The sequence below is a fragment of the Oryctolagus cuniculus genome, chromosome 4 (genome assembly GCF_964237555.1).
Source record: "Oryctolagus cuniculus chromosome 4, mOryCun1.1, whole genome shotgun sequence".
Classification (NCBI taxonomy): Eukaryota; Metazoa; Chordata; class Mammalia; order Lagomorpha; family Leporidae; genus Oryctolagus; species Oryctolagus cuniculus.
Window position 1 is genome coordinate 18,056,548 of NC_091435.1, and position 144,179 is coordinate 18,200,726.

The 144,179-nt window shown below is 38.0% G+C and overlaps 1 protein-coding gene across 1 annotated transcript; it reads left to right on the forward strand.

Moving 5' to 3' along the window:
- The first annotated feature begins 33,534 nt into the window (after positions 1–33,534).
- LOC127482841 (large ribosomal subunit protein eL32-like) lies at positions 33,535–96,217 on the forward strand. The gene is made up of 2 exons (XM_051818453.2): positions 33,535–33,881; positions 95,986–96,217. The coding sequence occupies exons 1-2, from the start codon at positions 33,535–33,537 to the stop codon at positions 96,215–96,217; spliced, it is 579 nt and encodes a 192-aa protein (XP_051674413.2).
- The last annotated feature ends 47,962 nt before the right edge of the window (positions 96,218–144,179 follow it).

Here is a 144,179-nt window from a genome sequence, read left to right on the forward strand (position 1 = left end):
TGATCTGCTCTAGGCAACCAAGGAGCTCTGAGCATATGGGGATCCACCAGTGATTGTCCAGAGACCCAGCTACTCCCTGCACCTTCTCATGTAACCCCCATGTCCCCACGGTCTCAGCACAGAAGGCTCCCACAGTCACTGTATGCAAGTATCTCCCTATCCTGCCAGCCTGTCCAATCAACAGAGAGGTAGATGTTCCCCAAGATGGCTCTGCTTAAGCATCTTGACCATACGAGGCTGAAGGCACCTCACTGTCCAATGTGGTTGTCCATCCAGCTAGCTCAAAGTCAATGGGGACTGCAGATTGTTCCCTCCACTAGAATCACTGTATCACACAGATACACAAGAGTCAAGGGCAGAATGCTGTTCTCTCCCTGCCACTGCCACCATTAATGCCAGAAGATGGTGTCCTGTCTCAGCCACTTTCTGTGCTTATGCACGCAGTCTTTTACAGCTCCCATCCAACCCCAAAATGATACCTGTGTTTTCTCAGCTGGGCAGTGGGTTCTGTTGTGGGGAAGCTGAGGTGAGATAAATGTGCTCCCTTTATTTCCACTGGGTCTGTAGGCAACTGCTAGCAACTGCTAGCCCCTAGGGCTCCAGTCTGGACTCACAGCATGTTCTCCCTCTGGCTATATCATCATGAGTTGCTGCAGTCCAGACTCACCTCCACCTCAAAGATGCCATATGCTGTGGCTCCCAACTGCTGCAGTTTTCTGTTGCGTTCGTGTTTGTGCTGCATGTCCATGCTCTCCACACAGGTCCATGGCATTCCTCTTCCTCTTGTAGGATTTCCAGTGCAATTTTCTCTCCAATTCTCCCCTGAGAGTGCACTTCTTACACTTTTTTTAATCACTAGTCTAGCTCAGTATGTAATTCCCTAATACATTGTCTTGAAATCTGCCCAATTTTATTTCTATACATTACATTTTTGGTACTCTATTAGTTACCATAGATAAATGAAAAGGAAAAACATATAGTATTTGTCTTTTTGGGACTGACTTATTTCACTAAGTATAATGGTTTCCAGTTGTATCCATTTTATTGCAAAAGAGAGGATTCAATTCTTTCCATGGCTGAGTAGTATGTGTGTATGTGTATACATGTGGTGGAATGAGAAGGCCATGCCAAGACGGCTGCTGGCAGTGGAAACTGCCTGGCAACAGGCTGTGATTGGATGGCTTTGGAAACCACATGGCAACAGAGCCTGCCAGGCAACGGGCTGTGATTGGTTAGGGCATAGACTGCCCCTTGACCAGATTGGCTGCCTTGGCTATTTAAGCTCCTGTACCAACTGAAATAAACGAGTCTGCAGGCTGCTTGCCTCTGGCCTGCTTTCACCTGACTCTCAGGGACTGTGTGGTGACTCTGCACCTCTTGCCCCTACCACGCCTCTCCTCTCAGAATGAGTCCACAGCAACATATACATATCATAATTTCTTTCTCCAGTCATCAGTTGATGGAAGTTTGGGTTGATTACATATTTTAACTATTGTGAATTGAGCTGCAATGCACATGGGGATAGAGACAACTCTTTCATATTCTGATGTCATTTCTCTTGGGTAAATTCTCAAAGAGTGGGATTGCCGGGTCATATGGTAGATCTTTTTTCAGCTTTCCCAGGTATCCCCATAGTGTTTTCTATGATGGCTCTACTAATTGTACAGTGGATTAAAGTATCCTTTCCCCCACATCTTTGCCAGCTTTATTTTTCATTGATTTCTGAATGAGAGCCTTTCTAACTGGAGTGAGGTGAAACCTCATTTTTGTTTTCATTTGCATTTCCCTGATGGCTTGTGATCCTGAGAACTTTCTCATGTGTCTGTTGGCTATTTGAATTCCCTCTTTTGAAAAGTACCTGTTTAAGTCCTTTGCCCATTTCTATATATGCTGCTTTGCTTCCTAACTGTCTATGACAGCTAGGACAGGGATGGGGCCAAAGCTAGGAGCTGGAAACTCAATCCAATATCCCACCTGGGTGATAGGAATTCAATTACTTGAATCATAACTGCTGTCTCTCTGAGTTTGCTTTAGCAGGAAACTGGATGCAGAAGCCAGAGCCAGGAATAGATTAATCTATTAATTAGATCAATCAATTAATTAGATTAATTAATTATAATATTAACAAAATATTCCAATTTGATGTGGTAAGTGAACATCTGGACTGCTAGTATATCTGGTTTGACATGAGTGTAGGTATTCTTGCTCACTTTTGATTTCCATTTGTGTGGGAAATATGTCTACCTGAGACCACCTGCCCAACAAAGGATAGACTCAGGAACAGGAAGTGAGGCATTTTAGTTACACTGTGTAAGAATGATGACCATCAGGTGATAGCAGGCACCATCTGTCGCTCCCCCTCTTCGCGGAGGAATGACACAGGACCCTGCGCTGTTCTTTTGTCTGCTCGGCCCTCCCCGGGTTTGCTGCTGGTTCTTCCCGGGTTGGCTACCGTCCCTTCACCTCCGTGGAGGGGCGGGCCCCCTTCCACTTTCCCCACTTCCGCAGGGGAGCGGCACACCGCCGGCTGGCTCTCTCGGGGGCTGCACAGGTGTTCCTTCAGATAGATGTTCCTGGTGCATGTTGTCTCTCTCCTCCTTTATAGTCCTCTTCCGCCAATCCCAACTCTGCTACCCACACACCGAGTACGCTGCTCTCCTCCAATCAGGAGCAAGTCCTGCTGCTTATTGGTTGAACTGGAGGCAGCTGTGTAGAAGCTGTTACTCCCTTCTCAGCGCCATATTGTGGGAGAGCAGATGCATAGAATAAGTCTTAATTCCAGTAACTTAGTCTAGTCCGAGTTGGTCCCAGTTGCTCCCCACAACCATCATCAGAAATTCAACTAATTTTATCCTTACCATGCAGAGTATCCTTCCCACAGTTTCTCATTAGTTGGGAAACTTGGAAGATACAACCTAAATCCAAAGGTCATGAGCAGAAATGACTTTATTTTTCTAACTCTGGACTTTTTTTAAATGTCCCAGTTTTCCACAATGGTAAAATTCAGTAGCTCTAGGAGTACATTCCGCAGTTCTAAGAGCTACTCTTTCCTCTTTATGATTTGCTATTCCTAGTGAGTGAGCTCTCAGTTCCCTATAAGGGAGCCTTATTTTTTTAGCCTTTTATCTATTGCTTTTTCTACTATGGATATCATTATTTTTGTATTTTGCTTTTGTTTCTTCTCCATTCTCACAAAGATTTTTGAGCTTCTTTTAATAATTTTATCAGCTCAGCTGGTCAGCTAGTTATCAGAGTTGAGCCCAGAATATTTTCTAATTTCATCTTAAAGATTTTATAAGAAAGCAGAGGGGGTTTTCACATTTTCTTATTGAATTTCAAATTCGAGATATTTTCTGAACTTGGGGTTGGTTTTCTATTTCTCTTGATCACTTAATTCCCTTAGATCATGAATTTATTGCTGTGTCATGTGGGAATTATTATCTTTAAGGATCTTTCTTTGGAAACCTGTCCTCATCCAAGGAGACTCCCTGTCTGGGGAGGGGGTGGTGGTTCTTTTTCCCAAATGCCTGTAGTTGCCCTCCTTATCATCCCCCTTTCCTCTCCTTTGTATGATATGTTCATTACGGACATCATTACAACCCAGGTATGGCAACTGGGTCCAAATAATTGGTCTAATTGATTGGCCGAGCTATGTGGGTCTTCTAAATGAGTCTCATTTATTTCTTTTACCTTCTGAACTCAGTACCTATAAGAAGGACATTAACAAAGCTAATTGCTCCCTGCTATATTGGGAATTCACAAAGTGGGTACATATTAGAGGTTAACTCTAAACAGAATAGAGAAGTTTTCTAAATTTGTTTTGCATTGCTGTAATTCTTTTTGTAATTTTGAATATAATATAAACCTGGAAGTGCTGTGGTTTCAGCCTCCCCCACTATTTGGGATTTTTGGATCCAACTCACCTGGTTTCTTTTCCCCTATCTGTTGTTCATCTCAGGCCCCATTTTAAGCCATATAAAGAAGAGACAGACATGATAAGGGATCTCAGGACTCAGTGCCAGAGTTTTTTTTTTTTTTTTTTTTAAGAGGAAATATGGTAGCAAGAGTAAACAGAATATGACTTAGATATTTTCATCCACCAAAGAGAATGAGGCTTCATTATATACAGACAGTACTAGAGCCTGACACAATCAGAACTCATCTGAACAAAATTTAGGCCAGGACAGTGATGACATTAAATTAGAAGTTTTGGCAGAATTAGATACACAGGTCCCACAGATACACACAAGCATGCATACAAACCTGACAGGCACACAATACCTAGACACATGTAGATATGATCCATATGCCTAGACATGGTCCATGGGGTATTCCCAAGGACCCCAACTTTGGCCAAATGGAACTGTAGTATTTCCTTTTCTCTGGATGTCCCAACACTCTCCTCAGAGAACTTTCTGGGGGAACAGTGTTGCAGAGAGGTCCTTGAGCTCCCTCTTTTCTAGGCTTAGACTATTCCCATTTTCATGTAGACATGCTGATTCTTCACCATGTGAAAGTCTCACATGCAGGTCAGACCCACCCAATCCACATTCATTCTCTGCCAGGTGGATGTTTTGTGTGCAGGTCTATGTACTTCCTCCATCCACTGTAACGTGAATATCTAGAACACTCATTACCAACACTCATTACCAACTGGATGTCAAGTGTGAAGGTCTCTATGTCTGACCTTAGAGCCATACACATTTGACCCCTGAAAATGCCCCACCACCAATGCAGTACTTACTTTTTTATCTATCTAAGGGGAAAAAGTACATGCATTTCATATATAAAGTTTTAACAGTATAACAATATTTTATACCCTACCATTCCTCCCTCCCTCCCTCCATCTCACCCTTCCTCATCTTTTTTTCTTATTTTTCTTTTAATATTAACAATGACATATTTTCAATTTAATTAATAATAATAAGCTGAACTCTCTCCTAGAAAAAGGAATTCAACAAGTACTTAGTAGAAAAACCACCATCCTTTAATAGTAAATATAATCAAATCTCAAAATCTGGGGTTGTGTTGTAGCATAACAGGTGGAGCCGCCACTTGCAGTGCTGGCATCCCATGTGGATGATGGTTCAGTCCCAGCTGCTCCACTTCCAACCCAGCTCTTTGCTGTGCCTGGGAATACAGTGGAAGATGGCCCAAGTCCTTTGGCCCCTGCACCAATGTGGGAAACCCAGAAGAAGCTCCTGGCACCTGGCTTTGGGTCAGCACAGCTCTGGTTGTTGTGGCCAACTGGGAAGTCAACCAGTGGATGGAATACCTCTCTTCTATCTGTGCCTTTCCTTCTCTCTCTGTATAACACTGACTTTCAAATAAATGAACAAATAAATCTTCAAAAAAAAAAAAAAAACAACGAAAACTTTTCACTTACTTAAAAGACAGAAAATAGAGAGAATAATGAGATTTTCAAACAAATAAATAGATCTTTAAAAAAACTCAATGTCAGTTTTGCTCATTTACATTACATTTTTAACTCTATATTAGTTACCACATATCAGAGAAAACAAAAAAAATTGTCTTTTGGGAATTGGCTTATTACACTAAGCATAACAGGCTTGAATTGCATCAACTTTTTCTGAAAAAAAAAAAAAAAACAACAGGATTTCATTTTTGTAAATCTGAGAAGTATTCCACCATGCATATATACCATGATTTCTTCACCCAATCCTCAGCTGATTGGAATCAATGTTGATCCCATATCTTAGCCATTTTGAATTGAGCTGCTATAAACAAGGAAGTATAGATAAATATTTAAAATGCTGATTCCAGTCCTTTGGGTAAATTCCTAGGAGTGGAATGGATGGATCTTATAGTGTATCTATTTTCAGATTTTTGTGGAAACTCCATACTAGGTTCCATAATAGTTGTACTAACCAACAGTGAATTAGGATTATCTTTTTCCTACTTAATTGCCAGCATTTATTGTTTGTTGCTTTCTGTATGATAGCCATTCCCATTGGAGTGAGGTGAAAGCTCATTATGGATTTTATTTACATTTGCCTGAAGACTAATGATACTGAGCATCTTTCCATGTGTCTGTGGCCATTTGTATTTCATTCTTTGAAAAATTTCTATTCATATGCTTAGGCCATTTCTAAATTGTATTGCTTGTTTTATCGCTGTGTTTATGAGCTCCTTATATATCCAGGATACTAATCATTTATGAAATGTATAATTTGCAATATTTTCTCCAATTCTTTTAGTTTCCTCTTTACTTTTTTTTTTGACAGGCAGAGTGGACAGTGAGAGAGAGAGACAGAGAGAAAGGTCTTCCTTTGCCCTTGGCTCACCCTCCAATGGCCGCCGCGGCCAGCACGCTGTGGCCGGTGCACCGTGCTGATCTGATGGCAGGAGCCAGGTGCTTCTCCTGGTCTCCCCTGCGGGTGCAGGGCCTAAGCACTTGGGCCATCCTCCACTGCACTCCCTGGCCACAGCAGAGAGCTGGCCTGGAAGAGGGGAAACCGGGAAAGAATCCGGCGCCCCGACCAGGACTAGAACCTGGTGTGCCGGTGCCGCAAGGCAGAGGATTAGCCTAGTGAGCCGCGGCGCCTGCTCCTCTTTACTTTATTGAATGATTCCTTCAATGTGCAGAAGCTTCTTATGTTGTAATCTCATTTGTCTATTTTTGACATCATTGCCTATGCTTCTGGGGTCTTAGCCAAGAAATCTTTACCTCTTTCAATGGCTTTCAATTTTTCCCCTATGTTTTCCTCTAGAATTTTTATTGTTTCAGGTCTTAGATTTATATATAAGATCCATTGTGAGTTGATTATAGTGTAGAGTGTAAGGTAGGGGTTTTGTTTCCTACTTTTGCATGCCGAGATACAATTTTCCCAACATCATTTTTTGAAGAGACTGTCTTTTCCCCAGGGAATGGTATTAGGTTGTTGTTAAACATTAGTTGGTTATAGATGAATTCATTGATTTCTGGGGTCTGTAGTCTGCTCTTGTAGTCAACATGCCTATTCTTATGTCAGTACCAAAACTGTTATGATTATAACTTTCCTATAATATGTCATAAGTTCAGATGCCTCCAGCTTTATTTTTATTACTTAGGAATGCTTTATCTATTTGTGTCTTTGGAATTTTATATATTTTAGGGTCCTTTTTTTTTCCAGAGAATAGAAGAACTACTTTGGTGTTCTTGTTGGGATGGCAGTGAATCATTAACAGAGGACTTACATGGGCACATGTCATACCATTATGTGAAGAGTCTTGTAGCAAGAAAGCGTGTAAGAGATGCTAATCCACAACTATAAACACATGTATACAGATAATTTTCTTCCATCCAACATTTGAAATCTCACATATCTAAAGTCTCCATTGTCATATTACGCTTGGGGAAGATTCCTGCTTCAAGCCCACTTGTTCTCTGGAAATTTCAGCATAAACCAGTGCTCAAGAACATACTTAAGTTTGGCTAAATTGATACTTGTGGTAGGAACTTCATTTCTCAAGTGAGTCACATAATAATTAAAGAAATTTTCTATTTCACATGGCGGATTAGACACTAATGTTTACAGTCTGAATCAGAGTTGGAATCAGTAAGAACTCACAAAGCCAAGATAAAAAGGGGAGATGACTCTGCTGATATTGTGGAAGCCACAAGAATGTCTAGTAGGTAGGAACTTAGCAGGCCCGATGATAATGAAACCTAAGTTAGTGTAAATAACTCCCAAAATAAGGATGTTACCACCACAGAATGACAACCTGCATTAAGAAACAGTAGACAAAAGCTCATAAAACAGAGCCCTGGATATGCCTGAAGACCATACTACTGGTTAGGAAGCTATAAAAGAGTCATTTAGACACTTATATACTTTTCCATATCTACCCCATCTAAGAAAGATAGTAGAGCATGAATTCTGGAGAGTGTCATCCAGGAAGACTATTTATTTATTTATTTATTATTATTATTTTTTTTGACAGGCAGAGTGGACAGTGAGAGAGAGAGACAGAGAGAAAGGTCTTCCTTTTGCCGTTGGTTCACCCTCCAATGGCCGCCACGGCTGGCACGCTGCGGCCAGTGCACCGCGCTGGTCTGAAGGCAGGAGCCAGGTGCTTTTCCTGGTCTCCCATGGGGTGCAGGGCCCAAGCACTTAGGCCATCCTCCACTGACTTCCCGGGCCACAGCAGAGAGCTGGCCTGGAAGAGGGGAAACCGGGAAAGAATCCGGTGCCCCGACCGGGACTAGAACCCAGTGTGCCGGTGCCACAAGGGGAAGGATTAGCCTATTGAGCCGCGGCACCAGCCAGAAAGACTATTTATGATGACATCAGGCATAGCCAAATGTAAGGCTGTCATAATTAAATCAATGTAGATAAGTAAAACCTTGATCATTAAATGTTTTTCTCCAGGTTTACAGAATGTTGGAAACCAGGCTTAATCATCTGGGACAGAGAATAGACACTTCTCTCAGTAAACTGTAGCTTAAAAGAAAAACACCTATAGAAATAAATTTCCCACCACCCTAAGAAATAGCAAATCATCTTGAAGTCAAGTTCATCGTTTACAGGATATGCTGCATTTGTAAAACATTACTGATCATTCTTGTGTTACTATCTTAAATAGGAGCAGAATACTATTACTAAACATTTGAGAGACGCCTATAACATTAAAGAAAAAAGAAGGAAAAAGGAGTTTAGAAGAAAAGACTACTGAAAGAGCAAAACAAAGGTACGCTTAAACCCAAACCAATAGAATATTGTTATCTCTTTCCAAGTTTCTGTTGTAGATTTGGTAGAGACTTAGAACCTAGCAGCATCGTTAAGGAGATATAATCTGTAGGACAATTATTATAGTGGAGAAATCCTAGCAAATTATCTGGGCTAACCCTTCTCCCAAAATACCATTTCTAAAGCAATATCTTATCCTGAAAAAACTCAGATTGCGTTACCACCAAAAATTATCATGAGAGATGACTTATAACAGAACAAAATGAAGCAAAAACCCTTCTAAAGCTCCAGGTGAGATACAGAGGACAGAAAAAAGCAAGAAACTTATATAAGATTTGTTTTGCAGGTTACATTATTAAGGAAGCAGAACCTGAGATGGAGTTAGGAGTTCTACGGTCTATTGGGCTATAATATTTGTGAAAGGAAAGAGGCAGCAGCATTGGACAAGGCAATCCATAAAACTATGAAGCAGATCTGAAAAAAATCTCTTCAACAACTCAACAGAAAATTCCAGAGAAAAGATTGTCCACTAGAGAAGCTACACACATGGCAAAGATGGCTAAGATATTTGTTCACTTACCACCTCATCATGGTCTTTATTGGGGCTGCCTGAGAAGAAAAGAGTATAAGCTACACCCAAGAATAAAAATGGACAGTGACTCTCAGCTATCACAACCTCGCAGTTAAGTAGCAAATGTTTTCGTGAAGGGGGATCTAACGGATGCATCTCAATAGATCACACACTTATTAGAGCATCATTCTAAGGATTCTGTACCAAATATATTTTCATCACTATAGAATATCAGAACAGTTCTTAATATAATGAAACTGTTGACCCTATATTTTTAAGTATTATCTTAACGAACTTAACAGCTTAAAATTATTTGAGTTCAGTGGTAGTACACATTTCCCATTACATATCACCATTGTGCCATCTTTCTAGCTGTCACAATTAAGTTTGCTGATACCTAGGATGTTCATCAACTCACAGGACATTATGCCAACTGAATTTTTTTTTTTTGACAGGCAGAGTGGACAGTGAGAGAGAGAGAGAGACAGAGAGAAAGGTCTTCCTTTTTGCCGTTGGTTCACCATCCAATGGTCGCTGTGACCGGCACGCTGCGGCCAGCACATCGCGCTGATCCGAAGCCAGGAGCCAGGTGCTTTTCCTGGTCTCCCATTCGGGTGCAGGGCCCAAGCACTTGGGCCATCCTCCACTGCCTTCCCGGGCCACAGCAGAGAGCTGGCCTGGAAGAGGGGCAACCGGGACAGAATCCAGCGCCCCGACCGGGACTAGAACCTGGTGTGCTGGTGCCGCAAGGTGGAGGATTAGCCTATTGAGCCACGGCGCCGGCCATGCCAACTGAATTTAATGATAGTTACTTAATTATAGGGTGTAGAAAGCATTAGATATGCATGGTACAAGTCTCAGCATATCACTTGCACAAAATAAAACCAGAAATGCACCTCATATAGATAGATGTCACATCAGTGCCATTTCTATAGGTCTAATAATCTGGGACAAGCTGAGATTTGTCAGCAAAGTATAGAACTTTCATTTCCATATCAAGACATGTACCAGATCTTTCAATTTTGATAATAATATAAAATATATTTTGATATTGTACTTGGAACCTTTTGTCAGATGATCAGAAAATATTCCAGTTTTACAAGGGAGTCAGGGATGGCAAGAAAGTCCAATAGATAACAGATTCAGTAGCACTGCCACTTGTGTCATGGATAAAGATATTCACAGATGCTTTGAATATTTGGGAAACATAGAATGTTATGTGATGCCTCTGATATACTTCTGTAGTTGGTTCCCATTGGAAGCCTTTAATTTTGAAGAAAAACTATATTATCTTCTATAATTAACTTTTTATCGTTTAGAAATATGTTTTATTGCAGATTGTAATTGTGGTGCAGTGGTTTAAGCTGCCACTTGTAGCAATGGCATCCCTTATAGTAGCACTGGTTCTATATCTGATTGTTGTGCTTCTTATACAACTTCCAGCTAATTCACCTCAGAAGGCAGCATATGATAGCTTAAGTGCTTAGGTCCCTGCCACCCATATGTGAGGCCAAGATGGAGTTCCTGGCTCCTGGCTTTGGCCTTGTCCTGCCCTGGTTGTTGTATATTTGGGCTTAGAACTATCAGTATAAATATCGCTCTCTAGCCCCGGCTCTCTCCCACTCTCTCTGCCTCTCTTCCTTTAAAATAAATAAATAAATAAATAAATAAATAAATAAATCTTTTAAAATGTTTTCTTTCCTACAAGAGACTAAATAAAATAAATACCTGATATTGAGGCACCAATGACGATGCAATCTAAGATACCCATAATAAAATATTTGTTCCTTGGTTCATTGATCCTTGAGGTTGGGTAATTTAGCATCCTTTCATGAACATACAAAATACATGAAAGTGATAGATTCAAATCAAGAAGATATTGTACCATAGGATTTTTCATTTTTTCAATGGGTTGCTCCTTGTTCAATGCCATCCCTCTTTAGTTTTACTTTTTATATTTTTAAAAGATTGATTTATTTTACTTGAAAGGCAGTGGGAAAGAGAGAGAGACACAGACAGACAGACCAACAGAGACAGAGAGAGGTCTTCCATCCACTGGTTCATTCCCCAGATAGACGCAAATGCAGGAGCTACACCAATCCGAAGCCAGGAGCCAGGAGCTTCTTCTGGGTCTCCCACATGGGTTCAGGGGCCCAAGGACTTGGGTCATCTTCCACTGCTTTCCCAGGCCATCACAGAGAGCTGGATTGAAAGTGGAGCAACCCGGACTTGAACTGGCACCCACATAGAATATTGGCACTGAAGGCGGTGACTTCACCCACTATGCCACAATGCTGACCCAACCCAACTCTCTTTTGATTGGTAATAAATAGCTTCATTGGGATACCTGAGATAAGTTGTTTAAGGAGGAAAAATATCAAGAGATTTAGATATAGTTTGTACATTGACATTGAATTGAAGCTGAATGCTAACACATTCCAATTCCAATCAAGAGTGAGTATTGAAGAAGAAAAATGCTTTGAATTATTTATGAATACTGAGATAATTATTTGGATGCATCATCAAGGACTTGGAAGCAGCAAGAATTTTTGAAAAAGATTCTTATGGCTCCTAAGATGAATGGATTTTTAGAGTGTTCCTGAACTAGATATTTGTTTAATAAATGAAGGTTTTCTCACAATTGTTAGTAGGAATAAATTTATTACTAAGAGGTAGACAAGGTTAATAGCTTCCCTCACCAGATCTTCAGTGATTTCCCAGTAGACTTGAGAACCAGATAGTTGTGCTAATTTTGTATGTATTTAATCACATGAATTTCCTTTCATAAGGTTGATTTCTCTCTTGCCAATGATAATAGAATAAGCAATAGCAGCCAACCTTTGACTTCTACATGATAACATGCCAATAGGAAAAATATTGTAATTATAATTGCAGTGAATCTTTATTCATCAAGTAGGAAATAATAATTCACTCTAACTTGAAAAAACATTTCTGGTTCGGTATTTGCTTCTTCTAGACCATCATTCCTTTGCCTGGAATGTCACCTGCAAACTTATTGGATACTTCACATACTATCATGTCATCTCATGCAAAATGAACTCTTTAGGGAAATTATCAGGGTATGATGCATACATGAATAATTTAGATGTTCCTCCTCTTCCAACAAGACTGATGTGTTGAATGGTAAATGGCAAAGGAGAATCATATAAGCTGTACTTTGGAAGTTGTATCATAGATGGAATGTGGTGGTACAGGGTATGTATCAAACATTCAGGGATGTAATCATATATTTAGAAAACAAAGAGAAGAAATAGAGGTCACCATTTGATATTAAGAATTAACATAATTTGCCAGCATCATAGCACAGCAGGTTAAGCTGCTGCCTGTGACATCAGTGTCCCATATTGGAGCACTATATTGAGTCCCAAATTTTCCACTTCTAACCCAGCTTTCTGTTAACACATCTGGGAAAACAATAAAGGCTGCCCAAGTGTTTTGTCTCTTGCCACCCATGTGAGAGGCTTGAATGTAGTCTCAGGCTCCTAACTTCAGCCTGGCCTAGACCTACACATTGAGCCATTTGAGGAGTGAGCATGCAGATGGAAGGACTCTCTCTCTCCTTCTCCCCCCGCCATCTGTATCTCTCTCCAAGAGGAATGGAAGGAAGAGCAGTATGTGATCTGGAGCATGAAATTATGAGCCAAATGTTCAAGTGTACAAGAAATGAGTATTTAGAACATGGAGTAGAACTCTACATGTGAAGAGCAATGAGAATGTCCCAAGTGCTCTGTCAATGAAGAGATCTCCTCTCTCTTTTCCTGCTAAGAAATTATCAGTCTGTTCCACTGCTGATAGTTCTAGGTATGCCAAGCTTGCTTCTCATGATTCTAAGATATCTCTCTATTTCTAAACTCTTCTTCTCCACAAGGCAATCTTAGAAGTGTTTTCCATGTCTCCTGACCTTCTGAGGGTGAATGATAGTAGTAGAAATAGCCTCCTCAAGGTGAAATGTTTTCAGAGTACTTTGGATCCTCAAAACTCTATGGATGTTTTCTTCAGAGCTAACACCAGGTTTTTGCCAGGGCATTGGGATAAGCTGCCAAGAATCTGCTATATCTATCTTCAGACAAGCCTTGGCTGACGTAACATTGTCAGGCTCACGATGATGGCTGTCCTTGTTAGATGCTTATAGTGTACTGGTCACCTTATTTCAGGCCAATGGACCTACAAGGCTATGAGAAAACCAAACTACACAAGAGAATCCAATTGTTGAAAATGGCAACTTATTGTAATGACAAACAGTCATCAAGAGAGTTGCTCTATTCCTACTGGTTGTAGTGGTGGCAGACATGTGTAATCAAAGCAGAGTACTCTGCCTGCCTAGAGACAATGGTATAGCCTCAATAGAGTGTGCCTGCTTCGCCTCCTCTTCCTCGGACTTGAGAAAGTCTGTGTATAGGACTGTCGAGTCACAACGTTTTCCATGTTGCACTCAGATGTGATCTGCCTGATTTTCCTCCTTTGTCTCCTCTTCCTCTATTTTTTGATCTTTTGTCTTTAGCTAAGTAAGGGAAAGATGAAAAGCGCAGCAGCTAAAGCCTTGGTTGACTCCATACTGCATGTGCCCCTGAAGGACTTCTAGGCTAGGAAAACTCGACAGCAGGCCATGCATTTAAAGCTACCACCCACCTCTTCTCCAGCTCTGGAAGCTCTCCTGGATTGTCAGTCTCCACACGCTCATTTTGGGTTTCTATGTCCAAGCGGGGCTCACGCTCTGTTAGGAGTTCCTATGTAGACACATGAGATGGGTTGCCTTCTGTAGGGATCCTCACAGGAAAGGTCATGACTTCTGCCCTTGCTTTCTTTTTAGGAGGCACCAATCTGCCCTGTGTGTTCCACACAGAAGCATCATGCCTTTTTCTTTGGATGTGTGTGTAGTAGATTGTCATGAGTCATTAAATCCTGCTGTGTGTTTCAGGTGGCAGGACTCATTAGCTAAATGGACATGAAAGCAGATACATCAAAAGAGGATGGGAACCTGATGTGCTCCACATCCTGGCATAAAGGCATATCTGCAGATAGAAAATAGGGGTCTTCTTGATGGAATGGATGGATTTCTAGGAAATAAAATTTCAAACATAAGGAAACTTAAATTGGTTTGTGTAAAGATTTATGCTGGCCCTCTGGGTATCCCTGCATGTGAGACAGAAGTGCATGTTAATATATAATGTTTCAGAATCCTGTATATGACAGGTGCCATGTGAGGTGTGTATTTGGTATACCTTGTATGTGAAGAATGTATGTATGGTGTATCTGGGGGAAGGTGGAGGCATATTCTGGTACATATCTGATACGTGTTTCTTGTGTTGGTAATAGGGAATGATCGGATGATGGGGTGAGTGTGTGTGAGTATGTGTGCTTGTGCCTGTGCTGTGATGATATATGTGAATGAGTACAAGAGCAGTTGAAGTTTTTGTTAGTCCTTGAGAAGATGTTTGAAAGTGCACATGAGCTCTCAGATTATGCAGCTCAAGGAAAAGCAGAAGCTATCATGAGTGCTGCGACATAAGAGTGATAGAGGCTGTATATGAAACTGAATACTCTCCAGAACTTAGTTTCATAGAATTTGGAGTAGCATAGGGAGTTAAAATACATTATCTATATAAAGGGATACAAGTTACTCATGGGATTAGTAAAGGTTTAGGTATGAAAGAACATGTGCAGGAAGGAGGGTACGAGAGTCCACTGTGCAATATTAAGGAATGGGAATGACTCACAGAGAGTGAAGGAGGCACATGTGAAAGGATAAATTAAAGGAGAAATGGAGACATTCTTGGGGTGAGGGGGGATATATTTTACGCCTGTGTGAGCTTGAAGTTCTACCAATGTGTGTGGGCTTCACTACATTGTTCTACACCTTTCAGAAGTCCCCATGACCTCACCATCAGCTATTCCAGTGCACACATGTGGAAATTCTGTGCAGGATGCCATGTCCTGGGGACACATTCTCTATCCATCTTTCTTCTGAAGCCTCCATCTTAGTTGTAGCCATTCTGTCCTGAAGCACATTCTTGTTTGTGAGGAGAAAGTGAAGTAAGTAGGGTTGAGCTGGGTACCTCTGCTGCAACTCCTGTCTAAGACCAGACATTTCATTTGCATCCATCTTACCATCTACATCATGAGGAGTGTACCTGCTTGGAGAGGCGACATATTCTGAAGTATAGACATTCCCTCCTGCTGTCTGACTGCTTTGTGGATTCAACTCAAGTCTGGGTTCAATTCAAGTGTCTCCCAAACATCCGACTGAGACTTCTGGAATGAATTCTGGTGGAATAAAGTCATCAAAAACAACATTGAGTTCTGGACTCAACTAGGTTTCGTGTCTATTCAGGGAGACAAGGGGGAGAGAAAAGATAGAGATAAAGGTAGATATAGAGATAGCGATAGATAGATAGAGAGAGAGATAGAGATAAAGATACAGAGAGGGAGAGAGAGAAGGTTAAGTGAACATTTTGTTTCAGACATTGCTACCACAGAGGGGATTTGTTGTCATGGATATCAAAGTTACTTAAACATGGAAAATTTCAATAGTGGTTGCAAAAAATTTCATTTCAATGTGTACGGTGCATGTCAGAAGGGTTGGATATTATGGGTGCAATATTTTGGGAGATACATCCAGAATATTGAAAATTGTGAACCATGCCTTGAATAACATGTTTGTATTAAAGATTGTTATCATTATTAACTCAAATATATTGAGGAGCAATTGTGCTTTAAAGGGTTGTGTAGCACAAGTTTCACAATAATAATTTCATGATTTTTTTGAGAGAATATCAAAGAAAAAAGAAATGTGGTCATTCTTTGTGTGAAGGGGTATAACATGTGAGTCTGTATGAGAGTGAGCGCCTGACAATCTGCTTGGGATTGATCAAGTTTCCAAGCACACATCGGCACTTCCTACAGTATCATGCCCCCCTGTCCTCACACTCACTCATTGCAACTCTGTGCTAAGGAGCCTTGTCCTGTTCTTGGGGAAATATTCCCTGTTTGTCCCTCTCCCAAGGCCTCCATCTTAGGCACTTTCTTATACTTGGGGGAAACTAAAGTGAGTAGAGGTTACAATAGACATCTCAAGTGCCCTTCTTGTCCAGGTCTACTCATTACTTTTGTATCTTTCTTACAGTCTTCATCAACAGCAGTGGGCCTGCTTGGAGAGGGGACATATTATGAGGGGGAAGAACTCTTTTCTCTGACTTGCTGCTAGCTGGGATCAAAACAAATCTCTCAAATGCATTCACTTGATATTTTAGGAATTCTAAGTAATTAAATTATAAACGGTAGCATTTAATTATGGGTTCTTTGTATAATATATGTGTATTCCCATAAACAGTACATCAGGGCCAGTGTTGTGGCATAGTCTCTTTTCCCTGAAACAATTTCTTCTTTTTCAGGGAAAGTGAACTAAATAGGGTTGGAATGTGTACTGACCTGCACCACTTATCTACATCCAGACAATTTCATTCGTATCTGCCTTATAGTCTTCATCAGCAGGAGTGGGCCTGCTTGGAGAAGAGACATATTCTGACATGGAGGAACTCTCTCCTGACTCACTGCTGGCTGGGATCAACACAAATCCCTTATAGCCATCTGCCTAAGACTTCTGGAATTCTGGGGGTAATGAAATAACAAAGAAAGGAGAAAGCAAAAAAAAAAAAAAGAGGAAGGAAGGAAGGAAGGAAGGAAGGAAGGAAGAGGAAGGGGAGAGAAAAGGAGAGAAAGGAAGGAAGAAACAAGAAAATTGACTTTGGTTCATTTGGATTCTGTGCCCACTTCAAAACAAAACAGAGAATACTAAACAGATATTTTGTTTCAGCCTTTATTAGGGAAAAAGGGACTTGCCCTCCCAGATATTAAGGTGATTTATCCATTGACAATTCCAACATGCAAGCAAGCAACAGTGGTTAAAATTGTGTATATGGTGGGTTTATGTAGGATTGGGCATCTTAGATGTGATTTTTTTGGAGATGTATAGGGAGAATTGAGAAGTATGAACCATGTCTAGAATAAGTATTCATGCATTAAAGATAGATGTTGTCATTGTTAACTCAATTTTCCTAAGGAGAAATTGTACCTGTAAGAGGTACATGGTGCACATTTTATACTAATTTTTCATGTTAAATCATTTTATATGTATATATATATTTTTCTTCCATAGAGGTCTCAGTATTAGTCCTTCTGCCCGGGAGCACTATCTTGGTTTTTGAAGGGAAAGGGAAGTAATTAGGGATCGGACTGAGGGCTCAGCTGCATCTCTTGTCCAAATTCTGATAATTTCGTTGAATCTGCTTTACCACTTTCATCAAGAAGAGTGGGTCGGGTTGAAGAAGAGACATATTTTGAGGTGGAGGAATACTTTCCTTCTGATTCAGTGCTGGCTGGGATCAACACAAATTCCTCAAGTACATCCCCTTGAGACGTCTTTAATTCTGGGGAATGAAATTACAACATGTATATATTGAGCTGTGGCCTCAACTGTGTTCTCTTTCCAGTCAATAGAGCTCATCAAGTGTTTATTTTGTTTCAGCTATGGTTACCATTCTCAGCACTTGCTATCATAAATGCTAAGATGACTTCACCATAGAGAATTCCAACAAATAAGTATGTAAGTAAACAGCAGTTGCTAAAATTGTGTGTGTGTATGTGTGTGTGTGTGTGTGTGTGTATGTTTGGGAGAATAAGATAGGAGTAGGGGAAGTGAGGTCATTGTTAGCGTGAAGAGAGACACATGTGAGTGTGCGTGAGCATGAGTTCCTGCTAATCTGCATTGCATGCAGCGAGGTTCTGAACACATATCTGCACTGCCACCAGCCTCACCCACAGTTGTCTCAGTGCTCCCATGAGATGACTCCACGTGGAGGAGTCTTGTCCTGTTATTCAACATGTATTACCCACTGGTTCCTTCTCTGAGGTCTCAGTCTTAGTCCACTGCCCTAAAGGACTTTCTCCTAAGAAATGTCTGTAATGAGCAGCTCAGCTGTACCTCTGGTCCGATTCCAAACATTTCACTTACATCCACCTTACCACCGTCATCAGCAGTAATGGGCCTGCTTGGGGAGAAGAAATATTCTGACTGGGGAAATCTTCTCCTTCTGACTCACTGCTGGCTGGGATCAACACAGATTCCTCACTCGCATGTGCTTGAGATGTCTGGAATTCTGCTGAATAAAATTACAATGAAATGGCATTGAAGTATGGCCTCACCTGTGTTCTCTATTCATTTAAAGAAAAAGAGACATTGAGTGTATATTTTGCTCCAGACATTGCTACCAAATAGGCAATTTGGTCTCATACATATTAAGGTGACTTAACCATTGAAAATTCTAACATACAAGTAAATAGCAATTGTTAAAATTACGTGTCTGGAGGAAGTCAACAGGGCTGGGGATCTTGGATGTGATGTTTTTAGAAATACACACAAAATGTTGAAAATGAGAACCATGCCTAGAATACTGGGGAGATCCCAGAAGTTAGCCTGAGCCCAAGCACATTTCTTCCTACCCCTGCCTTCTGCCAATCAGGTAAACTGTTCCCAGGTGTGGCCCAGGACCTTTAGTTCCCCCTGGAAAGCTTTGTGATCTTTAAGCTGATTGGAGAAGCATATTGGCACCAGTATGGGTTCTGACCTATAGTCAATGTTCCCCTGAGTTAGTTACACCCCTTCTACTTGACCTTTAAAAGTGTATGTGGCTGCGAATAAACCCAAGCATGTTCATCGAAGCCTGTCCCCAGAGTTATTTCTTGGGAAAGGGCACTGCCACCCTGTTCTTCCCCAATGGTGTGGCTTTGCAGGACCAAGCCACAGAATACAATATATGTAGTCATTAAAAATTGATATTATCATTGTTAGCTCAATTTTCCTGAGGAGAAGTTGTGCACATAAGACATTTGGAGTGTAAGGTTTATAATAATTAATCATTTTATAATTGTGCATATGTGTATCTATAAATATATTTGAGGAACTACAATAAAAAAATCCAGAAGAAATGTGACCATTCTTTTTTTAAAGATATATTTATTTATTTGAAAGTCAGAGTTCACAGAGAGAGGAGAGACAGAAAGAGAAAGGTCTTCTATCCTCTGGTTCACTCCCCAATTGGCCACAAAAGCAGAGCAGTGCCTATCTGAAGCCAGGAGCCAGGAGCTTCCACCAGGTCTCCCACGCAGGTGCAGGAGCCCAAGGACCTGGCCCACCTTCTACTGCTTTCCCAAATGTGGCCATTCTTGATGTGAAGATATAACATATGAGTGTGTATGAGCGTGAATGCCTGCCACTCTGCATGGAATTGATCAAATTTCCTCACACATGCCAGAACTAGCAAAGGCCTCACCCATACTTGTCCCTGTTCTTACCAACTCTGTGCTGAGGGACTTTGCCCTGATCTTAGGAACACATCCCATATCTCTCTCTCCTTTGAAGCCTTTGTCTTAACTCCTTTTCCCTGTAGTACTTTCTTATTCTTGGGGGAACATGAACTAAGTACGGATTGGCCTGGGTAGCTCAGCTGTGTATTTTACTTAAGTCCACATATTTCATTTGCAAAGGCTTTACCATCTTCATCAGCAGGAGTGGGTGAAGTTGGAAAGGAGGCATAGTTTTTTAAAGATTTATTTATTTGTTTATTTGAAAGGCAGAGTTATAGAGAAGCAGAGAGAGAGAGAGAGAGAGTTATTCCATCATCTAGTTCACTCTCCAAATGGCTGAAACAGCTGGAGCTGGGCCAATGTGAAGCCAGGAACCAGGAACTTCTTCTGTGTATCTCATATGGGTGCCTGGGTTCAAGGACTTAGGACATCTTCTACCGCTTTCTGAGGCCAGTGCAGAGAGCTGGAGTGGACTTGGAGCATCCAGGACTCCAACTGGCACCCATGTGGGATGCTGGCACTGCAGGCAGAGGCTTCACCCACTATGCCACAGAGCCAGCCACCAAAGGAAACATATTCTAACTTGGAGGAACTCTCTCCTTTATACTTCCTGCTGGTTCAATCAACACAAATCCTGCATGTGAATCCACATGAGGCTTCTGGGAGTCTTGGGAATGAAACCATATAAAAATAATATTGAGTGTGGCCTCATTTGGGTTTCTTGTGTATTCAAAAGAGCTTATTGAGAGGATATTTTGTTTTTCAGCCATTTTTAACACCTTGGAGACGTGCTGTCACAGATATTAAGGTGACAAAAACCAATGAAAATTGCAACATATAAGTAAATGACATTTGGTAAAATTGTGTATATGGTGGAAGTTTGCAGGATTGGCATCTTGGATGTGATATTTTTTGAATCATGTATAGAATATTGAAATAGGTGAACCATGCCTAGAATACAGTATCTACTAGTTAAAGATATGTATTTTCATTGTTAGTCCTATTTATCACTAGGTGAAATTGTGTATATAAGGATTATAGATTACAAGTTTTATAATAAATAATGATGCTTAAAAATGTATGTACAAAACCATTTTAAAAACGTGTATATTAACATGTAATATATGTGTGAATTATATATATACACACACACACACACAATGGATTTATTTGAGAGAGTAAGTTAAGGAGAAATGGGGCTTTTCTTCGTGTGAAAAGGTATAACATATGCGTGTGTGTGACCACGAGTCCTTGTCAGTAGACACTAAGTTTCCCTACACAAATCAGCACTGCCAGTGGTCACACATGGAACAGTCCCAATGCTCACACGTGGGAATTCTGTGCTGACGGGATGTGTCTTGTTCTTGGGGACACATTCCCTATTTGTCTCTCCTCTGAGGTCTCTGTCTTATTTTCCATGTACTGAGACCCTTCTATTCTTCTTGGTAGGAAAGTGAAGTGAGTAGGAGTTGGAATGCACAGCTCAGGTGGCTCTCTTGTCCATGTCTAGTATTAGCTTTGTATCCGCTTTACTGTCTTCACTTGTAGGTGTGAGCCTTCTTGGAGTGAAGACAGTTTCTGGGGTAAAGGAACTCTCTCTGATGCATGGCTGACTTGGATCAATACAAATTCCTCACATGCACCTGCTTGAGACTTCTTAGAGTTCTAGAGAATGAAATTACAATAAAACAGCACTGAGCTGTGGTCTCATCTGGATTTTGTGTCCTTCAAAAAATATATTGTGTATTTTTCATTTCAGGCACTGTTACTGTTCATGGCATTTGTTCTCAAAGATATTCAGGTGACATAGCAATTTTAAAATTTCAACATGCAAGTAAACAAGAGTACTTATATTTGTGTGTACTTTGGATGTCAGTAGCATTTGGTATCCTTGAAGTGATATTTTTGGAGATATATATATGACATTGAAGTTTGTGATCCATGCCTAGAACACAATATGTAGTCACTAAAGAGTAGATAACTTAATTTTTCTGAGGAGAAATTGTTCATAGAGGTTATGGAATATATGTTTTATAATAACTACTCAGGTTTAATATATATATATGTGCATATATTTATTTGAGAGCATAAGTAAAATGAAGGAATAATGTGGATATTCTTGTTAGAAAGGTTAGAAAGAGGTGTACAATGTCAGTGTGTATGAGTTTGAGCTCCTACAAATCTGTGTGGGATTGATTAATTTTCCCAACAATACCGACTAACACTACTCATGGCCTCAAAAGCAGCTATCCCGGTTCTCATATGTGGTAACCCTATGTTTAGGGGCTGTGTCTTGTTCTTGGAGACACATTTCCTGTTTTTTCCTCCTCCGAAACTTCCATTAGTCTCCTGGCCCTGTAGCACATTCTTCTTCAAGGGAAAGTGAAGTAAGGGTTGGAGAGGGTATCTCAGGTGCTCTTCTTGTCCAAGTCCAGTCATTAGCTTTGCATCTACCTTACCATGTTCATCAGCAGGGATGGGCCTGTTTGGAGGGGAGACATTCTTTTCATTGCTTTATGAAGACATTAGCAGGGAGCTGGATCAGAGATGGGACAGCTGGGACTTAAACCAATGGGATATGGACATCACAGACTGTGGCTTAGCCCAATGTGCCACAATACCAACCACAAATTTTCTATTTTTCAAAAAAATGTCTGTGACTTTATCATATCAGTCTTTTGTTAAATGTTAACCCAGCTTGCCACTAAGTTTTTAACTGTTAGGATGATCAAGATCTTTCATGAATGTGTTTGGCTTCTGTATTGTGCATACTAGAAAGGGAAATGTTGTGTGGTGAATGTACTGTCTTTGATGTGTATGAATTCATATCCTATTGGTTCACCTTGGGCTAAGCTTTAATATGTAGTTGATTTGATGTTTACAAATTTGAGTTTGTGGTGAGATTTCTTAAGTAGAAATGGTATGTGTGGTTTGTGTCTCTGTTAATTTTGTATATATCTACATGTGTCAATTACATGAACTATGGATTATGGATTTGTGTGTGCTCCTGTGTACATGTTGTTTGTTATTGTATATTTTAGCAGCATGGTGTAAATAGTGGGGGTATTCTCTTTGATACTAAAGAAATAAGTGTATTTGTGTGATCTAAGGGATTAGTGAAAGACTAAAGAGATGGGAAAACCAAAGGATCTAAGAAGAAAGGACAAACAATATAGAATCATTCAAAGAGTTAAAGTAGAACGAGAATCAGAGTATGCAGTATTAAACTGAGAGTGACATAAGATTACATTAGAAAACAAGAATGCAGCTGGTGTTTAGCTTAGTGGTTAAAACAATATCAGAGTGTCTGGTTTTGATACCCAGTTTTGGCTTCAGATTATGGCTTCCTGGGAGTTATTGATGATGATTAAAATAATTCGGTCTTATCATTTGTGTGGGAGACATGGTTCAAGTTTCTACTGGCTTTGGCCCTGTTGCTGGTATTTGGGAAATGAACAAATGCATGATATATTTTTCTCTCTACCTCTGCTTATCAAATGATTAATACATTAAAAACTTTAAATGACAAGCAAAAAGAAAAGCACAAAAGATTGCTTTTTGGAAGTGTTGGAAGTACAGAAATTTTCAGCAAACACAAATAGGTCAATATAGTAAATTACATGCCACAGAATGTTCAGGCCATTGTCTATTGCTGTACCTCTATAAGGAAAGCAATGGAAATTCCCAGTAAAGTATAATGAACTAAGAGTTATTTATTTATAATAAATAAATACATAACATGAATAGAAATAAAGTTTGTTTATAATCATGCAATGGGATTATGCAGCGATAAGCATGAACAAGCTACAATCAAAAGCAAAGTGGATAAATCCACATGTATATTGATGAGTGACACAAAGTGTGAATTGTGCACTTCTATTTATATAAAATTAACAAATGCAGAGATAATGGATCTAGAATGACCCAGTAGTCAGAGTACTGGTTGAATGGTGGGGATGCAAAGGAATATGGAGAATTTGCATGCATGTGAAAAAATTATAAGATAGTGAAAGGCGAGGAGAGTAGATAAGCCTGTAAAGTGATACATGTGGAAATACTGGCTATGAAAATATACAAATGAGTTGTGATCTTGAACAGGTGACTCTGTACTGTGTTTCAAATCCATCTCTGAAGGATTGTACCATTTTTGACATCTTTTAAAATGTTAATGCTTTCATAACTTTTTGATATAGTACTGTGGTGAGTGTTTGGGAATGATCAGAGTTGCATTATAAGGTCATTAGGGTGGAGCTCACACGACAGAATTCTGGTGCTTATGAATAATCACTTGGAATATATTTTCCTTATTGATTTGCACATGCACTTTCCTTATTAATCTTATATATGCAATAAATAGATTGGTCACCTTTTACTTACTATGGCTCTCCTAATCTTTGAAGGAAATTGGTGTATAATGTTCTTTTGAGAAGCATACAACTAAGTCTGATAGACTGTATATAAACAGTGGTTTTAGATGTAAAAATTCATCTCTCTTGGGTCACTCTTGTTTTATGGATATATAGGTTTGATTATATTCCTTACATATCTCACTGTTTATACTCAATGATATCTTTGAATATGCACCAATTTTATTAAAGCTGAAATAAAGGCATTTTTACTTTTCAGGCCTCTCTCCAAGGGATGGATGAAGGAATACAGGGAGCCCTAAACTTATTTTGGAAATATCAGACACTACTCAGAAATATGAGTAACTATTTGGAATATTGAAGTTGCCTCTAATCCGCCTCCTCCCCTCACTGAGCAGTGGCCTCACCTATGAGTTGTTTACTGAAAAACGCCATAGCAACATAATAGTCTAGGTTCTCATAATTCCAGAAAAAGCCAAACTCCATCGTTTTAATTCAGTCATTATGGTTAAATGGAGTTTTGCATGAGTGTGTGTGTCTAGTATTTTTTGCATTCACATAGAAGCTCCACATTTACATCTTCACAGACCCCAATCTAAACTGATTCTATTTATTTTTTTAAGATTTATTTATTTATTTGAGAGGCAGAGTTACAAGGGAGGTAAAGAGAGAGAGAGAGAGAGAGAGAGAGAGAGAGAGAGAGAAAGATAGGTTTTCCATTCTCTGGTTCATTCTCCAAATGCCCACTATGGCTAGAGCTAGGCCTATCCAAAGCCAGGAGCCAGGAGCTTCTTCCAGGTTTCCCAGGTGGGTTCAGGGGCCACCTTCCATTGCTTTCCAGGCCATAAGCAGAGAGCTGGATCAGAAAAGAAGCAGCCAGGACATGAACTGGTGCTCATATGATATATCAGCACTCCAGGTAGAGGCTTAACCTTCTACGGCACAGCGCTAGCCATTTCTATTTCTTAGTAAATAAATTCTTTGATTTTTGTACTAATCCCTGATCTAACATATTTTAAGAGTTCAAAAATTCTTTTACTAATTATTTCCCTAATCTCTAGGAGAAAATCTTCATTGGGTTTGTCAATTTGCTTCTAATTGCTTCTAAGTAATCTGATGATTAATTTTCTGAATTCCATTTCTGGCATATTCTCAATCTCTTCATCTTTGCCTTCTGCTACTGACATGTTGTGATGTTCTTTAGGGGGCTCATTGTGTCTTCTTTATTCTTTTTAAGTTTCTTCCTTTGTTTTTTTGCATTTGATTAGTATTGTTTTTATTGTTTGGTGGCTTTTATCTTTGGGTTTTGTCTTCTGGCTTAGTGGGACATTTGTACTTCCAGTGAGTACTCAGAGGTGTGTGCTGCATGTGACCTAGATGCTCTGTTCAGAATTCCAGTGTGGAGCAGGTATACAAGCTAAGGCCCTCTTGGGGCTTTATAGCTTTACTCTGGTTTGGTTGGAGGAGGTTGTTCACTTCTGTTGTTGCGACCCACTCTTTTCCTCACAGTTGCAGGATGCCCCAGTATTAGTCTCTTGTGTGCTCAGGATTAGATCACCCTGTTTAACAATCTGCATCTCTAATCTGTGGAGGCTTTCCTGTGGTTACAGTTCCCTCTGTTATGAGCTGCTTTGGATCTGTGTGTTGCACGTGGTGCACAGAGCCCCACCTACTGGAGCCCAGCTTGCTTCTCACTGATGGCAGGTACAAGCTGAGGTGCATGGAGCCCACCTACTGGAGCTAGGCTCACTCTCATTGGTGGTAGAGGGGGATAAGCTTCTGATAATCTCCTTTTCATACAGCTTCCGTGATGGGGAAGAAATTCTTCTGAAACATTGTGCGTCTTTTTCCTGGGTGGGGATGTGGTAAGGTGACCCCTCCTTCTATTGATGGGCGATTGTGGAGACAAGGGCAGCAGTGCCCTGCTTACATCCAAAAATGTAAACAAACAAACAGTGGGACAAAATGGCTTCTCCTAGCTGGTTGCAAGTCCGGGTGGGGGAAGGGGAGAGGGAAGTAGGCAGGAAGATGTCCAAACCCTCTCTTTGTTCCTCTATATTTTCTCTTTTCTTGCCACATGGAACCTTTTCTCCCACATGGAACAGTTTGCAAAGCTGTCCCTCCCACTGCTGTCTGTAGTTCCTTGGACCCGCAATTCCTCATCTCACCTGATCAGCCGTGGGCTAGCATTGACCTCCTCAGTCCAAGCCTCTGCCACTTCCCTTCCTTATTTGCTCTTTCAGCGTGGACCTGCACAGTCTCTGCTGATCTCATGGGTTTCCCGCTGCTAGTTTCCCACAGCTCTATCTCCAGTGTGTCTTCCCTCTTTTTTAACTATCAATTTTGCCCTGCATGGCTTGGATTGTCCTGTTGCTATAATGCTATATTGGACTAGATATCAGGAAATATTTTATGTATCTAGGAATATTGTGTTACTAAATCTCCTAAATGGCAAATATATAATAATGGAAAATAAAATTAGGCTTAGAGCTGTGTTTGTTGAAAAGGAAATGTCATAAATAGTTATAATGTTGAAGTCATATTAAACAGTGGAATATGAATGAAATCCATATTTTTAAGACACATATGCACTTCCATGTTTATTGCATAACTATTCACAATAGCCAGGAATTGGAAGCAAACTAAAAAGGATGAAATCTTGTTATTTGCAACAGCTTGGATCGGCCTAGAGATCATTTTATTAAATGAAAAAATCCAAGCTCAGAAAGATAACTATCACATGATCTCATTCATAATTAGAGTCCAAAGAAAATAGTTGATTTTATATAAGTTAAAATATATAATATAAATGGGGCCAATGTTGTGGTGCAGCAGATTTAGCTGCGCTTTGCAATACTGCCATCCCATATTGGAATGCCAGGTTCAAGTCCTAGCTATTCCACTCTGACTCATCCTTCTGCTAATGAGCCTGGAAAGGCAGCAGAAAATGTTCCAAGTACCTAAGTCCCTGACACTGATCCATGTGGGAGACCAGAATGAAAATCCTGGCTTCTGTCTTTGGGATAGCCCAGATCGAGCTGTTGTTGCAACTTAGATGCAGGTAGAATATCTCTCTCTTCCTCCAACATTGCTCCACCTTTCATAAACAAATAAATAAGTAAATACATAAATGCATCTTTAAAAGTATATCATCTTGGTAATCAGAAGATTGGAAAGAAAATGAGGAAGAAATGGATGGGAATGATGACTGATGTATACTTGTTTACAGCTATGAAGGGATAAGAAGTTTTTGGGTTTACTAGCTTTTACCCTTTGTAAATTGGTAAGGCAGATCCCTCTACTAATTTCTGAGCCACAGATTATGCTTGGGCTGCACAGACATCAAATTTAAAAGTTCATGTTTCACAAATACCAGCACAGCAGGAGCAGTCAGAATCTAAACCAGCTTGTAAGAGTGAAAACAGGGTGCTTTTGCCTGGAAATCCATTAAAGCAAGATGGAGAGGAGTTTCAGTGTGATATTTCAGCTATTTTGCTATAAGCTTAACAGGGTCATGGACACAATAAATAAGTAATGATATTATATTATATTATATTATAAAACATGCTTTAAACAGACATTGATATGACTTGTTCTTTAATGAGAAGCGTGCTAGCTGTAATCTCATTGACGTCCACCAGGTCTTCATGAAACAGAATTAACATTACAAGGAGTTCATTTCCTAAGGGAATTTGAGGCAGCCAGAGATTGTTTATGCCAGAGTATAGATTGTCTTGAAATATAGTTACTCACAATTCTCTCTGAACTTTTCTTGTGGTGCATCTTGTTAGTAAAGCCATCTTGCTGGGAAAGTAAAAAATAGACTGAAATTGTTATTTGGAGAGTCCAAAAATTTCACTTTCAGAAAGATACTGATTCATTAATTAAGTAACATATTCCTAAAATAGGGGACAAAAGGAATTTTAGCCATTAATCAACAAAATACAGAGTAGGGAGCCTCTAGTCTGTCTTACAGACAAAATATCTGAGTTTCATTGTTCTCAATATATCATCCGGCTATTTTTAAACTTATTTTTAGATTTATTATAAACTATCAGATTAGAATTTTGTTGTGTTCAACAGGAGTCACAGCAAAGCTAAACAGATGTGCAATAGCTAACACCAATACCTCCTACCTGAATTAAGCTCTCCTGCTATTTAGCATGACAGAAGCTGTTAATTGCTTGCCTGCAGTCATTGCCCTCATTTTCACTGGAAATGAAATCTTGATTTTTTTTTTAAAGATTTATTTATTTACTTTAGAGGCAGGGTTACAGACAGAGATGGAGAGGCAGAGAGAGAGAGAGAGATCTTATATCTACCAGTTCACTCCTCAAACGGCCACAATGGCTAGAGCTGGGCCAATACAAAGCCAGCAGCTCATAGTTTCTTCCGAATCTCCCATGTGGGTAAGCATTTGGGCCATCTTCCATTGCTTTCCCAGACCATAGCAGAGAGCTGGATTGGAAGTGAAGTGGACGGGACTCCAACTGGAGCCCATATGTGATGTTTGCATAGCAAGCAGGTGCTTAACCTACAAAACCACAGTGCCGGCCCCAGAATCCTGATATTTTTAAAGCAATATCACACCCACCTTCATTGGATGAAGCATTGGTTTATTCTATTGTGGTAATTCTCTTCTCTTCTTTTAATAGTAGGACAGAAGTAGACTGAAGTCTAATTCTACTCAGTATAGAAGGGATCATGTAGAATTTTCTTTTTAAGATTTTATTTATTTATTTGAGAGGTAGAGTTACAGATACTGAGAGGGAGGATCAGAGAGAAAGATCTTCCTTCCTTCTTCTGGTTCACTCTCCCAAATGGCTGCAAAGGCTGGAGCTGTGCAGATTGGAAGCCAGGAGCCCGGAGCTTCCTCCGAAACTCCACGTGGTCACAGGGGCCCAGCACTTGGGCTGTCTTCCACTGCTTTCCCAGGCCATAGCAGAGAGCCAGATTGGGAGAGGAGTAGCTGGGACTAGAACAAGCACGCATATGGGATTCTGGCTTCACAGGCAGCAGCTTAACCCACAGCACCACAGTGCCAGCGCTAGGATTTTCTGAAGAAGAAACTTATCCTAATGAAAAGAGAGTCATATTTGGATAATGATATAAAAATATGCTTTTTGATGACGCAGCAACCATGTTAACACTATATAAAATAACACCACCAGTAAACAGCAGTTAGCAGATAAGCCAGCAGGTGTTGCAAGGCCAAAACAAGGTATTACAGCAGCTAAAGTAGAATAAAGACAAGGGAGATGGAAATAAGTGAATGGAATTAAGTTTTATTTTAGTAGGGAAAATCAACAGGGCTTGATATTTGAACAAAGGTTGTCAATGAAAGGAAAGAAAATCACGCACATGGATGAGAAAACTCAAAGAAGTAATATAGAATAAAAGAAGTGAATTTTGTAAAAAAAAATAGTAACACTGATTTATATTTCAGGTAAGGAATGAGAGGAACCATGAAGAAACTGCAAAGTATACAGAGAGTCAGCAATAAACTCTGGGGCTATCAGTGACACGGAATGAAGGGGAAAGATTGTTTCAGGTTGGTGAGAATGGACAACACTGAAATATATTGAATGAGAAGAGGTCAAGAAATCTGATTTTTTGGAGTGCCTGAAATATTTAGGGATTACAATGCCCATTTCCCTTGGGGTGAGCCTATGAGACTCTGGCCCGAGGAAGATCAGAAACTGAAAGCAAACTCATTTTGCTGCCGTGTCCACTAATTGTGGTTAGTCACCCTAATAGCAGAGTCCATAAAACACACTAGATGTCAACTGCGCTGTTGTGGATTGTTCTAGTAGCATGGGGACTGCATATGAAACAGGAGATTATGGGTGTTTTCTAGTAAATAGACATAAAAATGAAATCAGATATGAAGAGCTTAGGAAACCAATGACCAAGGAGGAGCCTTGGGACCCAATGGCAATTTGGAATAGAAGTAGCGTTTCAGAACCATAATATCAACAGAGGTAGAGAAATCACGTAGGAGTCTGCAAGAAAGCCAGTTTCTTTGCTTCATTCTGCATCTTCACATTGGAAGCATTTAAACATCATGTGATTTAGTTACTGGTTATGGCTCTGGTATCAAGACGTACTTCTTACCAGTATTTTGCTCTTGAGCTTTAAACCCACTTACCTAACTGCTCAGAGAATGTTCTCTCCTCAAATGTTTCACAAACATGAAAACTGAAAAGTTCAAGTGATCATCTATCTCATTCAAATCTGGTGATCCTTTCTCTACTCAGCTGATGGTATATTAATCCATCGAGTTGGCCAAAGAAGAAAGGATTCCTTTGTCTTATATGTTGCTGTTTAATTGTTATCTTCTAATCATGTCCCAACTCTCCTTGATTTCATTTGCTGAATAACTCAACTGCACTCACTGATTTCCATCTTCCTTAATATTATAGCATTCTAGAATGGCGTCACCTCATTTCTGATCTTCTCAGCTCCTGAATATTTGCCTGTCTATCTCCACACGTAGCTCTTTACAATTAATTCTGCATAATGTAAGTAGAATGATAACTTTAGCATGCATAAATAATTTTGCTTCCCTTGCTGTCCATGACGGAGAACCTGTTGAACCTTGTGGCTCCTGGCATTGGCCTGACCCCGCCCCAGCCTTTGCGGCCATCTGGGGAGTGAACCAACAGATGGAAGAACTTTTGTTATGACAGCTGATTTTTAAGCCCTTATTTATATTCTTGTGCAACTGTTTTCTTCCTACTTTTTAATTTGTTGAAAATTATGGTTAGTGCTGAATTAAACCTGTGATTATAGAGTGGATTGGAAGTATGTCTTTGCAAAAATTAAAGGAAAAAGATAAAAAGGGAGGAAGTAGAAGGATTGAAGGAGGAAGAGAGAAGGAGAGAGTAGGGTTATCTTCTTAGAACTATACAAGCTGACGTACCTCAAACGGTAGAGTTAGAAACATACCAGGGGATTCCAATTCAGACCATCAAGGTGGCATGTACCAATGCCATCTCACTAGCCCCAGTGATCAATTTCTGTTCATAATTCATCATAATGATAAGACTAAGAACCAAAGGGGTCAAATAAATAAGAATAGTGTCTGCAAATACTAGCTGATAGAATAAAAAAGGGAGAGAACGATCGAACATGGGAAGTGAGATACACAGCAGACCCATAGAATGGCACATGTCCTAAACAGCACTCTGGCCTCAGAATCAGCCCTTAAGGCATTCAGTTCTGGCTGAAAAGCCCATGAGACTATTTCAGGCATGGAAAGCCAGGACATTCTTGGGGGGGGGGGACCTAAATGAAAGATCTCTGCTAGTGAGATCCCAGTGGAAAGAATGGGTCATCAAAGAAGGAGGTACCTTTCTCTGAAGGGAGGAGAGAACTTCCACTTTGACCATGGCCTTGTCTAAATATGATCAGAGTTGGTGAACTCAGGGGGCTTCATAGCCTTGGCAGCTCCTGACAAGAGCCTAGGGTGATTACTGATGCCATAAAAAAGAGTGTCAATTTGTTAAGTCAACAACAGGAGTCACTGTGCACTTACTCCTCATGTAGGATCTTTGTCCTTAGTGTGCTGTACATTGTGATTTAATGCTATAACTAGTACTCAAACAGTATTTTTCACTTTATGTTTCTGTGTGGGAGCAAACTGTTGAAATCTTTACTTAATGTATGCTAAACTGATCTTCTGTATATAAAGAGAATCAAAAATGAATCTTAATGTGAATGGAAGGGGAGAGGGAGTGGAAAGTGGAGGGTTGCGGGTGGGAGGGACATTATGGGGGGGAAGCCATTGTAATCCATAAGCTGTACTTTGGAAATTTATATTCATTAAATAAAAGTTAAAAAAAAGAACTATACCTTTGAAATACATAAAATCTGTTCTCTTTGTATTAATAAAAATAATAAAAACTTCATAAATATCTCATCCTGGCCAGTGCCACAGCTCACTAGGCTAATCTTCTGCCTTTGGCGCTGGCACCCTAGGTTCTAGTCCCGGTTGGAGCACCGGATTCTGTTCCAGTTTGTCTTCTTCCAGTCCAGCTCTCTGCTGTGGCCCGGGAAGGCAGTGGAGGATGGCCCAGGTTCTTGGGCCCTGCACCTGCATGGGAGATCATGAGGAAGCACCTGGCTCCTGACTTTGGATTGGCGCGGCGCGGTGCGCTGGCCACATTGCGCTGGCCGCAGTGGCCATTGAGGGGTGAACCAACGGAAAAGGAAGACCTTTCTCTCTGTCTCTGTCTCTCTCTCACTGTCTAACTCTTCTTGTAAAAAAAAATCTCATCCTTTCTCTCCCTCACTGTAATTCTGCCTTTTAAATAATAAGTACATCTTTCTTAAAAAAGAATAAATTTATGATTCATTAAAAGTGAAAAACTTGTGCTCTGAAAAATACTGTGGTGAAAATGAAAAGACAAACATTAAATTGTGGAAATGTTTGCGAAAAATATACGTGGTCAATGAAGAACTTCTTACTTATATATGATAAAAACCTGTAAAATGAACAATATGATTAATAAATGACCCAAATATCTATAGGCAATTGCCCAAATATATACAATTGATAAATACAGGAGAAGACATTCAAAGTTGTACATCTTAATAATTATTACACTTCTCTTAGAATTACCGAATTATAAAATCTGACAACATTGATTTCAGGCAAGGATATGGAAAAGCAGGTATTCTCCTGCATTACTCATTAGAGTGCAAAATGTTACAGCCATCCATGAAGACAGTTTGTTGATTTTTACAAAGCTAAAAAAAAAGGAATTCATTCTACCAAACAATTCAGCAAATCTGCTGTTGTATTTACCCAAATGATTTGAAAAACAATGCCCCTAAAAAACAAATATAGGGGCCGCTGCAGTGACACAGTTGGTTAAAGCCCTGGCCTGAAACCGGCATCCCATATAGGCGCCAGTTCTAGTCCTGGCTTCTCCTCTTCTGATCCAGCTCTCTGATATAGCCTAGGAAAGCAGTAGAGGATAGGTCAAGTCCTTGGGACCCTGCACCCACTTGGGAGACCCAGAAGAAGCTCCTGGCTCTTGGCTTTTGATCGGCGCAGCTCTAGCCGTTGCAGCTATCTGGGGAGTGAACCAACAGATGGAAGACCCCCCCCCCCGCCTCTCCTCTCTCTGTGTAACTCTGACTTTCAAATAAATAAAATAAATCTTAAAAAAAATCGGACTATAATTACTTATAGTAATTTTATTCATAAAACTAGTAGCAACCATGACATAAGTCAGTGCATAAACAGCTTGGGGGAGGAGGCAATGGATTAGTGTGCAGGAGTAAAGTGAAATGAGCCATCAAGGATTGTGATTTATTTAGGAAAAATGTGTGACATAGATAAAGTGGGGAGGTATCTGTATCACATTTCAATTAGCAAAAGCTAGGTAATTTTGTAAAGCTGTTTTCTAACCAAAGGAAAATTATTAAGTAACCCTAGTAATTACATACATTAAAATGATATCTTACTCTTCCTCGGCGCTGCCTCTTGAGGTGGCTGCCTTCTGCTCGAGGCATCATGGCTGCTCTCAGACCCCTGATGAAGCCCAAGTTCGTCAAAAAGAGGACCGAGAATTTCATCCGCCACCAGTCTGACCGCTATGTCAAGATTAAGCGTAACTGGCGGAAACCCAGAGGCATTGACAACAGGATGCGGAGAAGATTCAAGGGCCAGATCTTGATGCCCAACATTGGCTACAGGAGCAACAAGAAGACCAAGCAGAAGCTGCCCAGCGGCTTCCGGAAGTTCCTGGTCCACAATGTCAAGGAGCTGGAGGTGCTGCTGATGTGCGACAAATCCTGCTGTGCTGAGATTGCTCACAATGTTTCCTCCAAGAACTGCAAAGCCATTTTTAGATTAAAAAAGTAACTTAGAAATTCTCAAGTCCTGAATCCAGGCTTTGCTCTTCGAAGTCCAGTGTTTTTGCCAATTCCAATTATTAATCGGCAATTTAAATATGTGTGGAAAAGTTATACTGAACACTTTAATTAAATTCATAAAGTATCTATTGTCCTGCTCACTCCCTCATATAGAGTGAAGCCTCAGTGTACTACTTATTCTTATCTAGAAACACAGTGTTTTGCTTAGATTGCTCTTTGAATTTTATTCTCACAATAACATTTGCTTGAAGACTGCTACATCTTACTGGTGATCACAACTATAAATTCCTACTGGAACAAATGAACTTTCATTATAAATGGATAGAGAAACAGAGAGATATCACACCCCTGAAGCTTTGTTTATTACTTGATACTTTGATTTTCAAAATTAATTATGCAAATTTCACCTTAAGTGCTATCTGAATTAAACTAATTGTGTGTTAGTTCTAAAATAATTGGAAATTCTCATACACCTGAAAGAGTAACCTGATTTTTCCTATCAATAATAACTTTGGGTTAGATTAGAAGTTATTCACATAATGTAGTATATTGCCAGGAGTTGGTCTTCAGATAATAACCAAATAGGCAAGTAATTTGTTTCTCCCATCTTTGAGCCATTTGAATAATGGATACACAACTGAGATGTTTATGCATGCTTAGAACTTTGCTCCAGTCTGACTGCCCATGTACAGTCCAATTTGTCAATATTGCTTGTTATGTAAAAAGTAAATTAAACACAGGAATTTGAGATCATATCAACTTTCCACATTCTCTTTCTAAGTATTATCATGTAATGTGAAACTTCCTTTTGAGTGAGAGGCCCAATGTAGTCATCCTTGACAACTGCTGTATTGTGTAGGCAAAGTTGTGGATAAAATGAAAGAGCATTCATGAGCACCAAATTCAACATGTGCTGACTGGTAGTAGGGTGTATTCAACATGCACTCACTGGTAGTGGGGTGTATTCAATGACTGGAATTGTAGTTTCTACTCAGTGAGATGTTCCCCAACTTGTGTCATCAAAGAAAGTGCTGCACACCTCATGAAGAGTTGGAATTGACTACAGCAACCCTACCACATGGTGTTTATTTAATTGTAAGGCAGACACACATACACACGCACACACACAAACACAGAGAGAGAGAGAGAGAGAGAGAGAGCACTCCCATCTATTGTTTCTCTATTCAAATCCCTCAATGGCCAAGAACCTCAATCCTAATCCTGGTCTTACATATGGGTGACAAGAAACCAATTATTTTGAGCTACTTTAATTATCTCATAGGGTTTGTATTGCCAAAAAGATGGAGTGAGGAACCATTATTGGGAATTAAATTCATGCATTCTGATGTGAAATTTTGACATCTTAACTCCTGGACTAAACAATACTTGACCACATAGTACAAAGATTTTTTAAAATTGTATTATGGCATAACAATACCGAAAATGAATCAATAGTAAACACACACTGTGTGTTTTTTTTTAAATATTTATATTTTACTGGAAAGTTAGAGTGACAGGGAGAGGGAGAAAGAGACAGAAAGAAAGAAATCTTCCATCCTCCTGTTCACTACCCAAATGGCTACAATAGCCAGGATTTGGGGAAGCCGAAGGCAGGAACCAGGACCTCTAACCAGGTCCCCACATGGATGACAGGGGCCCAACTACATGAGCCATCTTCTTATGTCTTCTCAGTCATATTATAAGTAATCTGGATTGGAACTGGAACATCTAGGACTCACACCAACACTGTGCTATGGCATGCTGATGTCAAATTCAGTGGCTTAATCCAATGCTCCACCATGCTGGCCAGGTTTTAGACATTTAGAGAGTTCTATATGTCCACAGATTAGTGAATTCATCAGACATATAATCTTTCTCTGTTTTTCTTTTATATTTTCATTTCCTTGAGATGTGTAACTTAATCTTTGGGAACATCAAAAAGAGAAAATAGCTTTAAAATCATTTCTCTTGTTTCTCTCCCATAAAAGAATGGAATAGTGATATGAGAAGAGAGATACCTTTCATCCACCCTAGTCCTTTATCTTTCTTTTTTTAAAGATCTTTTAAATATATTTTATTTGAGAGGTAGAATTACAGATAGTGAGAGGGAGAGATGGAGAGAAAGGTCTTCCTTTCGTTGGTTCACTCCCCAAATGGCTGCAACAGCCAGAACTGCACCAATTTGAAACCAGGAGCCAGGCACTTCCTTCCAGTCTCCCACATTGGTTCAGGGGCCCAAGGACTTGGACCATCTTCTTCTGCTTTCCCAAGCCATAGCAGAGAGCTGAATTGGAAGTGGAGCAGCCGGGACTAGAATATGGGATGCCGGCACTGCAGGTGGAGGATTAACCTACTGCGCCACGGCGCTGGCCTCAGTCCTTTACTTTTCCTTCCCAATCATATTCCCAAGATTTCAGTATGCCCCCTACTATGTAATATCTGGTCAACCTGCAACTCTGGGCAATGAGAGACCATGGCCTCTGACTATACTGTATACCTATAGTCTCAATCTATGAAAGCTTGGATTATTTTTTTCTTTATTCCGATTAGTATAGGCATCAGTCAGTCAATCTGAAGAGAGACCAGACAGAAATTACACATCCTGTGTATTGATTCTTGTAATATCCTACTTTGTAGTATAGATGAAATTTGATAGAAATTACTCTTCCTGTCTTATTAAAGTATTTTTACTTGGTTTCCTATATACTATCTGGTTTTATGTATATATTTCTATTTCATTTAGGTGTTTCTTTTCAGTTTATTCATTTCACTACTCCCCCACTCCTTGGTCTTTGGCTTCTGTGATGCCTCAGATACAGTCCTATTACTTTTTTTTTTCTTTCCCAAGGACATAAGGAATGTCACCTAGATTATTTCTTTGGGTGCCATCTATAATATGAAACCCCCTGCAACGCTCACTTAAGGCCTTCTTAAGCTCAAATGTTCAGACACTATGATATGCTGCAGTTGGAATTAGCCTTTGCATAAGGTTAGTGAACAACTTCACCCACATGAGAGACCAAATGAAAACTTGTTGTGACCACTTGGGGAGCGAACCAACAGATGGAAAATCTCTGTCTCTTGCTCTCATTGTAACTGATTTTAAATAAATAAAATAAATTTTTAAAGAAAAGTAATTGTAATTTTAAAAATTTAAATTCAGAACCAAAACTAGTCATCTTTTTGTTTAACTCAAGTAATTACATTGAAAGTACATAATGTTCAAGGCATCTGCAAAAATTTAGGTAAAAAACTGTCTTGTCCCATGAAATATATAAGTGCGCGAATGTGGAAAGTTGCCAAATTCAGATTTTAGAAATCATATAAGTTAAACATAAGGGTAAGATAAATGCAGTCACACAAAATTGCCTTCTTTTGTAGTTTGTTTCATTGAAATGTAATTCTGTTAGCTTCATTACTTGCATTTTGCTTTGTGAAAACTACTGCAAGTGTTAGTGCAGAAATAATAATCACACTTTTCATTCTGAGGATAAAGTGGGTGGTGCTTCTCTTCTGGGCTGACTTAAGCGATCCTTTCAGTCAATTGAAAGAAAGGCTGAGAAATCTCGAGTGCCAGCTGGCAGGTTGGACATTGTCGCCCTATGAGCCTTGAAGAGTGTTCACCTATCCTTAAGGGTTCTGTATGAATTGTTCACATGGCTGAGGAAAGGTTTCCAGCATCAAGAGAGGGCTGGCCCCATGCACAACTTGTTTTTATTTGTCATTGTGTCTTTTGCCAGAGAAAGTCACATGACCAAGAAAATGTCAGTGAGGGAAGAGACTTTCTAAAAGTACAAGTATAGTGAAGTAACTTATAGCTACTAATTTGCATTCTCTTACAGTAGAGGTGCCTAATGGGGTGAGATTATAGGAAATAAACAGAGAAAAGGACAATCAAAATTTATTCAAACATGAACTTTAAGGTAGAAGACTCTTGCCTCGAGTTTTGAAGTATAACCATTTCTCTTTTCATATTAGTTTTCTTTTAATATTTACCTCTAATTTTAAAATTTTTCAATATAATAAACTCTAAGGGTACAATTTTGTTTGGCATGATCCTTAAAACCAACAAAAAGTGAATACTTAAACAAGAAAACAAGAGAAGGAATACTTTTAAAAAACATTTTCTAAGGGTACTTCAAAAATTAATAGAAAAACTGATTTTTTTATTTAATGAATATAAATTTCCAAAGTACAGAATATTGATTACAATAACTTCCCCCCACCCATAACGTCCCTCCCTCCCCCAACCCTCCCCTTTCCCACTCCCTCTCCCCTTCCATTCACATCAATATTCATTTTCATTTCTCTTTATATACAGAAGATCAGTTTAGCATACATTAAGTAAAGATTTCAACAGTTTGCTCCCACACAGAAACATAAAGTGAAAAATACTGTTTGAGTACTAGTTATAGCATTAAATCACAATGTACAGCACACTAAGGACAGAGATCCTACATGAGGAGTAAGTGCACAGTGACTCCTGTTGTTGACTTAACAAATTGACACTCTTGTTTATGGTATCAGTAATCACCCTAGGCTCTTGTCATGAACTGCCATGGCTATGGAAGCCCCCTGAGTTCACCAACTCTGATCATATTTAGACAAGGCCATGGTCAAAGTGGAAGTTCTCTCCTCCCTTCAGAGAAAGGTACCTCCTTCTTTGATGACCCGTTCTTTCCACTGGGAGCTCACTCGCGGAGATCTTTCATTTAGGTCCCCCCCAACCCCGAGTGTCTTGGCTTTCCATGCCTGAAATACTCTCATGGGCTTTTCAGCCAGATCCGCGTGCCTTAAGGACTTATTCTGAGGCCAGAGTGCTGTTTAGGACATCTGCCATTCTATGGGTCTGCTGTGTATCCCACTTCCCATGTTGGATCATTCTTTCTCTTTTTTTATTCTATCAGCTAGTGTTTGCAGACAATAGTCTTGTTTATGTGATCCCTTTGGTTCTTAGTCCTATCATTATGATCAATTGTGAACAGAAATTGATTACTTGGACTAGTGAGATGGCATTGGTACATGCCACCTTGATGGTCTGAATTGGAATCCCCTGGTATGTTTCTAACTCTACCGTTTGAGGTAAGTCAGTATGTTTATTTTGTATCCAAAATATTTTTGAAATCTACACATATTTTTTTCAGAGTATGCATTCCCGTGAACTTTTTTCATTTATCTTTTTAAAATCCTTAAGTAATTAATATTGATAATAAATTATTATACTGAATATTAAACTGTTATATATTATTTAAATTATCATTGTTTCTAAATATACTGACATGTAACCTGGTTATCTTAGATATTGTCATATCAAATAAATCTGAGGAAAAGAAGAGACAGCAACAAAATCTCTCACTTGAATTGGATGTACTCTCTCCCATTGATAATCCTATTGCCGAGAATCAGAGGTTTCATTCCAGCCATAAATATTATGACTGATGCTGATGCTAACTTGTGCTTAAGTCGAGATTTTTAGGAAAGATATAAATACCATAAAGGCAATCTCATATTACCAGAACAAAATGAGGTAGTAAGGGAGAAAAAGTTAGAAGCAGGCAGCCTGTTTGCATTTGTAACCATCAAAAATGCACAAAGACAGCTTGCCAAACTAGCAGCAGTAAACAATGAGGCCTACCCGGCAAATAGTGCCAACTGATATGGTACCATATGGGTTGATTGCTGGGACCCAATCAAAATCTCTTCATTAATGTGAGAAACTCTCTGTAGGGGTGAGGTGTACAGCATTGTTTCTCAAGTTGAGTTTTGTTGATGCTTGAGGGCATTTATAGTGAATAAAAAATTCCATTTCAAAGTACTGAATTCCTTAAGGAAAATAAGTAATGTATGAGGTATGATGTTGGCTAAAAGCCTAAAATATTAAAATGAGATTAACTTGTTAGCTAAGTAATGTTGAGTGCATAGCTTCATCTATAAAATCTCCTGGGAAACTACTGGTTTTATAATATGTAGTTTTTTAAAAAAAAGAATGTTAAATTTTTAAAATAGATATAAGTCAACTGGGGCTTCTAAATAGTTATAATATAGTGCTGTTTCATTTCCACATCATATTTCACATGAATGCATAAATCTTAGGATTACAAAGCACACTTTTATATTTTATTTGTCACAGTACTCTAATTTATAATAATAAAAAGAATTAACTCTGGTTGACAGATGTTGGATTACTTTATAAAGTCTTCCACATAATTATCATTTAATAAGGTTTGAGATTAAGATTTCTTTATTTTCCAAACATTAATGACAAATTTTGTAGATGTTTACAAAGCAGAATTTGAAAAAATATAAAAATGAATATGAAGGCTCACAATAGAGATATGCAGGTGTCTAGATTTTTAACTCTTCTTTTTATTTACTGATGATTTTATGTGCTCTCAATACCAGGAAAAAAATGGTAGAAAGAAGAGTATTATTTTTCTCCATTCCATTTTACTCATGAAATATTGAAATGATAGTATTTTCACATAGTTATATTTTAGAGAATGCTTTGTTTATATGAAGGAAACCTCCTACAGCTTTTACCTGCATATGCATATTAGATCACATAAAACTGTTTTATGTCAGCTCTGTGAAATTTGATATACATGCAGTCAAATTTTCAGTTTTTAATTGCTTAAAACAAAGACTAAACATTTTCACAAAAATGTTTTAGAAGTTGCATGTCTGAAACTGCAGCATAAGTTTGCACACCAGTAATTGAATTAATCAGGTCAAATTGAGCAGCCTGCTGAAAACTATGAATTGTTAGTGTATACTTTTTGAATGATTCAATACAAGGAGACCAAATATTATAATAATAGGAAAACAAACCAGATAATTAAACCCAGAATTTTATATTGCCTCTAAATGGAGACACTCCAATATGCCCTAAGTGTTAGCATCATAGATATAAATATCAGTGCCTCTTTATCAAGATTTACTTGTCTTTCTACCACTGTTATAACATATCTACTGAGAGTTTGTAAGGGGCAATGTGTTCCATATTGCACAATTACAATTAATCTTTTTGAATGTGCCAAATGTGATTTATTTACCTGTATAAACTGTTTAGGATGCTTCAAGTGTATATTTTAAAATTTTATTTATTTTTATTTACTTGAAAGAAAGAGTGTTCTTATTGGCTGGTTCATACATCACATGCTCCCATTAGCCAGGGCTGGGCGAAGTCCATCTGGGTCTCCCACTTGGGTTTCTCATGCTGGTAGGAAGAATCAAACAACTTTAGCCATCACTTGCTGCCTTAGGGTGTGCATCAGCTGGAAGCTATATTAGATTCTAGTGGGCCTTTGAACACTGGCATTCTGATATGAAATGTGTGCTATTTTTTTTTTTTTTTTTTTTTGGACAGGCAGAGTGGACAGTGAGACAGAGAGAGAGAGAGAAAGGTCTTCCTTTTCTGTTGGTTCACCCTCCAATGGCCGCTGCGGCCAGCGCACCACGCTGATCCAATAGCAGGAGCCAGGTGCTTCTCCTGGTCTCCCATGGGGTGCAGGGCCCAAGCACTTGGGCCATCCTCCACTGCACTCCCGGGCCACAGCAGAGAGCTGGACTGGAAGAGGGGCAATTGGGACTAGAACCCGGCGTCGCAAGGCGGAGGATTAGCCTAGTGAGCCATGGCGCTGGCCTGAAATGTGTGCTTTTTAAAAAATGTCTTAGTCTCTGCACCACAATGCCCACCATTCAAGTTCATTTTATATCCACTTACTTTTTTGATATTTTTGTATGGATTCAAGACCTATAAAAATAGAAATTTATGAAAGAGTTTGATGAAATCAGGAGAAAATTTTATGTCTAGGTTTTGAAGGATTTCTTTAAAAAGGGACAAAAGGAATATGGCAAAAGTTAGTATTCTGTATAAATCAATAAATATCATAAGGAGATGAATATAGATAATGCATCATGAGCCAACAAGTACATGACAGACAATGGATTATTATCCAAAATATAATTAAAATATTTTTCTCACAAATCAGTAAGAAAATGACATATAACAATTGCCAATATATATAAACAGACATTTCAGTGAATGGCTGAGTATATGAAAAGATTGCAAAGTCTTTTGTAATTAGCGACATTCCAGTTAAAACCACAATGAGATTCCATTTCACACCCACCAGTTTTGCAAAAATTAACAAGTCCTAAAACATGAAGCTTTGGCAAGGACATAGAATAATGGGAACTCACACAAAGCAGAAGATATTTCACAGCAATTTTTTTTTTTTTTTGGTAGAAATTGGGCTTATGTAATGGAGTTGGGAATGTGAAAACCTAACAATTCAGAATTTTACTCTTGGGAAGGTTTCCTAAAGAAACATTGACCTATGTTTGCCCAGAGTGCGGTAAACAAATGTTTCATGTTCATAGCAGTGTCACTGTTTGTACTGGCAAAACAACCTAAGACATGCACATGGCAAAAAAAGTGCCATATCTTATACAGAGAGAAACAATATAATTTTTACATTTTCAAAGTGCAAAAGTATTCTATAGTAAAACAGGATCAACTATAGCTACAAGAACAATTCAGCTAAAACTCACAAACCTGCTGTTTAGTAAAAAGAAAGTTACAAGATAATGAAAGAAATGAAAACCAGAAACTTCAATTGAGAAATGAGCATATGGCCTAGGACAAGAGTTGAAATGTAGGCGTCCTGTATTGCAGTACCTGGGTTCATGTTCCAGCTCTGCCCCCGATTGCAGATTCCTGTTAATGTGCAATCAACAGCTCAAATAGCTGGGTCTCTGTCACCCACATGGGAAACATGGAAGGAATTCCCAGCTCCTGGCTTGTCCTGTCCCAGCTTAGCCTCAGTTTTTTGAGGGCATTTGGAAAACCAGGGGAAAGGAGATCTCTGTCTCCTTCTGTCTGTCCATCTCTGTGTGTGTGTGTGTGTCTTAGATAAATAACTAAACAAGATTAATGCAACTGGTGCCACTACATGGTTTGAGGAAGAGGAACAAAGCAGAGATGTGATGAAGTGGAGTATGGGCTCACAGACTTCAAAAGTACCACTGAAATCGATTTCTCAGGCTTGTTGGTGAAGAGTAGAGTAGATGATATTATATTTTATAATAACATCTACATATAATCACTGAAATTTATTTATAGTTTTGGAATTTAATAAAATGAAAATATCTGTTAATAGATATTTCAATAGGTTCTTGTCACAATTTAATGGTTTATCTTTTTTTAAAAAAATATTTGTTTGAGAGATAGTTACAGACAGACAGAGAGAGAGACAGAGAGAGAGGTCTTCCATCTGCTGGTTCACTCCCCAAATGATCACAACTTCTGGAGCTGTGCCAATCCGAAGCCAGGAGCCAGGAACTTCTTCCAGGTCTCCTTCGTGAGTACAGGGGCCCAAGGACTTGGGTAATCTTCTACTGCTTTCTCAGGCCATAGCAGAGAGCTGGATTGAAAGTGGAGCAGCTGGGACTCGAACTGGTGACCATGTGGGATGCCACACTGCAAGCAGATGCTTAACCTGCTACACCTTAGTGCAGGCCCCCTAATGGTTTATCTTGATCAGTCAACTGATCAGTTCACTTTGAAGATCATCTGCCATAAAGAAGTCAAAAGAAGTTGTGTTATCAGCAATAAATGTCTCTGCCTTTCACACTTACTTAACCACATCAATTCGGGTGATGATGCAAGTGGAAAATCTCACCCTTCATAATTTTGTTTCATGCACAAAATCATTAAAAATGTTATGCACAATGACTTTCAGGCTATGTGCATAAAATGTGAGTGAATTTTGTATTTAGATATGTAACCCAGACTATTATGTATATGCAAATTTTCCAAAATCTGAAAAATAAATAAAACACCCAAAATACAAAACAATTCTCATCTTAATCATTTTGGATAAAGAGCAATAAACTTGTCATTGTAAAAATTAAAAGAAAAAAACAAGAAAGGAATGAGGTGGGAGATTAGAAGCCAGGAAAGAGGGCGAGTAGGTTAGTAAGTATCAAAAAATAAAAAAAATAAAATAAAAAAAAAAAACCTCTCCAGAACTACTTTGAGACTTTGGTTGGGAGTCCAATATTCATAACAATGTTGCAACTTCCCCAACCATTCTTGTTCTTTCCCTTACCTTTCAGTAAAAAATGAGACTTGCTAACCAGATGTTTTACCACAATCTCTACATAACTCTTTACCGACAGTCCACTGAATAAAGCGTTCATGTGTCTGTAGTATATGTGTTGAAATGATTCTCAGATGAGCAGTCTCTTTGTGAGACTCAAGAGTATAAGTTTTAGTCTATCTATTCAGTAAATATATTTAACTCAATTCTTATAAAAATGTGAGCAGTAGAATGTATTTGGGTGGATATCTTGCTAATTAACATAATAATTATAAATTCCTGGAAAGGCTTAGAGATAAAGGTACATTTAAGAAGCAATTTGACACTTCATTCATCCTATCTATATCAATCTTATTAACCCCATTTCACAAAGGCAATATATTTGTTCAAGCGCTTGTAGCCTCTAAGGAGCAAAGCTTTGTCCTTTTGCTGCTAGACTTACAAAACAATACCTGGGGCACCCCATGAGAGTTGAACCCTGTGTTGTCATTGTCTCTGCCTCATTCTGAAGAGCTGCACTGTTGAACTGTCTCTCCAGTCCACTAAAACTTTTCAAACAAGAGAGTCTGTGCTTAGAAATCAACTAGAGACACACAAAAATGCAGTGGTGTAAACCCACAGAACTTTCCCAGACCCCGAAGCCTCTGTTCTCCACAGTCTTGTGTAAATACACGCCTACCTGCTGAATTTTGGCAGCTGACAAATGGAACAGTGCATCCCCCGACTCCTCACTTGGATGGAATTCTTTTCTGTGCTCCCTGCTCTGTTCTGACCTCTGTGATCCATGCCCCAACATGTAGACCTTGACCACGCTTCACCCTTACCCCCTTTAACCCTGTGAACACAAGCTCCAACCTTCCTGCACTCTCGTCCAACATTCCCATGTCCATTCTTTGGCTGCCAGTCTGGCCTGATCTCCAGGACTGGAGTTTAAAGAGTTGGCTTTTCTGGTAGTTGTATGTGGTAGTGAGTAGTATTCTAGGAAATTTCATTTGTTGTTTGAATATCAAACATCTAATACATGGACATCACTTTTTACAGTAACCTATATGCGATGTTCTTTCTTATCTTTATTTAATTTGAAAAGCAGAAAGACAGAAAGAAAAATATAGAGACTGCAGACAGAAAGATGTATTAGTTCTTCTGGTTCACATCCCAAATGTCTGCTATAGCCAGGGCAGGGCTAGGGCAACCGAAGAATCTAGAACTCAGTCTGAGTCTCCCATGATGGTGGAGTAGCCCAAGTATCTCCTGCTGCCTCCCAGGGGTGCATTGGCACTAAGCTAGAATTGGAACTGGACCTGGGACTGGACTCCAGGCCCTGTTACAAGTGGAATCTTAATTGCTGCACCTAACACCCACCCCCAATTTGTTCTCTTTTGTGCAGCAGTGTGGTTGAATGATTAAACACAATAATAAAGTAATGTCAGATTATCGGGGTTCAAATTGCACCTGGTTTGATGTCTCTGTCTTTTGGCAAGTCTTTTTATGTCTTTACTTAGTTCAGTTTCTTTATTTGTAAAAATAAAATGGCACATTCTTGAGACGAGCCCCGCAAGGGGCTTAAATGGCTGGAGCTGGGCTGATCGGAAGTCAGGAGCCAAGAGCATCTTCTGGGTCTTCCATGTGAGTGTAGGAAGCTAACTGCATGGGCAATCTTCTATTGCTTTCCCAGGAACATTAGCTGGGGGCTGAATGGGAAGCAGAAAAGCCAGCACTCAACTGGCCCCGAAAAGGAAGCTGGCGCTGGCAATGATGGCTTAACCTGCTACACCACTGTGCCCATCCCAAGTGCTGCATATTTTGACATGATTTAGAACATTAGAAAGTTATAGTGACTTCATCATACATTTTGTATTTTATTACCACTGCGATTTCTTCTTGTGCAAAATATATCAAGTATCCTCCTACATGGCAATAATCACATTCAAATGTCCCAAAGGATATCATATACTTCCTTTGACAGGTGTACACACATATCATGTAATATATGGAGAATTCTAGAACAATATATGGAGAATTCTAGAACATTTTAACATGATCATTTTGGGTATTGAGAAAAATATCCGTATAATTATAGTAACAATTTGCTTTTTTTTTTAAGAAAAAAATAATGCATGGAATAGCACCTTGCCTTTGGCAGTGATGACAAAATCAAGATGTCTGAAATGAAGTGTCTGTGATAAGAAGTGGGTTGAGATGGGAAGGACTTGCATGATTATTGGGCTTGGATCTTAACATAAGATAGAACCAGTACAAATGGGCAATGCAAGAATGCAAGCATAGGTACTGTCCAGTTACAAGGCCCAGATTGTGTTTTACAAATGTTTTCTCAGACAGTAGTGTAAGGATGGCCAGAATCTCCTGGATCAGGTAGAACACAATTTCTATGATTCAGACATGAAACCATGATAGCCAGGTATTGGCAGGGAAGGAGACAGAGTGACACTAACAAACAGATGGAATCTGTAGACCTGGTGACTGAGTGAATGGATAAAAGGAGAAGGATAGTACTTGATTATTTTTCACAAGAGATACTAAATGGCTAGTATTGCCTTTGTTATAATGGAGACTATATGGGAGGCAAGAGTTGTAAGGCAAAATAGTTGATTATGGATGGATGATGAACAGGAGGTTGTTTTAATAACCCAGTAGATTAAGATATGAAGTGTTCTTTTGCAGGGCAGAGAATTAGTAAATTAGACCATAGCATAGCGAGCTGAGTGCAATTGTAGAAGGATTCCTAGGCAGTATTGAGCACCTAGTCTAAGACTGGAGACTGTAATTTGCAGAGTCATCAATCCTCACTATGTCCTGATACTTTATTTATTTTTCAAATTTAATGATTTACTTGAAAGTCAGCGTTACACACAGAAAGAAGGAGAAGCAGAGAGAGAGAGAGAGGTTTTCCATCCACTGGTTCACTCCCCAGTTGGCTGCAATGGGTTGGAGCTGTGGCAATCTGAAGCTAGGGGCCAGGAGCTTCTGGGTCTCCCACGCAGGTACTTGGGCCATCTTCTGCTGCTTTCCCAGGCCATAGCTGAGAGCTGGATTGGAATTGGAGCAACCAGGTCTTGAACTGGCGTCCATATGGGATGCCGGTACTGCAGGCAGCGGCTTTACCTGCCACGCCACAGAGCTAGCACCTGTCCTAGTACTTTAAATCAGTACTAAGTACCCAGAATGTTGGAAGAAAGAGGTAGCGTAATTGGCTTTTCCCTTCTATTGAGGGTTTAAAGAGTTTAGTCAGGCACACAGGGACAAACTGGAGACCTAGAGACCCCTTAGTTCGTTAAGGGTTAGTAATGAGAGAATGGTAAGAGATCCATGGCAGTCATGAGCAAAGCTGAGAGCACTGGTGACCTGCTCCAAGAACATGGGGGGTACAGAGAGGAGGCATTCAAATAAGACCAAGAGGAAGTGTGGATGAAACCAGATAGGAAGATTTGAAGGGGAGGAGTTTCAAATGTGAGGTGAGGCGCAGGTCTGTAGAGGAGCTGAGCATGTTGCACCACTGGAAGGAAGAGGGAAGTAGGGTCCCTGTCACTGAGGAGAAGACAGGGTCAGTGCTCGGAGCTGCACCCTAGGTAAGCGGGTAAAATAGCCCTCACCCACTGGAGGTTGAGTAGCTGTGGATGTATGAAGGCCGAGGGTACCCTGGGACCACACAACATCAGGGAATTTCCTTCCATATGGGTCTCCATATGAGCAACACTAGAGCAAACAGGTGCTTTCTAATTGGTGGTCTGTAGATGGCTATTCAGATCATAGCAAGTGGGCAAGAGCATGGACACGAGACTCCTTAGTTCATTGAGGAGATATTAGCTAGGGATAGCAGTTTATACTCACCACTGACATGGTTCAATGGCCCAAATCACACCCACAGGCACAGGAGGAAGGTGAGGCCGTGTCAGGCTGGATCAGAGACAGAGCCTTGAGCTATTATTTCCAGTGACTTCAGTTTCAGGGATGGCTTTTTGTAACACTGGCTGCCATTGATTGTGTTGCATGAGTTTTCTGAAGCGATCGCCTTCTCTAGCATGTTTACTGGAACATGCTCATGTGCATAGAATGGAGACTTTCTGCTCCATGTGAGGCCAACGCATTTTTTTTTCTTTCAGCTTCAAAGTTCTCTGGGTTTTTCTTGGGAAGCAATGACGTGACCTCCTGGAAAATTTGCAACCACAGCCTAATCACAGAATCAGTAGTCGTATTCTGATTAAGTCCTCCCTCATTTTATGGTGTGATATGCAATGTAATGAATGATCACTGGGGTGTCTTAGAGACACTAGCCGTGTAGTCACAGAAGATCAAAGATACTGGATAATGCTTCCAGGTAGTTATGCCAGGGCCCCTGGGGATGATGAACAATCTTGCAGCAACTGATGCCAGGGTTCCTGAACTGTGTGTCCACGAGTGGAGGGATTCAAACATATCTGAATGATGCTCTGACTGTGGCTTCTGATTAATTCACTTTCTCCATGTTGTTGAATGTCATCCTTTACAGACGCAAGGCCTGATTCTCATTATCTACTTATCATTTGAAGAAGTCGTGTTGTTGGGAATTGATCATATACATTTCAATAAGAAATAACAGCCACAACTTTCCAGACAAGTCTTTCTTCCTGGGGAAAAATAAGCATTTCCAGATTTTTTTTTTTTTGACAGGCAGAGTGGACAGTGAGAGAGAGATACAGAGAGAAAGGTCTTCCTTTGCCGTTGGTTTACCCTCCAATGGCCGCCATGGCCAGCGCGCTGCGGTAGGTGCACTGCGCTGATCCGAAGCCGGGAGCCAGGTGCTTCTCCTGGTCTCCCATGCGGGTACAGGGCCCAAGGACTTGGGCCATCCTCCCCTGCACTCCCGGGCCACAGCAGAGAGCTGGCCTGGAAGAGGGGCAACCGGGACAGAATCCGGCACCCCAACCGGAACTAGAACCCGGTGTGCCAGCGCCCTGGCAGAGGATTAGCTTGTGAGCTGCGGTGCCGGAGCATTTCCAGATTTTTATAGATTGTCTTTCCTCGATGAATTTGCAAACCATACAACCACATAGAGTAAGGAGATGATGATTTCAAATACATGATTTACATCCATTAGTATCATTTGTTGGACCATATAATAAATAAAAGTAAAGGTTCTGGTTTCAAATTGTTTGGAGTTAAATATCTTAGATCCATCATTTCTTGTTATATAATTGGCAACTTTGACTTATTCTGACTTCTGTTTCCTCTGAAATAAAGTAGATTTTGTAATATCTAATTTGTAAGATTATTGAGAATACTGAAACATGTAAAACAATAAGGACAGTGCTTGATAATATTAAAGCTGTTACTAAATGTTACCTCTTAGCATTAAGAAGAATATTTCTGATGCCAGCACTGTAGCACAGCTGGTTAGGCCACCATCTGCAGTGCCAGAATCCCAGATGGGTGCTGGTTCGAGTCTTGGTTGCTCCACTTGTGACCCAGCTCCCTGCTGATGTTCCTGGAAGAGCAACAGATAAGGCCTACGTACTCAGGCCCCTGAACCCAAAGGAAGCTCCAGGCTCCTGGATGTGGCCTGGCCCAGACCTGGTCATTGCAGCCACTTGAGGATTGAAAAGGCAGATGGAAGATTCTCTCTCTCTCTCTCTCTCCCCTCTGTCTCCCTCTCTCTCTCTCTGTAATTCTTTCAAAATATAAAGAAGAATATTTCTACATATTAAGTATATGCATTATAGCAAATATTATTTTTAAGCATTGCTCAATTTCAGCCCACAACTTGCTTTTATTTTAGATGGGATGAGAAGTATTTACTAACATATTAATAGACTGGTAGTTGGAGAAATACCTTCTATTTGTGATGATTATAAATTTTTTCTAGCTATGATTCCTCTGTACTCTCCATATAGGTCTCTGGAAGATTTAGGATTTAAAGCTACATTTCTTTGGAAAAGGAGGTGGGCAGAAAGTAAGAATTAAGTCTTAAAATGTGAAATATACTTTTGAATCTTCATAAACCAAGATCTGCTCTGTCCCCTATTACAAACTAAGGGAAAGCACTACTCCTTGAGGGTTTCATATGCTCTTCTAGCTGTTGAATATCAAGAGGTTGAATAATCCGTGTACAAACAGGACACAAGGAGAGCTGATAGAATCAACGGCAGGGCTTAATGCATGTTAACTACACATAACTGTCTCTTGTCTGTGCTTGTCCACAAACTGTCTCATAGATAGGACACAAATAGATTTTCTGGACAAGAGAAAAAAAATTCAAGTTATTTTTGAATGACTGTAAGGGGATTCCCAAGTCCCAATGTAATATGAGGAAGCATGTATTAAGGAAGGAGCTATATGGAAAAGCATGAAAGGAATTGCAGTTATGTAAACACAACATCCAGATAAGATAAATCCCAAGGGATGAGGGTATGGTTGAGGCACTAAAACAAACAAAATCTGACAGAGGCACAGTCTACATGATTATTAGCAAGTAATTTTTATAGGAAGATTTTCTTACAGACAAGACACTCCTTTACTAACAGGAATTCTTATTCCATCATTAGATGAAAAATTAAAAATATTACTCCTCCCTATTAAACTAAATAAAGCAGAGACGTTGCCATATGGCAGGACACTGACATTTGCTCATTTATTCAATAAACATTTACTAAACACCTAAAATATTCCAAGGAATCTTCTGGGTACTTACTCTGGATTGTGTGTGTGTATATATATATATATATATATGATGAGTTATTACATTTAGCAGACATCTGGGGATGAAAAATTACTTGTGTTTTCATGGTAACTTGCTCCTGAAGTAAATTCTACTTGAAAACTAAATGTCAAGGCATATTTTAATCAAAAGTTAACAAACTGATAAAAATAAAATACTGAAGACATTCACACTAATAAGCAACTTTGAATATGGGTGAAGTTAATGAAACTCATTTTTATATGTCTGTAAGTTATTGTGTGACCAAAAAAGAGATTAAAAGTAAAGATAACGCAAAAACGGCACTAACTCTAGGTAGTTAACACTTCTTTAAAATGATTTCATTGGGGAGCTGGCACTGTGGTGTAGTGGGTAAAGCTGCCGCCTGCGGTTTCAGCATTCCACATGGGTGCCAGTTTGAGTCCCGCCTGCTCCCCTTCCCATCGGGCTCTCTGCTATGACCTGGGAAAGCAGTGGGAGATGGCCCAAGTCCTCTCATGCTGGCCAGAAATTCCTGGCTCCTGGCTCTTGGCTTCGGTCGCCTCTGCTCTGGCCTTCGAGGCCATCTGAGGAGTGAGCCAGCAGATTCCCTATGCCTCTGCCTCTCTGTAACTCTACCTTTCAAATAAATAAGTAAATATTAGAAAACAAAAGAAGAAAGAAAGAAGAGAGACTGGTCTTGTGGCACAGCGAATAAGCCACTGCCTACGTCGCTGGCATCCTGTGTGAGCACCCATTACAGTTTTAAAAAAGATAAATAAAATAAAATAAAATGATTTGATTGGGACTAGTGTTGTGGGAAAAAGGTCCTGTTGTGGGAAAAAGGTCTTAAGATACTGCCATGGTTCACTAGGCTAATCCTCTGCCTATGACACCAGCACCCAGGGTTCTAGTCCCAGTTGGGGCGCCGGATTCTGTCCCGGTTGGTCCTCTTCCAGTCCAGCTTTCTGCTGTGGTCCGGAAAGGCAGTGGAGGATGGCCCAAGTACTTGGGCCCTGCACCTGCACGGGAGACCAGGAGGAAGCACCTAGCTCCTGGCTTCGGATCTGCACAGTGTGCCAGCCGTAGTGGCCATCTTGGGGGTGAACCAACAGAAAAAGGAAGATCTTTCTCTCAGTCTATCTCTCTCTCTCACTAGCATCTCGGTTCTGATCCAGCTCCCTGCCTGAGAAGCCAGCAGCTGTTGTACAAGCACCTGGATCGCTGACATCCATTTGGGAGACTTGAATGAAATTACTGGTCCTGACTTCAGCCTGGCCCAGCCTCTGTTGCTGTAAGCATTTGGAGAATGAACCAGCAGATACAGATTCTCTCTCTCTCTTTCAGTATACTGAAAATAGATTTTAGTAAAAATTAAGAGTGCAACAAGTGGGAGGGAGGGGGAGGAAGGGTTGGAACATGGAGGAGAGTGAAGGTAGATAGGAAGTGCCACTCTGTTCCAAATATGCATATGTGAAATGTATGAAACTTGTATAGCCTAAATAAAATTTTTTTAAAAATTCCAAATTTAGTATCATATGATGTCATCATGTTGCAGTATTATGATCCTAAATGGTAGTTAGTGGCTTCCTTAGGGATATTAGATCTCCTGGGAAGTCCAATGCTTTGCTTCCTCTTATTTGACTGATTCAAGTTCATCTAGGCTAAACACAAGGGTGAGAATCTCAGTACAGTAAAACAAGAGACATTTAAGTCAACAGATTTGAAGTATAGCGAAATTGCTAAAAGTTTTACAAAGAATCACAAAACAACTTCAGGGAAATGAGAAAAGGCAAGAAGACATTGACCCTTGTAATAGGGTCCATAAACTGACTTAATGACTTAATAAGAATCCATAAACTGATAATTTATATTGTTGAGAGTCAGTTACACATTTGTTTCAGTCAACTCTCTGACAGTGGATTTGATATATTTCTTCTTTAAAATTTTTTTCTCCACTTTTATTTATTTGAAAGAGCAAGAGAGCAAAAGAGGAGAAAGGAGAAACAGATCAGCTATCTCGTTGTTCACTCCCTACACAACTTAAACATCCAGGGTTATGCCAGGTCAAAGGCAGGAGCCAGGAAGTTCATCTAGATCTCCTACATGGGTAGCAGGACCCAAGTACTTGAAGAATCACTTGATACTTCCCAAGGGACACCTTAGCAGGAAGCTAGATCAGAAGCAGAGACAGGACTCAGTTCCACGCACTCTGATATGGGGTACTTATGTTCCAAGCAGAGCTTAACTCGCTGCACCTCAATGGCAGCCCTTCATGTATTTCTACTACTATGCTTAAGGAAAATCTGCTCTACTTACTCTCCCATTGCTACCACTTGAGTAATGTGGAAATGCTTTAACCTGCTTATCAGGAATAATCATGGCGATGCTTTCATTATGGTTTCATGATGCTGTAACGATCTTGCCAGAGTTTATTGGAAGTCATGCTGCTACTAGGATACATGGCTCAGTTCTGATTGAATTTGACAAGCATTGGTGACAACATTAACCAAAATCATGCTTTTTTGAAGGTCTTAAAAGTACAAAGCACATCCTTATCTTTGTCTCAAAACACTGACTCATTGTTTTCTGAGAAGAGAAAATCGGAAATTGGATGAATACTTTTCCTGATACTGTAGAGATTAGTGGTAGAATAATTAGAACAAGGACTAGAATATCATTCTAACTTCCAGTCAAGAACTTGCTTCCAGGGTACAGGTGGACCTCTGCTATCAGCCAGCACCCATCACTCTCAGCTGTTTTTCATGACTTATTCAAATTCTACCTACTCTACAGTACCTCAGCATTCCCTTCTGCTCACATCTCTGGTGTGGTAAGTTCATCCGGTGTTATCAATAAATACTAGCTTTACGCAAGAGTTCATAAGTATCAGACTACATTTCTGACCATACTAATATGTTTTTCCCTGTTTCTTTCTGTAACCATGCCATTGAAATGAAAAAGGCTGCAGTTCTTTTTTTTTTTTTTTTTTTTTGCCAGATAGAGTTATAGACATTGAGAGAGGGACAGAGAGAAAGTTCTTCCTTCCATTGGTTCAGTCCCCAAATAGCCACCATGGCTGGCGCTTTGCTGATCCAAAGCCAGGAGCCAGGTGCCTCTTCCTGGTCTCCCATGCAGGTACAGGGGCCCAAGCACTTGGGCCATCCTCCACTGCCCTCCCGGGGCCACCACAGAAAGCTGGCCTGGAAGGGGAGCAAGTGGGACTGGAACCAGCACCCATATGGGATGCCGGTGCCGCAGGCGGAGGATTAACCAAGTGAGCCACGGCGTAGGCCCCAAGGCTGTAGTTCTTAACCAAATACAATACAGTAATACAAATAAAATATCTTTCTAAAATCCTTGGTTTTATTTGTGGCCAGTAGACTCAATAGATTTTTAGAAGGAAGGAAGTGTTGGACTAAGATCAGGGAAAGATAAATCCAGCTTAGACTCCAAGTCTCCACCTCTGCAGAGATTATAAGCATTCCTCTGTTCACATTTTCTTGAGGCCTCCTGAGTTCTAAACAAAATTCATTTAAACAGCAAAGAGGAAACTCCCTCTGGTCCTGTCCAGAGATTATTTGGAACTTCTGACTTTTTATTTGGCTTTGAAATAACTCGTTGAGTTGCTTGTATATGATCTGAAGGCTCTTTGATTTTTGTTTTGTTTAATTTTAACATCCACTCATTTCTTCACTTGCTTCTTCTATAAGAGGCTGAACATTCTACATGAGTGTCTTAAGGCTGGCTTAAAAATTTTAATGAAAGAAATTTAATTTTCAATATCATTGCATCTTGTTATGGCCATTGCAGGCAATGTGTTTTAAAAGATTGGTATTTCCTTATCAAATAAAATACATATCTAGTAGATTTTCTCATAAATATGACAAACCTTTATCAAATATTCATAAATCTCAAAATTTCTAATGGCTTTTGTGCTTAATCTCATAGAATATTTTAACACATATTTAATATACTTCCATAATTCATATTTTGTGTACTTGATGACCTTTACTTTATAGTTTTTATGAAATCCTTTATTGTCAATACACAAATATCAGATTATTATTTAATTAAATTGACAGAAAGTTTATTTTGCACAGAATATTTTTGGCTTGACTATTGTTTTCATGCATGAATGATTGATACAACTGATATTGATTTTTAACTGTCCTAATTATTAAATGTTATTTCTTGCAATTCTTCTTATTTGATTTATTTATTCTTTTTTTTCTGGGTGAATCTTTTTTTTTAACTTTTATTTAGTAATTATAAATTTCCAAAGTACAGTTTATGGATTACAATGGCTTCCCTCCCCCCCCATAACTTCATTATATCCAAATTAATTGTTTTCAAAAATGCTAGTAGGTATTTGCATTTCAAATGTTCAATTTATAATTTTCATTTTTTAATTAAGAAAATTAGTACATTCTGAACATTAATGCTTAATAGTATATAGTATATGAAACTGCATGGTATCAACTACAAGTTTATTGAAAACTTGCTGCTAGTATTGCAACCCGAGAATCAATTTTACAATTGCATCTATATAAATGCACACATGCAGATAAACACATATATGAGCTCCTCTAAAAAGTTTATAGAAATGAGTATTATGAAAAAATGATGCATGGATTTCAAAAATTTTTGCATGAAAATAAACTTATCTTTTAATTCCCTTGTCTTATAAACTTTTTGAAGTACCCTCTAAATAAGGAGATTGATATCTAGATACATATAGATACATACAAAACCAAACTATAAACATATATTTCTTAAGTAAATTAACTAAAAAATCTGCTTCTCTTCACCTTTTAGGCAATATAATAGTAGAATTATTACCTCCTTCAAGTTAAATATCTCCAGAGAGTGACTTGGTTAAGTAAGGGTACATCACATTGATGAGTAGGTGAGACAACTTTTGTTGCCGGAACTCTTCCCTACAGCTTTTTCTTCCTCTGAAGTGGCAATAAGTAAGGCACAGCTTGCTCTGCAGTTTCTACAAGATTGAAAGTTCCTTAAGGTTAGGTGTATCCATGCAGCAAAGTTCTCTGTTGATATAAGGCTGCCACAAAACACACCAAACACCAGAATGAGAGTTTACTGGGGGCAACCTGACAGACTGGAGGGAAGGGGAGAAGAAGGAAAGGAGGGAGAAGGAGAGCGTCAGAGAGAGACAGAGACAGAGGTCAGGAGATGGAGAGAAAGAGAGAGAGAGAGAGCCATGGGTTCCAGCAGGGAGGTAGGAGCAGCGAATCCCATTAGGATGAGGGGGGGGCTGACACCAGTGGTTGGGCCATGTGGCCACCTGGCTTCCAGCAATGGCAGCCAGGGCTAGAGCCTAGGATGGTGTCAGGGTGTAGATTATGCCATAGATAAGACTGCGCCCCATTTTACTAGTTGTTGAATGACTTGGAAACCCAACAGAGTTCATGAAAAAAAAATTGTGAGAGGTCAAGATGCTGAGATTTATGAGTCACTATTACCATAACCAATCTAGCCTTCATGAATATTACTATTTTAATATATTTTTAAGAAAGCAATTATAAATGTGTAATAAATATTGGTATACAACAAGATGGTTTTTCTTTCTCACACATGCTGGTTCACGTTAATGGATGACTTGTAAAATAATGAAATTTAAATATTTAGGCCATTTACTTACAAAACTATGATCCTATCTTGCCTGTTCAAAATATTGTTATGTTTTACATGACCACCTGATTTTGGAGTAAAATAAAGATTAAGACAAGAAAGGAAACAAATAATATTTTGAGTTCTTTTTTTTTTTTTAATGGGGAGACTTCTAAGACATCAATAAATCTTATTCGGGGACAGGCTGTATTGAGATGTGAGTTAAGATGCTCAAGTCCTACACTGGAGTACTTGGGCTTGATCCCAGCTCCTGCTGCTGACTCCAGCTTCCTTCCTATATGGATCATGGGGCACGTGGATTGCACTTCTGCCTTCTGGTTCTGGCTTACATCCACCCCTGACCATTGAATGAATCTGGGGAGTGAGCCAGCTGAAGGGACTGCTACTTTTATTTGTCTCTTTCTTTCTCTACTTGTCAAATAAATGAAGAAAAATTTTCAAAAATAAAAATATTTAATAAAGGACCTTGAAAGATGCTAAACTCATGAATACAGAACACATTTTCAAAAAGATGTTATCTTAAAGTTACCTAATATATATATATATATATATATTATATCATATCGTATTTATTTGACAGATAGAGTTATAGACAGTGAGAGAGAGAGAGAGAGAGAAAGGTCTTCCTTCCATTGGTTCACCCCCCAAATGGCCACTACAGCCGGCGCTGCGCCTATCCGAAGCCAGGAGACAGATGCTTCCTCCTGTTCTTCCAGGTGGGTGCAGGGGCCCAAGTACTTGGGCCATCCTCCACTGCCCTCCTGGGCCACAGCAGAGAGCTGGACTGAAAGAGGAACAACAAGGACTAGAACCCGGCACCCATTTGGGATGCCGGCGCCTAGGCAGAGGATTAACCAAGTAAGCCATGGTGCTGGCCTCCTATCATATCATATTTTATTTCAAATTTTTATTTTGCTTTAAATATTATTTAATTCATTAATTTTAGTATTCATTTTTGTTTATTTTTAAAAAATGAATTCTATTTTCATTATCAAAACAAGATTTCTTATTATATCCCATGCATTTAGGAGCCCTTATTTTCCTATGCGAATTTATTCTATGTGCCTTTGGTGAAGCTGAATCATTGTTCTCTCTCTCACTCCATTTATGAGGTTATGGCCTGACAGAGGCTGTTTCAAGACATGATATGACCATGGTCACAATGAAAGTTACAAGGTTAAACAGGCAACTGAAGCAAATTTCAGTACAGTTCTTCATGAATTTTCTGATTATAAAGGAAAGAACTCTCTTTTTCCTGCTACTGTTAACCGGTATGGAACAAAAGAAAGAAATTCCTATGTTAGAAACTTGTCTATATACAACAATACTTAGAGAAAAGAAAAAGACAATTTCTATTAAAATAATTGTACTTTCAGTAAATAAAGAAAAGAATGGAGAGAGGGTTAGGAATTTCTGAATGAACACTTGTTGAATGATTGAAAAAATTTAGAACTTGTTTTAGTTGACTTTTCAAATTAATGGAATTTAATAATCATTCCTTCATAAACAAATAATCTTTTTTGGTGGAGGAGTACCAACTGATCTACTGGAGATAAGCTTTAATTATTTGTTTCAGAAGGGGTCTTCATAGTATTAGCATTAATTACCCCAATGATTACTATATTTTATCTTCATTTTATAACAATGGGTGAAATGGTAAAATGTTATCTATGGAATCTTAGCCCATAGTTTAAGGATAAAACAAGAGGGAATTCTTGGATCTTGGATGAGTAAATAAAATGGGAGAAAAACCTAATAATCTAAAGGAAAATATTAGGGAGCTAGTTAGATAGAGTATACTTTCTTGATGGTTTTGTCTGTTGATTGTATGCATTTTGGTTCTTGAGATATGTCTATTTAATGACTCATATGCTTATACTTTGACATTATGAGCTGTCATTAGTTGAAACAATTTAATTTATTAGAATATAATGTTCTCTAAATACTATATTTTTTAAAGATTCATTATTGATTTGAAAGTAAGAGTTACAGAAAAAGAGAGAGAGAGAGAGAGAGAGAGAAAGAGAGAGAGAGAGAGATCTTTCATCTGCTGGTTCATTCCCCAAATGGCTGCAACAGCTAGAGCTGAATTGATCCTGTGCCAGGAGCCAAGAGCTTCTTCTGGGTCTCCCACACGAATGCAGGGGCTCAAGTACCTGGGGCATTCTTCACTTCTTTCCCAGACACATTAGCAGAGAGCTGCATTGGGAGTTGAGACGCCGGAACTCCAACTGGCACCCATACTGGATGCTAGCTTGCAGGCAGCAGCTAAACTTGATATACCACAATGTCAGCCACTAAATACTGTATTTCTAATACTCTGTGAATTTTCCAGACAACATAATCAGCTTTTACACACACATTTGATATATTCTTCTACGAGCAATTTTGAAATATTCCATGCTTCTGTAAAGAGATGTGGCTCACTTACAGCTTGTGGAAGTGAGATCACCTAATAGGTAAAATGTTGTTTCTATGCTTAAATACTCCTATGTATGCACAAGAATGTAGTATACATTGAAATGCATTATTCAAGAACATTATCAGCATATTTAACATGCCATCAAAACCATGTTTATTTAAAGTCAAGTCAAAATGATATACTGATTAAAGTATTTCAATAGTTAGAATTCTTTAATTAATAATAAATATATGAGCTTACTCTCATCACTTGCTATTTTCCAAGGTGTATCAAAATATTGCTGTACTTTATCTTTGCTTTGAAATATTTGTAATGGTGAGGTTTCATTTTGTGAACCTCAATTAGACACCTCCATTAACACTTCTCTACTTTCCTTAATGGTATAATAGCAATAAATTTATTACAGTAAATTAGTGAGGGCATGAAGTATATCTATGAAACACTCCCCAAAGTTCATTTGTAATTAAGATTTTTTAGGGGTTAGATAATTGAGTATAAGCTCATAGCATGGATCCCTGCCAAGAACTAACAATAGTTATATTAGTGAAGTATGTTACTTAGTAACAAAAGCATCACAGCATTTCCACAACATTTCAATAATACATACAAATTGTCCTAAGTTTCTCCTAGTCAAATACAGGGCAAATATTTAAAAATATTATGTACTTTACTCTATGAAATATTGCAGTTTTTCTTTTGTTTCAAAGTTCCTTTTGTATGTTATTCTGGTTTTCTCCATCTTGGATATTGGTTCTAGGTATTCCCGATTTAGAAATAAAAACAGTAAAAAATAACAAACTGGGAATTCTAGAACTAACTTTCTGAAATAAACAGATTTTCCTGTAGGGACTTTCTACATGGAAGAGAAGAGAAATGAACTTTATAAAAATCAACAAAGTGATCAAAGATGAAAAACAGCTAACAGTGAACAGGGACTTGGGAATTTGTTAGATTATCTGAAATCATCCAATGTATGTGTAATTGAAATAGTAGGAAGGAGAGATTTCAGGACTAATGTTTAACTTTTTCCCAAGTCGAAGATAGACATTCACTGACAGATATAAAATGCTTGATGGATATTAGTAGAAAAAATAAAGTAAGCTCAAAGTGAGAAACAGTGTAGTGAAATGATAAAAATCAAAGACAAAGAGTACATCTTCAAAGCCACAAAGAAAAACCAACATATTATACGTGATGAGACAAAATTTCAATCTGTAGCTGAAATCTCACCATAGAATTGGAGAGAATATGGAAATATCTTTAAATTTATGGAAGAAAACCAAGTAAGTCAAAAACAAACTGTCAGCTCAGAATTCTGTATCCATCAAAAACATCCTTGAACAGTTAACTTAAATAAGGTTATTTTCAGATGAAAGAAAATCAGGGTTCCTATTCCCAACAGTTCAGCCCTATAAGACATATTAAGAGAAGACCCTCAGGCTATACAAATATAATAGTAGAGGAATGACCATATTCCCAGAAAAGAAGCAAAACCATCAGAAATTAAAGCTATCTGAGTAGATGGAAAAGAATAATTCTTTTTCATATGTAGATACGTATATAGATAAATGCATATATTCATGTGAAATATTTGTAAGTCTTGTAGGTTTACATATATGAGAATTTAATATATCAAACATTGAAATAATACAGAATATGTCACTAATACAATATTTAGATATCAGTTTAATTACAAGTAAATAAGGTAATCAGGAAAATTTCACATACTTGAAAATTAGGTAATAACTTTATAATCAACTTATGTGTCCAAGGAGATATCATATATATTTCACAATGAATACTGTTGGAAATGTTCCATGTCAAATTTATGAGATACAGCTTAAGAACCATTTAAAACATGTATAGCTCTACAAATTATATATATTATACTTTTTGTACTTTTATTAAAAATAACTACTAAAATCAATAACCTAATCATCTCCATTAAAGATTCAAAAGAGTAAATTAAACACAAAGCAATTAGAAAGAAAAACATTAGGATAAAAGACATCAATATAAAAAGAAAACGGGGATGTAGTAAAAGGTTAAAAAAGTAGAATGCAGATTATTTGAATGGATCAATAATGTCTAGCAACTTTAATCAAGAAAAGCAGAAAACAAGACACACTGTCACTATTGGGCATTAAGAGATAATATAGAAATCCTGCTTTTTAATATATTTTATATATATTTTATATATATTTTATATATATTTTAATATATTAAGAGATAATATAGAAATCCATGTTTTTAAAAGGCTTCTATGAGAATATATTTAATAATTTTGCTGAGATATATGTAAATTTAGAGGAAATTAAAGTTTATTCAGCAACTATTTCTGCTACAGTAACTTTCACACAAGTGTAGACATGACCAACCGTTCATCTCAGGTTTCTTTCTATCCCAAAACTCTTTGGCTCCCACACTTATGTAAAGCTAAAAGTGCAAGGCTACCAGCACCCAATAGGGCAACCACTGACTGATGGGAAGTAAGGAGCCAGTGGGCATTCCCTTTTATTCTTTCCTGGTGAAGAATTGTAAGAAGGATTCTACACAAATTTTTAAGATGGAAAGTTCTCAGTGGAATCAAGATCCATTTACACATGGTCTAAGAGCACACTCTTTTATTGGCTTGACTGTCTTCTCCCGATTATTCTTTCCAGTTGTCCACTCCATTTTCCTGGCATTTTCTGCATTAAAAATGCAAAAAAAAAAAAAAAACACACTATCTGTAAACTAGCTTTTAGTCTCAGATTGCTGGAGAAAGCACAGCATCAATGGAACCAGAAAAATCTAGAAACCAGTAGCTGGCACTGGAAATGACAGAAAAAGAGCAGATGAGTCGTTTATGCCTGATTTCTGAATGAATGGCTCACACCCACAAAAATACATTTTTCTAAATCCCTTTCCGTGTCCCTCTTGGCTTAGGTGTAGTTCTAATACACAGAGGGAGTACTCCATCTGGAGTAATTACAGATGCTGTCTCAAAGGGATAGAATAACATGTCACTCATTGTGGTGGAATGAGCTAATTGCATAAATTTCATCATATATCTACAGCCGAGGTAAGTGCAAAAGAACTGTATTACTTTCCAGCACAAAGAAGTTCTTAATATTTATGAAAAATGATTAAATTGTCAATTTAATCTGATAAATATCTGCAAGATTAGTTTTTAGATATAATAAATTCCAGAAGCATATGAGGAAATTTAAATGAATACCCAAATGCTAATGATGAAGCTTTTTCCCTTATACTGTCATATTTTACAAGATGTGAATTATAACCAAATTATTTTTTCTCCAAAACAGATTTAAGACTCTAATTTTTCTTATTTTCATTCATAGTCTTAAGTTTTATCTTCTATTTGATCCTCATTCATTTTCTACTTTTCTAAACAATATCCAAATTCTAATTATGAAAAAATATAGAAATTAATTTTAAATAACTTTCATGTACAGTATTTTTATGTCTATACATATTCATTGAATCCTGGAAAATTTTGGAGTTTTAAATTATTTATTTCATCGGTATTACTGGTTGCCTACAACATTTAATACTCATGTAGGATTTACACATGTTCATAAATTAACTGCCTTTCCAAGAAATCCAGCAAGTGTTTACTAGTTTTTTAAAGATTTGTTTATTTATTTGAAAGGCAGAGTTACAGAGGGAGAGAGAGAGAGGCAGGAAGGGAGAGAGAGAGAGAAAGAGGTCTTCCATCTGATGGTTTACTCTGCAACTGGCTGAGAGCTGGGCCGATCCAAAGCCTGGAGCTAGGAGCTCCTTCTGGGTCTTCCAAGCACATGCAGAGGCCCAAGGACTTGGGCCATCTTCATACTAATTTCCATAGCAAAGCTGGATTAGAAATGGAACAGCCAGAACTTCAACTGGTGCCTATATGGGATGCCAGCACTGCAGGCAGCAGCTTTACCTGCTACACCACAGCCTAGTCCCAAAAAGTGTTTACTGTTGTAAAGGAGCTTCTTTGATATTTAAGTGATAATTTTAATCCCAAACTCATGGAATGAGTAGTGCCATTTTAAATAAAAGCAATCACATTACCTCTAATTCAGTTGCTTGACTTCCAATCATGTTGACTTCCAATCATGCTACAAAGTCAAATTACGTTGACCTGAAAGTACGCTGTGTCTTCATCACATGAGATTAATTCTTGTTATATATCAAGCACTGAATTTAATCAAACTTCTAAGGAATTGTAGATGTCATCAATTTATTTGAAGACATGCAATTTCTTGTTCCAAACTTACTCCTCAAATTTGTAGCTATACAGAAGTCAAATTGGTCCAGCTTCAAATTCTTACATAAAATGATCCATAAAAATTAATAAGAGATTCCATTGGGTTTTAACAGCTTTATACATATACTAGAAAAAAATGAGACTTTGAGTAAACAAGTAAAATCTAAGGTTCATGGCAACCCCTAGAAAATGTTGACTCTAGCAAGCAGTGTGTTTCTGTTTAATTGTTTCAATAGGATTAGGAGAATATAAGTAGTATTGGAGACAGAGACTCAGAGTTTCTTTTGAGCTAGCATAAGAGGATTATCCATGTCACTAGAAATCATTCATTTATACCTTGCACTTAATTGTACTCCTCAAGGCAAAAATCAGCATCCTGTGATGGTGCCTATGATAGTATAACATATAACACACAGTTTGTTTTTTTAAGTAAGGAATATAAAATACGTTGTAGATATTGTATAACTATCAACATCCTTCTTGCAAAGGTAGGCTGGTTTCATTTTGATAATAGCTACTGTTAGATTTGCCTGTATGCCATTAATAATTTAAGTTCAGCGTGTTGAACCCTATTCTTTTGTTTTATGATCAAAATCTTTTTCTCATTTGCTCACATTAGTTGGCCATCTGCTTTGGTGACAAAAAGAATGGCTTAGGAAGGGTTCTTAAATCAAGCTGTAGTGTCAAAAGCTTTGTAAATCTATTTGGATTCATACAAACATTACTTCCTCATCCAGTTCTGGCATCAATGCTAATGATTGATTTATTCTTATTTCCAGTATGAAGGAATGAAGAAGTTTTAAATCGTAATTTATTTTCATTGCTTACTATGACATTCCATTTGTAATCATGTTTTTCTAAGTTTTAGGCCAAGTTCAGAGTACTGAGTAACCACGAGGAGCGTGACTGGTTAATGTAGTTACTGCATTTGGAGATGGAAACTCCACCTTTATCAACATGACTGACCTCTGCAAAACTCAGCTGACAATTTCATAAGCTATATAACTATGATATATTCACATCATCCATGTCTTCTTTCACCATCTCCATTTCCTATTTCTTTAAAATTAAGGATTCTAGGAAATGTTTCTTTTATTCTGAATTGAATTATGAGCAGTATCCATTCCAACATGGGATGGGGTCTCTTTTGCAAGTCTCTATTTCCACCTGTCTCCTAGAATTGGCTGGATGTACATGAAAAGTAAGACATATGATTTCTTGCAAGGCTAAGATGTAATAGTATTTGAAATAGTCACAGATGTTTTCAATGACCCTCTGAAAGCATCTGAATTTAATAATTTGAGAGTCTGAGTTCTGTTAACATATTTGTCAATTTGTTTGTTCCGTAACTTTTCTTGGCTGCAAGGTACATAGGCCATATTGGTACATTGTTTTAAAACACACAGGTTTAATTTCCTATTCATTTCACAAATCAAATGTCAGTGAAAGAAATTATATATTTTTCAGGGCTTTATTTATAAATATAGTTCAATAATATGTGTTTCAATAAAACTGGTAGAGCTAATTGTCACCTAAGAAAAACAGTAACAAATAATTGATTGAGGTTTACGGCTTACAGTCTTATTTATTTTATCTAAGATTATTCAATAAGAAATCATCTATAGAAATTATATATACCACATTGAATGCACCTGATCAATAAGAAGAAATCACTGTATTAATTCAGCTTTAGTAGGAGGATACATGTAACAATCTTATGGTTTATAACAATAAAAATTTTCTTTTTTCAAATGTAATTATTATGAATTCTCTGACATCAAATTTTTAATTAGCTTAAAATGAAATGTTTTAAAAGGGTGAGAAATAGGAGGCCATGTTTTCCCAAGAAGTTATCTTGTGAAATAGAAGCATAGTAGTATTTAAAGGAGAGAAGGAGATCAAAAAATTTAATGTCTGTGTAGCCTGTAAGATACTGAGCATAAAATGAGTACTAATAATATAATCAATACTATTAGAAACTCAATTAATGACATTTCACAATGTTCATCAATGTAATAGAACAATGAAGAAACAAATAAATACACAACTCAGATCTCAAGAGGAGAGTAATACTTCAATCATATGAAGCAACAATCAATATGTTACCTATCCAGATCTTCCTGGAGCACCAGTGTCTGATCAATAGTCTTGCAGAGACAAAAGTGAAAGCAACAGGTATCCTCAGGTCCATCAGTACGTCTTCTGGGATTTTGCAGATCATATTGAAGAGAAATAAAATCTTTGAAAGGATTCAAGTTAAAATGATTTGTTGAATTTACTTCTATGAATTCAAATTGTAAGTGATACCTACAGTGCAAAGTATAAACTGTGCAGATGATGGGGTTTTATAATGATGTGAAGTAAACCAAGAATCAGCAGAATAGATATTGCCAAAATGCAAGCATTGCGGACTAGTAACTTATTTTACTAATGATTCTACTAGATTAGGGTATCCACTACTTTTGGGTTATCATTGTTGCATTGTTTTTACATCAGGTTTCCATAAAACTTACGCAGTAAAATATATTTTATTTCATCATATGAGATAGTTCATTTAAAAGATACATTTCTCATCTTCATGGTGCCCTTATTTCAAACTCACCCCTCCCTCCCAAACACATAAAGGCAGAAATATAATTGAATCAACGGATTGTGTTACTCAACTGATACTTTCAATTAAACGTATCCATGCCAGTTGGGATCATCAATTCCAGGAGTCTGTTTCCCACCTGACGGCCTGCACTTTATATCTGATCAGTACATGCACGGCTTCCGTTGTGCTCCTGGTCCTCTGGCAGGCAGTTATTCTACAAGACTGTTCAACTGATGAGAGGTTTTTCTCCATCCCTCATGTGGGAAGTCACATTCTTATAATCTTTTTCCAGCATTTTGATTTTCTCTAGCCAGTCTCTACTTCAGGTTCATTTATTTTGTTTGTTTGTTTGTTTGTTTTCTTTCCCCCCATAACTTCCCTCCCACCTGCAACCCTCCCCTCTCCCGCTCCCTCTCCGCTTCCAATTTCAGGTTCATTTATTTTGAATCTTGATGTAAGAAGCTGTGTTCTATTCCCGGCTGTTCTCTGTTTTGAAATCATTTTTCCCGAAAGTACCTTGAACATAGCGGGTGATGTAAGAAGCAACACTTGATTTTAAAAAGTGGATTATTTGAGAACAAAAAATTTAAAAAATAAAGCATTACTGAATAGTTGCTATATCAGTCCCAGATATCTGTCTTTCATTTCCTACCACTGAGGGTTTTTCTTGTCTTTGCTTAGCCCCTCTGCTTCCAGAGCCATTTTCTTAAACATAGTGTAGTCTGTTTATGTAGCCCTCTGTCACCTTGCTTTGAGTCAGCTTCTAACTCTTAAATTCTAATTTTTTCCTTCTTCCCTAAAATCAAGCTCTTAGTTTGCTCTTGTACATTCGGACAAATAAACGCGCAAAATCATGAAGGCATCTGGTTGAATATCACTCTATTACTGACATCTATCTTTTAAAAGGTCTTTGACATGACAATAATTCTGCTGTGCAGTTCACAATATAGTGCAAGACTTCCTCTCGCTACCAGCTGTGGTTAGCAGAAGAAAAATAGGAAACAGGACAGAGGTTCGTCCTAATCCAGGGAGAATATCATCAAGCCCCCTAGAAGACGTGTGAAGCCATGAATTGCACTTAACCCCATATTTGTCTCTATACCTAGATACACAAATTTAATGGCTTTTCCATTTTAACAATACAGTAATCATATACTATGGTAACTTCCATGGTTATAGACACACCAAAACTAGCGTTAATTTTACTTACATTGTTTGAATTTCATAGATATATTCTTTTTACAAAACATTCAACATAGAAAAACATATTTTGTGTATTTCATAGGTACAGTTCCATGAAGACAAATATACTTCCATCACTATCCTCCCTCTGTCTCTCCCTCTCTCTCTCAATCTTCCTACCTCCTTCCTTTTTATCTTTAAGTTTTGCAAAGACATAATTTCAATCACAGGCTAAATGCATCACTAACCATAATCAACAAGTGATTAGTAGGAAGAACACAGTTTCACAAGAGCATAAACAAGGGCTGAAAACACAAATCATATCGCATGACATCCATTTCATTCATATAAATTTTTGTATTCTATATTAGCTGCAATATATCAGAGAAAACATGATATTTGTCATTTTGTGACTGGCTTTTTCACTAAATATAATGGTTTCCAGTTACATCCATTTTGCTGCAAAAGTCAGATTCCATTCTTTTTATGGCTGAGTAGTATTTCCATAGTGTATATATTCCACATTTGCTTTATCTACTTATTGGTTGACCAACTTCTGGGTTGATTCCATTTGTTAGCTAATGTGAATTGGGTTTCGATAAGCAGGGAGGTTCAGATAACTCTTTCCTATGTTGATTTCATTTTGCTTGGGTAAATTCCCAGGAGTGGGCTGGTTGGATCCTATTGTAAGATCTATTGTCAGATTTCTGAGGAGTTTGCATGCTGTTGAGCTTTCACCTCACTCTAATTAGAAGAGCTATCATCAAATATCTAAATGAATAACTACATAAATGCTGATGAGGATGTGGGGGAAAGGTAGCCTAACACACTGTTGGAAGGAATGTAAATTAATATGACCACTAGGGAAAAGAGTAAGATTTGTTCTAATCACAGATATCAGTATCCTCAGCATGTGCTTTTTTTGTCTTTCCTTAAGGGGAGAACTTCCATCTTTTCACTTAAAGAACTTAATCACTTCTCTTTTGCATACCTGAATTGCCAGCACTACTATTGTACTTTTGGGCCAACCGTAAGTGAAATATGGGTTGCTTACACACAAGTACAGTGATACCATGACACTTAATCTGAAAGATGAGACAGCTACAAGGTGTCTCAGGCATGGGTTAAATTATATAGTGTGGGAACCGGCGCCATGGCTCACTAGGCTAATCCTCCGCCTTGCGGCGCCGGCACACCGGGTTCTAGTCCCGGTCGGGGTGCCGGATTCTGTCCCGGTTGCCCCTCTTCCAGGCCAGCTCTCTGCTGTGGCCAGGGAGTGCAGTGGAGGATGGCCCAAGTGCTTGGGCCCTGCACCCACATGGGAGACCAGGAGAAGCACCTGGCTCCTGCCTTCGGAACAGCGCAGTGTGCCGGCTGCAGCGTGCTGGCGGAGGCGGCCATTGGAGGGTGAACCAATGGCAAAGGAAGACCTTTCTCTCTGTCTCTTTCTCTCACTGTCCACTCTGCCTGTCAAAAAAAAATTATGTAATGTGGATACATTGTTCAAAAGGATGATTCACATCCAAGATGGGATGGAGAGGAACAGAGTGAGATTGTGTCTCACTAATAAAAATGTTGTGAAACCTAAAAATTACATTTTGTTTATTTCTGAAAATTTCAGAGCCTTGTTAAATGCAAGCAGGTAACTGGAACTGCAGAAGTTAAGAACCATCACCACAGAGGGGACTATGGTTAGTACAAAGTTGTGTTTTCTCAATCTGTATCTTAAAGGCTCACACCAAGACCATAGACACTGCTCAGCTGATTTACATGTTGATTCTTATTTGTCTTCTACTTTCACAAACCTCTGTGGGAAAAATTGATATAGAAACTAGTACATCATAGGCTTCCTCAATTTGAAGGCAGAATGATGAAATGGTTTGATATTTTCCCCTTTGTCAATTGGTCATAAGGATGATGATTTCCCCTACATTTTGTTGAAAAATGCCTCATAGCAGCAACCTTATTAAGCAGACTTAATAATAATCAGCAGCATTCAGAAACCACCCCCTTTTTGAATTATGCATGTATGTTAAATACACGTTAATAAATATATGATTGAAATTTAAATATAACAAACTTACATTTCTTTTTTATCATTCAAATACTAAACACATTTAGCATTAATAGGCTTCAAAATAAATTAGCACTTGTTTATAGAACTGCATGCATTGCAATGCACAGATGAGATTTTTGGAATTTAGATAATAAGGGTAAGAGTACTTGAGGTACAAAAGATAGCAAGAGACAATGATGTCTTGTTTGGGCTGTGTGTATGTATATATATATATAATATGAATATATTCAAAACTTATTTATTTGCAGTGCAGAGAGGCACAGAGAAACAGACACACAGAGATCTTCAATCCACTGATTCACTCCCCTAATGCCGGCAACATCCAGGGCTGGGTCAGGGAGGAGCCAGGAGCCAGGAGTCAGGACCACAATACAGGTCTCTCACATGGATGGCAGACAGCCAAGCACTGGAGTCATCACTTACAACCTCCCAGGGTAAGCATTAGCTGGAAACCATAGTTGGGTACAGAACCTGGAACTGAACACAGGCACTGTGAAATGAGATGCAGGCACTTCTAGTGGCATTGTAACTGCTACATCAAGCATCCATCTCTGTACATGTATCAGTATTTACTCTCGCATTTAGGGTGGAAGAGAATAGAATTGTCTATTAGAATATATTGGTTTAGGGGCTGGAGCTATGGCATAATGAGTAAAGCCACTGCCTGCCATTCCAGCATCCTATATGGGCGTCCTTTGGGTTCTAGTCCCAGGTGCTCCACTTCCGAGCCAACTCTCTGCGAATGCTCCTGGAAAAGCAGCAGAGATGGCCCTAGTGCTTGGATCCCGGCACCCTTGTGGGAGAGTCCGAGGAAGCTCCTGGTTTCTGGCTTCAGATCAGTCCAGCTCCTGTTGCTGCGGCCATCTGGGGAGTGAACCAGAAAATGGAACATCTCTCTCTCTGTCTCTCCCTCTCTCTCTCTCTCTCTCTCTCTCTCTCTGTATGCATGTGTATATGTGCATGTTTGCATTTGTGTGTGTGTATATGTTACTGAGCCTTTCAAATAAACAAATCATATCTGAAAATAATTATATCTGTTTAAGCACAAAGCAATCCTACAAAATGTCTTACACAATATGTATAGCAATTTGTTCACACAAATAGGAATCCAGGCTTGGCTAACCAATTGACTCAATTTTCTATATATTTACATCATTTTATTTCAGATCCTAATTGAGAGCATATTAAAAACATTAAGTGTGTGTTTATTTTCTCTATGCACTTTCTTACTAAAGTGTTTCATTAGAAAATAAATGGCAGTATCATTAGAAAATAAATGGCAGTATCATTTTGCTTTATGGGACTCTGTCATTTGTGTTTTTTTTTCATTTTTATTAATACAAAGAGCAGATTTCATGCATTTCATAGACTCAATTCTAAGAATATAATCATACTTCTCTCTTTACTTTTAATTTTTCAACAATATACTCTCAATTTACTTTATAATCACAGGTTTAAGGCACCCTTAATCATGATGCTAAGTAAAGATTAAAAAGACCACCATTCCTAAGAATATAGGCAATGATTTTAAAAATAGTCAAATCATAAAATGTCAATTTCATTTTTACATTTTTTTTGTATTTCAGATTACCACATATCTGAGGAAATATATGGTATTTGTCTTTTGGGGACTGGCATACTTCAATAGGCATAATGGTCACCAATTTCATCCTTTTTGTTGTGAAATAATTTCATTCTTTTTATGGCTGAGTAGTATTCTATCATGTAGATGTACCACACTTTCTGTAGAGACAGAGATACAGAGATAGCTCCAATATATGTGTTCACTCTCCAAAAACCTGAATGACTGGACATGAAAATCAATCCAGGTCTGGCATGTGGGTGGCAGTGACCCAAGTACTTGGGCCATCACCTACTGCCTCTCTGGTTGTGTGCATTAGCAGGAAGTTGGAACCCAGACACTCTGATAATGGATTCATACTCTCATGGCTGGCAATTTAACTGCTAGACCACATGCTATCCCTGAATGTATGAATTTTTGAACAAATTTAAGAATGCCAAGAAAAGCTGTTTCTGTGTATATCTGTGTGTCCAAACATGTATGTATACATGTTTATGCAACTAACAAATCAACTTTAATTATAGCATCTCATTTCATCTCATTTGAGATAGTTACTATTATTGAATATTTAGACATAATCCAGATTCAGTTTATGGACAGAGACATGAAAAAATGGACATGAACGTGTCTATTTACAAATGCAAGCAGAGTTGTGAAAAGTTTTCTGTTTCTTTTCTTTTTTTTTTCCTACTTTTGTTGCTCTGGCAAAGCTATCTAGATTCTGCTGAATCCAGAAATTCCACGGAATCAAGCATAAATCATTCTTCAAAGCTGTACACTGTCATTCTGGCCTGACTTCACTGATGTCAGGGCCATCTGCGTCTCAGCAGCCGTGTGTGCCGTGTGTTTGGTGACTGCTGTGGCCGTGACTCATTGTGTCTTGCTGTTGGCCACAGCATTATGGAAACTTCTGAGTCTGAAACTTGTGATGCACCTAATGCTGCTGACCACGTTTCCTGTGGTCTAGACAGTGGCCTGACAGACGGTGGCTTTTGTAAATTTGTTCTCTCTGAGCCATAAATTGTAAATATTGCTTATTTGGACTTTTTTTTAAGCTGTCTCAAAAAACTTCAGTCTGCACATAAGCTAGCATCTAAAGTTACAACACCGGATATTTATTATGTATGTTTTCTGTTTAAAAATGTATATTTTGGAAAAGATTTCATGAAGTGCAATACTTGTCACTTTATCTTTGCTTTTTATATAACACAGTAGTATTGTAAATATAATTTTTAACCAGATAATTCTGTAGACATATTTAGGCAATGGTAAAATATGGAAATATTCACTGTGTAGAGTTTTGAAATTTGCATATCATTTTATTTAATTACATCTATCTATAAGTCTATCTACCTACATGCATACCTATAGCATCTCTGTATGAATTCTTATCCTGCCAGAAACCCTATAATATAAAACCATTTGTAGATTTAAAGGCAACATTTATATTGGAGCTGAAGTATTCACTTTATAAAATAATTTATTTTTAATTTCATTATTGCCTTTAAAATTATCAATTTATTATAATTTCATTTCACAAATTAGTTTTCAGGAGTATCTGAATTGTCAAAATAATTGTGTAGTTGCAGATCACTGATATTTCTAGGGAGAGAACAAAACAAATCAGTCTGTGTTCTCTGGTAGTATAAGATTCACAGGTAAGCAGATAGGTAGATAGATTACATACAAATAGATATATTTAAACCAGTTTTAAAAAATCTGCTTGTCTCATTATTGTCAGGTTGTACGGGCTCTGTAATACTTCTAGTATTAATATATATGTACTTATTATTTTAAATCAAAGAATCATTGTGTTCTCCTTAGTGGTAACTGCGTGGATCTATTGTCATTCTCCTTGGTGGTTACTACTTGGTAACTACTTGGATTGATTGTTAGAAGCTTCTTATTTCCCTGTGCTTGGCAGAAAAGTGGTGGAGATTCCTGTGCACTGCCAGGGAATTCCATCTCCGCTTGCCAGGGTGACACCAGGAAGAAACCTATAGCTCCTTTTAGGAGCACTGCTTTTTTCCCAGGAATTCCTGTCCTTTCCTGGAGACCCTGCTACAGAGTCCGCATGACGGCAGGTAGGAATACTTATTCAGTGTAATAGTTCTGCAAGCTACAACTAATAGTTGTATTTTAGTCTCAGAGAAATCTCACAGGCTTATAGTTGGAGTCATGTGAATGCTGAATAAACATCCTGATTTTGTCAAATAAAATCCTGTGGCTTAGCTTTAAAATATAAAACCAAATGGTATACAACTCACAGTTAGCGGATCAGCCCAGAGATGGGATTGATTCCATTCAGAAATTCACACAAGCTCCAGGGTAAGGAGTTTCATTTTTATTTTATTTCCTGTATATGTTAAGTATTTACGCAATTAGGTTAGGATAAAGGGTTGGTTGACCTAATCCACATAATCACCTTATTTCTTTTTTTATATCTCACAAAATATATATTTATATGAAGAAAACTAAACAATGAGTCATCTATATCAAAAACTACATCAAAAATTAATTTTAAATTTTAAAATATCACGACCCTAAAATACACATGACTAATTTAGGAAATCTTCACAAAACACTTGTGTCATATTTTTTTTTACCTTTTTGGTTTTTTATTTTAATTTTAAGTAGTTTAGTAACAGTATCAATCTGCTTTGTAGATAAAATTCTAAGATCATAATGATATGAGCACCTTATTTCTATTTATTATCATTTCAGAAAATGTGGGAATAGTGAAACCTAGTTCTTTATCTCCTTCAGAGTTCTCCTTTTTCACTTTTGAGTCACTGGTCTCCAGGTCAGAATGTTTTCCCCAGCAGGATTTGTGGCTTTCTGTTTGCCTCCCAAAGTCTTCCTCCCCCTTCATGTCACTGCACAGTATTATTATTTCCTTTACCTTGGGATGCATTGTGATGGTTACAACATTTAGGAGCAGAGGCATTTCCTCTAAATTTTATGAGTAAGTTGTGTGAGATGAGTAGTTTCATTTTTCCCTATTTCCATAAAACAGTCTACCTCATGCACTTCCCATTATGCTGTGGCAATTACTCACTGCTGTATTAATTTCTCCAAGGTACACAAGTCAATCTTCAGCAAGTTTTCATTTGCCCCTTGTGTATTTACTATCATTTAATCTGCTGGCAATATCTCTAGAGATTTCATCAGCAACCTTGTGCCTTCATCTTCTCATTTCTGGGAAATTGAATACAGCTTTAGACTGCCTTCCTTCTTCACTTTGAAGTAATGAGATCTCAATGATAATAAGTTCACTTGGCTGATGAGTAGATATAAATTACAGGTATGAAATACTGACAATTACATTTTCAAATTCAGGCACATTAAAATCTAATCACTGAAATTTGCATGCAGCAGGAATAGTTGAATAACTTTACATTAAACATAGTCATTGTGACAGTGTTCTGATTGCATTTTCCCTGACTTTCCAGTCACACACATCACATATTAGATGTGGGGGAAGCAATCGTGCTGCCTGTGTGTCACAGAACAATCACATCCCAGAAGCCACACGGACGCCCAAACATGAGTTAGCTTGAGATTCTGAACCTTGTGCCTAAATCTGATGACTCTGTAATAAAAGGAGATCTTTGAGGCGTTTTGGGAATGCGTGAAGGTACTTTGAATGTGGAAGAAATGTAAACAGCTTGTGGACAGCCTTTGAGAGTTTTAAAATGTGGCCACAAGTCTTTGATGCTATTTCAACAAGAGGTGGGGTCATGCTCCTTTCCCTTGGATTGGAGCAAAATGACAGCCTTAACCAATACAATATTACAGAGGATGTTACTGTCTTAGTGGAACACTCTATTTGAAAAGCCTGTGTTAACTCATTCAGGCTGCTCACACAAAATACCATAACCCTTGTAGTTTATAAACAACAGAAATTAAGTCTCACAGTTCTGGGGGGTGAGAATTCCATGATCAAGACCCTGCCAGCGTCAGTGTTTGGTGAAGGTCTGTTTTCTGGTTCACAGTTGAGGTTTCTCAGATGTTCTGCCTTTGTGGGTGAGTCAAAAGAGCTCCTTTGTGTTTCTTTGACAAGCACATCGAAAAGGTCCCACTTCCTAGTGTCATAACCTTGACAGGATTTTAGCATGTACATTTCTTTTGTTTTTTTCAGGGACACTTAAAAATTATTTATTCATTCACTCATTTGAATGGGAGTGGGGTGGGAAAGAGAGGGGCGGGTATCTTTTTTCTGTTGGTTCATTCTGTAAGTGGCCTCAACAGACCAAACTGGTCCATGCTGAATCTGGGAAACACGAGCTCCATTCCAACCTTGCATTTGTCTGACAAGAGCCCATCTAGTTGAGTCAACGTGCACAGCTCTTCTAAGGCTCATTAATAGGGAGCTGGTTCTAAGTGGAGCAGCCAGGACTAGAACCAGCACTCAGATATGATGTGGGTGTCAAATGGGATGTGGGTGTCCAAAGCAGTGTGGTGAATTTCTGAGGGAACACAGACTGTTAGACTCTGGCACAGCCTTAAACGTCCACATAGCGAGATGAACTATCCTCATGTAACCCTACTTCATGGAAGCGATTCCACATGGAGTTGGTGACAGTAAACCAGCATAGAGGCTTCAGGTAACAACTTCAGCTGAGCTTGGCCTTGAAGTCTTCCTAACCCAGTTTGTCAGACATGCATGTGAAAAACCCTAACTGATCCCAGAACCCAGTCACTCTCAGCAATTGAGGTTTGCTAGGTTAAGTCTCCAAATACAGTGAATCATAGACAACAACATGTCTCTCGCCTTCTGCATTCTTGACCTACATAATCTATGAGCATAATAAAACAGTTGTTCATTCATTCCACTAAATTTAGTTGGATTTCATGTAATAGTTGGTAAGTAGGACACATACTCAGCGTAAATCATCATAATGAGATTCAGCATCTAATATCTTATGTCCGTTTTTAAACCTATGTTTTGAAATTTCAGGTATACTATCATGTAGAAAATTTAAAAGAAAAGGTTCCCTCACATAAACTTACAACATACTCTAGGTTCCTAAGTAAACAGATACTTTAAATTTTATTTAATCAAAATGCATTTTGTTTTAATGGAAGCATTGGGTTTTAGTCTTTGGTTTTACTTGAGTTTCTAAAGGTTTATTTGTATTATTACCCAAAAAATATAATTTTATTTAATGTTTAGTTATTTAAAATACAGGTGAGGAGCTAGAATTATGACATAGAGTTAAGCTGTCACCTGCCATGCCAGCACCTTATATGTATGCCAGTATGAGTCCTGGCTTCTCCACTTTCAATCCAGCTCCCTGTTAATGTACCTGGGAAAGCAGCAAGATGATGGCCTAAGTGCTAGTGCCTCTGCCACTCACATGAAAGACTTGGTTGTCTTGCCTTTCTAGAGAATGTTGATGGTGTCACTTTGAGTGAAGAGTTGAGCAAACTCTCATAAGAGGAAATAGACTGAGACCTAATGTTTAGAAAAGATACATCTAGGCAAATACTGGAGCCTTAAAGCATTGCAGGTAAAAGGAGCTGCAACCACATGATCACATCCCAAATGTGGCAAAAGTATGGTTTGAAGAAGAAAATGGAAGTCTGAGGGTCAAATTGTAGTCATGAGTTACTTAATAATGTAGATACAGATGGAGAAATTCATCATTCAATGATTTTGTTGTTGCACGTATCTCAACACAATCCTGCATGGTATAGCTTACTATACACCTGGGCTGTATGCTATATGCCAGTGTATATTTGTGGTCCATCATTGGCCAAAATGTCATCTTGTGGTGCATGACTGTGATAGCTAAAATTTTGACTTTGTCTGCACTGAGCTTACTTTTGTGTGCCCTCTAAATCTCTAGGCTTGCATTCTTTCAACTTGTCAACCTCAGCAGAATAAGATTTTGTTTATTCTGATAATTTTAGTAAAAGTGCTCTCCTGTGTGCATTGTTCATGTGATTGGCTATATTTGGAATATAATTTGATGCTTGAACAGATAAAGGGAACAACAATTGAACCTGAAAGGACGAGAAGAATAATAGTTCAAAATGGGTGAATGGACACTGACCAATGAGTGGTCACCACAGAAGTCTTGAAACACCACAGCTGACACATCAGTAGGCAATTTGTACCTTGAAAATTAAGAAATGAGCCAGAGATTTCTGAGAAATGAAAGTCATCCAAGGGCGATATTCAAACAATTAGGAATGATTTAATCATGCAGGTTTCTAGTCTGTAGAAGACTAGAAAAAAAAATGACCTAGCTCTGTGGAAATGTAATTGAAAGGTTGCATAGCTGGTAAGAAGTCAGCAAAGCAATCCAGAAAGGAATGTTTCACTCTTCTCCACAGCTGGTTGATCAGGAGGGGATCAGCTCTTTCATAGATTGTTCTGCATTTGACCATAGGATCATTTCCTGTTCTTCATGCATGACCATTCAGAGCTTAGAGTTTTCTCTGGGGTGGATGTTAGGATGCTTCTCTTCAGTGCAATGATTGTGTCTTTCGGATATCCTTTACTTAATTGCTCCTTCAGTATAACACCAATGTTACACCTTGAAAACTCCTCAAAATTCACATAACTCATTAATAGTACACGATCTTGCATTCCAGAACTATGTTTTGGATTTACACATCTTAAAATAAATTATTCTTCATTTCTACAGGATATTAAGAGAGAAGGAGGTAAATTCCTATCCTCATCTGCCACCTTCCGCCAGTAGTCTAAACATTATTTTTGTAAAATAATTTCCTGAAAGTTCTATAGAGTTAAAAACAATATCTTGCCATATAAACTAAGTAATCATTTCCCCTGGAAATTGAAATTGAGGATAAGTAATTGAGTAAAATTAGCACTTAACTAATGTGTTTTCTTTCTAATTTATTAAATATTTTATAGCATTTGAGGTAAGAGCAGCTCTTTCATTACTTTCCAGATGCCTTTATTATAAGCAACCTACTTAATGCAACACCTTATATTCTTGGTTTGGCACAGAAATTGCACCTTTGCTTCTCTAATTGTACCAAAATATTAGTGCATAATTTTTAAAAACTTTTTTTTTGGAAAAAAACAAAATTATTATTGTTCTTATTGTTTGAGTTTACTTTTGATATTTGAGATAGAATGGAGTTTTATTTTGAATCTTTTGAGAAGGAAAAATGCAGAAGTTGCTATACATGCTTCAAATGATGTTTTTGTTAATAATTAGTTACAATTCTTTTATCAAATTGAACTTTATTTCAAGGGATACCATTTAAAGAAGTCTTTTCATAGGATTGTTGTTACTCTTTTTATTATAAAAACGAGACACATCTTAACACAAAGCCCATAATATGCTGATCCTTTTAACTAAAAAATCAATTTTTAATAAACAAGCTCATCATTCTCTACTTGGGTTTTTTTTAAAGTATTTTCACATTCAGTAAAATCCATTACATATTCTGATATGAAATCCATGTACATGGTTTACATTTATTTGAAAACACATTTTGTTCAAATTTCTTCCATTTCTTTTCTGGCACTGCCTAAAACCAGATGATTTTACACTACAAAAAGTGGATTGGTTGCTGAGCTTTTCCAGCTGTGAAAAAGGAAATAAAACCCTACACTTTTTAGGCACTATGTATAGGGAAACATTTTTCACAGAAGAGAAAAATATACCATGGCACTTAACTACCTCCAGGTGAGCTGCCTTATTTCAAATTGTTGTTAAAATGATTGTGACACTAATGAAAATTCAGGTAGGCAAGTGGGGATATCTTTTGATTTTGTGGCTTGTTCTGTTTTGTTCCTTATTATTCACATAAAAATCGAAAGTTTTCTGTATGAGTTGATGGTATCCAGCATGCAACTGGCATAAGTGTTCACCATGTGAATAAAAATATGCCAATTCTCATTTCAACTACGTGTTCAATACTACTTTCGCATTGACATGGTCCTTCATCTTTCTGCACCTCGTATCTTCATCTTGAATGTGAATAACAAAATGATAGCAAGCTCATTTTATTAGTTACATGCTAAATGATTTAAGTGCATTGCCTATGATTCAGCTGTTTCTTGTTCTTATTCTTTTTCTATAAGAAAGAACCACAATCAATTTCAAGCTCCACAGATGCCCTTTCTGGTTTCAATTTTTTCAGAATGCTCTACGTCCACTCTGCCTAGTAACCTATAATTACAAACATATACTGGATTAATAAGTAGATTTTAGAGAAGCTGCAACGTTCTGTTCTCTTTGGCTTATTAGCCAAAGAAAATGGTAGCCTATGGAAGAAGAAATTCATGTGCCTTTTGTGTTTTGTTTTTGAGTGCAAGGATACTGGGACTTCCTCTTTGGGGGTTTATTGCTTTTTTTCATCCTTTCTTGGGAAAGGATGCATAAAAATGACTTTTTGAACTTTTCGAATTGACTTTATTTACCTTTCATGTTGGATTAACCATTTGGATAGTATAGTAAGTTCCTATTGCTGTTATTAAAATTATCACTATAGTTGCTTAAAACAATACTTCTATTGTTCTGGGGATCTTTGATTTGGAAATTACTCCTCCTCAAGTGTTTTTAGAAAGCTACTTATGAGTAAACCTCCTACTTTTGCTTCTAGGTTTCCTGGTTAGAATGAGATCTTCAAGCCAACGTATGCTTATATTGATGTGATGTACTTTGTCGAGTAGGACATCAAGTCCTTGACTATCACTCACCTATGTTACCAACTGCATATGTGTCCCAATGCACATTCTAATTGCTTCTTTCTGATAAAGGAGGCGGAACTCCCATTGAAAACCTGTCACAAGCTTACTTCTTCCATAAATGTGTCTTTGGATATATTGGAATTATTTATTTCAAGTTTACTTAAAGTTGTCCACAATTTAATATTTCCAGAGTTCTTTTTCGCTATGAAAGGTAGTAACTTATAGACAATATAAATATCATAGAGGACCACTATTCTGACCCTAACAATTTATGGCTGTACTATAACAAAATGCATTGCTAGCATTCAAAAACCACCCAAGACCTTAATATTTAAAGTTGTCTGTGAACTACATATAGTAACGCTTCTTTATTGTATTACACTTCCAGTTTCTGTTTCCTACCCTTTTATTTCTCTACCCCAGGATAGGTGGAGGAGTAAAGAGTGAGAAGGAAGCTGGTGAGATAATGGCAAGATGAGGGAGAGGAAGCTACAAATGTCCTGTCTTCAATGTATGCAGATTCATTCTCACAGAATTCTAAAAGTCAAAAGAATAAAAATCAAAAGTAGTCAGCAGGGATATATTTCTTATAAAAAGGGCCAGAGAAGCATTTGTTCTCTTGCACTTTCTAGTTGGACACCTCCTGCATTTCAGGACTGTGGCCTCATCCTACATCCTCAAAGCCAGCAGTAGTTATCTTCAAAATGCTCTCCTTCGGCTTCCATCATCAATGTCATGGTATTTTTTTTGTATTCTTATATCCCTGGTTCCTTTTACAAGGACCTCCATTTATACTGAATATACCTAGATTATCTAGAAAAATCTGTTCAACTTAAAGTCCACCATTTAATATTTCCAGAGCTCATTTTCTCCATGAAAGGTGGTAACTTATAGACAGTATAAGTATCATAGAGGGCCACTATTCTGACCCTAACAATTTATGGCTGTACTACAACAAAATGCATTGATATCATTAAAAAAACACTCAAGACCTCAAATCATTTATAGCACCATCACAAGTACAAATTTTTATTTAAATCTCGCCATCAGGACAGAGCTATATGGCATCATCTGAATCATCTTAATGAGGTATGGCCATGGCATCAGTGTCATTTATCCCAGGACAAATTATCCTTTCAATCGGGGGATCTGATGGAAATAAAATATCTTATCTTCTCCTAATATGTTGTGGTAGCCAACATTACATGTTTAACTCTTGTAAGAGCACATATTTGTTAGACTCCACACAGGAGTGAGATCATGTGAGTTTCAGTTAACATAATATACAATTTAAAAGAATAAAGTACTAAATACTATGGTGAGATGGTCATATTATAACAATAAAAAATACACAGATATAAACAAGAAATCACCAATCCTAAGCAAAATTCACTTGGGCAAGCAACATCAGTTTTCAAGGTCTGAGAACAACCCTAGGTGCTTTGACTATGCTGTAAGCTCTACACATTGGCAACTGAGTAATTTAATCACCATTTTTCCTGCCTGTAGAATTTTGAGAGTCTAACCAACTTCCTTCATTTGTTCTCCCTATGCCTCTTTTATTCCAAGCTAGAAGTGAGTGTGTCTGTTGCCTTAACATTGTATAGAATCTTGAAAAATTTCCTTGTTAGGGACTAGTGCTGTGGTGCAGCAGGTTAAAGCCCTGGACTGAAGCACCGACATCCCATATGGGTGCCGGTTCAAGTTTTTGCTGCTCCACTTCTGATCCAGCTCTCTGTTATGGCCTGGGAAAGCAGTGGAAGATGGCCCAAGGCCTTGGGCCCCTGCACCCACGTGCGACACCTGGAAGAAGCTCCTGGCTCTTGGCTTCGGATCGGCTCAGCTCTGGTTGCTGTGGCCATCTGGGGATTGAACAAGTGGATGGAGGACCTCTCTCTGTCTCTATATCTCTCTGTAACTTTGTCTTTCAAATAAATAAAATCTTATAAAGACGAAAGAAAGAAGAAAAATTTCCGTGTGTGTGTTGGGACTTCTATGTATTAGACAAGAGGCTCAACCTCAGATCTTCTTTGGGTAATGCTATCACTATTACTGATCTCTGTTTAGATGGCTGAGGGAGTCTATGAGTCAATTGTCTCATCCCTTCAAAGAGCCACTTGTGTAATTACATATTCTGATGTTTTGGCCCTTCCAAACCACTAGCAAAGACTGTGAAGCCACACCCTTAACTTCCTCCCTAAGGCAGGCTCTGTTGACAGTGCATCTCCTAGTTTTGGTTTCTTATGAACCTGGACGGGCTGACAATTTCCCAAATCATCAAGTTCTCTTTCTTTAATAATGCTTACCTCAATCTTTCTCTGTTATTTCACCCTGAGTTATAAGCAATAGAATGAAATCAGGCTCTATCTTTGCAGTACTGCTTGGGTATTTCCTCAGCGAGACACCCAAGATCATTACTTACAAGTTCTTTCCAATTCAATCCATTTTTTTTTTTGTGAGTTGCAGGATTTAATTCTCTTTTAAGTCAGATCAAGAAAGACAAACATGACATTTTTTCTGACATTTGTATGTTAATATAAAGAAAGTATAAAAGCTGTGTGGATGCCATATCATTTGGTCTGTAGTTATAAACATTGCCTCACTGAATCATACCTCATATACCTTCTTTTTCTGTTTTATAATCATTATAATGAATGCCTCACTTTGAGATATAAATATCTGTTTTTTTAAAAAAAAATAGTGTGTGTGTGTGTGAATATAATGCCTACATTGGAAGTGAATGTGGCAAAATGTTAAGTTAAAATTTAAAGTTAAACATGATAAGTACATTAAAAATTAAATTACCAGTTCTTCTTTTTGTATAACTGTAAGTTACAATTCTGCTCAGTTTTCTGCCTTGATACAGTAAGGATCCCTTTTCCTCCAGTTTCCAATAACATTTCCCCTATTTCCTCCTGAGCCCTGACCTGCAGTGCTCACATTTCTACCAGTATTCCAAGAATCATGATGATTCAGGTGTTCTCTGAAACAGAAGATGGTAACAAGCACTTCTGCTAAGGAATGCATAGTTAGCACTTCTTCTGTAAAGCACCAGGCTTTTCTGGTTCCCAACTTGGTCTTGGGACCTGCTTTTTATTTGGATGATGTTCTCATGGCTTTCTGAGATGTCATTAGACTTCCTTAAGTGGAAACGCTCCTAAGTTATTGAGAATGTCTTATGTTAATAAGGTTGTCATATCCTGTTTTCATAATTTTTTCTGAAATTTGTCATTCATTATTGAACTGCCAGGAATAATATGCTTGTTGGGGCCAGCATTGTGGCCCAGAGTATAAAAGCTGCTTTCTATGATGTCAGCAATCCCATCTGGGCTCCAGTTCTATTCCCAGCTGCTCCACTACCTATCGAGCAGATAATGTGCCTGGGAAAGCAGTGGGAGATGGCCCAAGTGCTTGGGCCCTGCACCCGTGTGGGAGACCTGTAAGAATCTCCACAACCCTGACATCAGAACACCCTAGCTCTGGTGTTTGTGGCCATTTGGGGAGTGAACAAGCAGATGAAATCCCTCTCTCTCCCTATTTCTCACTCTGCAAATTTGCCTTTCAAAATGAATACTTTTTTTAACTTTTATTTAATGAATATAAATTTCCAAAGTACAGAATATGGATTACAATGGCTTCCCCCCATAACGTCCCTCCAACCTGCAACCCTCCCCTTATCCACTCCCTCTCCCCTTCCATTCACATCAAGATTCATTTTCGATTCTCTTTATATACAGAAGATCAGTTTAGCATACATTAAGTAAAGATTTTAACAGTTCGCACCCACATAGAAACACAAAGTGAAAAATACTGTTTGAGTACTAGTTATAGCATGAAATCACAATGTACAGCACACTAAGGACAGAGAGCCTACATGAGGAGTAAGTGCACAGTGACTCCTGTTGTTGACTTAACAAATTGACACTCTTGTTTATGGCATCAGTAATCACCCTAGGCTCTTGTCATGAGCTGCCAAGGCTATGGAAGCCCCCTGAGTTCACTGACTCTTATCTTGTTTAGACAAGGTCATATTCAAAGTGGAAGTTCTCTCCTCCCTTCAGAGAAAGGTACCTCCTTCTTTGATGACCTGTTCTTTCCACTGGGATCTCACTCATGGAGATCTTTCATTTAGGGTTTTTTTTTTTTTTTCCCCCAAGAGTGTCTTGGCTTTCCATGCCTGAAATACTCTCATGGGCATTTCAGCTGGATCCGCATGCCTTAAGGGCTGATTCTGAGGCCAGAGTGCTGTTAGGACATTTGCCATTCTATGGGTCTGCTGTGTATCTCACTTCCCATGTTGGACCATTCTCTCCCTTTTTGATTCTATCAGCTAGTATTTGCAGACACTAGTCTTGTTTATGTGATCCCTTTGGTTCTTAGTCCTATCATTATGGTCAATTGTGAACAGAAATTGATCACTGGGACTAGTGAGATGGCATTGGTACATGCCACCTCGATGGGATTGAATTGGAATCCCCTGGTATGTTTCTAACTCCACTGTTTGAGGCAAGTCAGCTTGAGCATGTCCCGAATTGCACATCTCTTCCCTCTCTTATTCCCACTCTTATATTTAACAGCGATCACTTTTCAGTTAAGTTTCAGCACTTAGGAAGAATTGTGTATTGATTACAGTATTCAACCAAAAGTATTAAGTAGAACAAACAAAAAAAAATACTAAGAGGGATAACATACTAAGCTGCTCATCAACAGTCAGGGTGAGGGCTGATCAAGTCACCATTTCTCATAGTGTTCATTTCACTTTAACAGGTTTCCTTTTTGGTGCTCAGTTAGTTGTTACCTATGAAGGAGAACAAGTGGTATTTGTCCCTTTGGGATTGGCTTATTTCACTCAGCATAATGTTTTCCAAATTCCTAACAGGGATCACTTTTTTTTTTTTTTTTAAAGATAGAGTTATAGACAGTGAGAGAGAGAGAGACAGAGACAGAGACAAAGGTCTTCCTTCCATTGGTTCACTGTCCAATTGGCCGCAATGGCCAGAGCTGTGCCGATCCGAAGCCAGGAGCCAGGGACTTCTTCCTAGTCTCCCATGCTGGTGCAGGGGCCCAAGCACTTGGGCCATCCTCCACTGCCCTCCCAGGCGATAGCAGAAAGCTGGACTTGAAGAGGAGCAACCGGGACTAGAACCAGCGCCCTTATGGGATGCCTGCGCCATAGACAGAGGATTAACCTAGTGAGCCACGACACTGGCCCCCAAAATGAATGCTTAAAAACCAAATAAAATATGCTTCTCTTCTTATTTCATATATTTTGTGTTCTGTGTTTTTTCATTCTGTAATTGCTTCAGTCTCAATTAACTTTTATCTTTGATTTTAACATAAGTGGTTGAAAATTACCGACAGTTGGTATTTTAAGTATTTGTTGTCTCTCAGATTAATTTTATTAGTGTTGATTTTTTAAATTTTCCTATAATGATATCCTATAAAAATTTTCCTATAATCTTTTTTTAAATATTTATTTTATTTATTTAAAAGACAGAGTTACAGAGAGAGGTAGAGACAGAGAGAGAGGTCTTCCATCCGCTGGTTCACTCCCCAGATGGCTGTAACGGCCAGAGCTGCGCTGATCCAAAGCCAGGAGTCAGCAGCTTCCTCCGGGTCTCCCACGTGGGTGCAGGGGCTCAAGGTCTTGGGCCATCTTCTACTGCTTTCCCAGGCCATCACAGAGAGCTGGAAGGGAAGAGAAGCAGCTGGGACTAGAACTGGCACCCATATGGGATGCCAGTGCTTCAGGCCAGGGCATTAACCCACTGAGACACAGCACCAGTCCCAACAGTTCTAATTCTTCTTGGTTGTTAGATTGACTATCAGGGCACTGCAGTGCTTGTGTTCAGTTAATATCTATGTGGGCGACTAATGCTGTATCACAATGCCTACATAATTCATCTCATCGCATCTCATCATATAGGCATTGTATCACCTCATATCACTCTAGGCAGCAGTGTGTGTACAGCACAATACAATGTTTTGAGAAAGAAATACTGTATTCCCATAAGTTTTGTTACAGTATATTCTTGTTCTACTTTATTATTAGTTGCTGTTACTCTCTCACTGTGCCTATTTTATAAGGTGAGTTTTTCATAGGTAAGTATATATTTAAAAGTCATAATTTATATATGGTTTGGTACCATCTATGGCTGCAGGTGCCCACTGTGGGTTTGGATGGAATCCTTTCCTTCAAATGAAAGAGGGAATATTGTAATGGCATTGGCATTTTTATACTTCTTCTTCAATCTCTTTATTCATTTGCTTTTGAAGAACTTTACCAGCCTTTCCACTACATTTTTATTGCCACAATTGATAAAATCTGTCCTCTGCTCTCCAGTTATAATTCCATGTTCTATTATTAAAATATAAATTACTTCTGAATGTTAAAATAATAGTGTTCATGGGTCAGAAGACTCAATGGGGCTAAAATGGTAATGCTCCCTAAATTAATCTATAGATCTCATAGAAAATCACAGCATTCTTTCTTTTTATTCACAACTCAGTTCTAAAAATGTCTATGGAAAATAAAAGACTTCGAATAGTCAAAAGTTTTGAAGAAGAACAAAGTTAGAGGATGCTGCAGTAAACTCCAGCTTCCCTCAGAATTTCAGAGGGTGGATAATTGTTGAGTGGATCAGGGCCTTCCCAAATTTCTTTAACATCCTGTGAGGCATGAATACATGCTACTGTTAAAAGACGTTATACTCAGAGATAGTTATCTCCTCTTCCTTAGATATTATATTTTCATTCCAGGTGTGATGGCTGCTCCATATTTCTGCAATTACTGTATGGTTTAGAGTTCTATTTGCTTCTAGATACTTAGTCCCTCATTACTTATATCTCCATGTAAATAATTTTGTATAAAATTCCTTCTACTCAAATTACTCTGTAGTTTCTGTCTCCTGTTTGAATCTTGATAGACATAGTTTCAAAAAATTAGAAGCAAATTAAGTGTATGTGAAATAATGGATACATAAATAAAATGATGCACCCATTTTCACTGTTCTCCAAAGGCTAAAAAGAATTGGCCTGTCTTCTCCTTTGCTTTTCTAATTATGCTTCGAACAAATGCTTGGCTTAAGTGTTTTGTTATGGAACCACTATTTCAATATCTACAGTTTCTTGCTCTTCCCAGTAAGATATATGTATATATACATACATATTTTTCTTTACTAAAAGTCTATCCATTGCCTGCTAGTAAAAATTACAACTTTTCTCCAGTTTTATATCATTAGTTCTTTTATGGATTGAATTAAATTATATGTGTTCTCAATGATACACTTTGACAACAAATATTTGGATGAGGTTGTAAAATTTGGATGTAGACAGTAAAATTTTCTTTCCATGAAGAAATCTTTTAGTCATAAAAGGTGAGGAGGGCCAAAGACTTCACTATTGTTCCTACCCTAAGAAATTCTTTGAAGAGTTTACCTTCTTAATAACTTTCCCTTAGGAGTCAACGTGCAGGAAAAGATTGTCTTGCATCTCTATTGCTTTTTAATACAAATTATGCATTTTCTTTTATGCTACTTTATTTAAACATTTTAATTATAAGAAATTCTTACTTACTTTTCTTTAAACAATTCTCAGGGTTAAGAATTTTGTAAAAAACTGATAATAGGACATGGTATAGTCAACTTCAATAAAGAAAATATTTTTATTGACATGCTTATACTAGAATTGTAGATCCTTCTGACTTCTGGGAGCTCATCCCACCCAACATCCCCTTGTACATCTTCAGACTGTTGGTAGCTTCATTTCGTTAATCCATAGAGATTATTACCCCCATATTTACAATGAAAACCCACAGCCTCTGTTCTGTGTTTTCCATCCAGGCCCCTCTGCATTTAAGTCTCTTCTACAATCTGTGCTCATGGTTCTATCTTCTCTCTTCCCACTGAGATCTCCATGTGTTCCAATTTGGCTTCCATCCCAACTGTTCCTCTAAATCAGCCTTAATTAACTACCAAGAACCCATTGTCTGTCAATCCAGTTCTTATCTAACTTGTTCTCTTGAACATTTGACAATACTGACTCTTTCGCAATTACTTTCTTAATTCCTTTGAGTATAATCATATTTTTATCTTGGATCTCTAATCATTTCTGCTGTTTTTTTTTTTTTTTTTCTGGTACTGCTATCACTTCCCAATGCTGGATTGTTGTCATTTCACAGAACTTGGACCTGGGAGTTTTTCTCTTGTGAATTTTCACATTCTCTACCCTATTTCTCCTGTATTAGCTGTTTGAACCGTTATCTTCATAACAATGGCATTGACTTTGAATCTCATGTGTGTGTGTGTATGTGTGTGTGTGTGTGTATAAATTTACAAGACATTTGCTTAAGGTTAAACTGAAAAAGCCATTATTGGCAAGTGAGATCCAGTATTGTCAGAACATTTTAATTGATTCTAACCCCACATTACCAGCATGGAAGGAATATTTGTCTCTATTATTGGATGTTGATTGTGTTTGTGTGTGTGTGTGTGTGTGTGTGAGAGAGAGAGAGAGAGAGAGAGAGAGAGAGATCATTATGCTTTCTATTCATTCAGTGTTTGCATTCAGGCAAAGCTGCTCATAAGGCAGAAAAAATGGATTATTGGTCTCTTCCTTAATAGATTGAGGAATTTGTTTCTTTACACAAGTAGATGATCCCTATAATCACTGTTTTAAATAATCAAATATTATCAAATTGCAACATTTTTATTGTGTGTATTCTACTTCCTGAAGAAGACGTTTAGATATATTTGTGGGTAGTATGGATTTTTCTGTGATGTGTTCTTTATAATAAAGGGTAAAAAACACGTTATCTTCCAGAAGATGATGCAACTGATTGATTAATTATTTGGTAATTTAGAGACATTGTAAGCACTAAAATAAAATTATGACTTACCATTAGTTTATGGGTAATGAATGTTATTCAGTGATTCAAAGTGTCATGAACATTTTCATTATTTATCATACTTATCAGGTTATCCAGAGAAACAGAGCAAGTAGAACACATGTAAGCATGTGTGTATGTATGCATGCAAAAAAGATGTATCCAACATATGTGCACATGTAATCAGATAATCATGAAAACTGAGAAGTCCCATGATCTGTAACCTGCAGGCTGTATTGCTGGGAAAGCCAGTAGTGTGGTTGTAATCTGAATCAGAAGGCATGAAAACTAAGATATCTGATAGTGTAAGTTCTAGTCCCAGTCCCAGCCTGAAGTCCTGAAAATCAGGAGGACCAATGGTATAAGCCCATGTCAGTAGAGGACGAATGTCCCAGGTGCAATAGTTTCTTCTATTTACGGCTATAACTTAGAGTATTATATTCATCTGCAGGGAGAAAGTTGATCTGTTTTATTCAGTATATCCATTCAGATGCTAATCTTACCTAGAAATACCCTTACAGCAATGCTCAAAAAGAATCTAAGCCAACTATCTGGGCATGCAATGGCCCAGCCTGTTTGACACATAAAGTTAACCATCACATTTCCACATTTGCTAAGTACACTTCAGTCTTTAATTCATGTGTTCACACTCCCTTCCTAAAGCCTGTTTTTTGTGGTGGAACATGAGTGTCAGACCTGAGCTAACTGTGGTAACACCAACCAGTAACCATCAGATTTTATCAAAGCCCTTCAGGTGAAATTGGGGGCAATAGAATAGCAATTCTCTTGCATTGTACTGTTTTAAGGTGACAAAGAGTATAAAAGCTCTACAGTCATTTTGTCTCCTGGTAGGAAGCCAACCACAGAATGAAGAGGTTAATTGTGAAAGAGAATATTTGATGAGTTAGCAAAGCAACCCTCTAAAACCAGTAAGAGTCTTTGAACTCTCCTTGCATGTAAGAAAGCAAATCTGTTGTGTTGCTTAAACTTGTTTGAGTTACAATTTCTATTATCTCAGTTGTAAAGATTCCTGCTATTACATACAGTATTGTCACAAAGTGCATAGCACAGTGGTTGCTTGCACTGGGTAGTGGATGCTATGATGTGCTTGAAATGGCTATGGAAAACACTCTTTACCAAAGTTACCCTTCTCCTAGTTGATTAAAATACAGCAACTCCAAAATGGCGTTAAGTATTCTGATAGAAGCAAGAGAAAAATAATGAAAGAATGAGGACAAATGACAGGTTTTTATGTCAAGATGTGAAGTTAAAAAAAAAAGAACTTTGATTTCAACAAATTCTATACTGGCTTATACTACAGGGGGCTTGTCTATGGCTGAGAGACACTCGTGTTCAGGCCACAGGAGGCTGGGTGAAAGGATGTGTCGGTCTCAAAAAATACAAATTGTGTTTAACTCAAAAATTAGCTCATGAGGCATCACAATATGATTCCAAGACATATTACAAAGCAGTTGTACTCAAAGTAGCCTAGTACTGGCACAAAAATAGATGTGTAGACAAATGGAGCACAACAGAAACTCCTGAAATCAATACACGTGTCTACAACTCACTTATCTTTGACAAAGGAGCTAAAATCAAACCTTGGAGCAAGGAATGCCTCCTCAACAAATGGTGGTGGGAAAATTTGGTTTCCATGTATGGAAGTATGAAACAAGACCCCTACCTTACACCTTAAATAAAAATCAACACAAAGTGGATCAAAGACATAAATCTATGATACAGTACAATCAAATGACAAGAAAATGGTGGGGAAACCCTACAAGGCACTGAAATAGGCAAAGACTGTTTAGAAAATAGCACAAAAGCATAGGCAATCAAAGCAAAAATTGATAAATGGGACTACACTGAAGCTGAGAAGCTTCTGCACTGAAAAAGAAACACTCACCAAATCAAGGGCAACCTACAGAATGGTAGAAAATATTTGCAAACTATGAAACTAATAAAAGATTAATATCCAGAATCTATAAGGAGCTCAAGAACCTCAACAACAGCAAATCAAGCAATCCATTTAAGAAGTGGCCAAAGGCTTGAACAGGTACTTTTCAAAAGAAAAAATTCAAATGGCCAATAGACATATGAAAAATACTAAGAATCAGTATCCATCAGGGGAATGCAAGTCAAAACCACAATGAGGTTTTACCTCACCCCAGTTCGAATGGCTCTCATATAGGAATCAGCAAAAAAATAAAGCTAGTTAGGATGTGGGGAAAAAGGCACCCTAATCCATTGTTGGTGGGAATGAAAATGGGTGCAGCCATTGTAGAAGACAGACTGTATAGAGATATAGTCAGAAAGCTGAAAATAGATTTACCATAGGAGCCAGCAATCCCACACCTGGCAATTTAACCAAGGGGTATGAAATTAGCATATGAAACTGCTATCTGTAACCCCATGTTCATTTCAGCTAAATTCACAATAGCTAAGATATGGAATTAACCCAAGTGTCCATCAAATATTGACTGGATGAAAAAATTATGGCCTTTAAGCATTATGGAATATACCTCAGCATTACACAAAAATGAAATCCTGTCTTTTGCAACAAAATGGTTGCAACTGTTAACCATCATACTTAGTGAAATTAACCAGTATGCAAACGTCAAACACCATATGTTTTCCCTGATCTGTGGTAGCTAATAGAGTATCTGAAATGTAATTATAGGAGTGGAATTGACATTTTAAGATTCGGGGATTGTTTACAGTCCTGTGTCTAGTGGTGAGGAACACTGTTCTGTTTTTTCTCCTCATACTATTTGCTCTAGGGTTCATCTTAAAAGTATAAAGCATACTGAAAATTTATCTTTGTAAAAAACAAAAGTGGGAATAGAAAAGAGAGCAGGAAGAATGGGGGGAGTGAAGGCAGAAGGGAAGGTAGGGTGAGAAAGATCACTATGTTAAATTGGTACATATGGAATGCGTGAAGTTAGAATTTTTAAAAAAAGAAGAAGGAAATGGTTGCACTTCTCCAATTCTATAACCAAGCAATGCTGTAAGTAGAGGAAGATAATTGGAGAACAAAACTAGATGTCAACAATTTGTAATATTTGCAATAAAGCCCCCTTCGTTGGTGACTGTTTTGAATGTTCATGTTCTTTTAGATTAGAGAAATCGAAGGAAAATTTGTGTCTTTCCTTGTAATCGAACAGAATATATATCAGATGTGAAAACTTTTTAAGAAAGGCATCAAACAGTTACAATGAATGAAATCTCCTGAATATTTTTTTGAAAACTGTCATTATCTGGTATAACTGAGAATTCTATTTGAGACTATCAACCTTGAGATTTTTACTTTGTTGAGTCCTTTGGTTTGTTTGAGTGTAGTTTAGGACAAGACCACATTGAAGATCATTTTGTTTCTGTAGAGTGTTTATGACTTGACCATACCCTGCCTATAAACTACTTCCCTACTTCAGCTAATATATTTTCCATTAACTTAAAAGAAAGTTCAAACTTCTTGGCAGATACAGGTTTTCAATGTCAAATGCAACTTTTGCAAGACAGGGCAACACTAAATCACCCATGAGCACAGCATTTGAGTCACACTTAACTTTTTAACTTTATGTTGAAAGCAATATTCACAGGGTTCCCTTTCAATTTATTTATTTATTTACAAGCCTTGTTTTGGAAATAAATAAAAATTAATTCACTAATAAAATCTTTCCCAACTACTAATTACAAGGAAGAAAAGATCTTTAATAGATGAAACCAAAGTTATTATCCAACTTTTCTGACATAGAAATATGTTTTATTTTATATGCTTAATACTTCATTGTTTAAATTTTTTATTTTATTGATTTTTATCTTTAAATAGTTCACATTACTACTTTACTTTTGGTATCTTTTCATGATTAGCTATTTATGTGCAATGATAAAAAGATTTTAATACATCACTAATATTAGACAAAATATGTTAGTATTTCCTGTCAGTAAAAATGTAAAATAACTAATAAAAACCAAATATAACCACACATTCCTTGACAAAATAAATATATTTTTGTGAGTTGCAGGTGCTTCTCCATTAAATTGTACTTACTAATTAATCAGGATTATTACCATTAAATCTTAAATTCTGATATATTGAGTTAAGTCAACAGGAATATGTACATTGTTTTTGCAAAGGAGAAAAATAAATATTCTAGCCTCATAATCTATTACTGTGTCTGTTGAAACTGAATTCTGTTATTTTTCCCTTGAAAGCAGTCAAAGACAATAAAGAATGTACATAAGTAGAATCATTGTATACCAATAAATCTTCATGTAAACAAAAGAGTTTATTGACTGTACTGGCCACATTCAATGGCTTAGTTCACTTGTGATATAGATATTTTTACATATAGATATTAGATCATTTCCTAATTTCTTCATTAAAATATATTCACGAGCTGACATGGTGGCTCAGGGAGTTAAGCAACTGTACGCAATGCCAACATCCCACATGAGAGCTCCTGTTGGAGTCCCCACTGCACTTTTTCCAATCCAGCCACCTGCTAATGCTCATGGGAAACATTGAAAGATAACCCTAACAGTTGAGCCCCTGCCAGCCAAATGGGAACCCTGTATGGAGGTCCTGGCTCCTGGGTTCAAGATGGTTCAATCACAACCCTTACAGCCATATGGGGAGTGAAGAGTATGTCATTTGCTAAAATTAAAAACCTTAAGAAAATATTTATAATAAGATTTTTACATGTATGTAAGAATTCTATTTATACTAAAATTTGTATAGCATTCATTTTATTCTTTTGAGCAATTTCAGGATAGCTCATATACATATAATGAATGCTAATGCAATCAGTGTCAATATACTTTAGTCTGTTCACCAAACTATCTTGAAGATTTAACATTAGGGTCAGATCTAATCAATGTTAAAATTAATGTCAAGTTGTACTTAAACTGCTATAATGAAAATATATTTAAAGCATGTAATATCTTTTTATCTTTATCACATTTATCAGCAAAACTTGTAATATTAAAAAGAGAATACTTCCCATGTTAGCTCTAATGTGTAAAGTGTTTGCATATTGTCTCCATCCTTTCAATAATAAAATGCTGAACACACTGAAAACTAATGACTTTTCCCAGACTAAATCTGAATCATAAGATTATAGGGCAAACCATGATCCTAAAACTGGAATAGAGAGGTAATCCCACTGTCATGCCTGAGCTCTCCTAATCTGGGACAGAAGCTGCCGAGACTATAAACTGGTGGGAATATAAATAGTAATTTTCACAAATTACAGAGATTTCCTGGTGACTACCTTGGGATTGAGAAACACCTGCAAAGCAGTCTTGGGATAGGAGGGCACCATACTTTAATGGACTCAACTTCCAAGAACTTTAGCAGTTTCTTAAAAATTGTTTTATTTTTTATTTGGTAGACAGATCAATGAAGGGAGAGAGAGAGAGAGAGAGAGAGAGAGAGAGAGAGAGAAATATCTTCCATCCACTGCTTCACTCTCCAAAATGCAGCAATGGCCGGAGCTGGGCCCATCCAAAGCAAGGAGCCAGGAGATTCCTCCAGGTCTTCCACATGGGTTCCGGGGCCCAAGCACTTGTACCATCCTCCACTGCTTTCCCAGGATCATTAGCAAGAAACTAGATGAGAAGCAGAGCAGCTAGGAATCAAACTGATCCTCAGATTAGGGATACCAAGTGTCAGCTTAACCTGTTGTGCAAAAATGCTGCCTCCCTCCACCCCACCACCAAATTCTTAAGGTGAAAAAATACTGCATTTATAACCGGAAGGGAAAGAGGAAGGGCCATTATAAAATACAGTTATAAATCTTTTCACTCAAGTTCTACTTTCTATGCAAAAGAATTTTACCAGAATCTATGCAACTTACGAAGAGGGTATTTGCCAAACTCCTGTCACCTCTTGCCTTCCTATCTGAACTAGTAGAGGAATCAAGACTAAAAAAGGACCCACTGAAATATTGAGATTTAAAAATAAGATGATAGAAAAATTATCCTTATCCACATCTTACCTCAGTGCCAACAGGGTTCCAGTTTCATAATAGTGGGTTGCAGATAAAAGTGCTGTGGGGGGGGGGGGGGCGGTGCTGCAGTTTAGTAGGCTAAGGCTCTACCTATGGTACCAGCATCCTATATGGGTGCTGGTTTGAGACCCGGCAGCCTCTCTTCTGATTCAGCTCTCTGCTATGGCCTGGGAAATCAATAGAAGATGGCCACAGTGCTTGAGCCCCTGCACCCACATTAGAGACCCAGAAGAGACTACTGGTTACAGGCTCCTGGCTTCTGATTGACCCAGCTCAGGCTGTTGTATTGATTTGGGGAGAGAACAGTGGATGGAAGACCCGTCTCTCCCTCTCCCTTTATTTGTAACTCTACCACTCAGATAAATAAATAAAATCTAAAAAAACTTTATAAAAAAGTAATACATTACAAGACTTTATCTAAGGAAGAATTCTTGGCAAATCTCGAAGATAACAATAGATGCAAAATTAAAGACACTTGAGGAATTTGAGTATTCTGACCCTAAACCTCTGGCAAACATTAAACAAAACCCAATGCCAGATTAAAATAAACTGTTGTCCAGTTCCTATTATCCAGTACAGCATGTCCATATTTCAACAAAAACAAAATATGCTAAAAAGCCAGAAGACATAATGCAAACATCAGAAGCAGACACAGATGTTGAAATTATCAAACAACAATATAAAGTGCTGTGAGTAACACATTGTGAACTCTAACAGAAAAAATTGGAAGAACCAGATGGGTAATATAAGCCAAAGGATGAAAACACTAAATAATCACTAAGATGAAGCGCAGAATAAAAAATTCTGCAATAGGAAAGAAAAATATATTTGATGAGATCATCAGTAGCTCTCAGATGAAAAAAGAATTAGTATATTGAACATATAACAATGTGAGCTTTCCAAAATTAAATGCAAAGAGAAAAATTAAAAATAATCCTCATAATTACAGGAAAGAACATGTAGGAACTATAGTATAATTACATAACTGGAATATCAAAAGGAAGAGAAAAGAATGGAACAGAAGAAGTATTTGAAATTAATTTAGCCAAGAAATTTCTAAAATTAATAAAAAATGCTAACTATTAACACAGAAAGCTCAGAGAATTTCAGTGGAGAAATTTAAAATCTACATGTAGACACAACATATTCAAATTTCAGAAAGCCGAGAAAAGATGAAACCTTGTGCAGCAGGATCCTAAACCTAAAGAAACCTGGTCAACATGGCATTTGGAAGATTTGTGCTACTCTTTAAAAGGAGTCCAGATAAGTAAAGATGCCCTCCCAATGCCTTCCTTTTTTTCTTTCTACTGGCATGCTTCCCACCTGTACTTCTAACTGATGCCTCCCCCTTTATTAGGCCACTCCAGGCTGCAGTTAATTTATTGGCCAACAGTTCCTATGGCCGCTCCTGCTGGATTTACCTGGAGACACAGGGCTCATCTGGGGAAGCATGGCCAACCTCTCCAAGAAATCCCCCCTCTGATCCCTATCCTGGTAGGGATTAGCACAGTGACTGGAGTGGCAGGATTTGATACAGGCCCAACAGGGGCAGTATCAGCAAACAATATGTATACTAGCCTCTCCTCTGAACTGGCTGGTCTTAACACCCAAATAGCAGCCTTTCTCTTCACTCTCCAAAATCAGATCAATTCTTTGGCTGCAGTTTTTCTCCAAAACTGACGAGCATTGGACATGCTAACTGCTGCTCAGGGAGGCATCTGTGCCATGTTCCAGGAAGAATGTTGTTTCTGGGTCAATCAGACTGGACAGGTACAATCCCAAATTCGTACTTTTCTGGACAAAGCCAAACAGCTCCAGGACCAGGCCAAGCAGGGCTCGGATTTCTGGCCTGACATCTGGTCATGGAAATCCTGGATATTTCCTCTCCTTGGCCCAATAACTTCTTCTGTAATCTTGCTGCTTCTCATTGGACCCTGTGTTTTTAATGCTTCATTTGTTTCGTCTCTATCAGAATAAAAGCTGCCAAACTCCAAATGGTCGTCAGACAAGGCTTCCAGCCCATTCCATTGGACGACCTGAGCAGCCCTTTGGACCAAACAGGACAAGTCTTTCCAAGTCCACTGTCACACACCATAGGACAGATAACAAGAAGAAATACCCATATCCTTCTTGACGCCCACATGTCAGCTTTGAAGAAGCTACAGAAGATGGAACTCCATTCTTTATCCCAAAAAGAATTATGAGTATGTTAGGTAGGAAGTCAGAAAAGAGCTTATGTGTGTGTGACAAAGGCCTAAGGAGTTGACATATAGGTCCAGCATCCACATCTCAAAGTCACTCGGATAACCTCCCAGGTGCACCCCAGTGTTTGCACTTCAAACACCTTGCCCCTTCTACCAGCTAACCATGCTTCCTCTAAGGTTCCTCTAAGGTGGGGTGATGCCAGCCAGGCTTCCCCCTGTCTGATAACTTCAGGGGGAAATCTCAGAAAGGAATTTTCCATATTTACATCCAAAAAGTCCTTTGTTCCAGGAAGAGAAGAAGCAGGAAAGCAAGACCCATCCCCTTAAATCACCCCAACCTGGCCTCAACCGGATGGCGCACTCAGCCCTCTGCCTCTCTGCTGAGCTGCCCACCTGGCCTGCCCAGGTGTATTCTCTCCACTCAACCATGTAACCTCGCTCTCCCCCAGTCTGAGTGACTGGGCACTCTCTCAGGTTCTGTCTGGAGAGGTGCCCATCCATTCTTCCGGATGTGCCTACCCTAATAAACCTTGATATTTTGCTTTCCACTTTTAAAAAAAATGAAGTCAGAGAAATCAAGAATAATAACTATTCTAGATTTCTCATTAAAAAAATGCAAGAAGAGAGTGAAGTATTTATTGAACTTAAAGGAATAAGCTATCAACCTAATCAACCTACTCATCTTTGTCCACCAAAATATACATCAGGAATAAAGTAGAAATGGAGAATTTAGCAGGAAAAAAAGGAGAATTCATAGCTCATCTCCCTAAAGAACTGCTGAAAAAATTAATTGCAGGTAATGAAAACTATGTAAGTTAGATACTCAAATATACATAAAGACAAAGTGTCAGAGGATAAACAAATGTGGGTGATAAATGTGTTCTATTTTTGTGACATAATGGTAGAAAATAGTTGCTTATAATAAGAACAATGCATTTCATGATTATGGTATACTGACAAGTAAAAGATGACAATAATGACATAAAATGTGGAAGAGGGAATTAGACTCTTTAGAATTTACGTGCATTGTATGCAAAACTTTATTGCATTATTTGAAAGTGGACTTAAAATAGGTAACACTGTACATAATAAATTCTATGGCAACTTTAATTTTTAAAAATTGATTATTATTTATATTCCAAGAGAAGAAATAAAATGGAATAATATATAATACACAATTAAAATTACATGAGACAGAAAAGTGGGGAAGGAAAGAAAGTGATTAAGAGCAATAAATTGACAACAGTCAAAAGGTGAATTTTTTAAATAAGCTAATTAAAATCGTCTTTTCAGAGCAGAAAAAAATAAGATCCAGTTGTACTTTACCTTAAATAAATTTACTATAAATACTCACATGGGTTAGAATTAAAGAGACAGACATACCATGCTAACAATAATGTAAAAAAATATTGAAACAACTGTTTTAAGAAAGGGTAGACTTCAAAGCATAGAACATTGTTAATCTAAAGATATTAAATAATGATAAAGATTCATTTTTGAAGATAAATAATCCTTAACATGTTTTTACCTAACAACAAAATGCAAAAACTGAAAATCTACAAGGACCAATAGGCACATCTACTGTAATAGTTGGAGATTTTCTTATTATGTCCAGTTTGCTATTGTAAAAATATCCTAAACTAGGTGGAGGAAATGAAAACAAATTTGTTTCTCCAAGATCTGGAAGCTGGGAATCCCAAGATCAAGGTTCTGACAGGTTCAGTATCTGATAAGGACCCAAGCATCCAGTTTCAGAACTGGACATCTGGGGATCAGCGTCATGGCCTAGCAGGTTAAACTGGAATTTCATGTGACCACTGGTTTTCATTTCACTTGTGATCCAGCTCTCTGATAATGCACCTGGAAAAGCAATAGAAGACAGCCCAGATACTCATGTGGATCAGCCAAGACCAGCTCTGGCCTGTATCCATCTGTAAATTTTATTTAAGGTAGCCATTTGTGGAGTTAACCACCAGTGGATGGAAGATATCTCTGTCTCTCTCTCTCTTCATCTTTCTCTTTCTTTCTCTCTCTCTCCCTCCTTCTCTCTCTGCAAATCTGCCTTTCAAATAAATAAAATAAATTTTAGTAGGAAAAAATGGACAGCTCTTCTTTGATTGGTCCAATGGTGGAGGGTGGAAGGGCAAATGAATTTTTTAACTCTACCATTTGGGGCAAGTTAGATTGAGCATGTGCCGAACTGTACATCTCCTCTCTCTCTTGTTCTCTTATATTTAACAGGGATCACTTTTCAGTTTAAACACCTAAGAATAATTGTGTGTTAATTAAAGAGTTCAACCAATAGTATTAACTAGAACAAAAAAAACACTAAAAGGGATAAAGTATTAAGTAGTTCATAAACATTCAGGACAAGGGCTCATCAAGTCATTGTTTCTCATAGTGTCCATTTCACTTCAACAGGTTTCCTTTTTGATGCTCGGTGAGTTGTCACAGATCAGGGAGAACATATGATATTTGTCCCTTTTGGACTGGCTTATTTCACTCAGCATGATGTTTTCCAGATTCCTCCATTTTGTTGCAAATGATCGGATTTCATCATTTTTTTTACTGTTGTATGATGTTCTATGGAGTACATGTCCCATAATTTCTTTATCCAGTCTACTGTTGATGGGTATTTACATTGATTCCAGGTCTTAGCTATTGTGAATTGAGCTGCAATAAACATTAAGGTGCAGACAGCTTGTTTGTTTGCCAATTTCATTTCCTTTGGGTAAATTCCAAGGAGTGGGATGGCTGGGTTGTATATATGGTAGGGTTATATTCAGGTTTCTGAGGAATTTCCAGACTGACTTCCATCGTGGCTTTACCTGTTTGCATTCCCACCAACAGTGCATTAGTGTCCCTTTTCCCCCACATCCTCACCAGCTTCTGTTGTTGGTGGATTTCTGTATGTGAGCTATTCTAACCAGGGTGAGGTGAAACCTCATTGTGGTTTTGATTTGCATTTTCCTGATGGTTAGTGATCCTGAACATTTTTTCATGTGTCCGTTGGCCATTTGGATTTCCTCTTTTGAAAAATGTCTACTGAGGTCCTTGGCCCATCTCTTAAGTGGGTTGTTTGTTTTGTTGTTGTGGAGTTTCTTGATCTCTTTGTAGATTCTGGTTATTAATCCTTTATCTGTTACATAGTTTGCAAATATTTTTCCCATTCTGTCGGTTGCCTCTTCACTTTCCTGACTGTTTCTTTTGCAATACAGAAACTTCTCAATTTGATGCAATCCCAATAGTTGATTTTGGCTTTGATTGCCTGTGCCTCCGGGGTCTTTTCAAAGTCTTTGTCTGTGCCTATATCTTGCAGAGTTTCTCCAATGTTCTCTAATAATTTGATGGTGTCGGGTCATAGATTTAGATCTGTAATCCATGTTGAGTGGATTTTTGTGTAAGGTGTAAGGTAGGGGTCTTGCTTTATGCTTCTGCACTTGGAAATCCAGTTTTCCCAGCATCATTTATTTAGACTTTCCTTACTCCAGGGATTGGTTTTAGATCCTTGATCAAGTATAATTTGGCTGTAGATGTTTGGATTGATTTCTGGTGTTTCTATTTTGTTCCATTGATCTATCCATCTGTAAATTTTATTTAAGGTATAGAAATTTCATGTATTTCACATATACAGATTTAAGAACATAGTGATACTTCTTATCTTACCCCCCCTCCTGCCCACACTCCAACCCTTCTTTCTCCTACATCTCCTATTATCATCTTAATTTTTCCAAAGATGTGCTTTAAGTTTACATTATACTCATAAAATTAACCTTATACTATGTAAAGTGTTCAACAAATATTAATAAGAAAAAAACACTGAACCTCAACAGTAGAGACAAGGGCTGTAAACAATAATCAAATCTCAAAATGTTCATTTCACTCTAATAAATTACATTTTAGGTACTCTATTAGTTACCCAAGATTATGGAAAACATGATATTCATCTTTTTGGGACTGGCTATTTTCACTAGGTATAATGGTTTCAAATTGCATCCATTTTGTTGCAAAAGAAAGGATTTCATTTTTATCTGCCGTGTAGTATTCCATAGTGTGTGTGTGTGTGTGTGTGTGTGTGTGTTTGTATAATTATATATAATTTCTTTATGCAGGCATCAATTGATGGACATCAACTTTTTAACTATTGTGAATTGATCTGCAATAAACAAGGGGGTTTAGATAACTCTTTCATATGCTGATTTCTTTTCCTTTGGGTAAATTTCCAGGCCTGAGATGGCTGGATCATATGGTAGGTCTGTATTCAGATTTCTAAGGTGTCTCCATACGGTCTTCCACAGTGACTGCACTAGTTTATATTTCCACTAGCAGTGGACTAGAGAACCTTTTTCCCACAACCTTGTCAGCATTTGTTTTTTGTTGATTTCTGTATGAGAGTAAAATTCTTCTATGGAGTTACTTTTCTAAGGGCAATAATTTCACTCACGAGGGATCTCTCCTTATGACCTAATCATCTCCTTAAGAAGCCACCTCCAAATACTGGCACGGTGGAGACTGAGTTTCAACATAGGAACCTGAAGGAAGAAAACACAAACGTTCAGGCTGAAGAAAAGAGTCCTGTATTTCTATGGTATGAATTGCTATGATCAAGCAAGTATAAAAGCATCAAATTTGTAGTTGAATTAAACATCAATATTAACCATGTTGATCTAATTGACATTTGTAAATTACTCCATCCAACAAAAGGAAATTCTTCTCAAGCTTGCAGGGAGCTTTAACTAACAGAAACAACATTCTGGGCTTAATGAATCAGAAAACAGAAGAAAACTGGAAAACGCTATGTTCAGCAATGTACTTACAGATAACAAGGGTAAAAACAGACAAGTAGGGACCAGCACAGGGCTCACTTGGTTAATCCTCCGCCTGCAGCGCCGGCATCCCATATGGGCACCGGGTTCTACGTCCCGGTTGTTCCTCTTCCAGTCCAGCTATCTGCTGTGTCCAGGGAAGGCAGTGGAGGATGGCCCAGGGGCTTGGGCCTCTGCACCCACATGGGAGACCAGGAAGAGACAACTGGCTCCTGGCTAAAGAATGGTTTAGCTCTGGCCATGGCAGCCATTTGGGTGGTGAACTAACATAAGGAGGACCTTCCTCTCTGTCTCTCTCTCTCACTGTCTAACTCTATCTGTCTAAAAAAAAAGACAAGTAAAATTACATATTTTTCAATTAATTAAGTAAAAATATACTTAATTTAAATTTATATGATGTGTTGATAAAATGGCTTGGGAGATAATTTATAGCACTGAACATATATACTAGAAAAGGAGAAATATCTAGTCAAAAAGCTAAGCTTTTAATTTTAGCAAATTAGAGAATTACAATTTAAGCCTAAATATAGCAGAAAGATGAAATAATAAAACTTAAAGAAAAAAATCAATAAAATTGGAAGCAGGAAAATCAATAATGAAAATCAATTAAACCGGTCGGCGCCGCGGCTCACTAGGCTAATCCTCCGCCTTGCGGCACCGGCACACCGGGTTCTAGTCCTGGTCGGGGCGCCGGATTCTGTCCCGGTTGCCCCTCTTCCAGGCCAGCTCTCTGCTGTGGCCAGGGAGTGCAGTGGAGGATGGCCCAAGTGCTTGGGCCCTGCACCCCATGGGAGACCAGGAGAAGCACCTGGCTCCTGCCATCAGATCAGCGCAGTGCGCTGGCCGCTGCGCATCAGCCGCGGCGGCCATTGGAGGGTGAACCAAGGGCAAAGGAAGACCTTTCTCTCTGTCTCTCTCTCTCTCTCACTGTCCACTCTGCCTGTTAAAAAAAAAAAAAAAGAAAGAAAGAAAAAAATAATTAAAAAAAAAAAAGAAAATCAATTAAACCACATCCTGGTCCTGTGAAAAGCTTAATAACATTATAAAACTACAACCAAGTCATCCAAGGTAAAGGAGCAAAGGCACAAATTGCTAATATCAGAAGTGAAGTTGATATCCTGGCCAGTGATTTTGTGAACATTAAAGAGGTAAGAAAGAAATACTATCAATGGATATATTTCCACAAATATGATTTCTTATATGGACTGGATTAATTGCTTCCTATACTTGAAGTACAAAAATTCATAGAGCGAAAAGAAAAAAACAAGCTGAAGAGCTCTAAAGCTATTCTGAAAATTGAATAAATAATTAATGGCCGTCCAAATCATGGTCCTCGGTATGCTAGGAACTCTCATTTATGTCACTGTTTGCTGAAACAGAGCCTGAGGGCTTTTATTATTGTACATAAATCACATCCCTACATTGTCCTCTGAACTATGTGGATGTGCATAATGTTTATTCCTGTGCTTAAAAGTTAGGCTGAGTGTGTGTGTGTGTATGTGTGTGTGTGGCTGCTGTTGAAATCTGTAAGCCTCACACAGAGTAGACTTTGTAGTTTTTCTATTAAAATTAAGCAAGTAGTAATGGAAAGCAGTTCCATTTAATCCACCACTAAAAGTTTTCCAATGGCTCTCCTTGTGTCTTATTATGTTACTTGATTTTTAATGGCTTAGTGAAACAAAGACCAAGTTCTTCACATTAGAGATTATAAGGGGAAGGGAAGAAAAGAAGCCTTTATATTTTCACCAAATACTTTTTGTTGGGTAGTTTTTATGGTTGTTCCTGCTAAAAGTGGCTGTGAATGTTATGCTGTTGGTGGAGATGATATGTGGTGGTGGTAGCAGTGCTGGTACTAATGATGATGTCATTGCTACCACTGCTGTTTTCCCAGTAGCCGTATTGGTAACAGTGATGCAGGATTTTTGTGATTGTATTGTTACTATTGATTTGTGCCAGGGTTGATAGTGATACAGAAACAATGAAAAATGTCAAACAAAACAAGGAAAACTCTCACTAATCATTCCAAATGTCTTGTCTAACAATCACTAAGAGGTTAGTCTTCTGTGATTCCTGGTCACCAAAGTAGTTCTCAGAACATGATTTTTGGGCATAGCTGTGACAAGTTGAAAGCCTGGAAATTGCTTCTCATTCACATGTTGGTTTCCATGGTCTTGACCATGACTCCTGAATTTTAGATTCATGTGTTCACATTCTCCAGGGTCCCCCTAGTGCTATTCTGTACTGTGGTTTACTATTTCTGCACAAGACACCAGGGATAAAACATAAAGCACACTACACTTTCCTTTAGCTAAATTTACAGTTACATTTTAAGCTTAGTGTGTACAACCTGGAGGAGAGAAAGAGAAATAGGTTACACAGATCATGACGAAAAAAAAAGTTTCAGTCTTGAGAGTTTCTCCAGATGATCATTAACTTGCAGGTGTGCAGTACCACAAAAATCACTTGCTTAAACAAACCTAGAGAAGAGCATATTGCAATGTGAAAGTTTTTCAGTGTCTGCAGACAGGGTAGATAAGAGAAGGCCACCACAAGTTGTGGCATTTGGATGGTAAGTAAAATGATAAAAGGGAGTGTAAACAAAAGTAAACATTGGGACCAAATTTCAGCACCTAAACTTTGGAAAATCCACATACCAATTAAGAATATAAATGATCTGAGTTTTCAATGTTCCAGTAGTAAAATGATTCAATTTTAAATTTGGATTAAGTTTTGAGGATTTTTTTTTTCTGCCTACTGATGATACCTTATGATTTCAAGTAAATGAGAAATAATACTCCACTGAATGTAGCTAACTGTTTTATCTATCAAGAATACAATTTGTCTACAAAATACTTAGTGATGCTAGACATATGCTACCATAACCCAGAAATATGTCACAGGATATTCTGACTTCAAGTAATTTCTGTTTATTAATATTGTTTTATTGAGGGAGAGAAAGAAAGAGATTTTCCACATGCTGGTTCATTCCCTAAATGGCCACAAAGTCCAGGATTGTACCAGATCAAAGCCAGGAGCCCAGAGCTCCATCTGGATCTCCCACACAGGTAGCAGGTGCCAAAGCACTTGGTCCATCTTCAGCTACCTTTCCAGGACCCTTAGCTGGGAGCAGGATAACAAGTGGAACAGCGAGGACTTGAACTGCAGCTAAGATGGGATGCGACATTACTAAAGGAGAGCTAATCCACTACAACACAATGCTGGTGCCAACTTCCAGGGGTTTCTAACATCAGTGGACAAGTTTTCAAGCCTGACAATTTCACATTCTAGCCCCATCATTTATTAAATATATTTTCTTGGATATTTTAAAAAAATACTTTCTGTGATTCATTATCCTAAGCTATAATATGATCCTGTATCAACATTATCACCTTTTGGGGAATCAAATGATATGATCTCATTAAGAAAATTATAATATTTCTAGAATATAATATGTACTTAAAATATCTACTCTTTATCAACCAATAGTAACACAAGGGTATTATGACTCAGCAGGTTAAGTGACTGGTTGAGATGTCCACAAACATCTGAATGCCTGGCTTAAGCCTTGGTTACTCTGCGTTTCAGATTCAGATTACTAATGATGTGCCTAAGAGGCAGCAGATGATGGCTCAAGGACTTGGGTTCCTGCCACCCAAGTGGAAGATCTGGATGGTGTTCCTGGCTCCTGACTGTAGCCTGGCAGCCCTGGTTTCTGTAGACTTTTGAGGAGTGAACCAGTGGATAGAAGATCTATATATCTCTCTTTTTCTGTCTCTCTCTTTCATTCTGCCTTTCAAATAAATAATTAAATCTTTAAAAAGGCAAAAGAAATTTTAAAATGTATTAAGCTATGTATAAGTTACTAATTTTTTTAATTTCAAGTCTAATAGTGTTAATTCCATGATAAATAATTTTCTGTGGCTTCCTGCTCATTTATTAAATGGGGTAGAATCCACGATTTGAAATAGTGACTTGATCAGCTCTTGTCCTGACTGTTGATGTACAATGTAATACTTTATCCATTTTAGAATTTTCTCTTTGTTTTGTTCTAGTACTATTGGTTGAACTCTGTGATTAACACACAATTATTCTTAGGTGTTTAAATTTTAACTGAAAAGTGATCCCTGTTAAATATAACAGTGGGAATAAGAGAGGGAGGAGATGGACAATTTGGGACATGCTCAAGCTGACTTGCCCCAAATGGTGGAGTTAGAATCATGCCAGGGTATTCCAATACAATCTCATCAAGGTGGCATGTACCAATGCCATCTCACTAGTCCCAGTGATCAATTTCTGTTCACAATTGATCACACTGATAGGTCTAACAGTCAAAGGGATCACACAAACAAGACTAGTGTCTGCAAATACTAGCTGATAGAATCAAAAAGGGAGAGAACGATCCATCATGGGAAGTGGGATACACAGTAGACTCATAGAATGGCAGATGTCCTAAATAGCACTCTGGCCTCAGAATCAGCCCTTAAGGCTTTCGGATATGGCTGAAGAGCCCATGAGAGTATTTTAGGCATGGAAAGCCAAGACACCCTGTAAAAAAAAAAAAAAGAAGAACAAGAAGAAGAAGAAGACCTAAATGGAAGATCTCTGTGAGTGAGATCCCAGTGGAAAGAACGGGCCATCAAAGAAGGAGGTACCTTTCTCTGAAGGGAGGAGAGAACTTCCACTTTGACTATGACCTTGTCAGAATAAGATCGAAGTCGGCTAACCCAAAAGGCTTCCATAGCCTTGGCAACTCATGACTAGAGCCTAGGGAGATTACTGATGCCATAAACAAGAGTGTCAAATTGTTAAGTCAGCAACAGGAGTCACTGTGTACTTACTTCTCATGTGGGATCTGTCCTTAGTGTGTTGTCCGATGTGAAGTAATGCTATAACTAGTACTGAAACAGTATTTTACACTTTGTGTTTCTGTGTGGGTGCAAACAGTTGAAATCTTTACTTAGTATATACCAAGTTGATCTTCTGTATATAAAGATAATTGAAAATGAATATTGATGTGAATGGAATGGGAGAGGGAGTGGGAGATGGGAGGGGTGTGAGTGGGAGGGAAATTATGGGGGGGAAGCCATTGTAATCCATTAATTGTACTTTGAAAATTTATATTTACTAAATAAAAAATAAAAAAAAGAATCCACGATTTGGCCACAAACAGCATCACTTGTACTGACTCTTTGACACTTTTTAATCACTGAACTGATAATAAGCACTCTGTAAAAAGGATCTACTGCTCTTGGAGATAACTTTTACTTTCACTGATCTTTTATCAGGAAAATCCTTGTTCTGTAAGTTGCAGGTCTTTCTTTTTATAAGGACTATGTTTTTCTAATTCACATCACTCTTTGCACATAGACACTTTAAAGACTTGCCATACTAAAACACCACTGTTTTTCATACGCAGAATGAACACAGTAATAATTTCTTCTTCCAAGAATACCTGTGACTGTTAAATAAGGAAGAGTTTGTGAAGTATTTACCATAAGCTTTTACCCTTTAAATACTTAAGGAATATAAATCAACATTATTTATTGTTTATTTCACAGTAATGGTTATGTCTCTCATGTATGGCAAAGTACATCATATTGTATTACCTATTTAGATATTTAAATAAATGAAACATAGCAAATGTTAATTTGGTTAATAAAACATACAGTGAAAAATTTCATGTTTGGGGCCAGCATTGTGGAGAAGCAAGTTCAGCTGTCACTTATACAATGGCCTTTTAAAGTCCTGGCCGATCTGCTTATGATCCAGCTTCCTGCTAATGCTCCTGGCCTCCCAGCATATGATGCTCAAGTGCTTGGGCTCCTCCATCCATGTGGAAGATTCAGAGGAAGTTCCTGGCTCAGGGGTTGGCCTGGTCTCATCTTGCCAGTTGTGACCATTTCGGAAGTGAATCAGCAGATGGAAGATAGCATGTGTTCTCTCACTCTCTCTCTTCCTCTCTCTCTTTCTCTTTGTCTCTCTTACCCTGTGTCACTCTGACTTTCAAATAAATAGCAAAATAAATAAATAAATATCTTTTTTAAAGGAAAATACACCTTATAAAAGTTAAAGACTGAATCCCAAGAAATAGAAGTTACTGGTTTCAAAGAGCATTTAAAATTCAAAAAGGCTATTTTAAATATTCTATATTAGTGTAATTATTTTACTTACTTTTATTATTTTATATTATTATAATTTTCAAATTCTAGAGTAAGAGTAAGTTATTCACAGAGAACAAGAATTTGAATTCCAGTCTAAGAACTTCATGTGAATGTTTTTCCTTGAAACTGTGCCTTTGTGTGACCTAGTCCTATACATATATCTGGACAACCACCTAAAAGCTACATCCAAAATTAATTACCATTGTTTATAGTCAGATATTGGGGAAAACAAACCTAATAGTAAAAACTTGGAGAAACTACATAATAGTTCTAATCTGTATCCAAAATGAACACTTGTATTTTTCCATGTTTTTTAAAGGCCCTTTAAAATCTCTAGGAAAACAGAAAAAGAAAATGAGACACAGGCTCGGATTATCTATTTTGTTGTAGGAACTGTATGTTTTTGAGTAGATGATGTATGGCTTAAACTTCGGATTAGTTTTGGACCAGGTGTTCCACCTAGTGGTTAGAAGGTCACTTGGGACGTTCCTACAACTGCATCGGAGCACCTGGGTTTGGGTCTCTTCAAATTCTGCCATCCTACGTATATACACCCTTGGTGGCAGCAGCTGATGGTGCACGTGCTTGTCTCTCTGCTATGCATGTGAGAAAGCATGATTGAGCTCCCAGCTCCCACCTTCAGCCCAGGACAGGCCTAATCATTTTGGGCCTTGAGACAATGAACCAGCAAATAGGAAATCAATCTCTCTCTCTCTCTCTCTGCACCCCACCCCCCTAAATAAATGAATACATTTAAAAAATCACTGTTTGGACAATGTGTCTGCCTACTTGTACTATTATTATTTACATTCAGTGACTAATATGGAAATACCATTCAAATAAGTGAAAGAAGAGTTTGTTGTTTTGTTTATGGGGACCAAAGAGAGCATAAGAAAATTAGAGAGATTATATAACAGAATAGTATTTCTTAGTATCTTTGTTAGGAATTGAGTATTTTTGAAGAGAGAGTTACCTTTCTCAGTGATATTCAGAGCAAGGACAATGACCAGAGCTAGAGAAGTTAACGGGGATACTGTGGAACCACAACAGAAGCTGAGAGTATGGGCTCTCCCTTTCTTTGCATAGAGTCAAACATTATTGGCGGGGGGAGGGGGTTACCTTGTGGTGATACATCTAGAGAAAATAGACAATTATATGATGGCTAGTGGCATCTGTAACTGTTTTATGGTCAAAGGGATCCTGTGACTAAGAGAAAGAGGGAAGAACTGAACAATTGATGGTGGTACTCGTTGCATTAGTCAGGATGGTCAAGAATATGCTGACTAAATAACCATCAATCTCAGCCTCAAACAGCAGAGTGTATTCCTCGCAGATCCTAAGTTAAAAGAGAACTCCTGAGTCACGCTAGGCCCCAGAATGATGGCAGCATCACTTTGACCCACTTCTATCATGCTTGGGACATAAAAGAAGGCAGCTTGGTGAACTGCACACAAGCACCTAAGCTTCCTTGGGAAAATTTCCATCCATGTTGTTTCATTGCCCAAATCATGTCAAATGCCACATTCACCCTCTTTGAGAGTAAAAAAAAAAAAAAAAAAAAAAAAAAAAACTTTGATAATTCCTTATATCCGAAGGAGAGTGAGGAACAATTTGGAGAAATCAGGTTGTCACTTTCAAATTCCCATGGTGGCTATGAGTGGTTTTTCAGGGCAAGTAAGTCATTTATTTTGTATCCCTTGAAGAGGGAAGATTTGTTGCCAGCCTATGGTTCGTCTGTTTAAAGTAAAAGGCCTTCAGTAAACATAATCTAAGTACACAAAGAAGTGTGGAGTTAAGACTTGGAACATGTGTATTCCATATGGTTTTGAAATTTAGTTAAATGAAAACACTATAGAAAAATGAGACTAATATAATTAGAGGATTTTTCTGAAATTAAAATGCTATTATAATTTAAGTGAACAGATCTTTAGGTGACTCATTATGTATAGCATAATTCTACTATTTCACAACATTGTCTAAAGTTTCAATGGAAAACAGATGACATATTTATATTTAATGAGAGCAAGAGGATGAGAGAGAGGAGTTAACTTTGATCCAGATTAGCAGAATCTTAAGCCAGATGTTTGTATACTTCAAACTTAGTTAATTGAATATACATTCAAGGTCTGAAATCTAAGGTACTATGTTCAGGAGGAGGCCATTTAATGAAAAATTACTTTAAAGGTGATTAACAACACTAAACATGTGAGAACGGCTTTATGATTGCATTTAACATAACCACGGAAATAATGTATCTTTAGCATCCAAACTTAACATAATCATTTATTCACAGACTATTTTGTAGGTGGGACATATATTATTAATGTTAGAAGGCACTTATTTAAAACCTCTATGTTGTTCCAAGGAAGGAAGCCTAGGAAATAACCCTGAGTTTCTCAATCCTAAAATTCCCATGGCCCAAAGTGAAGAGGTAGGCTAATTACAAATGGAAGCTACATTTCCTGGTAATGACACTATAGAAACCATAGAGTAGACCCAGAGGCAACTGGATATCTGCATTGCAACAATTTGTGAAAATAATCTGAATTTCCTCTGTTATATCTCAGTTCAGGCTAGAGATGTTTAAATGTTCAGTGTTTCTGGCACTCAACAATTCTTTAAGCAGTTATAAGCAACAGAGTGTCCCAATCTCCCAGTAACTCTGTGTGACTATATAGGGACTTTTGTTGTTTGGTCTGTGTGATTTCTTCCTCAAGATATGTGCTTTCTTTCTTGGAAGTAGGAGAAGAATTTAGGGTTGATTTGACTTATTAGCTTGACTGTGACTCCTGTTTGTGGCAGGAAATTGTCCAATCCATGATTATTATGGAAAGTTTTATGAAACTGAAAAACTTCTTGGGAACTAATTGGCTGTTGCTTCAATTTCTATATTTTCATAACCAGTGTCTGGGTATTTTTTCCTTTGATATTATTATTTGGATGGAAAATGATGCAAAGAATATCAAATGTTCCTCTCTTTGGCTTAAATGACTGCCAGATATTAAGCAATGGTTAGAATGTACTTCCTTTGGAAAGAAAAAACAGTGCTCAAGTAATCATTCCCACACAAGCAAGAATACTAGCTTCATCACACCCTTATGAAAACAATCTGAACCTCAAATATATTTTACAAACGCATTACAGGTATGGAGGCAGTACAAATCTCTGCAAAAGACAGTGCCTTATAATATTTTCTCTATTCCGTTTCATAGAGAAGTATTTGGAATGACTTATATGCTTAGGATACGTTTTAGAAGTAGACTTCATGATATACCAACTTGACAGAGTTCAGAAATATGGAACCTGAAATCACTCAGTAAAGGCCATGGAAAGTTTATCCAAATGAGAAATAGTAGATTTGGCTAAATCAATCCCTTACCTTGTTGGGATAATCATTGAGAAGGATAACTCCTGGATAGTTCACAGGGTTTTTAAAACAATGTTTTACTCCAGCAAATGTTTAAACTCAAGAGAAAATCAAACTCACTGTAGTACCTCCCACACCCTACCAGCAACTATATTGCAGCCAGGGTTACACCCTTTCCCCCTAATCTCTGTGTCTTTGGAAACGGAACCTGGGGCTCTGGATATATCTAGTTTTGTCTTTAAAAACTCAATAGGAAGCTTTAACTTTTTAAGGACATATCATATATTGACCAGACAAGAGAAGAGCCATGCACACATTCCACTGCATAGATAGCAATCAAAAGCATATGGAAAAGTCATTAAAAAAAAACAGACATCGAGGAGGATGATACATCAGCAATGGCTACATGAAACTCATCCCCTTGACTTATGGAAGAGCTGTCTGCATCTGCTGGAGTTTATAAACTATAGAAAAGTGTAAACCTATTTTGAGAGCTCCTGTATCTGTTTTCAGATGATGTTTGTAAAATGTTCAAAAGATGGGCACTCTTCTGAAACATTTCTCTCACACCAACTAGTACTTGAAATGCAGCCATTGCAATATTTCACAGCACACACAACAGTTTATATAGTGGATAAAAATGTATCATGCTATTTGAAGCACTGGAAGGAGTTTAACACTTGGTGCCAGGGACTCACTGACACATCAGCATGGGGACTTCGGCTTCTTACCAATGCGAACTTGTTGATGAAAGTAATGAGACAAAAACAAACTCCAGGCAGTACCACGGGAGAATCAGTCCCAAAGAGGGGCCCTACAGGAGCGACTTAAGCATTCAGTAAGTCAAAAATAGTGCAGGGCTTTGGAAAGAGCCACAGATGTTCTTAGTTTAAGTTCCTGTTTATACCAGATCTATAAAACAAAGCCAGAAGCATTGTATTCTGAGCTGTTGTTCTAATGAATTGACAAGCAAAAATTGTAATGAATACATTAACCATATCATCTTTCCTTTAAGGAAGTTCAGGAATGGGAAGTTGAAATTATATTCCGCCTCTTATTTGTACATTCACTAATCTTACTAAAGGAGGATAAATAATGTAAAAAGATAGAAAAGTGTCATCTGGTGATGAGTTCTATGAAAGAAAATTGAGCTTCTATAGTGAGAAGACAATATAGAAGGGAGTGTACCTTAAATCAAGTCGAGAAAATAGAGCTCCTGAAAGGTTTGCGCCAAACTGAGACCATGCAGCGACAAGGAGTCAGTCAGCAACAGTCTTGGAAAGCACATTCTATTTAGCAGGGACTAGATCTGAGGCTTGGAATAAACTTGATTTATCAATGAGCAGCAGGAAGGGAAGTGTGTGGTGAAGAGCAGTGGCAGGAGGAAAGCGAATGTGCTCTCTCAAAATAGTCAGGAAAAAATTGGGAACACCGAAAGCCTGCCTGCCACAGTGCACTTAAAAATAACCAACCAGGGAGAGGGAGGTGTTTATCCTAGCAATGATGATGCCAGTTAAGACATCTGTGTCCCATTTGGAAACAACTGAGTTCTAGTCCTGGCTCTGGCTCCTGATTCCACCTTTCTGCTAATGCGCATCCTAGGAAGCAGCAGTATAGCTCAACCACTTGGATTCCTGTCACCCTTTTGGGAAATCTGGGTTGAGTCACCAGTTCCTGCCTTCCACGCAGCCCAAACCCTGCACTGAGGGCATTTGAGGAGTATGCCAACAGATGGGACCTTTATCTCTCTTTGTCTCTCTGTGTAATACATAAATAAGAACAAACATCAACCCTATAACCAGTTAACCATCATGATCAAAAGTAACAAAAACAAAATACCTCTGAGGTTAAAACAATCTGAATTCAAAATCATGAAGCAGGTGAGTAAAAATGAAAGGGAAATGAATAATTGTTTAATGAATCAGCATTGTACTCAATTCAATTAAATTAAGACTCATTTGGACAGGTCAGAAAAATTTTTTTTAATTTGAAAGGCAGAATGACAGAGACAAATACACACACACACATGTGCATACCCACCCATGTACCCCCCGCCCCCAGAAAGAGAGAGAGAGAGATAAATCTTCCATTCAAATGATCACAACAGCCAGGTCTGGATCAGACCACAGCCAAGAGCCAACTCTCACAGGTGGATGGCAGAGGCCCAAGCAGTTGAGCCATCTCCGGCTGCCTTCCCAGGCACATCAGCAGGGCTTTATATGAATCACAGCAGCTGGGACTCCAACCATCACCCTGAGATACAATTCTAGCCCCATATGTGGTGACATAGCCTGCTACATCACAACATGGGCCACCGGTCAGAATCTTGATGGAAGCAACATTCTATCCTTTGTAATTTTCAGTTATTTTCAATGTTAAACATTGTTTTTCTGATGCCCGATGTAAGGAAGAGCAAGATTGAGTACCACCATCTAGAAAAGTGAACCCAAAAGTCCCTGGATATGAACCTATCTGCTACAGAGTACATTTCTCAAATACTTCAATCCATTTAGAATTGAACAGATGCCAGGAAATTGAATTATTTTAACCATGTGTATAATCTTTGAGTACATGAGAATGTCAAGTCTTATTGGAAAATGAGCACAGTATCATAAGAGTGCTATAAGAGATAAACAGATGAAGAAAAAGTCTCTAAATATGAGTTGAATCTAGAAGTGCCATTCAGTTGAACTGGGTGGGGTTCATTTATTAGGATGCTTGGAAAACTTGCATCATCCAACAAAGACCTTCTTGGCCATTAAAACAGATCAGCAAATTATTACTCAACTTTTATGAAAATCATGCATATTTATTTAAATGTTATCACATAGTTTTATTTTTTATTTTTTAAAGATTTTTTTATTTATTTGAAAGTCAGTTACACAGAGAGAGGAGAGGCAGAGAGAGAGAGAGAGAGAGAGAGGTCTTCCATCCAATGGTTCACTCCCCAATTGGCCACAACTGCCAGAGCTGCACTGATCCGAAGCTAGGAGCCAAGAGCTTCTTCCTGGTCTCCCACATGAGTGCAGGGGCCTAAGGACTTGAGCCATCTTCTACTGCTTTCCCAGGCAATAGGAGAGAGCTGGATTGGAAGAGGAGCAACCGGGTCTCAAACCGGGATCCATGTGAGATGCTGGTGCTTCAGGCCAGGGTGCTAACCCACTGCGCCACAGTGTCGGCCCCTATCACATAGTTTTATAGATAAATAAATATAGAGAGATTTATCACTGTCTTGTATTTTAATGGGTTTACTAAAGATTGCACTAAACTTTTAATAAAACACATAAGTTTAATGCACTAGAAGCTTGGGAATTATCAAACACATCCTGTGAACACTCATTGCTTCTGATAATAAAAAAAAAAAACACAATATTAAATTTCTTTAGAAAATCCAAGTCTTGTACCATAAAATAACTTTAATTGAAATAACAGAAATTTGTGAAGTAATTTATTATTTGAATTTTTTAATATTCTAAGTCTCTCACAAAAGATTTTGATCATCAATTGTAGATGATAAAATCCTGTTCTTTTTATTCCACATTACCTCTATTTCTTTGCTATAAAGGTCCTAGTATTTCCAGCTTAATTTTCTGTAACTTCTTTGAGATGTCTCCCTGAATTTTCCTTATTATATTCCAATCACTTGCGTGATCAACATCTTTCTTGAAGTCTCACTTAGAGACTCTATTGTCAAACACCAAGACTAATCTCCAAAATTTTAGTCACATCATTTTTTGTTACCCATATCTTAATAAAGACTTCAGTATTCTAAATTTGCTCTCTCCAGGTTATAACAAGACTTTTTTTGTCCACTTATTAACTACTGTATTCAGAAATGCAGTGAGAATGGTCTCTCCCTAAACCTATGAATCTGTGATATTGAATAGCTATATATATACATATAAATATATAATCTGTATTATATATATACACACAAATCTGTATTATATATACATATATATATACACAAGTATGATCCATGATATCCATATAGAGAGGTTATGCTGGAATGTCCAGGCAGGTAAAATCTAATCACATAAGATCTTGGAAGCTGAGAACTTTTCAGACTCCAGTAGGCATATGGAGAAGTCAGAATGATTGTGACTGTGGGAAGCATTTGACATGCATTTGTTGACCCAAGATGTGTATCCCACATGCAAAGATTCAAGTGAGGCCTCCAGAAGCTAAACACAGGCCCCACTGACATCCAGCAGGAAAGCTGGGGCCTTGGTCACACAAACACATGAACTGGATTCCATCTACAACCAGATTGAGTTTGGAAGTGGAGCTCTCTTCCAGAGCATAATGATGAAATCCCTGGCCTGCTAGCACCCCAGTGTTAGTCTTGTGCAACCCAGAGAAAAGAATCCAACTGAAGCCACCTGGACTTTAGCCTATTATCCTACATGGGATAATGAGTTAGAGTTAGTTAAATTTTACATTTATGATAACTTATTACTGCAGCAATAGAAAAACATAAGCTCTAGACATGGGATGCTAAAGCTATTGGCACTATAGGAAAACTCTGTTACATTGAGTATAATGAAAAAGAATACAGAAAAAAAAAAAGAAAAGAAGTTTAATGAGAGACTAAGCATTTTTGGATGCTGTTCATACTCAGAGCAAGGTCAACAACAATCTTGATTTCTTGAGTATTTCTAAAAGGTATCTACACCAAAAAGGGCAATTACTTTACTCTCATTAGGAACAATTATGATGATATCATATAACCTAAACCTTCACCATGTCTTTTTTTTTTACTCTCAAATAATGAGTCATCCCCAATAGATTTCAATTCTTAAATTCCAACAGGATATGAATATTCATCACTCAAACAACAAACATGTCTTCTTTTTATTTCCAAGAAAAAGAATAAATAAAGTCTTATTCCATCCCATAACTTCTCTACTCCAATTTGTTGCTTTTTCCTTTTATTACCCCCAAAGATTATGATAAAACAAAACCCCAAAAAGTGTCTTCAGTGTTCTGTCTGTCCCAGAGACCTCCTCTCAGCTTCCTGTTTTCTTGCCATTTGGTTCATTTTGACCTGAGACTGTCATCCCACTTCTTATTCACTTTTTAAACAAGTCTGTCTGATGCCACAGTAATTTACTTTAAAAAGACAAAAAATGAAAATTCCACACATTAGCAGAGTGTATTAACTTTCTAAATTATTTTACTTTAAAGCATTTTTGAGGAACCAGCACTGTGAGGTAGCAGGTTATAGTGCCAACTGCAGCCCCAGCATCTCAGATGGGTATTGGTCCCATTCCCGGCAGTTCCACTCCTGATCCATTTCCCTGCTAATACACCTGAGAAAAGCAGTAGAAGATGTACCAAACATGTGGGCCCCTGCACCCATGTGGAGACCAGATGAAGGTCTTGTCTCCTGGCTTTGGCCTGGCCCAGCCCTGACTGTTGCGGACATTTGAGGAGAAACCAGTGGATGAAAGAACTCTCTCATGCTCTCTCTCTGCCTCTGCCTCTGCCTCCCTCTCTGTAACCCTGCCTTCCAAATAAATAAATAAATACTTTTAAAAAAGATTTTTGATTGGCCGGCGACACGTCTCTTTAGGCTAATCCTCCGCCTGCGGCACTGGTACCCCAGATTCTGTCCCAGTTGCTCCTCTTCCAATCCAGCTCTCTGCTGTGGCCCAGGAAGGCAGTGGAGGATGGCCCAGGTGCTTGGGCCCTGCACCTTCATGGGAGACCAGGAGGAAGCACCTGGCTCCTGGCTTCGGATCGGCGCAGTGCGCTGGCCGCAGTGGCCACTTGGGGGGTGAACCAAAGGAAGGAAGACCTTTCTTTTTGTCTCTCTCTTTCTCACTGTCTAACTCTGACTGTCAAAAATTTTTTTTTGATTAACATCTAATATTGGTATTTCTTTGTGTGAAGTGCACGGGCACAATGTAAACCAGTCAAGCCAGGCAACCAGCATTTCCATTCACTGGTCTTTTCTTTGTGTTTGGAACCTGCTACCTCCTCTCTTTTGATATTTCATTTAAAAAAAAATTGATTTATTTATTTGAAAGTAGAGAAAGAGAGAGAGATTCCATCCACTGCTTTATCTTCTCAATCTCAGGCTGGGCCAGGCTAAACCAGAAGCCAAAAACTCCATCCGGGTTTCCCACATGAGCAACAGAGGCCCAAGCACTTGGGTCATCATCTGCTGCCACCCAGGTGCATTAAGTGGATTGAAAACAGGGCAGTTAGGACTTGAACCAGGCACTCTGACATGGGATGCAGGTGACTTAGCATAAAATGAATTTTTTTTAACAAATGAAATTATTTTAGGAAAATGTTTTGGAATTATAACAATGCCTAATTTACTATGCTTCATTACACAAAATTTCCCATTCATTTCTAATTCCAACAATATCTATTTAAATTAGGCAAACATTTCTTTATGCGCAGTTGTCAAATAACTTTCCCTTTACCTGCAAAATCTTTAAAATAGTGTATATCATTGAAAAAGTTCTAATAAATGCTTTACAGTTCCCAGGATATAGGAAGTATACAGAACAGGAATCTTTTAAATTATGTAGACTTCTCAAATATTACAAGATATCTTTGAACTATAAGGTGTTAAAAATGAATAAATAATTCCATAGTGTCCTAAATTGATAATGATAATTTCTGTATTTTTTGTATTTTACTTATGGTTCTGATTTTTGCTTAATTTAGAAGGTGACAATTCTATACAAACTAAAATTAAGAACTCTATCTTTTCTGTCATTTTCTTGAAGTCTTAAACTTTTCGTTGGTTCATTTGCTTATTCATAAATTCAGCATGTATTTAACAAGCATCTATTATATGATAGGCACATCTAAATGTAAATTTATAAATATAAATTCTTGACAGTTTCAAACAGAAAATATGGCAATAAACTCTGTTTTCATTGGAGTCATGCTTTAATTGACAAATAAATATCTAATGAATGTTATAGCATTCCTCAAAAAGATTAAACATGCCCATTTATAACACTTGACTTATTGTTAATCATTTTAAATTATGGAAGGTTTTATGTAAGCCTTTAAACCTAAAATTGCAATCCCAATTTTTCATTTAAAGTTGTTGGTAAAATACAAAGCAGCAATAAATAACACATACATAAAAACGAGTGCAGAAAAAAATGCGGACAACTTTCAAACTGCTCAACTTGAATGAGTAAATATTTTTCCCCCATTTTACAGTTGGAAAATGAGGGACAGGCAGATGTTAAGTAATGTGCCTGAAGTGACTGAATGAGGCTTAGTTGAGTCTGGGCTCTAACTCAGAAGTTCCTGATTCCCTGCGGTTGGGGCACAAGTTCATAGCCGCTGGCTCACAGCAGCTTCCGGAACAGAACGGAGTTTTCCTGTAAGCCCTAGAGAGTGGTAGGATGCCACATCAACATAACTGCCTTCAGAAACCGGGCTGCGAGGAAGGTCAGCAACCACGAGTTCTTATTGCTTTAACCTTTCCACCCACATTGAGTAATTCACATCCAGGTAAGTCTTGCCAAAGAACGGGAGCCAGAAAGATAACTGGAAAAAATACTGTGGCCTAACAATTATGGGTGAAAATTCAGAGTGTGCAAAGCCTGTGAAAACCAAGTTTTCCCCACAGCAGAAGTTGGGAAATTGAATTTAGTATTCCTGGCAGTGGGTTCCTGACAGATCTTTTCGCTTTGTCACAAATCCCAAATGAAAAAGCACTAACTCTGAAGGAAAATCAGAGCCAGGCCAGTGAGTGATTATGACTTTGTAGATCTAAATATTCAGTGTGGTAGAGACTTAACAGTTAAGTCTGGGACTTTGAAGGCAAATCATCTTGGATCCAGGTATAGTTATATCAAATCCAAATACTCTGCCCCACAAAATTAAGGGTTTCCTGTCTTGATGGATTGCTGTGCACTTGGGTGGGCTCGGAAGCTATGAGAGAAAAACAAAATTAAATGCTTTTAAATTGACTTAAACAGCTGGCTTGCTAACATTCAACACATGAGAATAATGATACTCAAAATGTACATTGGAAAAAATAAAAATTAACAAAACATTAAAAAATAAATAAATGAAAACCATATTAGAAGGATCTGATTAGCAAAGAGAATGGTGCTCACCACTGAGATCACTGAGCTAGTGCTATGACAGAGAAAAATGGAACAAACATTCTTTGCTAGTGAAAGATCGTATTCATTAGATGTACTTTCTCCTTGCCATTACTTTTACTGTACAATTGTCCATCCAATACACAAAAATCACCTAACAGACATTCACATATTGAAATATTTAAATAAGAGCAGTTTTGATAAGCTCACTGCTGGGTTGAGTACTGAGAAAACTTAATCGTGCACAAGAGAGGAAGACTATGTGTGCTTTAATAGTGCTTACATAAAAATCATACTGCTAATGGAGGACACAAAACACATCTCTAATCAGTGATGGCTCCAGAGACTCAGAGTTGATGATTCGGTCACGAAAAGTTTTGGGCAGGCTATCTTGAATCTACATGTATTTATTGACCTCAGGGCTCCATGTAGAATGTTTAGTTTGAGTAGTTGGGGGAGGAATTACTCATGGAATTTATGGAGGATGAAGGGGCTAAAAACCTATAAGTATTTCCCTCTGTTAGTATGTTCAATTATTTCAGTCTTTCACTTTGCTAGATAGGTTGAATATGCCATAAAATATTAAATGAATCACTTCTGCAAAGTATAACAAAAATAAAGAACATTCTTAGTCAATAACTTTACTTGCATGTAGAGTTAGATTAATATGACTAAAACCTTCAAATCAATAATTTATGCATTTCCTATATAAGACTTCAAGTCATATTGTCCACTGCTTGCTTTTTCAACTGTCATTACACATGTTAAGTCAAGATGATTGTGAATGACACCTGACCCGTTCTGATCCAGTGTTCTTTCACTACAAACCATCTTGTCTTGCCATTTGTTCTTAAATACCAGTGCATCCTTGAACTTCTCTGCTAAGAAATCTCAGTAATGTTGACTGAATGCATTAGATTTAAAAGTCTTGTTCATTCTTTAACACCTACCTGGAATGTTTTCAACTACATTCATCCTTTTCTTTCATTTCTGTTTATCTTCCTCCATCTCTACTCTTCTTCCTTTTTTTTTCTGTCTTCTCTCTCTCCTTCCTTTCTCTCTCCATTTCTTATTCAACCCTGCCTCTACTCTTCAATCCTTCCCTCAATTTTTTGTCTTCAACAAGGACCATATCAGTTTCTAAATCATTTTAAATAGTCTTAGCATCAGCCATACTGATAAAAATAAAGCAATGAAAAACTAATACTGTTGGGTTTTACCTTCTTGACTTTTCAAAGTGAAGAAAGATGATAACATGATTCATCAATGACAGTATGGGAAGCACAGTGATAGTATGGGAAAAACAATGATAGTATGGCACTTCCATAATAATCAACATGATTATTTCATGTAGCCATATAGAGAGTAGCTTGGTAATTGCTACTAAAATTGAAGATACACATGATTTGGGAAATTCAATACTATCTTTGGAATTAGTATTAAAAATACACACTCACACATATGTATAAGAGGAAGCATAGTTGTTATTCATTGTAGCTTTTTTGGTCCTAGCAGAGAACTGAATAAAGATCCAACCAGAAATAACTGTACACATAAATTAATATCATACACAGAATGACATCATTGTAAATATGTGCAATTTATATATCAGTAAAAAAAGAAAGTATCTTTAGCTGTTAATGTAGGATGTTAAGGTACTCAAGATCCACCTCTTGAAGTCTAAGTGAAAAAGCGAGCTCTGTGCTGTTTTGGTTCTAACTCTCTAAGCATGTCTTTTTTTTTTTTTAATCATTAAATCAGTAATAGCAGTTTATTAGCTTTAAAAGTGCCCTACCGACTGTTTTTCAACAGATTTTATTTAAGGTATACAAATTTCAGGTATTTCATATATACAGGTTCAGGAACACAGTTATGCTTCCCACTATACCCTCCATTCCACCCACACTCTAACCCTTCTTCCTCCTCCCTCTCCTATTATCGTCTTAATTTTTACAAAATCTATTTTCAATTTACGTTACACTCATAAGTTTAAACCTACACTAACTGAAGAGTTAAATAAATATCATGAAGAAAAAAATGCTCTTCCTCAAAAGGTGAAACAGCTGTTAAAAATTATTACTACATTTCAACGTGTTAATTTCATTCTATAGATTACTTCTTATTTATTCCATTAGTTACACAGATCAGGGAGAACATATGGTATTTGTCTTTCTGGGACTAGCTTTTTTCACTAAATATAAGGGTTTCCAGTTGCATCCATTTTGTCAGGAAACAAAGGATTTCATTTTTTACTGCTGTGTAGTACTCCATAGTGTATATACACTACAATTTCTTTTTAAGATTTTGTTTATTTATTTGAGAGGTAAAATTACAGACAGAGAGAGGGAGAGACAAAGAGAAAGGTCTTCCATCCACTGGATCACTCCCCCAGATGGCCACCACGGCTGAGCTGAGCCAGTTTGAAGCCATGAGCTTTTTCCTGGTCTCCCATATGGGTGCAGGGTCCCAAGCACTTGGGCCATCTTCTACTGCTTTCCTAGGCCATAGCAGAGAGTTGGATCAGAAGTGGAGCAGCAGGGACATGAATTGGCGCCCATATGGGATTCTGGCAATGCAGCTGGAGAGACTTAGCCCACTACGCCACAGTGCTGGCCCTCACAATTTCTTTATCCAGGCTTCAGTTCATGGACATCTGGGTTGATTCCATACCTTAGCTATTATGAATTGAACTGCAATAAACATGGAGGTACAGATTACTCTTTCATATGCTGATTTCTTTTCCTATGGAGAAATTTTGAGGAGTGGCATGGCTGGGTTATATGCTTTGTCTGCTTTCAGTTTTCTGAAGTATCTCCATATAGTCTTCCACAATAGCTGTATTAGTTTAGATTTCCATCAGCAGTGGATTAGAGCACTTTTCTCTCCACATCTTCACCAACATTTGTTGTTTGTTGATTTCTGTATTAAAGGCATTCTAACCTCATTGTGGATTTGATTTGTGTTTCTCTGATGCCTGGTGATCGTGAGCAAGTGTCTTTTGGCCTTTTGAATTTCCTTTCTTGGAAAATAACCTGTTCAAGTACTTTGCCCATTTCGTAACAGGATTTTTTGTTTTGTTGTTGAGTTTCTTGGGCTCTTTATAGATTCTGGATATTAATCCTTTATCAGTGCATAATTTGCAAATATTTTCTCCCATTCTGTCAGTTGCCTCTTCATTTAGTTGAGTATTTCTTTTCCAGTGCCAAAGCTCCTCAGCTTGACACAATTCCATTTGTCAATTTTGGCTTTGATTTCCTGTGCTTCTGGGGTCTTTTCCAAGAAATCTTTGCCTATGCCAATATCCTGCAGAGTTTCCCCAATGTTCTCTAGTAATTTGATGGTATCAGGCCATCAATTTAGGTCTTTGATCTAAGGTTGTAGGGTAGGCATCTTGTTTCATACTTCTGCATGTGGAGATCCAGTTTTCTCAGCACCATTTGTTGAAGAGACTGGCCTTGCCCCAGAGATTGATTTTAACTCTTTTATCAAAGATAAAGGTGTTGTGTGGATGTGTGGATTGATTTCGGGAGTTTCTAAACAGTTCCACTGGTCTACACGTCTGTTTTTTTGCCAGTTCCTGGCTGTTTTGATTATAACTGCTTTGTAGTATGCCTTGAAATATTGTATTGTGATGACTCTGGCTTTGTTTTGGGTTTGTAAGATTTCTTTAGTTATTTGGGGTTTGTTGTGTTTCCATATGAATTTTAACATTGTTTCTTCTAGATCTAAAAAAATATATTTGGTATTTTGATTGGAATTGCATCAAATTTCTCAACTGCTTTTGGTAGTATGACTATTTTGATGATACTGATTTTTCCAATCCATGAACAAGGAAGGTTTTTCCATTTTTTTGTGTGTCTTCTATTTCTTTCTTAAATGTTTTGTAATTTTCATCATAGAGATCTTTGACATCCTTGGTTAAATTTACTCCATTGTATTTAATTTTTCTATAGCTATTGTGAACGGGATTGATCTTAGAAGTTCTTTTTCAGCCATGACATTGTCTGAGTATAAAATGTTATTTATTTTTGTGTGTTAATTTTGTGTCCTGCCACTTTACAAAATGCCTTATTGAATTCCAAGAAATTCTCTATTCTAAATGCCAAATGTTGTTCCAGTATGATGGTGACCAGAGAGTTTTCCAGAAACACCAGGGGTTTGTTGAGGATTTCAAGAGTCACATGTTCTAACCTCATTTACATGATTTTGAGTGTGGCTCTGGCTCTGACAGGATGTGGCACTCAGTACAAAGCCAGATTTTCCATGTTTCGTGAACCATTGCATGTCCAAGAATCTCTCACACTAACAACAGTGAATATTTCATAATACTGATATTTTTATTTTTGTTTTTGAGAATGGCCAAATCCAGGAAACAGTTTTCTCTCATTTATGGTAGCTAATGTAAAGAGCAGAAAATAAATCCTAATGTGTGTGACTGAAATAGTCATCTTGCCATTTAATTATTATTTATAATCCTTGTCTATATCCTTGAGGAATAGTTGTCTTTTTACTTTTTATTTATAGGGATCTTTATTCAGGGGAGCACTGAGTCCATTATTACAAAGTAATTTAAAAATATATTATTGGAAAAAAAAATAAAAGAAAAATGGAACGAAAGGAAGGAGGAGGGAAGGCGGTTTGAAGTGAGGAAAGTATAATTGTATTACTGGAATCATATCTAGGAAATTTATTCTCTGTATATTAATAAATTGAAAGATGCATTTTAAGAAGAATATCTAAAAACTCTACAAAAAATCGTAAAGTGATTTCCAAGAGAAAATGAAAGTAAGCATTTAAAAAAGGTAACCTAGCATCCATTAATTATAGTATCAACAGGTATAAAATGTAACACACACATGGTTGTTCATTCCAACTTTCATAAATTATTAGATCTTATTCCTGATTAAGAAGGAAAATCTTGTCTTTTGTCTAGTTTTGCAAATGCCCTTAAGCTAATAGGAAAGCTTCTACCAAATCAAAATGTTGTGCATCTGATTAATTATTCAACATATATTTCAATATATACTTTTTCTCAAAACAAATCTGCTTTTTTTTTTCGTAAAAAAAAAAGCACCTACATTGAAAGATTCATCCTAACTTTTTAATCTCTCTAGCAAACTTGCATAGCATATTTTCTCTTCCTGGCATTATAAAAATACCAGGAACATTTACTGATTGGAAAGCAAACCACCAAATGCTACAGTCAACTTGGAAGGAGGAAGGAGGGTGGGAAGTATCACTATGCTCCTAAATCTGTATATATGAAATGCATGAAATTTGTTCACCTTATATCAATTAAAAAAAAATGTAAAAAGCTGTGAACTCAGAATTCGCAATATGACATGTATTTGAGCAAGATCTCCTCAAAATAACTTATTCTGTTTACATGTCTCAATGCAGAGTTTGAATCAGAAGTGCGTTCACTGGGACTGGTGTTTGGCCTAGTGATTAAGACACCGGTTAGGACATCTTAGTCCTTAGACTGAGTCCTACTCCTGGCTCTGGATTCGGACTCCAGCTTAACTCCTGGTGTAGTGATGGCTCAGGGGTTTGGATTCCTGCCACCCACATGGGAAACCTGGATAGAGTTCCTGGCTCCCATCATTGGCACCTGCAGTCATTTAGGAAGTGAAACAATGAATCAACAATCTCTCTCTCTCTCCCTCTCTCTCTTTCTCTCTCTCTCTCTCCACCTTTCTCTCCCTTTTTCTGTCTCTCAAGTAAACTTCAAGAAGAAGTGCATGCAGCGGAACAGATAATGACATTTTTTCTTTAGCAGAAAGAGAGTCACTTTTAATATGCAGAAAATATTTAGGAAAAATTTTCATTTTTGTTTCATCTAAGTTGAAACTGAAACATATGAAGTAATATGTTGATCTCAATAAAAGTCTTTTTTTAAAGAATTTTTAAAAAAATTAATTTGGGCTAGTGCCACAGCTCACTAGGCTAATCCTCCGCCTGCGGTGCAGGCACACCGGGTTCTAGTCCCGGTCAGGGCGCCAGATTCTGTCCTGGTTGCTCCTCTTCCAGTCCAGCTCTCTGCTGTGGCCCGGGAGTGCAGTGGAGGATGGCCCAAGTGCTTGGGTCCTGCACTCGCATGGGAGACCAGGAGAAGCACCTGGAACCTGGCTCCTGGCTTCGGATCGGCGTGGTGCGCAGGCCACAGCACGCCGCCAGAGCAGCCATTGGAGGGTGAACCAACGGCAAACGAAGACCTTTCTCTCTGTCTCTCTCTCACTGTCTAATTCTGCCTGTCAAAAAAAAAATTATTTTGAAATATAGAATTAGAGAAAGAGAGAGAGCGAGCGAGCAAGAGAGACAGAGATAATACATCTGTTGGTTTACTCAACAACTGGAGCTGGGCTAGGCCAAAGCCAGGAGCTTGGAACACTATCCAGGTCTCCCACAGTGTTGGCAAGGGTCCAAATATTGGGGCCATCTTCTGCTGTGCTCTGAGGCGCAATAGCAGGGAGCTGGATTGGAAGCAGTGCAGCAGGAACTTAAGTCATTACTCAAATGGGATACTGGCAGCCAGGACAGAAGTTTAAGCCTCTGCACCACAACTCTAGCCCCAGAGAAAGTCTTGATAATATGCTGCCATGAATGGTACAAACTTTAAAAATAAGTTTTCTAATAACCTGATTATTTTATCATACATTTTCCCCCTTTGACTGATAGGTAATACTTAAATGATTTAAACTTATATAAAAGAACATGTTTATGTTGTATTTTTTTGAGAGCAGTTTTTTAACCCTTACTTTGGATCTCCTTTTCTGTCAGACAATCTAAAATTTGACAATTTGTGTCTGCCACTAAAGAGACTCGGCCCTGCCATGTGCCCAAGCTGTCATGTGTGGTTGCCATGGCCTCACTCTGGGCCTCTAAAGCCCCTTTCCCTAAAGTCTCATCTCTTCTGGTCACACAGTAAGTTGTCGTATATAAGATAGCACTGTATCCACGTGTCTCTAGAGTGGCCTATGATCAAAAGAGGATTTGAAAGAACATTAAATGAGAGATTGGGGGCTGCTTAGCTAAAAGCTTCAGTAGCAAAATATGGAAGTGGTGGTCCATCCTCAGAGGGAAGTTACTCCTTAAGAATCTCACCAGAGTCAGTTAATTGGCTCAACTTTTGCAGGAACCATAGTCCAAAGACAATAGCTAATATCTGCCCTCTTTGTTTCCCGTTGAAAATACGCCATGTGAGAAATTCACAAACTATATGGAATATGGGCATAAAAAGAAAAGACATGATATTTGAGGTAGGAATTAGAGTTGCATAAGAATTTTAGACTTTTCTCAATTATCCACAACAGAAATAATAGAAAGTTGAAATGGCTAAAATTCATAGATGGAATTGCCAGATTTGAATGATGACCTTTGAAACACCCTGGTTAGCAAATTTATTCTTTATACACAGTCCAAGTATCTTTGCTTTAACTATAGGAACCCTTCCATGTGGTAAAAATATTTAATGAATACTTATAATAAATAAAATGAACTTGTTCTTAAACTTGGTCTCCTTAACTTTTGAATATTTTTTGGGTAAAATAAAAGTAATATTAACAACCATGATTGTTACATGGTTCGTCATTTAATTTTTGCTCAATGAATCATCCCCAAATTGTTACTGATGTCAAGTCATGAATTGAGGTAGTTTCTACTGGTATAGTTCTGATTTTTTACAGTCTGTTGACTCATTTATTGGTGCTCAGTTTGCTGTGGACTGGGCTTTGTCTGTTGATTGCCACAAATGATAGAATTGTGTCACATCTGCCATTATCCAGGAGGCTAGCTCAGTCTTTCTTAAGTGAAGGACAAGATTCTAATCAATAAAAGGATAAAAACATGGTATGTAAGTGCATTCTAAGATCACTTAACACTGCATCTGATAAGACCTCATTATCCACAGAAAGTCATTTGGCCTACGTGGGTTACAGAGTCTTAGAAATAAATTCACTGTAACTCCTGTTGCATAATGTTTATCTTTAATGTTGCTCTTCTTTAAGGAAAATTACCCAGAAAAAATTATTTGTAGCCATCTCTATCATATAGCACAAACTATGACCACAAATATATATATATCACCAACATGGAAATTATGCTCATTCCCAACCTGGGACTGTCATAAATGTTATCATGTTTTGGCATCAGGTTCAAAGTTTCATATTTTGTGAATTGCTTCAAGTCTGGTTGAGGCCCTTAAATGTGACTCTTCCTAATCAAAAGATATTAGATATAAAAAGGAATTTATGTGCACGCTTAACGTACCATGGAAATAATCACAATCCCTTTAAAAATTCCCATTTAAAAATGGGAAGAATTGAGGGACATACTCATTAGCAAAATAATCCTTGAAAGCTGGGTGGGCCTGTAGTGATGCCCTGCAGGCAGAGTGTTCCTTGATGAAGTCCTAAGTTCTTTTTTTTTTTTTTTTTTTTTTTTTTTTTTTACCTTTTTTTTTTATCTTTTATTTAATGAATATAAATTTCCAAAGTACGACTCATGTGTTACAATGGCTTCCCCCCCCATACCGTCCCTCCCACCCACAACCCCCCCCTTCCCACTCCCTCTCCCCCTCCATTCACGTCAAGATTCATTTTCGATTATCTTAATATACAGAAGATCAGCCTAGCATACCTTAAGTAAGTATTTCAACAGTTTGCTCCCACACAGAAACATTAAGTGAAAAATAATAGATGATTTTTTTTAAATGATGATGAAATCAGATCAGACCTATTGTCATGTTTAATCCCAGTGAGAGTCAAGTTGGGAATTGATAATTTTTTTTTTTTGATCCCTTGGAGAGTCCATTGCTTTTTACTGCATCTTGGGAATAGCCCCCAAGGGCATAGTATTATCTAAATTTTAACTATACTCACCACGTTTGGCCTGTGCAATACAATCAGTTTTCTTTTCCCATAGGAATCAACCCCTGATGAAAGTTGGTCAGTTTTTCCATCCTGCTTCTTTTCCAATGTCAACTCCTCTTAGTCCAAACTTATAACCATTGCTTGTCAATTTTCTTGAAGATTTTGGTTAGATTTCTAGTTAATGATTATACTCAGTCACATTTTGTGAAAAAAAAAAAACATATCTACATTTGTTTTCAATATTACTCTGTCTTTTGAGTAAAGTTTTAGTCCCTGAGATAGGGGAGAAAGTCAGGGATGGGGAGAGAAACAGAATTCACTGCTGGTCTTCTCCTCAAATGCTCACAAAGGTCAGAGCTGAGTGAGGCTGAAAGCAGGAGCTGGGAGCTCCCACATCGGTGGCAAGGACTCACCCATTTGGGTGGTCACCTGCTACCTACCAGAGTGCACATTAGCAGGAAGCTTGGATCAGGAGTAGAGGTAGGAGGCAAATGCATGCTTTCCAATGCGGGATGTGGGCTTCTCAACTAGTTTCTTATCCTCTATGTCAAGCATTTGCCCCATTTTGCTCTTTGAACAGAGCCATTATAAACATGTAGAATGACAGATATGCAAAAAAAAAAAAAACAAACCCGTTTTGACCACAAGCATATTCAATTATTTAGTTACCAATCATTCATCATTCCAGTTGCTCTTTCTCATACAGTTATTGTTATTTCTCATAGTTATTGTTCTGCCCCATGTATAATAATTGGTTGTTGGCATTAAAATAGTCAATAGGAAAAACTGATTCTAACAAAATCCCAAAACTAATATTAGACACAGGCAAACAAGACTCAATTAAAACATTGTGAAAAAGTTACCAAGCATAATATTAGAGTGAACTATATTCTGAGTACTAACCTGCAATGTAGGGAGGGTATACAATCTAGTATTATAGGGTTAGAGAAAAATTCCTCAAGGAGGTAATCATAACCTTTAATGTAGAGGGCTTTTCATTTTAGAGTGAAATCATAAAGTAAGAGGAATTCATTATACTGATACTATCATAGCACATACCCAAGCTATGTCATATTGAATAACTGGAGTAGACATAGTTGTGTAGAATTTAGTGAAAGTTAATAGTACTTGTTCCATCACCTTGCCAAATCCACGACATGTATTTCAAATAAAATTCATTATTAATGGAAGCTGTAATGGCTATGTGACTTAAATACTTGAAAAAATATTTAAGCTTCCCACAATATTATATGATTTTTGCTCTAGGTACTTGCAAAACTCAGGCAGGCAACCATGGATCTCTACCGCAGGAACAGAGCTCTCTTACAAAGCTCAATCCAAAAGAGGAAAGCATAGGTGCATTTTGGGTACTGCTGATAGATCACCTCTCAAAGAGAATGAGGAAAAGAAGTTTGTCTAAGTATGTTCACTCTCTTCCCCCAAACTACCAAGCAGTTAAATCGTACTTCCTTCCATGGAGAACAATGAGACAATTGGACAATTAGAAAGAGAAGCCAAGAACATCATTCAAACTGAATTTCATCTTGTCCCAATTCATAAGTATGACAGAAATGGAGAGGGGTTGGCTCTGTGGCATAGTGGGCAAAGCCATCTGAACCAGTGGGTGTTGGTTCAAATCCCGGCTGCTCCACTTCTGATCCAGCTCTGCTATGGCCTGGGAAAGCAGTGGAGGATGGCCAAGTCCTTGGGCCCCTGCACTCTCATGGAAGAAACTCCTGGCTCCTGGCTTCGGATCAGCACTGCTCTGGCTGATGCAGTCAATTTGGGAGTGAACCATCGGGTGGAAGACCTCTCTCTCTCTCTCTGTCTCTCCTTCTCTCTCTGTGTAACTCTGACTTTCAAATAAATAAATAAAATATTTTAAAAAATACACATTTCTACAAAGTTCTAAAAACAAAGAAATATATATATATACATGGAGGAATATGTGTATATTTGTACACAAATATGAGCAGAAATAATCTCACATTAAGAATAATTTGATATTGCAGTTTTAAGAACTTTGAAACTTTAAAGCTAAGTGCATTTATATAGCTTACATATATGTTCTATTTTTTACAAAAGCCATATATAGAGAAGTATATATGTAAGCTTATTTCATATATATTTATACAAGTATATATATATAGTATGTATGTTGTTTTGAAGATAGGCTAACTATCATAGTCAAATATTACAGTGAAGCAGAATCCCATAGAAAGAGTTCATTTAAAACTTTACTCTCTCAAACATTCTATGATTTCCGGCTCTGAAGAACGAGTAATTAAAGATGTGTCATGGATGGACAGTTTCACTGGTGGGTGAATCACAATTATACACTGAAAAGAGGAGAAGCATGCTCATGGAATGCATTCTAACCCCACCTCTTCTTTTTATATGAAATGGGAATGTGTAAGTCGATTTATAACAAGTAGTTCTATCATATGGATGACTCAGAATCAGCATTGTTCAGAGAAATATCATTTACAAGTCAAGCAGTGTAGAGAGGTGAGGCTTTCAAATGGGACATTTCTCTGCATACTAAGCATGGCATATTCAGGCAGACAGCAGGTCTGTAATCATATAATAATAGCAGATAAATGTTCTGTGTCTCATAGGAGAAATACTTAGTTTCAAAAATGCATTAAAAGTATTTGTGGGGGCTGGCGCTGTGGCATAGTGGGTAGAGCCACTGCCTGCAGTGCCAGCATCCCATATGGGTGCCGGTTCGAGTGCCTGCTGCTCTACTCCCAATCCAGCTCTCTGCCACGGCCTGGGAAAGCAGTAGAAGATGGCCCAAGTGCTCAGGCCCCTGCACCCATGTGGGAGACCTGGAAGAAGCGTCATTTTGGAGTGAACCAGCAGATGGAAGACCTCTCTCTCTCTCTCTGCCTCTCCTTCTCTTTCTGTGTAACTCCGACTTTCAAATAAATAAATAAATCTTTAAAAAAAAAAGTATTTGTGTAGGATTTAAGGTATCTCTAGAAACATGTAAATATTTTCATTAAAATAGACATAACTTATAAATTGAATTTTTTTTTTTTACTTTCTCAATAATTTAAATGCTCTAGGAAGTGATTTTAAGTAAGTATTTAAATGCCCAAATTATACATGGAGGGAAAATGTGTGGAATACATAGAAACACAATTCTGTGAGGAATAAGAAATGATTTATTTTGATTGATTATAGTTGTATGGGCATGTCCCTTTAAGGAAAAACAACTTCTCAAAGGGAAAAACAAAAGAAAGAAACATTTGTTTGACAAGCAGTGACAGCTGGCGCCCTGGTTCACTGGGCTAATCCTCTACTTGCGGCGCCCGCCTCCCATATGGGTTCTGGTTCTGTCCCGGTTGCCCCCCTTCCAGTCCAGCTCTCTGCTGTGGCCCGGGAAGGCAGTGGAGGATGGCCCAAGTGCTTGGGCCCTGCACCCCTTGGGAGACCAGGAGGAGACACCTGGCTCCTGGCTTTGCATCAGTGCAGCTCTGGTCCTGGCGGCCATTTGGGGGGTGAACAGAGGGAAGATTTTTCTCACTGTCTCTCTCTTTCACTGTCTAACTCATCTGTCAAATAAATTTAAAAAAATTTTAAAAAATTGACAGCTAATGAGAAGCCCACTATTCTAAATACCACTTTCTTAGAGTGCCACCTCTATTTCACAGAAAGGGTGTCTTAGGCAATGACTTTGCTTTGTACTCTAAAGAGTAAACAGACGTTGTAACCTAAAATTTACCTTGATTTCCATAAGTGCTATTTCCACAGCTCCTATGCCTCCTTTTTAGAAGAAATGCACTTGGAGCAATCTCCTTTCTGCCTTATAGAATTCTTCTTTACACTTCACTCATCTTTGTGTTTTTTATCTTTTGTTATTTTCTGTGGTTCAACTCATCAAACGTTAAACACGCTAAAAACTCTCCAGTAAATGTCTTTGATAAACCTAACTTCTCACTTAATATTGCAATTTCCTCTTCCCACTTATCTCCTTTAGAATCAAATGCCTTGAAAGAATTCGGACTTGGACACGCTTTGTCACATCATCACAGAAAACACTGAATTAGGTTAGGCCTTCACCTACAGCCCTCACCTAGACAGACAACAGTTTATCTCACAGCCTTCAACTGAGCACTCGGCTACCAGTGGACAGATTAGCACACGAAAGAGAAAGGAGATAGAGGGACAGAGCGAAGCGTATGGATCCTGATGGCAAACGTGGCAAGCAGTCCTGTCTCGGGGAAAGGGACTCGGGTGCTGAGTAAAGCCAGGGACAGCCCAACGCTGTAGCACACTCCGTGAGGCACTGGTCAGAAAAGAAGAAAATCCCTTGCATCTAAACAGTGCTCAATTGTCTGTCCCTAAGAGCCATCAGGCTGGTCCATCACAGTCTGATCGGTTCAGGTGTGACCCTTCCATGCCGGAAGATGATTCGCCCTGGATTTATCACTTATGGTCTTCTAAGCCAAGGGTCCAAGGCTGGTGGAATAATGGGTGGAAGATGAGAACTTCTCCCATCCTGGAGATATTTCAGGACTTTAAGTTTCCCATCTCTTTGCTGGAGGAGTTTTGCTTCCATTCTAGGGCCATCCACTGTGAGATGCTTTCTCCCTATTCCCTGGAGGAGATTTGGTCACACTCCACTGTAATGAGTACTCTCTGGAGGGGTACAATGGCAGGGCACCAGCAGCGCTGACAGAAGATCAGATTCTCTTAAATTTGGGGTTCCAGCACTGTGGCACAACTCATCACATGCTTAGGTGAATGTGCGCTCCAGTTTGTTCTGGGAGTTGTCTGGCTATGAGGATCTGAAGCAAATAGTTGAGTTCTGCGATGGACGACAAAACATCCCTGACTGGATGCTTCTGTCAGTGTATGTCTGTGGCTCTGGAGTAGGCTAACCCATGAACTTGCAGTATGGCCATGTCTGGGAGGCATTTCAGTTCATCACCTTTCCTCAGAGTATTTTGTAAATACCAACAGTGAACGGTTGCCACTACAGAGCTCCTTAAGGAAACTGTAGATTTTATTGTTCGGTAACAGAAGTGTTTGGTTTTTAAATTTTACAGTAAACTCTTGAATCAGCAAAGGAGTACACAAAAAACAGTAAAGTTAGGAAATAGCTAAAGACTGAATTTTACTTATCACAAAAGTTGATGATAGGGACACATGTGGTGGTGTAGGTGGTTAACCTGCTGCCTGCAATGCCATCGGCATCCCATAAGAGAACAAACTACAGTTCTGACTGATCCATTTCTGATCCAGCTCCCTGATAATATGCCTGGGAAAGCAATGGACAATGGCCTGAGTGCTTGGGCCCCTGTACTCATGTGAGAGAGCATTATGGAGATCCAGGCTTCTCGCTTTGACCTGGCCCACCCTCTAAACAGTAGATTAAAGATATGTCTCTGTCTGTCTCTGTCTCTGTTTCTCTTTCTCTCTCTGTTTCTCTCCCCCCTCGTAACCATGATTTCAAAGAAATAAAATCTTAAAATAAAAAAGAAAGTTGATAAGAAACACTGATTTTGCATTAATGTTATGGACTTTGGCATCCACAATGAGAGCCACAGTAATTTCAGGGCAACGTGAAAATAAAAAAAACAAAACAAACAAAAAAACTCTAAGGGGGAATCATCTACAACCTTCTGCAAATGATGCTTATTATGTTAAAAAACTTATGCACAACATTTTTTATTCAACACTTGCAGCTGCAGGTGTGCTTCCTTGTTACTGTTCAAAGCATGAGCTATTCATGTAAATTAAATGACTTTATCACTTTTGTTCATTTTCAACTACATGTTCCTTTGCAAACACAAGAAAAATTATAAAAAACAACCACCAGTGTTTGTTGCTTTTAGCAGAGGAACTTCTCCATGGCTCCTATTTTGTGATAATCAGTTAGTGATGATCCAATTAGTGATAATCAGAAACTAAAAGTTGTGATATTTCAACAACTAAAATTCCTTCTTGGGGCTGGTGTTGTTGTACAGCGGGTAAAGCCGCCGCCTGCAGTGCCAGCATCCCATATGGGTGCCAGTTCAAGTCCTGGCTGCTCCACTTCTGATCCAGCTCTACTATGGCCTGGGAAAGCAAGATGGCCCAAGTCCTCAGGTCCCTGGACCCTTGGGAGAGACTCAGAAGAAGCTCCTGGCTCCTGGCTTTGGATCAGCTCAGAACTGGCCATTGTGGTCATTTGGAGAATGAACCAGCAGATGGAAGACCTCTCTCTTTCTCTCTTATATGTAACTCTTTCAAATAAATAAAAATAAATCCGTTTTTTTTAAAAAATACCTTCTTCTTTGTGGCACGGTCAACCTTTATAACTTGTATTCAAAAATTTCCAATATTTTAGGCACATCTCGGTACAGAGTGACTAAATGATAAAGTTTATGGAAGTACTAACGACTAAAATAAAAGGCCTAGCATTTTGTAGCATTTACTAAACACACTACAAATAAAGACAATTCATATGGTGATCCTTGCCTTTTGGAACATTTGTTGAGGAACACAGAAAGCTAGAAAAGCTACTTTTTATCAAAATATTTGGACTGAAGCACTAAAATATTTTGATAAGAAATAAAAGTGAAATGGAGAACCTTGTCAACCTACCAATTTTATTCTAGTGAAAGTATTCTCTGAACTATAAATGTTAATGTCATCGTGGGCATTTGGCTTAGCAGGTAAGATGATGATTCTGGTTTCTAACTTGGGTTTCATGGCTAACATACCCAAAAGGCAGCAGTAGTTGCTGCCATCCATTTCAGAGAAAACTGGACTGTGTTCCCAAGTCCTGACTCCAACCTCAGCTTAGCCCTGGGTGCTGTGAGCATTCGAACAGTGCACAAGTAAATGGGAGCTCTCTTTGTCTCTTTCTCCCTCTTTTTCTCTGTCTCTCAAATAAATACAAAATAATTTTTTAAATTAAAATTTAATGCCTACAGAAAAAAAGTAATTTTAAAACAATTTTTGAAATCCAAGCATGATGACAATTGTGAATGATTTTGTATAATCTAAAAAGAAAACTCAAAATTTTTGGGAAAAAAGCAAAAGACAAAAAATATCAGAAAAATAACAGCACTCTGCTGTGGGGAGCAACTGGGAGCAACTCGGACTAGACTAAGTTACTGGAATTAAGACTTATTCTATGCATCTGCTCTCCCACAATATGGCGCTGGGAGAGGAGGAAACAGCTTCTACACAGCTGCCTCCAGTTCAACCAATAAACTGTAGGACCTGCTCCTGATTGGAGGAGAGCAGCGTACTCGGCGTGTGGGTGGCAGAGTTGGGATTGGTGGAAGAGGACTATAAAGGAGGAAAAGGAGGAGAGAGACAACATGCACCAGGAACATCTGAGGGAACACCTGAGCAGCCCCCCGAGAGAGCTGGCCGGTGGTGTGCCGCTCCCCCGTGGAAGTGGGGAAAGTGGCAGGGGGAACCGCCCTTCCACGGAGGTGGAAGGGATGGTAGCCAACCTGGGAAGAACCAGCAGCAAACCCGGGGAGGGCCGAGCAGACAAAAGAACAGCGCAGGGTCCTGTGTCGTTCCTCCATGAAGAGGGGGAGCGACACTCTGCTATTTAGAGAGATGCACATAAATAAGATATAGATAAGAATGTGAATATGTACCCAAGGCATTTATTCTCATTTTATTATTTGATTTAAAAATATTGCTTTAGTGTGTATATATGTTATTATTTTTCTGAAAGATTTCTTTTTGAAAATAATTTTAAATATAAAATTATTTAATAAGTCCACTAATTTAAAAAATCTATGCATGTCAACAATGATTTCAAAAATAATTTTCATGATTTTGTTATCCCAGCATGGATGATACATCTTAACGTCTCCAGAGCTCTGTCCAATAACATAGCATCAGCCCAAACTTGGGAATCTCAATTTCTGTCTCAGTAGTAGTCCTCTCTGCCTTCTGTTATGAGAACTGATGAACCTGCAAACCTACATCTAAGTGGAAACAACAAAAAAGTAAACATCTATGTTCCACAGAAAACTCTGTTAGCAGAGTGCTTTCCTAAAAATGGATTGCATCACGATGTGAACTCCTTTTTAAATCTCACCATTAACGCCTGTCCTTTGCATGCTATCTTGCCGAAAATAGACAATTAAATATAATTCATAGGCACACAGAAGTATCACACATGCGTCTATGTGAGTATGCACATAGACTCTGGCTCCTCTCACTTCCTCTGTGTGAGTCAACCATTTTCTCTCCCTCTACCACTCCACTTACCTCTGTTTCTATGGCATACCCCTGCATCACCTCCTCCTCTCTCCACTTATCTATCTATGTCTGTCATCTGTCTCTTTATTGCCTTCCCAGAGTGGTCTATACTTGTTCATGATTCCAGGCCTTCGCTCATTTTATTCTTTCGTCTCAACCTCACTTTCTTTCTCTCTTCCTCTGACATCTTTTCTTCTCAGTTCCCATCTGTGCAGTATAACTTCTCTTTGTCTTTTCTTCTCTAACTCACATCCTCTTTTAACACACTTTATACTTATTTTAACTCTCCTGTGTCTTTCCTATGGTATGAGTTTTCTGAGAAACAGGGCTGACATTGCATTTTAGTACACTGAGTATATTTAGATTCAGTAAAATTTAAATGTGTATTGCGACTTTGAAAATGGCCAATGCAATTAGATCCAGGGAAGAACAATTTTCTTTTAGATGATTAGTGCCAATGCCTATATTTTTATTTAACTTTCAAGATACTTTAAAAACTGTGAATTTATGTTCACCTATTAGCTGTGAAATTAGGTTTGGTATCAAGTTTTGGATAAAATAATTGAGGTCATGATTTGACATCATATTTACAAATACCAATAATTTAATCTTCTCTCTGTCTTCAAAATAAAATTAAAATAAAAATTATAGCTAAAATCTCATTTTAAAATATCTATTTATAATCTAATTCTTCTTGTATTAAAGTGTAATGCTTGTAGTTGTCGCTGCATTATTATAGGATGCATGTTATTACAGTCAAAATCACATTCCTTTTGACAATAGGTAACTTCTCACAGTGTGGAGGTCATAAAACATAAAATTTAAAATGCTTAACCTCAGGTTAATGATTCAACAGCATATTCATTGAGGGGAAAACCACTTTGGAAGTCATTCCTGAAGAATTATCTCATCTTTGAAGTAATGGCACATGGCTAAAGAAATCCCACGGTTCCAGAAAGGAGAGTTGGAAAGAAAATTTGGAAGAAATTACTTGAAGATAAAGAATTCTCCAAACAAAAGGGAAATACTGTCCCAGTATGTAAGAGCTGCATTGTAAAGTAGCACTCCTGGGTTTATTGTCGCTTGTTTATCTCTAGTGTTCAGAACATTATGCATTTATATCCAATCACTGGACACACACACACATATGCTTACAAAATTTAATTTTAATAACCGATAGGTAGAAACTGATGCATTTCCCCAGAGGTATACGTAGCCTAATTGCACAAAAATAAATATAATTGTGATTATATATTTTGATCAGGAAATTCCTCACAAAAGAAGGCTATTAGGCACAGCAATATAGTTGTTGCTGGAGATGACCATATGTCACATTGTAGTACCTGGGTTTGAGTGCCGACTCTGCTCACATTCCGTCTTAGTGGTAATGTTAGTGCACCCTGGGAGGCAGCAAGTGATGGTGTAAGTAATTTGGTCCCTTCTACACATGTGGAGACCTGTGCTTAATTCTCAGCTCCTGGCTTCAGTTAGCCCAGGTCATAATAAATTATATAGGCATTTTGGAAATGAATTAGTAGATGGGAGATTACTCTCCATCTCTGCCTTTCAAATAAACAAAATAAATAAAAATTTCTTAAAAAAGAAAATTTCACCTGAAACAGGGACATTCGTGTGAATACTTATTACCAACAGATTTCGACAAATGAGTATTTTCCCCACGTGTTCAGGATGGGCCTGAGTGGCCCTTTAATTGTGTAGGTTTGTATATGAACAAAAATGTTAATTTCCAAATAAAAATATTAACACACATTCTGAAAATTGCCAGTCTTAAAATGTTCCTTACCAAGAAATGGACATTAACACAATATCAAAGACTTTGTAAGAAACATTATAAATATCATAATTGATCTTTTATTACAAAAAGACTCCATTAAAAATTGGAATTCAAAAAGACTACATCAAGCCGGCGCCGTGGCTCAATAGGCTAATCCTCCACCTTGCGGCGCCGGCACACCGGGTTCTAGTCCCGGTTGGGGCGCCGGATTCTGTCCCGGTTGCCCCTCTTCCAGGCCAGCCCTCTGCTGTGGCCAGGGAGTGCAGTGGAGGATGGCCCAGGTGCTTGGGCCCTGCACCCCATGGGAGACCAGGAAAAAGCACCTGGATCCTGGCTCCTGCCATCGGATCAGCGCGGTGCGCCGGCTGCAGCGGCGGCCATTGGAGGGTGAACCAACGGCAAAAGGAAGACCTTTCTCTCTCTGTCTCTCTCTCTCACTGTCCACTCTGCCTGTCAAAAATTAAAAAAAAAAAAAAAAAAGACTACATCAAATCCTTCTGCTAAAAAAAATCCAACCCTTTTAGGTAAAGTTTGAATTAAGGATATAATGGCAACAGATGTTTTGCCTAGTGTTTCAGACACCAGTTGAAATGCCTACATCTCATACTGGAGTGCTAAGTCTCGTATCTACCTCTCATGTCTAACTCCAGTTTACTGCCATTGCAGCAAGCTGGGAAGTAGCAACGATAATCAGAGTGATGTGGACTGAGTTCCTATAATCCTGGCATTTAGGGCATGAACAGGTGGATGGGCTCTCACTCTTTATGTCTCTGTCTCTATCACTCACTCAAATAAATAATTTTCAAAAAAGATTTAGTTTTTTAATCAGTTTCCCATATACTCTTCTCTTAATTTTTTTCACTTACTTTTTTTTAACATTTATTTAATGAATATAAATTTCCAAAGTACAGCTTATGGATTACAATGGCTCCCCCCACCCCATAACTTCCCTCCCACCCACAAATCTCCCCTTTCTTGCTCCCTCTCCCCTTCCATTCACATCAAGATTCATTTTCAATTCTCTTTATATACAGAAGATCAGTTTAGCATACATTAAGTAAAGATTTTAACAGTTCACACCCACATAGAAACACAAAGTGAAAAATACTGTTTGAGTACTAGTTATAGCATTAAATCACAATGTACAGCACACTAAGGACAGAGAGCCTACATGAGGAGTAAGTGCACAGTGACTCCTGTTGTTGACTTAACAAATTGACACTCTTGTTTATGGCATCAGTAATCACCCTAGGCTCTTGTCATGAGCTGCCAAGGCTATGGAAACCTTTTGAGTTCACCGACTCTGATGATCATATTTAGACAAGGCCATAGTCAAAGTGGAAGTTCTTTCCTCCCATCAGAGAAAGGTACCTCCTTTGATGACCTGTTCTTTCCACTGGGATCTCACTCACAGGGATCTTTCATTTAGCTCATTTTTTTTTTTTCTGCAGAGTGTCTTGGCTTTCCCTGCCTGAAATACTCTCATGGGCTGTTCAGCCGGATCGGCATGGCTTAAGGGCTGATTCTGAGGCTAGAGTGCTGTTTGGGACATCTGCCATTCTATGGGTCTGCTGTGTATCCCACTTCCCACGTTGGATCGTTCTCTCCCTTTTTTATTCTATCAGCTAGTATTTGCAGACACTAGTCTTGTTTATGTGATCCCTTTGGTTCTTAGTCCTATCATTATGATCGATTGTGAAGAGAAATTGATCACTTGGACTAGTCAGATGGCATTGGTACATGCCACCTCGACGGTCTGAATTGGAATCCCCCTGGTATGTTTCTAACTCTACCGTTTGGGGCAAGTCAGCTTGAGCATGTCCCAAATTGCACATCTCTTCCCTCTCTTATTTCCACTTTTATATTTAACAGGGATCACTTTTCAGTTAAGTTTCAACACTTAAGAATAACTGTGCATTGACTGCAGAATTCAACCAATAGTATTAAGTAGAACAAACAACAAAAAAATACTAAGAGGGATAACGTATTAAGTTGATCATCAACAGTCAGGGCAAGGGCTGATCTTAATTTTTAGTTACATTTGGTGAACAAATTTCATGTATTTCTTATATACATATTTAATAAAAGGCGAAAAAGATTTATACAATCTGAAGAGAAACCAGAGTATGCTCTTATATACATATTTAGGAGCATAGTGCTAATTCCTACCCTACCTACCCTCCCACCTACACTCCCACGCTCCCTCCTCCTTCCTCTTGCAGTTGTTTTTTAATTTTTACAATGACATACTTTCAGTTTATTTTATAATCATAAGCATAACCCTCCACTACAGCAAATAGTAAGAAGTAAAAATCACTGTTCCTCAACAGTATAGGAAAGGGCTGAAAAAATGATCAAATCTCGTACTTTTCTTTATATCTGTGGGGTCTGGGGTGAAATCAATTAGAAATCATGCAACCTTGAGGAGTTACATGAATAGGGTCCTCAGATGTTCAAATAATCCACCCTTACTAGAATAGGTAGGTGATGGCTAGACTTACATATTTTGCTAACTACAAAGAAACCACAACAGCTGTGAGTGAAACATCATGCACACATTTGAGAATCTGTCATTCATTCTTCAACAATGTCAAGTTTTCCACTTGTGCAGTGTGTTTTGGTTTGTTGTTGTTTATATCCAGGAGACAATCTGACTCCCTGATGAAATATTCTAAATATGCAGGGCCTTTTAATATAGAGTTAGGGAAGTCAGTCTATCATCATAAAAGGAACTAAAGTTATTAAATATACCAACATATACCAATTATTCTTTCATTGATGATGATTCATCATCTGTTGCATCACATTCACAAAACCAAAAAGCTTTGTGGACAGATTGTACAATTGTTCACAGCTAAGAAGTTAAAGTATATAAGATGCAATATTAGAGTAAATCAGAAATGGAAATGTGATTTCAAATCAATGACTTTTTTATAGTTATATTTTTTCACAAAGAGGACTATAGAATTATAGAGAAGGTAGAAAAAGAGAGAAAGAATCAAAACCATCAGAAAAAGGTTTTAGAGCTAATACATTGCTTATAGTTTCAGGAAAATTAAGATAAGTGTGCCTGTTTCCCTTAAATGCTGGTTTCAAACTGACTTTTGAAACTATAATCCTTGAAATGATATGAAATTCTTATTATTACTAGATTTGTCACTGATAATGTTATCCTTCAATCATTAGATTAGCTAAGTGTTCTAAAATATTCACATAAGAGTAAATTCTAATTTATTGTTTATTCCGAATAACATCAAGCTACAAAAAGTAAAAAAAAATTAAAAAACTTAAGAAAGCTCTGAAACAAATTGGATTCCAGTAGTTTAATATAAGGGTCTTGGATTTAAAACCAAATTCAAAATATTAGCTTCAAGCCTGGTGCATGCAGCTGTGGGAGGAGCTATTATTTCCTCTATGTCACACCATCAAGTATGTTTAACATCAAGAAATCATTTACTCTTTGAACATAAATGTGAGCAGGTGTGATGGGAACCCTGATAAGGGGAATACTAGCTTTTTTGTAAGCAGGTAGGCATGACTTGGAATCAAGCTCCTTTTTATTTATGTCTACTTCCCTTGTACCCTCCTCCGTTTTCCTCAGCTTTCTTAGCCCCTGGACTTTTTTTTTTTTTTTTTTTGTAGTTGCTTTGGGACTTCATATTAAGTTTTTTATTCTTTTCTTAGGTCTACCATCTACAAATGCTATGAACAAAATAGAGATTTATTTTCCCAGGACTCAAAGACAGAAGTCTGAAAACAAAGTATTGGCAGGGCCACTCTGCTTCCAAAGACCCTAGGAGAGAATTATTCTTTGCTATTCCAGCTTCTGGGAACTTCTAAGATTCCTTGGCTCATGGAAACACAACTCCAATCTCTGCCTTTGTCTTCATATGACATCCATCTCTGTTTCTGTGTGTCTTCTCTTTTTATAAGGACAGTAATGTACAGTGCACAGTAGAGTACAGCCCATGTTAAGTCCTGAATGATTTCATCTCAACATCCTTAACTGAGTACATGTGAATAGATTTTTTACCAAAGAAGATCACATTCTTGGGTTCTGGATAAACTCCAGTTCTTGGGGGACACTATTCAGCCCTTACAATGTTATTATTTCTTCTCTTCTCAGATATTCAGAGTTAATTCAAACTCCCTAGTGGGAAGACAATATCCAGCTCTGACAAGGGACCACACAGAGGTACCATTTCTAGTTTTCTACTTTTCAGGAAAAATGAAATAAATGCCTATATTTAATTAACCATACACCACTGGAGAAATGTTCAGCTATGTCTTTAAATTGATGTTTTGGATTCTACATCCCAAGAATTTGTGTTGTGGGATGGAATGTGCCAGTTGGCAGCCTGCAAAGTTTCAGCTCATGGGGCAACAGCTGCATCTTGATGTATGCCCTCAATTGAAAGAGAGGCTCAAGAGGAGAAATTTTAGATACTTCCAAGATAGACTAAAGGAAGTAATCAGCATAGTTGGACATGAACATCTGTTCCTGCTAACATCAATGAAATGAACATACTCTTTTGGAGTGTGTGTGTGTGTGTGTGTGTGTGTTGTGGGAGAAGGCAATGCATCCGAGCAAAGCTTATGTGATAACACTTTTGGAACGAGTGACATACTGCACCATCAAGCTTGAAGGGGAAAAAAGCTCACATGCAGTAGTATGTTACCAAGATGGGTACATGAAACACAACCGGGCAATGAGTGGCACAGGGTATCTATGATGCAACTAATTAAATGTTCTCCAGGAGAGTCCTTTAGGTGGACGAAGAGTAAAGGTGAAGAAATAACATGTGGCTCTTCAATTCTCCTGACATTCATTGGCAACATTTTGTTCCAAGAGTCTTACCTCTTTAATCCTTCTAAATTGTATTGTCAAAGCTCACCAATAACTACTGGGGAGGACAGATTCTCACTAGATTCAGGTAGCTTTACACTGGGTACAAAAGGGGCTATGGTTTCTAATACAACAGATAAGAAAGAAGCTGTCTTGCTGCCCACCACATGCCAGCAGGGCAGGCTTAGATAGCAAGCTGTGTTATGAGATGTGGCATAGGCACCAATGGAGGCCTGGGACCCTTCACTGAGTAAACAGACAAGGCCTGGAAGGAACAGGCTTGACTGAGAAACATACCAGGAACTCCACAGCTCCCTGATCATAATAAGGGACAAATCCAATCAGCTACTAAATCCTTACAGAAATGAGCAAGCCATATTATGTGGAAAATAGCTCTTCATACCCATGCTATATGTACCTGACTTGATCCAATAGCTCTTGTTTTTAACAAAGTTCCAGTAATTATTCTGAATGAATAGTTACACAGTTTTCAAAATGTTGCCGCCAACTTATCCAATAAGAGACTTCTCCAGAATGAGCAAAGGGCCATTCAATTCAGACAGTAGCTTTCTCCATTAGTCTAGGTTGCTATAACCCATTCCTATAGACTGAATAGCTTAACCTACAAACATTTATTCCCCATAGTTCTGGTGACCAGAATTCTGGCATGGCTAGTATGTCTCTTCTTGTTTGCAGATGGCTGTCCTCCCATTGTGTTCTTATGTACTGGTGAGAGAGACAGAGGAAATCATTTCCATCTTGATTCATCTTCTGAGGGCATTTACCATATCACGAGGGCTCCAATTTCATGCCATATTCATTTCCCAAAGGCCCCTTTTGTTAAATCCAATCATGTTAGGAATGAGGATTTCAACATATGAATTATGGGGGAACATAGACATTCAGTCTATAGCAGTAACCTCTAGCATCCGTGCCTTTATTTACCTTGACTTTCAATACCTCCAGAAACCATCAGCTCATTGCCACATGGACTTCATGTCTTCATATTTCTTCTTCTTCCCTTCTATTGTTACACTCTTTCCTAATTCTCAACTCTGGTAGACACAAATTCCCTGTTGGTAGTTCAGAAATTCCCTCAGTGACTTTTTGTTCATAGAACTATGATTGCAGAAGACTGGTTTGCCCCAGGCCAAACTCTTTCCAAAACTTCTCCAGGAAAATAATTTCATAGATCACTTTAATAGGCAGATATTGGTTTTTGCTGTTTCTTGTTTTGTGCATTTACAAAGATGAAATACTCCAATTTAATGAGTAAAATTGATTTTAAAAGCTAATGTCTTTGAGTGGAATCCTGGAATTAAATAATTTGCTACTTGAAATAGGGGCCAGCAAGGATTTAAATATATGAAATATGGGGCCAATGTTGTGGCACAGTGGGTAAAGCCTCTGCCTGTGACATGAGCATCCCATGTGGGCATTTGTTCATGTCCTGGCTGCTCTGCTTCCAATCCACCTCCTTGCTAACAGCCTAGGAAAAGGAATGGACAATGACCCAAATGTTTGAGCTCCTGCCACACACATGGCAGACCCAAATGAAGCTCCTGACCCTTGACTTCAGCCTGGTTCCATACTGGCCATTGTAGCTATCAGGGGAGTGGACCATGGGTGGAAGATATCTTTATCTCTCCCTCTCTCTCTGTAACTCTGAATTTCAAAATAAATAAAATATATATATGGAAATATATGTATATGGATATATATATATATATACATATAACATTGATTAATTATTTAAGTACATATTATCATTACATTCTGAA

Coding starts and splice junctions, on each gene's coding strand:
- LOC127482841 (XM_051818453.2), top strand. CDS start 33,535: ATGGCTGCTCTCAGACCCCTGATGAAGCCCAAGTTCGTCAAAAAGAGG. Junction 33,882..95,985: donor GCCATTTTTAGATTAAAAAA/GTAACTTAGAAA, acceptor CGTCTCTATCAG/AATAAAAGCTGCCAAACTCC.